Source organism: Bicyclus anynana, chromosome 9 (genome assembly GCF_947172395.1).
Source record: "Bicyclus anynana chromosome 9, ilBicAnyn1.1, whole genome shotgun sequence".
NCBI lineage: Eukaryota > Metazoa > Arthropoda > Insecta > Lepidoptera > Nymphalidae > Bicyclus > Bicyclus anynana.
The window spans coordinates 14,143,803-14,259,262 of NC_069091.1; the positions used below are offsets into that span (position 1 = coordinate 14,143,803).

General features: G+C 35.3%; 5 protein-coding genes across 6 annotated transcripts; 3 read left to right on the forward strand and 2 right to left on the reverse strand.

Moving 5' to 3' along the window:
• The first annotated feature begins 13,506 nt into the window (after positions 1–13,506).
• On the forward strand, positions 13,507–72,543 carry LOC112048983 (dnaJ homolog subfamily C member 10). The gene is made up of 26 exons (XM_024086698.2): positions 13,507–13,883; positions 36,576–36,693; positions 38,182–38,392; positions 40,866–41,011; positions 43,223–43,346; positions 43,485–43,599; positions 45,314–45,531; positions 46,012–46,180; positions 46,490–46,590; positions 47,061–47,216; positions 47,616–47,824; positions 51,624–51,792; positions 53,340–53,553; positions 54,250–54,362; positions 54,676–54,771; positions 56,212–56,412; positions 57,325–57,513; positions 58,484–58,604; positions 60,956–61,156; positions 62,019–62,125; positions 62,445–62,610; positions 63,412–63,554; positions 66,038–66,162; positions 67,134–67,262; positions 67,730–67,817; positions 69,237–72,543. The coding sequence occupies exons 1-26, from the start codon at positions 13,715–13,717 to the stop codon at positions 69,507–69,509; spliced, it is 4,071 nt and encodes a 1,356-aa protein (XP_023942466.2). The 5' UTR covers positions 13,507–13,714; the 3' UTR covers positions 69,510–72,543.
• Positions 59,014–60,348, reverse strand: LOC128198391 (uncharacterized). The gene has a single exon (XM_052883668.1). It carries the CDS (start codon positions 59,980–59,982, stop codon positions 59,053–59,055), a length of 930 nt encoding a protein of 309 aa, XP_052739628.1. The 5' UTR covers positions 59,983–60,348; the 3' UTR covers positions 59,014–59,052.
• LOC112048996 (PIH1 domain-containing protein 1) lies at positions 72,425–77,920 on the reverse strand. The gene is made up of 6 exons (XM_024086715.2): positions 77,635–77,920; positions 75,909–75,981; positions 75,532–75,836; positions 74,915–75,172; positions 73,037–73,180; positions 72,425–72,512 (listed from the first exon to the last, which is right to left on the reverse strand). Exons 1-6 carry the CDS (start codon positions 77,701–77,703, stop codon positions 72,480–72,482), a joined length of 882 nt encoding a protein of 293 aa, XP_023942483.1. The 5' UTR covers positions 77,704–77,920; the 3' UTR covers positions 72,425–72,479.
• A 7,097-nt stretch (positions 77,921–85,017) lies between these two features.
• LOC112048994 (ELL-associated factor 1) lies at positions 85,018–105,102 on the forward strand. Of its 2 annotated transcripts, none has more exons than XM_024086714.2 (9): positions 85,018–85,084; positions 86,748–86,868; positions 87,909–88,001; positions 89,274–89,412; positions 90,715–90,836; positions 93,569–93,680; positions 94,457–94,802; positions 98,685–98,808; positions 100,057–105,102. In XM_024086714.2, exons 2-9 carry the CDS (start codon positions 86,772–86,774, stop codon positions 100,137–100,139), a joined length of 1,116 nt encoding a protein of 371 aa, XP_023942482.1. In that variant the 5' UTR covers positions 85,018–85,084; positions 86,748–86,771; the 3' UTR covers positions 100,140–105,102. The 2 variants fall into 2 exon arrangements, with proteins under 2 accessions (XP_023942482.1, XP_023942481.1); XM_024086713.2 differs by having other exon boundaries at positions 85,060–85,238.
• A 6,147-nt stretch (positions 105,103–111,249) lies between these two features.
• LOC112048992 (facilitated trehalose transporter Tret1) lies at positions 111,250–114,294 on the forward strand. The gene is made up of 2 exons (XM_024086711.2): positions 111,250–111,382; positions 111,959–114,294. Exons 1-2 carry the CDS (start codon positions 111,304–111,306, stop codon positions 113,233–113,235), a joined length of 1,356 nt encoding a protein of 451 aa, XP_023942479.2. The 5' UTR covers positions 111,250–111,303; the 3' UTR covers positions 113,236–114,294.
• Positions 114,295–115,460: the final 1,166 nt, after the last annotated feature.

The window sequence follows — 115,460 nt, forward strand, 5'->3', positions numbered from 1 at the left end:
AAATGATAAAAATGTTTTTAAGCAAGTGAAAGACACGAATTAATATCAAAGGTATTCTAGGTAGGGCTGTTCCTTAAAATAAAATTCACATAAAAACGCAAATTTATAATAAAATATATTGAAAATGCTGACCTAAAGCTCAAACAAACTTAAATATATATTTGACTTTGTCGTAGACACCAAGAACTTTCTAAAATATTGGTTCCGCACCAGAGGAAAATTGCTCGAAGAACTTTCTAAGATATTGCTCCCGCATCAGGGGAAATTCGCTCAATTTTCCTCCCGCACTGGCTGCAACTTAGTAGTTAAGATCAATCGACCTTGTACACAGGACTACAAGGGCCTCTTACGTGCAAAAGCAAAAATTTGAAAATGAACGGGAAAATACATAAAAAAAAAACTGCTGAAATTCACTTCAGAAATGACAAAAGTTGAAAAACGGAATCTCTTTTTTTTCTTGATTAAGTGTGCGCCCCAAAAGATGGAAATATCCTATATAGGTTAAGTCACTGTCATATTTATTTTAAGCGAGCATTTTTGAAATTTTTATGAGACATATTTACCCTTATACCCTTCATTTGGGCCCCCTAACTAATATTGATACAGGGCCCCTCCAAAGCACGCTACGCCACTGCTTGTAGAGCAGGGAATGTGATAAAAGGAAAAAATATTAAAATATAATATTGTTTTCGTAATTAAGCATTGATATACAATAATATACCTACTTATATCGTTGTAATTAAGCATTATTTAATTAGTTTCACTTGTAATTTTTTTTTATAGGTAAGTAAATTACATTAAAAAAACAAAATAGGTAATATTTATTCATAATTAACTATTGTTAAGTATTGTAATATATATATTTTTTCTGTAAGTAAATAATTATATGGTGAGAAAAATTTTTAACTGGGTAAATATTTATCAAGTAGGTACTTTATAAGAAATATATTATAAGGAATTTATTAAACATTAACAAACACACTAGTTGCCTCCATATCCAATTTTCGAAAGTTCCCCACGATTTCTCCAGGATTCCATCATCAGATCCTGACATGATTATTATGGGACCAAATTAAAAACATACCCTTTCAAATAAAAAAATAACTTTTCAAATCAGTTCAGATAGGTAGGTAAAAGAGTAAAGATATTTACTCTGGTTCGGACGTCTTCGAGTAATCGGTTAACATGCATAAAAAAAAATATTCCGACGAATTGATAACCTCCACCATTTTTAGAAGTCAATTAAAAAAGAAATATTTTTGCATTATGGAAATCGCGTACCTACATCTAGGTAGAAAGTTCTCATCACTAAAAATTTATCAAGCCAAAAAAAAACATACATACAGCCGAACGTAGAACCTCCACCTCTTTGGAAGTCAGTTAAAAACTGCAAAGTGTCACTTACCGGATTGTGATATAAAGCAGTTGATCGTACTGATTTGTAAACATACCTTTACCCAATGATTTTAAATACTGTTCGATGTGTTACTAGGTCATGAAAGACAAAATTGTGCATGTGTGCGCTCAGTTTTGTAGCCTATTATTCGGATCACTTTTTGCAGTGATTTTGAAGGGATGTAACCGATCTATAGTTTAAAATTATCATTGCCTTTACGTATGTTGAACATAAAGTCTTATTATGAAAAGCGTGACACGTGAAACAATGCTTAAATACCTACTCGTACATATATGTAGAATTTGACACAAAGACGATCCGTTTTCAAGGTGCATGCACATATAGTGCTGACTGGTCTTTGATGTGGACAGTCGTGATAGCACAGTGGATATGATCTCTGCCTTCGATTAGTAGGGCGTAAGTTCGAATCCGATCCAGGGCATGCATCTATAAATTTCAGTTATGTGCATTTTAAGAAAATATTTTTTTTAAGGAATATTTGCCATAATATTTTTTATAATATGACCAATATTCCCATTCCCCTCAAACTAGTTCGAAAAGACTGTGCTAGGAGTGGGTATGACAATAGACCAACGGAGTGAGAATTGAACCACCACCTTTCAGTGATGAGTCCGACCGCTCTTACCGTTTAGCTATTGAGACTTTGAATAATAATAGTTGGTCGAAACTCCCATACATGGAATTAAGAAATTGAAAATGTAATAGGGAGACGCTGGCTACTCTGCAGTAGTGACTCTGGCTAATCTAGCACTGTGAAATTCTAATACAGATTCTGATACTCATAATTTTAATTATTAGATGGTGTACAAGCATACCTGTTTGTAGGTGCATGTGCACTGTTCGACACTTATTTCTTGAAAGAAAAAAGAAAACTCATTAACTTATTTTATTACATACCTACCCTGAGGAACCTTGAACCTCCGTAGTCCGACAAGCTGGACCAATTACCTAAAAGGCATTTACATTTGCAGTATGTAGGTTTTTAACATAATAATTAATAGGTATCTAATAAGTAAAAAGAAACTCCAAAAAAAGGGTACAAACCGCAGTTAGTATTAAAAATTGTGAATGTGACTGAGAGAACTGACATTTTTCCGAGAAGTACCTAGTTGAAGCTCCCAAAAGCTAATTATTATAAAGTTCAATAAATTATATTTAAATAAAAGTAAAAGTTACAATTTACGAGTCTCACTATATTTGGTTCCGAAGTCCAAGAAACCCTTTAAAGTTTCGCCATGTCCGTCTACTCGAAAGCTCCTCTAGCTCTAAAATTAAAAACCCCGCTATTGCGGAAACGGAAAACGACGAAACGAATAATTCCTTTGAATAATTCTTTAAACCAGCCATTCAAAACAATACGTACCTTTGACAATTTATGTATCTAAGATACGTACATAAAAAAACAAAGTTCAAACAGTGATTGTAGCGCCACGGTACAATTTTTATTAAGCGCGCTCTACACTCGCGACGCGAACTCGCGGCATAAACTTACGGTAAGCGAGCGATTTGCGAGTGTGGAGTTACACTCGCAAAATATTACAGTTTGGTTCGCACTTTCCAACGACAATGAACTGCGGTAAGGTTGTTGACGAATTATCTATGAAAGGTTTTGAAGATAATAAGCCGCAGAGCAAGAATACCTCTATAAGTCGTAGTCGGATTTCGTGGCGTTCGCGCCGCGAGTGTAGAGTGCGCATAATATACAACAACTACGCCATCTGTTGACAACTTTTAACACCAAAGTGTAAGTAAAAGTCGTGGGTTTGTAAAATACAGATGCTCGGTTAATGTAGTAGTATCGCGTAATTAGGTAAGATGGCGCTACTGACTTTGTTCATTATAGAAAGAGCTACCCCCAGTGGTTAGCCCATACTATTTTAGATCAGAACTCAGGTCCTGGATTCGAGTCTTGAGTCGTGTAATTTGCGAACATTAAGCTTTTCTCGCTTACAAGATATTTTCATAAGCAAGATGGAAAGTTGGTGGTGTTACACCCAATGCCCCGAAATCTGTGGTCTCTAAAATCAACCGACGACGTCCAGTCGTTATCGTTAACATTTATATGCAGCATGGTGGGTTTAGTCTCCAAAACCCTTCATCTCTAATTTTTTTTTAATTCATAGAATAAGCTAAGTTTTAGGTTTATTTTAAAAGATCAAACATTTGAGTTACTTGAAATTGAAAGCAATTTTTAACCGACCAACGAAAAGGGAAAAGGTTCGCAATTTGACACGTAATTTTTAAGATTGTACCTCATAATAATATATTATTTAACTAGCGGACGCCCGCGACTTCGTTCCTGTGAAAATCAATGTAAACTTTCAACCCCTATTTCACCATTTTAGGGGTTGAATTTTAAAAATTCTTGAATTACATTATACTTCGTATTTTCTTACGATTTAAGAAAAAAATTACAAAACTATAATTCTCTAAAAATTAAGGACTTTCTATACAATTTTCAACCCCTATTTCACCCTCTTCTATTTTTACTTTTGGGTCAAAAAGTACCGTATGTTTTGCTCCATTGTCCCATTTACCATTATACCAAAATTCATCTTAATCGGTTCAGCCGTGAAAAGGTAACAGACAGACAGACTTACTTTCGCATTTATATAATTTATAGTGTAGATTTATTTAAAAAAAATAAACACTTCATTTAATTGTTTTTTTAATGGATGGTTTAGGATCTAAACTGTCACTGGAGCTATAAGTAGGTATTATGGACAAGGATCGAACTTTATACCTTTCCGATTTGTAACCGAGCGTGAAGCTTCTTTCACAGACAAAGTCGGGATCTTCTTCTAGTAGCGAATTAATTGTATGATATGGGTTCTATTAATAATAGCTCGTTTGAAATGCCATGGTCATTAATTAAATTCTATGTCATGGTTTACATTCAATGTCATTCTTCCTACCAATTAAAGAAAACTATGCAATGGTATTTTTAATGCAATGTCGACCTTGTAATGGTTGTGATGAGCTTACCCAATGACTCTTCAATATGAAAACTTTTCATTACATAATTTTAGTAGTAGGTACAATCGCGAGTCGAGCAAAAAAAAAAGCGGCAAGGCCGTACTAAATTTTTCTCGATGTGATTCAAGCTACTTTCGACCCTATAACTTCGTCGTGGATGAAACCAGGTCCCTGAATTCGGAATACCCAAGCAGGCATTGTAAAGACACGGTATATTTTACATTGAATTTGAACGAATAAGTAGTCAAAGTTTCCTAATTCAGGATTGGCAGAAAGACAATTTAGTGCTTAAATTGAGGAAAATAAAAAAAAATTAATTTCAGTCTAGTTTTCTAGATACAACAACTGCATAAATAACTTTGTAATTTGTAAATATATAGGATTACAAAGTTACATTTGCAGTAAATGAACCAGTGTTTCTGTATACATTGCTTACATGGATCTCACAACTTTTTACGGTTGAAACAGCGCCATATAGTGGCACTACTGCACAACTGCTTCAATTCGCGTTTACATTTACACGATCGTCAAAGTATGAAAACATTGAAACCTCCCACTTTTCCCAGTTTTCATTTGATTTCTCGTTTCGTATATTCATCATATAAAAAGCGAATATTCAACATTGCTCTTTCCTTACCTATTTCTCCATCTAAAAGTTGAAAGGCAACTTTTTCGATGAAATTTTCGATGAACGAATGACAGCATTACGTTTTTGTGCGCAACCTATTCTGCGCACCTTTCACCGTGCGCTGACACTTTTTTTAGACAGTGGATCTGAAAGAGTAAACTCCATTCGTGCCTTGTGCCTCCACACACTTTTTTTTATTAGAAATATTAATGGAATCTTCTTTTAGCGTCACAAAAGTATAGGTCAGATAGACATTTACGTGTCGTCGTTTTTTTTTTCTCATTTTTAATTTGTTATATCTATTAGAAAACTTGTTATTTGTAACCTACCTACGTAGAGGTAAATGACGCACACAAAATTCTACCGGGTAGGTATACCTACGAATTTTTGACTAAAAAAAACAACAAAATAATATTAGCTTTGTAATTTTTATTAACATTTTTAATAACCCACAGAAGCCAGGCCTCTATATTCTAACCCTTGTCTTATTTATTTCAAGCATTTAATTACTTTGTATAATAATTAAAAATTAATACAAAAAATCCAAAAGGTTGTTAACACCTGCTTGAACCACCGAAAGGTCAACGCACTTTATTGCCAATCTTTATGGCACGGACCATAGCCATATCTTTACTCTGACCATATTCTCTATACCAACAAATCTTGATCTGGAGTTTTGACCTCCACACTGATTTAGTGCGGTTTGGTGGGTGACAATTTTGACTCTGAAAACATCACTCCAAAGCGCTTATTGTGCTCTCTGAGACAGAACGTAACACCACTAATTCCAATCTCAGCGCTGCTACTGTTAATTTTTTGAAACAAAAGAAATCTCGAATCCATAACGATTACGAAACGATCGTATAAATCACTATTTTAACTAGATACTCTGTACCTACTCTTAAGTCAATACCAACGAGCCAGACAACTGTTAGTTATGTTTTGAATATTTATGCTGTTTTATATTTTAAACATACCTAGGTGTTATAATATTTTTAGCAGACACAAAAAAGGATTACAAAAATAAGAAAACCAATGTCGAACAAAGGTTATCATTCAGAACTTTATCAGGACAACTTAATTAACGAATCAAACTATATGTATAACAACAAAAATATGACCCTAGAATAGCAGAGAATGACCTTGAGTGGAGTCACGCACATGTGAACGTTGTGTGCAGGGTTAAAAACATCTTTGAGAGTTAACAAACACTCCCCTTTTTCAAGTCACTCTCCCCGCCTATCCCAAGTAACCCATAAAGAATTACACAACAAATAATGTGGACGGTTCGAACGTCACGAGCAGCGTGCACACTGAAGCCGACCTTTTTTTTTCTTGTTGAGTAAATGCCGTTGGCGTTGCCACTACGACGACACCGGGGGGTTTGGGCGAGCGCAGAAGCATCGCGGATGAGACCCGAAGGCTGAAATGAAGACAGAGAACGGAACTCTAAATCGTCTCCTATGAGACCTCGCCTTAGAGGGCCGTTTGGAAAGGGATAACCGTGGCCTGAATGAATCAGTCCTGACGCCCCCAAGTTCGTGAGTTAGGGAACCCACGTCCGGATCACGTTAGATATCGGAGACCTCATCTTCCCCGGCGAAGACGCTGTGTAGCTTGTGTTTGTGTTGCCTGGGAAGCACTGGCGGTTGTCATATCATCGTCTGAATCTGGTAAAGAACGTTTTTGCTTGAAGTTAGCTTTAAGGTTGGCAGTGTAGTTGCCAGGCCTCAACCACTAGTTGGTTGGGATGGATTGCAGCTCTGTCAAAATAGTTTCGAGAGAGCTGTTTCATGTAATTAGTATTGAAGGTAAATCTAAGTCTCTATGGAGGTCGCTATTGCGTATAAACCACGGTGCACCCCTGATTTGTCGCAGAAACCGGTTTTGCTTAAGTCAACCGGACGACGAGAGCCTTGTATCGCAAGTCGTTCCCGCTAACTGATCGCTACCCCTCTCTAAATCCCTACTCTTTACGAAACAAGTCGCGCCACCTAGCGTCGGCACGAGCCAACACGAGATCGAGCGACGTCATATCTGTCTCAGACTACTATTTCCAACAATATAGAGTTCCCGCGGATAGAAAATTTCTGAAGATATGCGAACGAAGTCGCAGGCATCAGCTAGTAATAATGGACTTTGAATATATGTACTTTGAATTTGGTTGTTTTTTTAATACTAATACATGTAATTATGTATAATATGCCCATAAACATTCTTACGGTATTTTATCTTAATAAGATACAAATACAAGGCACCTGTTTCGACTGTGATTAGTACCTACAGCCAGAAAAAATCCTTGTATTTTTTATAAACATCAACCTGTTCCAAATTTATGTGTCTTGTTACTTCCATTTGGAACCTTGAGCTTTGAGTTTCACTAGCAAAACCGACTCCTGTCCTTTGCCTCCGACTATCGAATTAAATTGAAACTATAGCTTGGCAAGTTCGTTAATGACACTCCCATGATATGCGGGCGACGGAGGGAAAGGACTGCGCGGACTATCGGGAGTGTCACGAACAAATTTGCCAAGCTATAGCAGACTCCTCCCATATTTACCCGCGTAGTTTTCATTGGGAATAAGGGGATAAAAATATGTTCATCATCATAATTAACGATCCATTTTGCACGAGTCTCCTCTCACAACGAGAGGGGTTAGGCCAATAGTTCATCACGCTGACCAAATGCGGGTTGGCAGACTTCAGACACGTAGAGAACTAAGAAAATTGTCAGGTACAGTGTTCCTCAGAATGTTCTTCCTTCACCATTTGAGACACATGGTATTTAGATTTTAGTTTCATAAAATGCAGATAACTGTTGGAGGTACAAGCCCCGAACCGGATTCGAACCTATTCGATACACTGGGCTCGGATTCACGGATCTAACCTGTGTTACTCGCTGATAATGTAGTTTTACGTTGGCTAATAGAATTATCGGTACAGTACTATCGATGATTCTATTTGTAACAAACAAACAAAACTTTTTGGGGTGAAATTCGCACTGCGAAGTTGTAAAATGCATTTCTCAAGTATTCCACCATACCTTCACAATTAGACTCACTATGAAATGAAATTTAACAAAACGAGGGTACGCAACTTTAGAAGACTTTTCTTTGAAGTTATAAAAGGTCAGGGGTTTCCCACGTCGAAGTCGCAAGTATGTGCTAATTTTTAAACATTTATATGTATAGGTAACACCTTTTATTACTTAACTAGCGATTATGTACCCCACGGTTTCACCCGCGTAGTTCCCGTTCCCGTGGGAAAACGGGCATAAAATATAGCCTACGACACTCACAAATAACGTTGCTTTCTAATGGTAAAAGAATTTTGAAAATCGGTTCAGTAGATCCAGGGACTACGTCCTACAATTTTCACAAACACACAAACCTTACATCTTTATAATATTACTTACGAGTATATACTTAATTAATAAAAATTATGAACCTACACGTGGCTGTTGGGTTTTTTTAAGATAAGCTTCGTATAAGTATATTATTTTAAATTAATATTATAGAACTTTATATACGAGTATGTGTGTAAGTTTAAAACAAAAACGGTGGTAATTATTACTCAATTAAATTATACATAATGTGATCTAAACCTGTTTATGTAATAAGATTTAATAGGTACCAGTTTCAACGACAAAACTATTTGGTAACTTTTTGCCCCAATAAATAATATTAAGTTCTAGGACGTCAGTCTACAGAAATACCGATTTAATCTTTAGCTACAAAAAATATACTGTAGGTACTTGCAGAATATTGATGACGCAGGTGAAACTAAAACTTCAGCACCGACGTAGCGTAAAATTCAATAAAAAATGATTTATTTCCCTTATCTTGCCATAGTTCACAAGACTTTGTGAAGACTCTACCACCGGTTGAGAAGACAGGTTCTGCTGACTACAGCCGACAATAAACTCAAGTATAAGCCTAGCTGTATCTACAACAGTTAATAATTGTCTTATTTTTGTCAATGCAGCTGAGCTTAGTTACCTGACAGTTTATCTATATGAGCACCCCACTGAAGTTTGCTATGAATGTCTAGTCTTTCCCTTCATCTCCATTCTACCTTATTAGGGTTCTCGCCTGATTTCGATTTCTTGATTACATTTTCATGTATGAGGACATACTATTTAGTAATTAGGTAACCACGTGTAAGCTATGTAACAGGTATTAGGCACAATCATAAACTTGGCCAATTCACACGTAAATCATTACTAAAGATAATAAATATTTATACAAATGTTAAAATCATAAACATTGTAATACATTGTTTATAATCCGGATAGTTATTCGTTTTATATAATAGTACCTGATGCCAATTGCCGGTTACTAGAACCGGTATTTCAGGTCGTAAGTGTGATGTCCTCTAACATTTAGATACAGCGATAAGCCTTTTTTGCCCCAGCAACACGAACACAAGGGGGTCCTCGCCTTCGCCATCTGGACATGGTCTTCACGTCCATCTATGGTCAAGGAGGCGTTAGGACTGCGACTGATACACTCAGGCCAAAACATCCTTACCGAATGGCCCTCTAAACTGGGGTCTGAGTCTTAGAGTAGACGGCCTTAGAGTCGTTCCGCCCATCTCTTCTGCTTTTGCCTTTAGGCCCCATCAGGCGATGCTTCTAAGTCCAAAACCCCCAGTTATCAGAATAAAATACCATTTTTGGACGTTTCTGCTAAATACTGATTTTAATAAAAAAACTTGGTTTATTTTAGTCGAATTGGTACAAAATGATAAATTGATTAGCCGGGTTACAGTAAGGATATTGGTCGGGTCTAATATTTTGAGTTTCATGTCATTTCATGGTGCTTGAAGTGAAGTGATGTTTCGATTGTTGGTTTTCCCTGGTTATCTGATTGACCCGTCAACTGTTACTACAACTGTTTATTCTTGTAGTTATAATAAAAAAATTAAAAATAGATGAGTGTTAATTATTCAATTATTCTAATGTTAGCAATTTTGTAGCATCGTAATGATAGAATAATACTTCATTGTTCTTTGATCGTATTCGTACTAATCACAGGAAAACGCTAAAAGCTTATTTAATAATCAAGCAGGGTCTGTGACATATTTTCCAATAAGGCGCAGTGTTTCTTAATTCGATTTTTTCGTTAAAGGAGATAATTAATTGTGGGTCCTTTTTGAGAATTCCGTTTAGAAAAAAATAGGACCAATCGTTGAAACTAGCCATAAGTAATGTTGCACAAAAGTTGTAGGATGGTTCTGAACCAATCAGGTTCAACACGACAGTTTTGACGACCTCCGTGGCGCAGTGGTATGCGCGGTGGATTTACAAGACGGAGGTCCTGGGTTCGATTCCTGGCTGGGCAGATTGAGATTTTCTTAATTAGTCCAGGTCTGGCTAGTGGGAGGCTTAGGCCGTGGCTAGTTACCACCCTACCGACAAAGACGTACCGCCAAGCGATTTAGCGTTCCGGTACGATGTCGTGTAGAAACCGAACGGAGTGTGGATTTTCATCCTCCTTCTAACAAGTTAGCCCGTTTCCATCTTAGATTGCATCATCACTTATCATCAGGTGAGATTGCACTCAAGGGCTAACTTGAAAAGAATAAAAAAAAATCAACCATTTATTTTAATTTGATACACATTTCATTGATTTTTTACAGTGTCCGTCAAGAAAATATAGTAAAGCCCAAAAATTTAAAGAAACTAACAAAATATTTCGAATAAGTAGAATACAATTTCAGTAGTTCAAACCAGTTTTGAGTCAAACTCAGTACCTATTTTACATGACAACAATATTGATTATAAAAAAGTACACATTTTATAGTGGTTCGGCGTATTATAATTCAAACAGAATATGTCGCCAATGTTGCTCTTAATTTTTTATTATACGTGTAAACACATTTGGTGTTATAAATACCGAGACATTAGCAAAAACCTGATTTTTGTGACCTACAGTGCAGGCACTAGATATTACGAGACTTTTGAGATAAATTGCAGCACCAAACCCAAGTTGTATACGAGTTTACAAGTTATATAGTACCTATATCTTATAACGCGCCTCTTTTTGCATCGGGGGTCAAAAATAACCGTGCATAAATGAAACTCTAATTGAAAAGGTCCTATGGTGCTATTTAGGGCAACAGGATCGATGGCTGACTACTATTTTGGAGTTTATAAGTTAAATAGTATATCTCATTTTCGGGAAATGCATCGAATCAAAAGCTGAAATTGCAGCCAAAAAACTGGGAATCCTGAATAAGGTCAAGCAGTCACCTTTGAGATGGTTCTGCAAAATATCAGCTTGATGCATTAGACTCGATAGATCGCCGCGCTAGAAGGATAATTCGTAATGAACCGTTGACACAGGCGAAATTGCAGACCTTGCAACATAGTCGCAATGTAGCTTGTCTGTCGGTTTTTTACCGGATATACTTTGGCGAGTGTGCTCTGGAACTTCACCATCTAGTTCATCCTTCCCCTTTCTACCACAGAACAGCAAGACGTCGCAAACGGTGGCATCCATATATTGTGGATGTCCAGGCAACTCGTACGAAAAGATTTGCATCTACATTTCTAATTCGTACAGCAAAAATTTGGAATGCCCTTCCGGCGTTTGTGTTTCCTGACACATATAATTTGGACACCTTCAAGCTAGAGTGAATAGGCATCTTCTAGGTAAGCGCGCTCCAACTTAGACCGCATTAATGCTTACCATAAGGCTTAATTGTAGTCAAGCGCTGGCCTATATTGCATAAAAAAAAATATATCTCATTCCGAAGTTTTTTGACTGGCCTAAGCTAGCAATATTTTACAGCGACCAAAGTAGGTACCTACTTAATTTTTTTCAAGAAATAATAAAAGACTACAAAAAACTGCGGAACTCGGTCTTCCAGTTTTTTTAACAAATGTAAATTAAAATAAGTATAAGATGGTGATAAATAAATATAAGGCGAGTAATTTTTTACATATTTTCACAGTGAGTATGGTAATATACACATTCCTTATAAGCAGTTATACTAATTAGACTATTTTACAATCTTACATAAGGAGTTTCACAATTAATTAAATTGTATAAATATGCTTTTTCGTTAACTATAAAAGCAATTTTTGGTGATTTCGTAATCGTACTAAAGGAAAAGAAGTGAAACCCTATAGGATCATTTCTTTTTTTTTTATTCTCTACAAGTTAGCCCTTGACTACAAACTTACCTGATGGTAAGTGATGAAGCAATCTAAGATGGGAGCGGTCTAACTTATTCGGAGTAGGATGAAATCCACACTCCTTTCGGTTTCTACACTACATCGTACCGGAATGCTAAATCGCTTAGTCACGACCAAAGCCTCCCACTAGCCAGACCTGGACCAAATTTCAATCGGCCTAACCGGGGATCGAACCCAGGACCTCCGTTTTGTAAATCGCGCATACCACTTCGCCACGGAGGCTGTCGAATGAAATAAAAATGAAAATGTCTGTCTGTCTTTCAAGAGTCAAGGAGGTATTGCGTTGAATTGAAATTAAAACCTTATAGGTACCTACATACTGATATTCAGGTCCATTGGGGCAGTGAAAATCTTGACAAAAAGATACGGCCATCAAAATATAACGTAAATGTTACTTTACGTAAAATGACGATTATTGTGTAATTTCGTTGAAAACACAAAGTTAGATGATTGCAAAAACGAAAATACGATGAAAAACGATGTAGTGACTGATTACTTGAATGATACATCGAGTTACATAACTATTGTTGACCACTTGATTTGTTATCACCTGCCAACCTGCATAGGAGCAGCGTGGCGGATCGAAACTCCATATACAATCGAGTATACAAGTATCACAGAGTAACCAGAGAGAGTCTTTACAAACTGCGCGCTGAAGCCGGTGCAACCGACAAAAAAAAGTCACGCGTCTCCTTGAATATGCATATACAAACTTTTTTATAATTTGTATGTCAAAATTTAACAATAACAACAATTACGTAAATTAATATAATAATAATCAATAAAAAAAATACATAACCAATAAAATAATAACCAAATCATCTTATTTCTTTAGTTTTCGAGAACAGTTTTTAAAATATTTAAAAACATAAAACGCCATTTTTTCTTGATTATTACTAAAAATTATTGATGCGACGGTACGTATCGTACTGACAAGAGAACGTATTCGTTTTTGAATTTCGTATCCGTGACGGGTACGACACCGTCGTGTTCCGTGCGCTCCATCTGCTTATTATTGATTAATCTGTGTATTCAGCAAACTTAAAAAACGTAATTGGAATTTGAAAATTGCATACAACTGCACCGTTGCTTGTTAAATAGATAAAGTAAGATAATGTTGTAAAGATTTTGTTTGGTTTCACCTGCTTCACTACACTGCTTAGCTTATTATAACTATTTTGATCTAATGGCTAAGTGGATGCTAAGCTTGAGAACGCGTGCAAAAGGCAATCGAGCGAAAAGCGGTTTAGGGCTAATCAGACTGCAGGCGAGCGCCACCCGCCAGTTCGCGATTCAAACTCTTAAAGAACGAATGTGTTCGAAATTTGAAAAAAAATACGACAAAAATTTTTTTTTTAAATAGAATTTTTTCATAGACAATTTATAAATAAAAAAAAAATTTACGCGCGTTTAGTTCGCGATGAATTATAATTTATTTTTTAAAAAATAATTGTGCAGTGAATAATAAATAGTGAATAATAAATAATAAATAATGACGAGTGCATTGACCTTACTGCAAGGCTTAGGCCAAAAGGTCAGCAGGAGGGAACCAAAACAGACAGAATGTAGGACTCTACAGATGAATATGCCACAACCTGTAAACGTAAATATAGAGTTTACAGATATAAACATGGAAGTGACTACGGGTTTGCTGAAGAAGAGTGAGTAATATATAAAAATACCCCACTATTATTAATATAAGTTGTTGTAGTATACACTATTACAATTCAATGTGAATACTATTTTTACGTAATAAAAACCAGCCAAAAGCGTGTCGGGTCACGCGCAGTGTAGTGTTCCGTAGATAGTAAATTAGCACTTTTAACCCTTATTTATTTCACAAAAATATCGATAACGATACTCCACACCATGGGGTAGACGATAAAGAAACACTCACTTTGCATGTAGGGAAGGAACCCCAATTAATTATTTGTTTTATAATTTTCTTTTTACTGCTATAAAGAATTAATTAATATACATACCCATTCAGCTTTCTAGTTCTAACAGACTGAGTTATTTTAATAATAAAAAAATATTAAAAATAACGTTAGAATACCTCATACATTTAAAAGACCTATCTATTTAACGATAACCCCTATAAGATAAACGAGTAAAACAAATTCATCCCCACTTTACATGTAGGGGAGATACCCTAAAAAACTCAAGATTTTATTTTACGACTTCGTTCACGTCATTTTTGAAGTAAATAACCATGAACAAGTTAGGTTCATCATCATCATCATCATCATCATATCAGCCGATGGACGTCCACTGCAGGACATAGGCCTTTTGTAGGGACTTCCAAACATCACGATACTGAGCCATCTGCATCCAGCGAATCCCTGCGACTCGCTTGATGTCGTCAGTCCACCTGGTGGGGGGTCGGCCAACACTGCGCTTACTAGTGCGGGGTCGCCATTCCAGCACTTTGGGACCCCAACGTCCATCGGCTCTTCGAACTATGTGCCCCGCCCATTGCCACTTCAGCTTCGCAACTCGTTGAGCTATGTCTGTGACTTTGGTTCTTCTGCGGATCTCCTCATTTCTGATTCGATCACGCAGAGATACTCCTAACATAGCTCGTTCCATCGCCCGCTGTGTGACTCTGAGCCTTCTTATCAGGCCCATAGTTAGCGACCAAGTCTCGGAACCATAGGTCATCACTGGCAACACGCACTGTTCGAAGACTTTTGTCTTCAGGCACTGAGGAATTTTGGACGAAAAGATGTCGCGAAGTTTCCCGAATGCAGCCCAGCCGAGTTGGATTCGACGGTTCACCTCTTTCTCGAAATTGGACCTACCTAACTGGATCATATGTCCTAGGTATATGTATTCGTCTACAATTTCGAGTGCAGCGTTCTCAACTATAACTGGGTGGAGCGATACATGAGCATTACACATTATTTTTGTTTTGCCCATGTTCATTTTCAGGCCCACCTGTTGAGAAACGCTGCTGAGGTCATTGAGCATGGTACTAAGGTCATCCAGAGTCTGTGCCATGATGACTACATCATCCGCGAACCGCAGTTGAGTGATGTACTCGCCATTGATGTTAATGCCAAGTCCGCCCCAGTCCAGAAGCTTAAAGACGTCTTCCAGTGCGGCGGTAAATAGCTTCGGAGAGATCACATCTCCCTGACGCACTCCTCGCTGCAACTGGATTGGCCTCGTAGTCTGATCCTGAATACGGACTGACATAGTGGCGTTTTCGTACAAGCACTTCAACGCTTGGATATACCTGTAATCAATTCGGCATCTCTGCAATGACCTTAGCACAGCCCAGGTTTCCACCGAATCAAAGGCTTTCTCATAGTCCACAAACGCTAAGCATAGTGGCTGGTTATACTCGTGAGTCTTCTGTATAACCTGCCGCAGCGTATGGATGTGGTCTATGGTACTAAAGCCTTTTCGGAAACCGGCTTGTTCGGGAGGCTGGAAGTCGTCGAACCTATTAGCGAGACGATTCGTAATGACTCTCGAGAACAATTTGTAAACGTGGCTTAACAGCGAGATGGGTCTGTAATTCTTCAGCAAGGTGTTGTCACCTTTTTTGAAGAACAGAACCACCACGCTCCTATGCCACGCCTCAGGCGTCGTGCCCTCGTGAATGACGGAATTGAACAATCGCTGAAGGACTTTAAGTATCGGTTTTCCACCCGCTTTCAGGAGTTCTGCTGTGATTCCGTCCTCACCTGGCGCCTTATTGTTCTTCAGTTGTTTGAGAGCCACACTAATCTCGTATAGGCTGACGTCCGGGATATCTTCGGTATAGTGTCGGGTCAACTTGGCTCTGGGGTCTTTAGCCAAGTTGTCAACAGGCTGCTGAGTAGTCGTGTATAGCTGTCCATAGAAATTCTCGACCTCACTTAATAACTCGGGCTTGGAAGAAATCAGATTACCGTGCTCGGTCTTCAAACGCGTCAGCTGCGTCTGTCCAATAGACAGATCTCTGGCGAAAACTTTTGAGCCTCGATTGTTTTCAATCGCATTTTTGATACGCTCGGTATTGAAGTTTCGCAAGTCGCTGGTTTGCGACTTAGAGATCTGTCTACTGATCAGTCGGTAATTTGACGCATCTGCTGAAGACTGTAATCTCATTTCTTGCCTCTCTTCCATGAGTTTAAGTGTATGGTCTGAGAAGTTAGGTTCAATGATATTAAATACTGTTAGATGAGTTACTAGCGCATGAAAAATTAGGCGCTCTAAAGAGGATATTTATAGTCAACTCAATGTTAGTTGTGGTCCACAACGAACGTTATTTAAACAAATAATACCTGCCTAAATAACGTTTACAATGTCGAGTTGTGTGTTCAACCTTAAATAATCACTTTTACAAGAAATTCGTTATGCTGTTATTATAGTTAATATCTGATAATTATCATTAATTCAAACATTTCCCAAACCGCATTGAAGCCAACGATGTTAATTTGATTGCAAAATTTTTGATTGTTGTGGGTCTAAGTTCCATAATCCATAACCCCTCTTCTGTAGGGAGGAGGTAGCTAGTATATTCACTTGCTTTTGTCTATTAGCAACCTAATATAATTGACATCAAATCAATAACAATCGCATTTATCATCATAATCCATAAAGCCCATTGTTAACAAGAAATCATAATGTAAAACACGAAGCTTAGTAATTTTGATCAGTTAGCAATAGATTAATATTGAATACGAAATCACGTGACTTAAGAATCACTAAAAGCTAATTAATAATTTTCATGTATATCCACTAAAATTACTCAAAGTTTGAGAATAGGCCAGCTGGGGCCATTAAATTAGGTGATCACGATGGATATTAATTGTTTATTAATAAGGCAATTTTGTAAACAATGAGTATATTAATTTAAAAGTTAATTAATTTAATGTTAATACATTGTATGCTCTACTAAATGAGCTTGCGTAATTTATTGTTGTCATTATAAATTCATGTACCTACCTACCAATTACCATACTATAATATTTAACATTACTTGTACATATATGTTTTCTGTGATATCTATAATATAAAAATGAATCGCAAAATGCGTTGGTAAGCTCATAACTAAACAACGCCTGGACCAATTTGGCCAATTCTTTTTTTAAAATGTTCGTTCAAGTTCTAGGATTTTTACGGCGAGAAAAATTCGAATAATTGCCGGAAAAACCATGAAAATAGCCCTTTTCTTTTTCCCATATAAATGTTTTCTAACTAAAACGTAGTCAATTTGAGCTTTATTGTTATTGTATAAAGTTCATATTAATAATAATTATTAAACGGGGTAGGGGTAGGGTAGGGGTAGTTCAAAGTTTACATCGTGTTTTACGCGGACGAAGTCGCGGGCATTCGCTAGTTACATATAAATACAATTGAAGAGTCTGTCTGTGTTTTTTTTCAAGTGCTTAAGTTTATTTACACAACGGTAAAACGCAAAAAAAACTTTTTGTTTAATTTTTGCCTATAGTACTCACAAACAACGTGACTTTCTAGTAGTAAAATTTTTTAAACTTCGTTTAGTAGGTCCAGAGGTTACCCCACACAATACCACAAACTACCTATAATACTAGTGTATGAAGTATAGATTTACAGAGTCTAATGCTGAGTAGTTGTAGTGGGCGATGTTTGAATGAATTTTATATGAATTTAATTGTTTTCACTTGATTACACTAAAAATACGACCGACTGCGAAACTAAAAAGGGAAAGTAACATTATAATATTTTTTTACTTATTGATCATTTTAAAGTCGGTGCCAAGCCCGTGTGTTTATTTTAGTCGTTACTGAAAAAAATACATGAAAGTAAAAAGAATGTCTGAGAAAAGAAAATCTATATGATAGGTATGCCTTGAATTAATAGATCACTGTCATGGCACCTCCTACAATAATCAAAAATAGGTAAAAAATATTATAATGTTTTTTTTAGTTTCGTGACTACGTTAATACTTTGAAGTCGGATGTATTTATAATATATATGTAATCAAAAATATATTTAATGTCGCATTATTTCAACACCAGCAAATACTCGTAATGTTATAGGTAATATGTTTCATACGATAAGCTGCTAGGCTATTCTGTAACGATATTTGCACAAGTAGATTAAGCTGATTATTATGAAGCAACGTAAAAGTTTCAATTCATTATCATAAGGGTTGTGAAATTCCGAAACATGACCAGCACGGCAGCTATTCTCTAATTATGTTTTGTCTCACAAGTGCGAGTTTCGAAATTCGAATTGACCTCTATCTCTCTCTGTTTAACACGATACTTTAGAATGAGAAAGATAGCGGTGAATTCGAAACTCGCACTTGCGAGTTATACAAAACATAATTAGAGAATAGCTGCCGTGCTGGTCAACTTTCAAAATCAAAATCATAATCAAAAATCATTTATTTCAAGTAGGCTCAGTTTACAAGCACTTTTGACACGTCAAAAGTGCTTGTATGTTTCGGAATTTCACAACCCTTATGATAATGAAATGTAACTTTTACTTGTGCAAAATCCTATTTTTTTGCATAACTTTTAACAATCTAAACGTCTGATGAAACAAAACCTTTACGTAGTTTAAAATTCTACTTGATTATTAAAACGGTTTTTTTGGGTAACTTTTTTATGTCGTATAACGAAACCGTCTTTATTTGAAACGCATAAAAACCAATAATATTAAATATAATAAAAGGTTGTTGATAAAACCCATTTAGTAGGTACCTATCTACCTATTTTGTTTCAGAGAGTACTGAAAACAAAATGAGAGATGAGAGATAAAAATAATTAAAATTGATTATTTTTTTACATATTGCCCCCTCTCAATCTTTGACACGCTCTATTCCTAGTGTAACCATTGCGTACTCGTACTTAGTTGTATTTAAATTAACAGACAGGATCAAAAGTCAAGATTGTTGACGTTTAACAACCTTATTAACCCAAGTCGCAAAGACAATGGACTTCCGTTTAAAGTAAAACTCTTTTGTCTAGCGCCTAAAATAGTAAACATGCATTTTTTGAAAATTTGTTTAGCTAATCTGAAAAACAATATAACCTTTTCCGTCACTAGTTACGCAAACACGTTTTCGTTACGTTTTTGATGACCTCCGTGGCGCAGTTCCTGGGTTCGATCCCCGGCTGGGCCGATTGAGATTTTCTTAATTGGTCCAGGTCTGGCTGGTGGGAGGCTTCGGCCGTGGCTACTTACCACCCTACCGGCAAAGACGTACCGCTAAGCGATTTAGCGTTCCAGTACTATGTCGTGTAGAGAACGAAAGGGGTGTGGATTTTCATCCTCCTCCTAACAAGTTAGCCCGCTTCTATCTTAGACAGCATCATCACTTACCATCAGGTGAGATTGTAGTCAAGGGCCGACTTGTAATGAATATAAAAAAACCGACACTAAGCACATTTTCGTCATTTTAAAATAACTGGTCAGTCCATTTCCCTAATATACACACGGTAGGCAAGTGGGTATCATGCTTATGGGAGGTAACATAATTCTTTTATATCTTCCTCAGCATACCTAATATAACGAACTAGCTGAAATTCCGCGGATTCATCCGCGTATTTTAGTTGCATTTTCATACTTACCTCATATGAGCTTTAGAGTCTACATTTTTAAATTAATAATAATAGTTAAGTATATCTTTTTTTCAATCATGACTATTTTTTATTGACATTTTACCATAGTCCGATTATTTTAACGTGCGGATTATCGAACCTTAGACTTTATGTATCTGAGCCTATCCCCTCCGTAAAGCTTTATACAAGTTGCTGGGGAGTATTTCCCATAACTTCAAGGTGTTGACGAGTCCACTTATAGGAGCCGAATTGCATCTTATATTTTTTAACTTAATAATAAAAACTTTTTATGCTTTCTTACCAAATAATTCAAATAATTCCTACTATCCATGTAACACACGCCTTTATCTATCCTTGCATTTTAAAACGACAAACGTGGCTACGTCTTAATTATAAGGATGTGTATAAGGGGCATATTTTAAGATCTATTTACAAAAGAAATATTATTTACCCCGAAAATATTAAATTTAGAACACATGTTCCTTGAACATTTTTAATTATTTTTAGGTAAAGAATATAACCCCAGAGTTATGAGAAATACTCCCGAGCACCCTGTTTATACAAACAACTACACGTAATAAGAGTAGACAACGTCCAATATGAACGTTGTCTACTCTAGCTTACAAAAGTTCAAACACCTGCCTCGTGGAGTTTTGGTAGATTAGCCAAATGATCAAAAGCTGGGACAGGCGGTACATCTACATAATATAAAAACGCTGATTGCTTATGTGTTAGTACTCGTAGTGGGTTTATCTTTGAATACACTTTGATTTTACTATAACGTTTTTGTAATTAAAAAAAAACAGGTTTATAAAGCTAGTCTGTGTAAAGATCTAGACCATATAGCAGTAATAATATCAATATCTATAATACTACGACATCAATAATACAAGATATTACATCATTTTATATCCCTAAAGCATAATTTTATTTTATAAAAATTATTAATTACTTATAGGTATCGTAATTTGCAACCTCAGACCAATTACATTAGGACCTGCGATGTTACGCCTTTGTATAAAGTATATGATCACGATCTAACGCGTTTATAAAAACTGTTTCTATAGAATAGATGTTTCACTGTCGTGATCGTTTTCGTCGTGTAAAGAGCTGCCTAAATGCTGCTTTGTGTAGTTGCATGGCATAAAAACGGCAACAACTTCTAATTTAATAAAAGATGATGTTACGTTTCGTTTGCAAGTATTTCAACCTTAAATATATTAATAAAAACAATATGTAAAAAGAATCGATTATTCTCAAAGTCCGAGCTATGAAAATGAGGAATCCGTAGACGAACCAAGTCACTGACATAAATCAGCGAGTCGCAAAAGCTGAAGTGGCAATGGGCTGATCATATACTTCGAAGAGCCGACGGATAATGATGATGATGAGCAGATGGATACCCAATTCTTGACAGAGGCCTCTTCCAAGGGCTTCCAAACACCACAGACTGGAGACACATTTATCTTGATGTCATCGGTCCGTTTAATGTGGGTCGGTAACCTTCTCCTTTCGGTGCGGGGTAGCCGTTCTAGCATTTCGGGACCCCGACGTGCTACGGCGCTTCTATGTACCTACCTTCTTAATAGTTGAAATTGTACTACTGTAATTATCTAATGGTTGCAGATGTACACAATTAACGTAAAAGGTTATCAATCAATGAGCATGTTGAATAAGTAGCAATTAAGCTGATACTGCTAAACGTTCTGTAAATACATAGTAAACATTATAATAAAGATTACAAGCAGTTATTTTACTCTTATCAAAACTAGCAGAACCTCGCGGTTTCACCCGTGTAGTTCCCAGTCGCTTTCTATTCGTGAAATAATTTTCAATAAAATATAGCCTATGTTACTTGGTAACAATGTAGTTTTGTATTGCTGAAAGAACTTTTAAAACCGGTTTAGTGTGTTAGGCTTGAAAGCATAACAAACACATTTACATTAATAATATTAGTTTGGATGTTTATTAGCTTTAAGCCACTAAGGAATGTCATCATCATGTTAAATCCAAATTGCTCTAGCCATTAATTTTGTAATTAAAGTCAATTTGAAACGTTTACGAAGTCGGCGCTATCACAAGCGCAGTTAGGTTTGGTTTATTGTTAGGAATGTAGGATTTAATCTATTAGCCGACGTCCACATTTAGTTTTTCTCAAATTAAACGGGAATCACGGTTTTTTTAGGATAAAAAGTAGCCTTCATCATCCTCCTGTATTTTTTTAAGGCAAAAGATTTAGCAACTGTTGAGTTTATTGTCGGCTTTTCTTATTAGAACCGCCTCCCTGCCTTCTGAATCGGTTATAACTAGTAAAATAGTCAAATTTAACGTTTTAAAAGTTGTAATCTAAGCTGTCTTGAAAAAAAAATGAATTTTGAATACATTCGTTGATTTCAAGAAGGTAGACAGGCTTGCGTGCAAAGAAGTGAGCCTTCCACTATAAACTCTACACATGTGTGTGTTACGATTTCAATTTATAGTTGTGTAAGGAAACAGGATATACTTATTGGTGTTAAAAAATATACTCAGAGGCACTTTAATATACTCGCGTCATATTAGGGAGGGCGAATAATTGTGCCTCTGAGTATTTTCGATGTGTGAGTTATCTCGTCTCCCTCAAAAAAAAAGACAGACAGTTTTGTTGGCTAATTTGTGTGCGGTACAAGTCCAAAGGTAATTGGTCTGAGAGTCATAGTGATATTGGGAGAAAGTAGGTTTCCTCCAGACCCTCAATTGTCCAGGATTTTAATAACAATATATCGCACTAACGAAAGTTCCTTGTGACGTAAATGATTGGAAGGAAATCAAGTAATTACAATTATAAATATTCAACGCAATACTAGTAAAATGATACACTATACATATATACAAGCGGGTGGCCTTAGCACATTTTCAATTAGGTAGGTCGACGCATAATATCATGACTTAAATAGATCTATGAATAGCTTGAACAAAAAAATAATTAACCTCGCCATATTAGGAAAAAAAGTGTAACTAATTTATTTTGCCATTATTATCTATCATTATCAAGCACATCAGACCGCTATAAAAATTATAATGGCGCCATCGAGCTATAACTTGACAATGGCAGGTTTTTTATAATTTCTGTTCAGGCTGATTATATCCTATATCTTAGATTACTCGAGATACTCAAAGTTATCGACATAACTTTCATTACTCGCAAAGCTGTGGCAATGGCACATAGTTCGAAGTTAGGTTCTGGAATGTGCCAGGCTTGGTTCGATGTTATCGCCTAGAATAGTGACTCCGGTGAAGCAAAATATAGCACCACCAAATTCCCAACCCCACGCTGAAAAACATTACTTACTGATTTACTGTAGCAAGAAAAGCACACTATTTCATAGCCCGAATATGCACTCGAACACAGTACCATGTGATCTGAAGCCACATAGGCTGATCACTGGATCAACGAGGCACATACGTCGTAAGCTTGCGTCAGCTGTATTAACAATTTCCGGTTCCTGCAAGCTGCAGGACTACTAACGATGCTTTGCTATAACTCGCAAGTGCGAGTTTCGAATTCACCTCTACCTCTCTCTGTTTAACACGGTACTATAGAAAGAGAAAGATAGAGGAGATTCGAAACTCGCACTTGCGAGTTATACAAAGCTTTGTACAGAATAGTCCTGCAGGAGAACTATTCTGTAACGATATACTTCGCAAGTGCGAGTTTCGAATTCACTATAATATCGGTCTATCTTTTTTGCGTCAGCTGTATTAACAATTTCCGGTTCCTGCAGGACTATTCTGTAACGATACTTGTATAACTCGTACACAAGTGCAAATTTCGAAGTCACCTATATCTCTCTCTGTCTAACACGGTACTATAGAAAGAGAAAGATAGATGTGAATTCGAAACTCCTTACAGAATAGTCCTGCAAGAGAGCTATTCTGTAACGATGGTTAGTATACTTCGCAAGTGCGAGTTTCGAATTTACCTTATCTCTTTCTATGGTATCGTGTTAAACAAAGAGAGATATAAAGTTGTACAAAACATCGTTACGGAATAGCCGCCTAGGTCTTCTTTTGTTTTAGTAAAACCTGATAGAGCTAAGCAATTAACTGACCTATTAGTGGCAGGTAATTGTTTTTTTTATTCACCTAATTATAGCTGAGTGATAAGCTCCGGTCCGGTGACGCCAGAAACAAGTTATACAATTGCTCTGTTTCATTACATTGTAACAATAAATCTGCTAATGACAGGATAATCAGTCTAAGCAACTCACATACAATGACTTATCTCAACTAACTCATTGGTTAACTGATTAATCTTTCAAAATCAAAATCAAACATATTTTTCAGTATCGTAAGCTCAAAAATCCATATTATACCAGACGCATTACTACATTTTATTCATGCTGGATGTATAACGCATTCTGGACGTTGCTAGGAGGTTTCAATATCGAGTAAATGGGCTAAAGGCTTTACAACAATTATATAGAACTAGCGGACGCCTGCGACATCTTCCACCCTTAGACCTCCCTAATCCGGCCCTCTAGCAAAATCCGTTCTTAGCGGACAACTACTAACTGTAAACTAACTTCCTTGCCAAATTTCATCTTTGTTTGTCAAGTATTCTGTAGTAGATTTTCTGATGAATGCAACCTTTTGCAATTATCTCCGAAACTATTGGATGAACCCAATGAATATACTTAACTACTTAACACGATCTGAGGTCATACCACGAGGAAGGTCATAGAATATTTCCCCCCCCCCCCCCTCCCGAAGTGGTCATGAAACGAAAGATGTTACAGCGCTGAAACTTTACAGAATGCAGACTATTCGACCGATAATAACATCAACCGATAGATAAACAGCTGCAGTAATGTGCATCTCGACCTTCAGGCTTATCATTCAGATATTATATTACGACAGATAGTACTAATGTTGAAAGCGAAGTGATTGCGGAAAAACAAAATGCAAATTATTAACTTAATTGGTTGCTTAGTCATTAGTGAATACGTAGTGTACGTCCTGTTTAGCCATGTAGACCGTTCAATGTCGGTAATGTAACAAAAATAATAAAAGGAAATATAATATTTATTAATACATAAAAGACAATGTTATTTTTTTATTGCGATACTATTAGCAAATTACTAATTTATCCTAATACAGAACTATTAGGTATAATTATTTTACATTTATGATACACACACATAACAATTTATAATATAATAGCTGACACCGCGCGGTTTCACCCGCGTGGTTCCCGTTCCCGTAGGAATACGGAGATAATATATAGCCTATAGCCTTCCTCGATAAATGGGCTATCTAACACAGAATTTTTCAAATCGGACCAGTAGTTCCTGAGATTAGTGCGTTCAACCAAACAAACGAAAAAACTCTTTAGCTTTATAATATTTATATTACATCAAAAATTTACTCTTTTACAACTATTAGGTACAGTTATTTTTTTTTTTTTTTTTTAATGCAAATAGGCTTGCGTTTGACCATGATCTAACCTGATGGTAAGTGTAGATACAGTCTAAGATGGGACACGCTTGCCTAGAAGGTGCCTATTCACTCTTGTTTTGAAGATACCCAAGTTATAATATTCAGGAAACACAGACTTGGGAAGGGTATTCCAAACCTTAGCCGTGCGTATGAGAAAAGAAGACGCAAAGCGTTTTGTACGGGTCCTAGGGACATCTACAATATAGGGATGAAAACCCACCCGATGTCTTGTGGTGCGATGGTAAAAAAGCGAAGGTGGTATGACATCGAATAGCTCCTGAGCACATTCTCCAAAATATATCCTATAAAACACCGATAAACTGGCAACTTTCCGCCGATGCGCAAGGGTCTGGAGTTTGGTCAAAAACGGTGAATCTGTGCCAATGAGTCTCCTGGCTCGGCGATCCACAGCATCCAAAGCAGCCAATTGGTATTTGGCTGAGCCGTCAAAAAGATGGCTGCAGTACTCCATGCAAGACCGGACTTGGGCCTGATAAGTAATTGCTGTGAGGAGAAGTACTGCTTAACCTTACGGAGTATTCCAAGTTTTTTGGCCGCAGTTTTGGCTTTAGATTCTATGGACCGCCCAAAGTTGATGTTAGCCGAAATATCGACTCCCAGGAGATCGATGTGGTCAGTGATAGGCAAGGATACATTTGGAATGTAGGTGTAAATGGAAAAGGAGTCCGTTTTGCCGTCAGTAGACATGCCTGCGTTTAGGTACAGTTATTTTACATTTATGATACACAAACATGACAACTTTTAATACATGAAAATCTCTAATAAGTTCGTTTCCACGGTGACTTCGTTGTCAGTGATATTTTAATTTTGGCATCCCATAATCATAAAGTTCAAATTCGAATAGGTCGTGTTGTTGGCGAAAAGCTCGTCGACGAGTATAAAATAGTAGAATACGGATCAGGGTCACGTAAAGTTACTGCTTTGTGACATTGTTCGTTTACATGGCGACTTCGTTGTTAGTGTCATTTTAATGTTGGCATTCTATAATAATAATGTTCAAATTCGAATAAGTCGTGTTGTTGGCGAAAAGCTCGTTGAAGAGTATAAAATATTAAAATACGGATCAAGGTCACGTGACATCCGTTAGCAAGAAATACTTAGAATAGAAGTCAAATATGTAATCAATAAATATTTACAGAACTGTTGAAGTGACCTCCATACTCCATTATGTTAAATCTAAATAAATGGACCAGTCAAGTCCTGACTAATTGATTGACTTGTTTTATTGTTAGTTCCTTTTTGACAAACTTTTAATGTTTATTTTTGTTTACAAGTTATATAATTTACATATATCAGACAACGGAAGCAGATATATTTTATCAACTCTAGCAGACGTCCATGACTTTGTCCTCATAGATTTGAATTGGATGTAATTAATAGTGATGATAATTTTTCCTAAATTATTTTTTACTAGCGGACGCCCGCGACTTCGTCCATCCTTAGACCTCTTAATCCAACCCTTACAGCAGTATCGTTGTAAAAATGGAGTAACTTCTCCTGTTTTCCCAACATTTCCATTTACTGCTCTGCTCCTATTGATCGTAGCGTGATGAAAAGTATACTGTATCTGCCCAGGAGTATGAAGAATAATTGTACCAAGTTTCGTTAAAATCCTTCGAGTAGTTTTTGTTTCTATAACGAACATACAGACAGAAAGATAGACAAAAGGTTTACTGATTGCATTTTTGGCATCAGTATCGATCACTAATCACTCCCTAATAGTAATTTTGAAAATGTATTTTATGTACAGAATTGACCTGTACAGATTTATTATAAGTATAGATATAGCCTGGCATATACGTGGGGTCCTAAAAAAGGCAAAGTAACAAAAGCAATTTTTAGCCTACAAAAAGGAGAGGTTCTACGTTCGGCTGTATGTATGTTTTTATTTTACTTGGATAGAATTTTAGATTATTAAATTAGGGTGCTCTCAAATAAGCTCTATTTTGATCCCCTGCAAGGAATGTATCTTATTTCCAGACACCCTGTAAATAACCTTAGGTAAACTAAATTTGGGCCGCTCAAAGATTTTGTTTCTGACACCTGTCAATTCGTCAAGACTAGTGATGTACCACAAATAACATTATTGTCAATCATATCTATACGAATATCGCGCTCAAAGTCATCAAATATAGTATTTTTAGTTATAAACGCAATCTCTAAGCGGCCAGACTTTATATGCAACAGAATAGCTAAAATATTATACCAGTTCATATAGTAATCATAGTACAAGTTCATAATATAGTACAATCATAGTACAAAACGACATATTGTAGTCATAACAAACAGAGACACGTTGTATCTACGAATACCAAAGCATTTTACCGACGTTTAATTGCAATAAAATTCATGACAAATAATTGCTAAATGACAATCACGTGGCCGTTTTGCGTTATTAAACTAGATATGCGTTTGATTAAAGAATTCCATGATAGTCATTGCATTCATTAATTCAATAGGTATTATTAAGAGACCGATCTTCACTTGGCTTTTTTTGTAAAGTATTTTTTCTTAGAAATTGTAACGCCATCTTAAGGCGCCATCTTAAGGCGGCTTTACGAGTATTTAGTACTATGCTAACTAATTTGTCCATTTTTCCATCTTCTCCGCATATCAGCGGCCTTATTATGTATCTCAGTGTACCATTCCAACAATGAGTCACTACATCGATTTTCGTCGTATTTTCGTTTTTGTGATCATCTAATACATATAGATAATAGTTATTTCTACAAAATTACCTTGACTACGCCATTTGACATCAAGTGGCAATAATGTTTTGTTTTAACAATCATCTAACATTAATATTTTAACAAAATAATGTAAATATCAGTTTTTCGTTGAAATAACATTACTACCTGCTTCTACCACTACTAGTCTACTAGACTAATGTTACTTCACATAAAATGACGATTATTGTGTCATTTCTTTGAAAACACAATGTTAGATGATTGCAGAAACGGAAATACGATGAAAAACGATGTAGTGATTGATTATTTGAATGGTACGCCGAGTTACATAATAACCAACCAACAGATTGTGGTCATACGCAAGTATAATGTAAAAAAAAAAACAATCGTCTAAACTTTACTTTTAAAAGCTCGATCAGTTACACTTTACTGAACAAAATTCCTGATTATTTATTTTTCAAGACAACAATATTCTAGACTGCAATAAACGTTAATTTAGACTCTAAATCAGAGGTTCCCAAACTTTTTTTCTCATAGACCATTTTCACATTTTACTGGTTCCGGTGGACCCCCTGCTAAATTTATATCCAAAACTCGACAAAAAATGTGTTTAGCTGAATCCATCACAAAATAATCAGTTTAAAAAAATAGTGAGAATTGATTACTTAATTAGTTAATTATTTAATTTATTGTGCTGTGAGTGTATGACAAAAAGTAAAATTGTCCAGGCAAAAATTTATTTCAGCCAACTTTAATTTTATTAACTCTTTAACACACTAATTATAAATCATAATCACCACGGACCAACTGGCTAATCGTTAATTTGGTAGAACGTTAGAGAAATCATTAAAATCAATAAATAAGCCGTGACACTGATGCATTGCCGCATTAACTCAGTTTATCTCTATTTACTTTATGAATAAGTAGGTAAGCATTTTATGCAGGCTTTGTCGCAACAGATAAGATAGAAACAGATAATTAGTGCAAATAAATGAGTATAGTAAACAAACTGAGTCAAGTGCAATCAAATGGAAATTCAATTTGTTCAGCGATTCTACTGTTTTTTTTTTCTGATTATGTAAGTGCCGTAGGCTCCTTAGTGGACCTCAGCGGCGTCACTGGGGGTTTGGGCAAGCGCTTATGCATCGCCTGATGGGGTCCGAAGACAGGATAGATGCGGAACGACATTAGCAGGGCTATCACTCGTAACTCAGTCGCATGAAAAAATATGCGAGATTGAAACACAGGGAGGCTAAAGAAATTAAATTTAATAAACATTTTTAAATGTAATTTCTGTAGCAACGATATTAAATTTGAAATTATGTTTGAAAAACATTTTTTTTAATATTCAAAATTATTTTTGGACTTCACTCCTTAAGAAGCGATTTTTCATATATAGCCCCCGGTATGAGAAAAATATGGGCAGTAAAATTTGATGAACGAATGACAGCGTTACGTTTTTGTGCGCAACCTATTCTGCGCACCTGTCACCGTGCGCTGCCGCCAACAGTTTAAAGTGTATGCTGCGGGGCAACATACACCCGTTTGACAGCCGCGTGGCGCAGTGGGTAGTGACCCTGCTTTCTGCATCCACGGCCGTGGGTTCGATTCCCACAACTGGAAAATATTTGTGTAATGAGCATGGGTGTTTTCCAGTGTCTGTGTGTATTTATACATTATATAAGTATTTATATGTAGTATATAATTGTATATTAATATTATAATATCAACTATATTAGTACCCATAACACAAGCTACTCTGTACGCTTACTTTGGGGCTAGATAGTGGTGTGTATTGTTTAAGTATATGTATTTGTTTAAGTATATTTATTTATTTATTTATTTAGACAGTCGGACTGAAAGAGTAAACTCCATTTTGGCGTCGGAGCTGACACACACTTTTTTTTCATTAAGGCTTATAGTTTACAAGCACTTTTGTAATGACAGCTTTGTTTTTGGAGTACTAGCGAGTAGTGACTCTATCATCGGTTCGGAAGGCACAAGAGTCTGACCAATGTTTTTTGTGGTCTGACAAAGAGTTCAGCGGAGCGCTCATAAACCGTCTTACAACCTCTGCATTCAGTAAAATTACAGCGATGTGACATCGCTCATTTCCATGGTAACTTCGTTGTTAGTACCATTTCTGACGTCCCAGCTAAAATTACATCGACGAGTATAAAATAGCGGAATCACTCCCCTGTTCAATTCACGTAGATTATTTTAATAAAAATCCAAGTAGTCCTTCACGCTCTGTTCCAATACCAAAAATAAAAAAAAAAAATAAAAAAAAATACATACAGCCGAACGTAGAACCTCCTCCTTTTTGGAAGTCGGTTAATAAGTACGAGTGGTTAGCTATTAAAATAATAGTTTCATATCATTACAAAAAAATATATAATGTTTACCATAATTGTATAATTAAAATAATTTGGTAAAAAAATAATGATACAGCAATTCTATGTATTGTAAAATTCAACATTGAACTTAATTGCAGTTTGATTTCACGTGACTTGGCCAGTTCATGGGAACGCGTTGATTAGTTACTTCCGCGAAGTTCCATCGGGTATAGAAAAATAATCTACCTATATGCCTAACCAAACTAGCCGAGGCCCTGTGGTTTCACCCGCGTAGTTCATGTTCCCTTGAGAATACTGGGATAAAATTTTAGCCTATGACTCACGTATAAATAAATTAAACCTTGGCTGAGTTTATTATTGGCTCTTCTCGGACTAAGGCGCATTTGGAACCCTCGTAACTTTAATTTTAAGTTTTCGACTATTATTACCATCATTAGATTATCATATAGTCAGGATTGTCATAAATTACATTATGACATAATCCTGACTTTTCAAAAATTCTTTACCGATATTTAATTAAAAATGTTCAAAGAACATGTTTTCTAAAATTATTATTTTCGGAGTTAATAATATTTATTTTCTAAATAGATCATAAAATTTGTCCCAAAAACGCATCCTTTTATAATTATGACGTACCTATCCCACTTTCAACAATAATTTGTGCCCAAACTTATCTTCGTGCCTTGTGTTAATTTTACTAATCACGAAAAGTCATACGGCTAAGGCACAGTATACAAATATTAAGCTGCAGAACTTCGTTTTATACTTAATAGTGATGTTTTTTTTATGTTTAATTGTAGGTACATAACAAATTGACAGCCGAAGGTATTTGTAAATTAAACCCATTTGAATTAGACAAACACAAATAACTTAGATAGACGTATGTTAATTTATGTTAAGTATATTTGACGTGCTTTAAAAAAAATAATAATTACGTGTGAGTGTTAAAGTTATTTAATAAAGTTGTTCTACTTTGTACCTTAAAGCTAAGGTTAACAGCATTTTGAGGTTATAAATAAGGTCAACAACACCGATTGCTTCGAAAAAATGTGGCATGTACAGGTAGGTAGGTAGTCTTACTTGAGAATTTGAAAAAATGTGGCATGTACAGGTAAGTAGTCTTACTTGAGAATTTGTGATTCGATGCTTAGCTGCTTCATCAGATTCCTTCTCAAAATGGTGAATCGTTGGATGCATATTAATATTCCTAAACTCTTGAATTTACTTTGAAAATATCATCCGTCCAATATTTTATTCAATATAATCACTAAAAGATCATTATTTTGAATCTCCAATCTATACTAATATTATAAAGCTGAAGAGTTTTTTTATTAGTTTGAACGCGCTTATCTCAGAAACTACTGGTCCGATTTGAAAAATTCTTTCAGTGTTAGATAGCTCATTTATCGAAGAAGTCTATAGGCTATAATTATATTATTCCCGTATTCCTACGGGAACGGAAACCACGCGAGTGAAACCGCGCGGCGTCAGCTAGTAAATAATAATCCATGTAGATTGTAGGTACACGTTATTTGTTTATATGTACTATATTTGAGAGTAGTGGCCGAATACTGAAACGTCAATCAAAACCATCGTGACTGATGGTTATGTATTTATGATGGTTATGGATGAGAGTAGGTATATCTTGAATACATATACATAACCTCATCTGTTATTTATTTGGGCTATGAAATAAATGATAGAAAATATTCACATTGACACATAGCACATAAGTTGCCTAGTTAAATTGCGCTCCAGTTTAAGCCAACGATTTTTTATACTATAGATATGTTGCGTATACAATTGTTTGTTTAAATAACTTTCATTGTTTACTATGCGACTCAATGAAATTAAGACAATAGGGATGATGACAGTTTTTTAAATTGTATATAAATTAAATGTACGCTAATAGTAAAGCAATTTTGTAAAAGTAACAGGGTCTGCGATCATTACTTTCGGAGCTACAGGGATTTAAAGGGTCTGATTTGCGGCGCTGCCGCGGATCCCTGAAAAACGCTCCGTACAAAATGGCACGATTTAGTGACGTCGTTGGCTCGCTGATCGTTAGGTTTGTATGGGCGTTCAAACAAAATTACTAATATCTTTGTTATTTCTGCGTTTATGTTTATAGTTCATTTATTAAAAAATGACACATTTAATGTAAGGAAGCTAAAACTGTATGAATTTTTATCTAATTACGATAAAATATTTTTAATAGAATTTGAAATTTTATAATCTTATTTATTTTGCAAGTATCCAGTCAATCTTTGCTTTTTATGTATAAATTAGTTAACATTGACCTTATTTACCCGAATGTATCATAAAAATCAATATATGAACACACACAAATCACTTTATCCCTCGCTTTGTAAGCTAGTTTAGAATGTATGAATTTCTAAATAAGTCCAGAAATCGAATTCAGGACCTCTTGTTTTAAGCAATGCATTAATCAAACGTCAAGTAGATTTATTAGGAAACTTTCGTCAATGTGCTTGACCATAATTGTATATCTAATCAGTAGGCGAACCTGCTATTAAAAAAACAAAAAATTTGTATAGGTATAATTTAAACTCAGTTAGTTAACCTTATAATATTTTTCAATGATCAATCGAAACCGTTTTCGAGTCTGTTAGTGCGTTCAAGCCGCAGAAAATAGATAAAGTGATTGAGCGAGCGAATAAGCGAACAAAAAAGCTCTATAACATTAATGAAATATATATAAAGGATAAGAGCCCCATTACACAGTCATAATCTAACATATAGTCAATCATCATCATTATCAACCCATATTCGGCTCACTGCTGAGCCTCCTCTCAGAATGAGAGGGGTTAGGCTATTAGTCCAACACGCTGACCCAATGCGGATTGGCAGACTTCACCGTTCACCGTTTGAGACACGTGATATTTAATTTCTTAAAATGCACACAACTGAAAAGTTGGTGGTGCATGCCCTGGACCGGATTCGAACCCAGGAACCAGAAATCGGTGGCAGAGGTCATATCCACTGGGCTATCACGGCTCTCGATATAGTCAATAGTCAATATGCGTTTATTTCAATTAGGCATAGTTTACAAGCACTTTCGAAATGTCAGGTTAAAATATTATAAAATTATGGTGATAATAATAATTAGTCGAAAACTTTAAATTGAATTTACGAGGGTTCCAAATGCGCCTTGTTCCTAGAAGAGCCCACAACACATTCAGCCAGGTTTTTTCTTTTTTAGTTTATCACTATTTACCAATAGGTATATAAGTAGCCGGTCATTTTATTTCCAAGCTTTTTTTGTCGTTCATTTGTCATTATCACTATAATACGACTTTTCCATAAGCTCGCGTCTAATAAAAACTTTGAACTTATTGAGAGACATGCCCATGGTTTCATGTGGCAGTTTATTATAAAAACGTATGCAATTGCAATTAAAATAATTACTGATTTTTTGTTTGTAACCTAGTGTGGTGTTATGTTAGTGCATGTCTTAATAGCAGCCTGGAGTTGGGAAATTGGCGGTGTTAGTACACCCCCGTGCCTTGGAGAGCACGTAAAGCCGTCGGTCTTGCGCCTGATCTCTCACCGGTCGTGTCGGTGTGCCGTCCCATCGGATTTCGAGAGTGAGGGAACAGAGAGTGCACCTGTGCTTGCGCATACACTTGTGCACTATAATATCTCCTGCGTACATGGTTAATCTCACCATGAGATTAGCCGCCGTGACCGAAAAAAAATAAAAAGTCGGTCGGGAACATATTATTATTATTATTCCGAAGAATATGCAGTAACATAAGATTAATGTACAATGTCTCTAACATTGAATAACACCTAACAATTTGGCAGTTTGACAACATTATGTTTTTTATTCCTTTGTTTTCGGTGAGTTTGCGTCCAACAATGAATTTTTATTTTCTTTGTTTACTTATCAAAACGTCAAATTATTTCTACAGTCTGTTTATTAATTCGGCGGAATTCTGATATTTCTAGGTTTGGGAAATCTGCTGTCTTCCTTAGTCTAGCTAGTCGATGATATTTTTTCCCTATGTCATTTCTATCGAATTTGATATTTTGTAAATTCTATTTCTTAAAATTAAGATTAAGTTTTATAATTTAATTGAAAGTTAAGCCTTTATTTCATTTTTAAATTAGAAAGCAGTGATAATTTACACTATAGATCGGTTACGTCCCTACAAAATCACCGCAAAAGTGATCCGAAAAATAGGACAAAATTGTGCGCTCAGTACACGCATGCACAATTTTGTGTTTAATTCCATTATGTATATTTATGTACCTACTAGAGGCCAAACCAAAAATTTTGCGAAATCGGTTCAGCCGTTCTCGAGATTTTCACTTAGGAATATTCACGATTGATTTTATATATATACGAGTATGTATATAGATTAACATAATTGTCGGAAACGGGATCTTATCGCACATAAAATTAAAAAGTGTACGCGAATAAACAAAAAACAACGAAAACGAATGAATAATAAAAATACCTTCATTCTATTTAAAACTCGCCTAATTTACGCGTAAGTATTAGTATGTTTGAAAACATAATTAAGTTGGTAGGTATACTCGAACCTCGTCCAAGCATTTTTATATCACTCGTTTGACCAGTTTCGCGGTGTTAGGTTTTATTAAGTAGGTACTATATCGGGTTTCCGTTATTTATAAACTTAAATCAGGTCTGTATCATGCCAATTGCATCCTAGAGAAATAATGAAAAGAATTTCCTACTTAATAGACACGAGAAATAAAAACACCGGAAGAGGTCGAATTCTAGATTTAATTTTTATACAACTTAACTTTTGTTAAAATCACACATTAAAAATGGTAATATTTATAAGAATAATACCAAAAAATAATAGTGATACCAAAAAGTTTTTTAATTCTATATATGACAAATTGATCATGCGTCATGTGACCCAAGAGCTGGCGCTTATGTGGCCCAAAGGATAAGTCTTGTTATCCAGAGGGGTAACACTTGCCTACAGGTCGACAATTGGATGGTACTGTATTTGTTATAATATTAAAAGAATATGTCGGCGGAACAGACTAAATTCCACTTCTGATAACGGGGAACATACTAAATTTCATGTTGAGCTAAACTTTACGTGTCAAGGATGGCAGATACACAAAGTAACATTATAAACTTAACTTACTACTACAGTTCTACCCTCTAACTACAATATTGATCAAGTACAGCGCTGATACTATCAGATGTAAACCAAGATTATCTAGCGTATGGCAAGGAGTCAGCCACCAGCGGATCTCGGACTTGCAACCGATTCCAGTAGGGTTGAGGGGCTCCTTTACAACATGTTAACGCTCCCCTTCTCCGCTTGTGTTGGCTCCCAGCCAAGTAACTAACAATGCAATACTAACCGGACCGGACGATAACTCACTCACTCACTATATTCAATGACTCACTACTTAATTTCTACATCTCTCTCATCTATTTCACTATTCTTAACGAATGGAAGACGACTATTCATTTCAAAGACGCGATTACAACTCAACTGCTCAACTAGCAGACTACAGTGGAGGCAGGGTACCCCTGTACCTGTCAAGCGTACCGGCTACGCGCCATTTTGGACGCAATGCTATGGACGAGAGTCACGTTATCAACCTTTTACAGTCTTATTTATTTAAACAGTAAATAATTAAATCCCAACTACATGAAAACCTGATTCTAATATTATCGCAATAATGAACGTAGATTTTGCTAACCGATCAAATAACTCACTCGCCGACAAATATTACTCCAAAAAATCACGCCCTCCGGTCACCACGTTTTTTTTTTTAATGAATGTTTTTCATTCAACATTCAGTTCAAGTTCAAGAACACCGATTGTCGGGTCTGCTTGATTGACGTAAATTATTATGATTTCACGAAACCAATTTCCTCGGTACACAACTGCAGTATTATTTGTAAGTTACAACGATATAACCATTAACATCGCTCCATGGCAACTTCATTTTTAGTGACATTTTATTCAACATCGTGAGGAAACCTGCATACCAGAGAATTTTCTTAATTCTCTGCGTGTGCGAAGTCTGCCAATCAGCATTGGGACAGCGTGACAGAATGAGAGGGGTTAGGCCAATAGTCCACCGATTGGCCTAACCGCTCTCAATTATTTCTTTATTTCTAAAGTTCAAAGAGTGAAACAATGATATTTTAAGCAACTATACTAAATACTCGTACCATCGAATGCCAGTAACTGTTTAAGTATAAAGTTGTCCACTAATTAAATCTAATCTTGCCTTTTTTGTTGCAGACAAAAAAACGATACTGCGAAACGTGTCGGGCGTGTTTAAGTCCGGGCAGTTGACTGCTATCATGGGTCCCTCAGGGGCGGGGAAGACGTCACTGCTCAACGCGCTCACGATGTTCTCGTGAGTCTCATTTTATTTCATTTGGATTTTAGCAGCTAATTGTTATTACGAGTATTTACCCCTCGGGCGCGAGGTAGTTGTCATTGCTCAACGCCCTCACGATGTTCTCGTGAGTCTTATTTTATTTCATTTGGATTTTAGCAGCTGATAGTTATTACGAGTATTTACCCCTCGGGCGTGAGGTAGTCGTCACTGCTCAACGCCCTCACGATGTTCTCGTGAGTCTCATTTTATTTCATTTGGATTTTAGCAGCTGATTGTTATTACGAGTATTTACCCCTCGGGCGTGAGGTAGTCGTCACTGCTCAACGCCCTGACGATGTTCTCGTGAGTCTCAATTTATTGCATTAGGATTTTGTTCAAGTCCGGGCAGCTGACTGCTGTCTTGGATCTCTCGGGTGCGAGGAAGACATCACTGCTCAACACGCTCACAATGTTCTCGTGAGTCTCATTTTATTTTATTTGGATTTTCGCAACTGATTGTTTTCATGGACCCCTCTGGCGCGGGGAAGACGTCACTGCTCCACGCGTTCACTATGGTCTCGTGAGTCTCATATTATTTTATTTGGATTTTCGCACCTGATTGTTGGGCCTCTCGAGCACATGGAAGACATCACTACTCATGCTGATCAAAATATTACGATGTACGGGTTTTGTTTTTCAATTTACATACTTTTAGAGAAAAAAAGCGATTTATCGCTCCGGTGGAATTCCGATTGAAAACCAGTTAGGGATGTGCATGAATTAGCGCGCTACCATCTTAGATGTATCGTTATTGACAATATTCATTAGATGAGAATGCAGTCAAGGGCTATATTGTCGCTGCAAAAAAATAGTCAATCTATTCCGGGAACTCCTTTTAATGTAGTGGACTATTAAGATGACCTTACGCGTTTGTGTGTTGAAGTTCGCTTCAACAGTTTTACACCAACTCACGGTATGTCAACTGTCAAACGCTTGTCAGAACACATTTGACGGGGGTATTCCCACAAGATAGTATACGAGTAGCTGTTTGGAAGAATTCGAGAAGTTCCTTTATTAGTCCAGGGCAGGTTTCCTCCTCCGAAAGGCAATCAAGATCAAAGCTACCTTTTGATGATGTAGACACGCCCAGCTGCTGGAATCTAACCGTCTTCCCAGACGTTTAGACACCTGTTTCACCAACACTTCACAGGGCCTCATACTGAGTCATTGCACATCAAAGTTAATTCAAACCGAAAATACGAAATGTCCGAGAAAAGTGCCGTGTTTTTTTGTTTTATTAGTCGAAAACTTGATTCTCGATCACAATGGCGGCGCTGGCGTTCCAGCGGTAAAAGTGACTTTTCCTAAACTACCTTCAAATCGTTGTAATTTACCTACCTACATGAAGGAACTGTCGAAGAATTTATTAAAGTATGGGATATTTACGAGCATCATTATTTCTACATCCAAAGTCTAAAAAAGAAGCAAACATTCCAAGTAGGTGATTTATACAACTTTTTTCAGGGTAGGGGACGTTAACGGTGTCATACGCGCTGGGGACTTGGTCTGCGAGTTGGGGAAGAACAATCACTGCCAGAAGGAGTACCGCAAGCAGACCAGCTACATCCTACAAGACGACCGGCTCAACCCGCTCTTCACAGTCGCTGAGCTGATGCAGTTTGCTGCAGACCTGAAGCTTGGGAACACATTGACGGCCAAGTTAAAGAACACTGTTGTAAGTTACCATCATTTTTTTATACAGACCAGCGCTGCTATCATGCCGGATGGTAAGTAATGACGCAGCCTATAGCTTGGCAAATTCATTCGTAACACTCCCAATGATCCGCGAGGGCCGTAGCGATGCCCCGCGCGCATGACTTCACACCTGAGCAGTTCTTCCCTCTGCCTTTATGATCATCCTATTTAAAGGCCTAGGAAACACACAGACATCCTATATCCTTCACCATCATCAGAAGAGTCTACATCTGGACACAGGCCCCTTGTAAAGACTTCTGAACCACGGCTTCATAGATGCAACAAAGCACTGCTTACCGTGACGACTTTTTACGAACCTGTATTGGAGAAGGAATTTTCTGTTTTGTACGCATAATGCCTACCCTAATTTAAAGCCTTGTTCACGCCGCTGATGAGATCCACTAAGTAGGTTGTCTTAGGTACGTACTCGTATATACTTAAATTCTATAATTATGGTGCTTTTATTGCAAGAAGTGTCACGTTTTGCATGACTAAATCCACATGAATGTCATGATCATTTTAGCCTTTTATAATCGCCCACTACAGCGCCTTATTATAGAAGTTATGGGACTTGGACCCACCACGCTGTTCAATCATGGGCTATGATGACAAATTCTTTAATTTTCCAACTCCGGACTTAGAAGTGTTACTCGAAAATCGGTAATTTACATGCATTGTACCTAACAAATTATAAATTTAAATGGATTCTGGAAAAATTTTGCATTTAATCAACTCAAATTCAAATCAACGTAATATTTTAATCATACCTACGTCACAGCTACGTTTACAAATTCCTTCCTATAATAAACATTTAAATTATTATCTTAATGTGCTACCTACCTGGAAAACTGTTGTTTTTGCTAATATTATAATAATACATAAAAAAGTCAACCATTTTTGCGAGAGTTGTTTCATCGATGGTCTTGTCTTAATGAAAAGCGTCAGCTAACAGTGAAGCTTTCGCTTGACTGTTGGATCAAGGGTCGGATATAGAAGGCAATGAACCTTGAGACACCGCGTATTATGAGAACGTTCCTTTGTTAGGAGCCCTTATCACCGATTGCTTGAACACGTAAAAGACCCACGCAAGCGTAGGAGATTTATTACGTATTACCCCGTGATATGCCGTGCCGTGAGCCGTGATAGCCCAGTGGATATGACCTCTGCCTCTCGATTCCGGAGGGTGTGGGTTCGAATCCGGTCCGGGGCGTGCACCTCCAACTTTTCAGTTGTGTGCATTTTAAGAGATTAAATATCACGTGTCTCAAACGGTGAAGGAAAACATCGTGAGGAAACCGGCATACCAGAGAATTTTCTTAATTCTCTGCGTGTGTGCAGTCTGCCAATCCGCATTGGGCCAGCGTGGTGGACTATTGGCCTAACCCCTCTCATTCTGAGAGGAGACTCCAGCTCAGCAGTGAGCCGAATATGGGTTGATGACGACGAACGATCTATTTAATTGATATTTCAAAGCCTTTAAGGCTTTCATAATAGACTCGAATCCAGAATTTCATGATACGAATCCGCCTTATGCAGGCACAGAACCAACTAAAAGGGTAGTTATTAATTTTTCTTCTTCTTCTTTCACCGCGCATATTTCCGTTACAAGGTGTTTGCTTTCTCAATCAATCGGCGCCACTTCGAATGCTGGTACGCCTTAACATTATGCCTCTTTCCTTTATAGCTTTGCCTCATGAATTGTATATGAAAATTGGCTTTAATTTTACGCAGTCGGCGACCGCCGTTGATTGCGGCCGATACGTAGGCGACTGCTGTCGACTGCCGTTGATTGCAGTCAACTCCAGTCGGCGATTGTAGTCGACTGCCTTTGATTGCAGTCATCTCCAGTCGGCGACAGCAGTCGACTGCCGTTGATTGCAGTCAACTACAGTCGGAGTCTGCCGCCGTGACATCACCGACTACAGTCGACTGCAGTCGTCGGTAGCAGTTGTTGTTCGTGTAAATGAACACTAAGGCATGACCCGGCAGACTTGCATCTCAGTCCTGGGCCTCTACTCCAAAAATGTCAGAGAAGCCGTTTGACGGCCTGCGTGGCGCAGTGGTATGCAGTGGATTTACAAGACGGAGGTCCTGGGTTCGATCCCCGACTGGGCCTATTGAGGTTTTCATAATTGGTCCAGGTCTGGTTGATGGGAGGCTTCAGCCGTGGCTGGTTATCCTACCGGCAAAGACGTACCGCCAAGCCTACCGGAACGCTAGTTCTACCACGGTGTCGTGTAGAAACCGAAAGGGGTGTGGATTATCATCCTATTCCTAACAAGTTAGCCCGCTTCCATCTTAGATTGCATCGTCACTTACCATCAGGTGAGATTGTAGTCAGGGGCTAACTTGTAAAAATAAAAAGGCCCAAAGCTGGTTTGACAGAGCCTCGTTCGATGTTTAGCAGGGAAGTTATTAATTAGCTAGTAAAAATATATTGTCATTCTTTACAGATAAGCGAAGTGTTGGAAAAGTTAGGTTTGACCGGCACAGAGAATACAAGATGCTGCAATCTGTCCGGAGGTCAGAGGAAGAGGGTCTCCATTGCTGTGGAACTCATAGACAACCCGCCGGTGCTGTTCCTGGATGAACCTACCACGTGAGTAGCATTGACTATACCTATATATCACCTGAATGGTAAGTCATGATGCAGTCTAAGATGGAAGCGGGCTAACTTGTTAGGAGGAGAATGAAAATCCACACCATTTAGGTTTCTACACGACACCTATGACCAAAGAGTTTACAATATCTTTGGCCTACTTACACAAAAAAGTGGCTTACTAATGCTACAAGAATTTTTAAAATTGGTTCCCTTAACCTACATTCTCAAAAACTTTTACATCATTATAATATTATAAAGAAATAAAGAAAGAAATAGAAAGAAATATTAGGATAGATTTTTATTTTATACTTATTCCAATTCTATAGAACCAACCTTTGCTCCAAATTTTGGCAAAAACAGGTAAACTTTTGAGAGCTTCCTTTGCGTATGCTGTTTGTGTGATTAAAGTTTTGTGCAGATAGAATCCTGAATGACGAATTTGTTCGACTTGAAATATTTGAATACAGAACAAGGCTAACTCACTAACTTTGACTTATGTTCGTTGATATAAACGAAATATATGTCATCCGGTGCCTAGTCGATCTCATACAGTAGACGACATTTCTCAGATGATTTTATAGATGTTTATTTCAATAGATTGCTAATAAAAACCAAATTAGTGAATAGACCACCCGTAGTAGTAGCCGTTCCCGTAGGAATCTATACTAATATTATAAAGCTGAAGAGTTTGTTTGTTTGTTTGTTTGATTGAACGCGCTAATCTCAAGAACTACTGTTCCGATTTGAAAAATTCTTTCAGTGTTAGATAGCCCATTTATCGAGGAAGGCTATAAGCTATATATTACCCCCATATTCCTACGGGAACGGGAACCACGTGGGTAAAACCGCGCGGCGTCAGCTAGTGCGTGATAAAATAAGCACCCGAGGATAGTGTAGCTTCCCAACAGTGACAGAATTTTTCAAATCGGTTCAGTAGTTTCGGAGCTTATTCAATGCAAAGAAACAAACACATTAATATTTTATATTTTCTCTATAAAATATTAGTATAGATGTACCTACTAATCTAATATTATATAAAATTGATAAGTAACTTGAAAATTTAACCAATCAAAAAGATAAAATCGTTATACAGGTTAAACCCATGTAGTAACCCAACCCGTTATCATTAGATATTTCTTTTTCCGCCTCGGGAAATGTTGCTTCATAATACTTAGGTTACCTAACCTACCAGTTATAAAGTAAGTACCTAAATGCTAAACGATGATTACAGAAAATACCTACTTGTTTAACATGTCTGTTGATGTTAATCAGGTTTGTTGAAATATAATGGTGTTGTAAATTAAATGACAATTACCTACATCAAAAGATTTACTCGTATAAATTATCTTAATAATTATACAAAATTACTTTTGTACGTAACCAATGTAATTAATAATGAAATAGGTGCTTTTAATGTTATCCATGTTTTATATATGACCAATATCACACCCCTTCGGAAGGTGGCTGCCATTGGTTGGATGCAAAAAGCCATAAATAGAGCGGTCTGGCGCTGCATAAAAGAGGTCTATTTTTTTTTGACGGCCTCCGTGGCGCAATGGTATGAGCAGTGGACTTATTCGACGTCGGTGCTGGGTTCGATCCCCGGCTGGACCGATTGCGGTTTTCATAGTCCAGGTTCAGGTTTCGCTATGGGAGGCTTTGGCCGTGGCTAGTTACTACAGTACCGATAAAGACGTGCCGCCAAGCGATTTAGCGTTCCAGTACGACGTCGTGTAGAAACCGAAAGGGGTGTGGATTTCATTCTCCTCCTAATTGCATCATCACTTACTATCAGGTGAGATTGTAGTCAAGGTCTAACTTGTAAAGAAACCATTGACTACAATCTCACCTGATGGTACTTAAGTCACTGCGCCACGGAGGCCGTCTATGTCTAGCATAATAGCTGATGATGATGATGATGATGGCGATGATATTTTGCAGTAAGTAAATCATCATCATCATCATCATTATCAGCTAATGGTCGTCCACTGCTGGACAAGAGGCCTCCTGTATTGACTTCCAAGCACCACGATCTCGAGCCGCCAACATCCAGCAGCTCACTGCAACCCGCTTGATGTCCTCAGCCCATTTACTTAGTGAGGGTTCGACACTGACGAGAGGTGGGGCTTTGCGGTGCGAGGTCACCATTCCATTGGAATACCTTACCTTTACCTTGTGTGAGTAGAAACATGATTATATCTTTTGCAGAGGCTTAGACAGCATGACGACAGCGCAGTGTATGGATATGCTGAAGAATTTGGCGCGCGCTGGTCGAACCGTCATCTGCACCATACATCAACCATCAGCCTCTGTCTATAAACTCTTTGATCAGGTACTTTGAAAAAAAAAAATTCTTATTTAACTCAGTCGTGGTTTAAGGATAAACACATTATGTTGGACATTTATAGACACTATAAATTATAAAGAAATAAAATTCAAAGATCTATAATTTATTACCCATAACCCACAGGTATACATTCTGGCTGAAGGACTGTGTATATACAACGGCTCGAGTGCTAACACGGTACCCTACCTCGCGTCTGTAGGCCTACAATGTCCCATGTACCACAACCCAGCGGATTATGGTTAGTACCTTACCTATCCTATAATCAATACATATCCTACTAATATTATGAACGCAAAATTACAGACCTACAGAACCGAATTGGCTGAAATTTGAACTGGAAATAGATTTTTCTCTGGATTAATAGATAGGCTACTTTCCATCCTGGAAAAATCCATAGTTCCCGAGAGATTTGTGAAAAACTAAATTCCACACGGACGAAACCGTGGGTGTCCGCTAGTAACAAAATAAAATCGAAATGTCTTGTTGTGATTTCAAAATATCTATGTTACTCAAGTGCTTATAGAGTTGGCTAGTGAAAGTAAATACTGAAATCGCCCGTCAAATTTAAGAAATCATTTACACAATTAAAAAAACAAACAACAAACAACAAAATTTGTTTAAATTATTTTTTTGTTTGTGAATACATTACCTATACTATAAGTATTAAACTCAGTTATTTCATTATATGCACTATAATTTTTGAGAATTTACTTCAATTTTTTTTGCCAACTTTCATTAGCCAAAGCCAAACCTATTTTTAAATTACACGCTACTAAAATATAATGAAGCTTTTTTTTTAAATTTTTGTCTGTCTGTCTTCCCATTTGTCCGGGCTAGTCTCTGGAACAGCAGGACCGTAACTTTAATCGGAAAATAGAGAAAACTGTGAAGCAACATAATAGGCTATAATCTATTCCAAAAACAATGCATGGTACCCGTGGGATTTGTAAAAAACGGAATTTCACGCGTATAAAGTCGCGGGTGTCCGCTAGTTATATACATTTCTTATGAAATTGTTATAATTAGCTCAGTAGTTCTTTCTCTGGGGTAGTAGCAGAGAGCAAAAATATTCATTGAATTACAAGGTGAAAATAAAATCCACATGAGCGCACGGCAGTGTTCACGACCAAGTTCACAATTTAGATAATAATAATTATGAGATGTTATATTTTGCTTTTCAGGCACTATTTATCTGTGACTAGCGGACGCCCACGACTTCGTCCGCGTGGAGTTTACTTTTTCACAAATCCCGCGGGAACTATGGATTTTTTCAGGATGAAAAGTACCCTATGTGTTAATCCAGAATAAAATCCCGAGATTTAAGAAAACTGATGATATGAATGTTTGTTACTCTTTCACGCCTCGACTACTGAACCGAATCAGCTGAAATTTGGTATTGAGATATATTATTGCCTGGATTAATACATAGGCTACTTTTTATCCCAAAAAAATCCACGCTTCGTCGTTATCAACCCATATACGGCTCACTGCTGAGCTCGAGCCTCCTCTCAGAATGAGAGGGGTTAGGCCAATAGTCCACCACGCTGGCCCAATGCGGATTGGCAGACGTGAATCTGCCAATCCGCATTTTTATACATAAGTACACGCAGAGAATTAAGAAATTCTCTGGTGTGCAGGTTTCCACGATGTTTTCCTTCACCGTTTGAGACACGTGATATTTAATTTCTTAAAATGCACGCAACTGAAAAGTTGGAGGTGCATGCCCCGGACCGGATTCAAACCCACACCCTCCGGAATCGGTGGCAGAGGTCATATCCATTGGGCTATCACGGCACGGATATACTATGTATAGATCGACATACTAAAACTTCAGTCATTTTATTTCACTTTTGAGCTACGCTAATATTTAAATCTAAGATTAAAGTTACTAATAAAATAAAATAATACATGCAAAAATAACACTATATCTATTTCAAAACTTACATTTTCAGTATTAGAAATAGCCAATGGTGAATATGGAAATTTTAATGAGTTGCTAGCAGCTAAATGCAGTCGTGACAACTCTGTCGAGAAGCCGTCTTTGCCGTTGATTGCAGAGGAACCTAAGTTCTCTTGTGGAAAGATGGTCCTCGTCGTCAATAAACCGCACGAATTGTATAAGTTTACTGTATTATTGCGACGGTGTTTCATTCAGCAGTATAGAGATTGGGTGAGTGGGATTTCTTATCTATACTAATCTATACTCTATACTAATATGAAGAAGAGTTTGTTTGTTTGTTGATTGAACGCGCTAATCTCAGGAACAACTGGTCCGATTTGAAAAATTTTTTCAGTGTTAGATAGCCCATTTATCGATGAAGGCTATGAGCTATATATTATTCACGTATTCTTATGGGAACGAGAACCAAACCGCGCGGCGTCAGTTAGTAGTACTTAATATTAGATGGATGCCTTTAAGTTAGACTTAAAAGAATCCTTCTAATTGATCTAATAGCGTCCATACTAATTGAGTTTTACCCCTTAACCATGCATCGCGGCTTAAATCGTTACTCCCGTATTCAAATTACATAAATTATTGCCAATTGTGGAATGGCAGCTGTTAGGTTTTATTTACTTCTTGAATTCATTGTCCATAATAAGCATTTGCAAAGTAGTCTCTGCTACTATATTTTTTTTTAATTACCTACAGACGGTGACGCATCTTAAAGTATTACTGCACCTTGTGATCGGCATCCTCCTCGGGCTGCTGTTCCAACGTGCTGGTGCTGACGCCTCAAAGACATTCAGCAACCTCAGCTACCTCATTGTATCTGCCGCCTACCTCACCTACACCTCCCTCATGCCCGGTGTACTTAAATGTAAGTTAGTTCTCATTGCCATATTATGGAAGATTTTCAATTATTTTTTTTTTCAAGTAATGAGGTTTATCTCGAACAATTATAAAATATTAAAATTAAAACATTATTCCAATGCGTTTATTTTGATACAAGTTCATTTAATTCCACTTCCTGGGCATTACATTATTTTTATGTTTGCATTTTTTATTTCAATTAAATCTATTTACGTTTAAAGACGAACAATAGCAGTTTTCTGGCGTACCTGTTTAACCTTTTTTGACTTTACCTATTTAAATTTAACATATTATTGTAATTTAATTGTATATTTAGTTCCAGACGAGTTACCAGTGCTAAAAAAAGAAAATTTTAACAACTGGTACAATCTGAAAACTTACTACGCTGCGATTCTCATTACCAGTATACCCATACAGGTAAATAATGCAATACAATTTATTATTTTGATAAATAGTAAAAAATAAAAATACTACTTATATGCACGGCAGTGCCGAACCAAGTTCTTACTAAGAAAAGGTCACATTGTATAAAGATATTAATGAACTATCATTTTTACAAAGCGCATATCGGAAATCGATGATTGCTGGTGCAATTACATGCCTTTGAGGCGTGCCGCATGGTCTTACGCATCAGGTTGAGACACAAGGTGGCAATAGGCTAGTTTACACTTTTTTTCAAAAGCTTAATATATTATATCACTACTATCCAATATTTAGAATTAAATGATCAAATGAACTTACCACGTGCAGTTCGATCTTGATAGTCTCTTCGGGGAAGAGATATAATATTTTACTTACTAGTAAAGTTTTAAATACCTATTGATATCTATTTATTTTTGATTTCTAAATCATGTATATCGAAGTCATGTACCTACTTTTGTTTCCAGATCTCATTTAGTATAGTATATTCAACTCCATCTTACATGCTAACGGGCCAGCCGATGGAGATCACTCGATTCGCTATGTTTGTGCTTGTTTTGGCAAACGTTACTCTCCTTGCTGATGCTATAGGAAACCTCATTGGCTCCTGCGTTAGTACTGTTGTGAGTACAATGATAAATCATTAATTTTTATAGATACAAACGACAATTTATTCCATATTTTTACACCATTGATGTTGCAGATAATTTTACCACATTGAGAAATAAATGGCGTGTGTGTGGGTATTATTGCGAAGATATATATTTGAATTTGAAAAAAAAGTGCTTTTACTTTAGTACAATATGAATCTGAGTTTCTTTTCTACTCAACTAATCATTTTTATAAAAAAAATGTTAAGGTTAAAGTAAAGGATGATAAAGATATTTTAAGAAAAAAATAACACAGTTTAATAAAATAATCAAGATAATCTTTCGGCATTAAGTCAACCGAAAAATACAAAAACGCGACGTGACGGTCAAAATATGGTTACTTACTCGAATTTAAGGTTTTCTTCTTTTCAGAATGGTACATTCTTCGGAGCAATCACAACATGCACAATGCTGGTGTTCGCTGGATTCCTCGTCCTACCGGCGCATATGAACCCCGTGATGCGAATAATCTCCTACATCTCGTACCTCAAATACGCGTTTGAAGCCCTTGCGTTGGCCATCTATTCTTACAACCGACCCCCACTTGTGTGCCCCGATGAAACCTTATACTGTCATCTAAGGTAAGTTATTTTTATATAGATTTTAACAACTCATTAACCTTAATAAGTTATAGTAATTTTTTACAACTGATTACTATTAAGTTTATTTTTCGTGAGTAACTTCATCCCAATGAGACGATCTACTTTTTATTCTTGATAATCCTTCATTCTGGTAGCTAACTGAGTTACTTAATTAGGAAATGAGTTTTAAAAAGTAGTATATAACTAATAATTAAGCAACAGTAAAAAACAGCTGGTTAGTAATGTATTACTCTGAAAAGCGAAAAATAACATCATACCTATGTACTTTCTATTGATCGGTTTAAAGGCGGTGCTGTGCCAAATAGGCTCTTAAAGTTCATTTTATATTTTTGGTAGTAGGAATAATTAAATTTTAAATTGATTGAAGTTATCATGAAATTAATTTGACCATGAAAATGAATTATTATTTTTTGTTCTTTTAACGTTTCCCTATTTTTTGTTCACAGGTATCCAAAGGAGATCATATCTACATTTAGCATTAATCCGGATAGCTTTTGGATGAATATAGGGATCCTAATATTTGTTCTCGTTGTTCTAAGGACTATAGCCTATTATACTCTGAGACGTAAATTATGTAAATCAAAATGATTTTCTATGTGAACGTTAAAAACTTCATAAATCCCGGGATATTTTTCTTGTATATGGAACAGTGATATTATAAATTATGAAGAACTAAATGAATATAGTTATTTACCCACAATGGAGCAGATTAGAGTTTTGAATACTCTTCTCCTCCGTGGGACGATAATAAAGGCTGATGATAATAGTGACAATATTTCAAACAACATAGCTTACTTATGTAGTTTGTAATCCCATAACTTTATATCGTATTTTAATATCTCATTATCTTTAAGAAATAATATATTTGGTAAGTATAACTTATTTATTAAGTATATTTAATAATAAATTATACCTAAGTAATTTTATCTACAACTATGTAAGTATCCTTTTCCAATGCGTAAGTTTATATTGAAGATCTAACCTCCAAAGAAAGTTTGTAAAAGTTGTACAATTCCCACTGTTAAACTATTGTGTTATCGTATTCGATTACAGACATTTTAGTAACCTATATATCTGTAATTTATATTAAATGCAATTTTCAAAATTATAAGCTAAGTACGTTATTATTTTTGGCTGAAATTTTGTTAGCGTTTGAGTTGATGACCAAATAGGTAACCAAATAATAAACCAACTCATATTAAGGTTAATAAATAAAAAAACTCGACTGCCTATTATAGTCATCGGCCTCGCGTATTTTGTATAACAATAACGTTTTTCTAATTGTAGGTCTTTTTAAATATGGCCGTGATATACCATTTTGAAATCCTCTTGATGAGCCCTTGAATTTGATACTCATATCGCAATATTTGAAAAAAAATGTTTTTTTTCACCTCGAGAAATACGCGCGAAAAACATAACCTTTTTTGCAGTCGGGTAATAAAAATGTGATTAACGGTTGGAATTGTTAGTAAAAAATTCTCAAAAAATCTATTAGCTAAGTTGTTTTTAATCTAGAGAAATTATACTTATTTAAAATTACAATGTTTAGGTATTACGGGTAGGTATTGGCGAGTATGACTCGAACTTGGCTGTATTTTCAGCTGCGCCTGGTTTTTAACTGATCATTTTGTAGTTATTAAAACTCTGTGATAACATTATGATCGTATTTATAATTAGGTACCTACGTAAAACTCTATTAAGCCAAGCGTTTTTAACAAGTAAATATATTATCTTCTAATTCAAAAGAGTAAATAAACGTAGGTTGTAGGAAGAATGGTTTTGGCTATAGAATGAGACATAGGTACGAATTAAGTATATTGATGACATGTGAATAAGTAGTAGGTACTAGTAGTAGGTACTAGGTAGGTACGTATTATATAATAATAAGTAATAAGTAATACGTAAGTAGTAGATATTTACGTACCTACTACTCAGAAAACATAATATGTACCAACAAGCCTACTACATAAACTTAGATATACTTATACAAACACCTATTTTTTAATTCCAAATTGCAAAAAAGACATAGTACCTACACGAATTCCTAAGTAGGAATACCTACTTGTTAAAAAACATCTAACCATCCTATGAAATGAAAATAAATGACCATAATAACATTAAACCTGTGTTTTTGTATTTCCCTATGTGAAATTGAAAATCATCTTAGGTATATTGCATCGTCACTTACCATCGGGTGAGAGTGTAGACAAGGGCTACCTTAAAAAAAATTAAAAAAAATGGTTCCTACCTACTTTTGGCCCATCGAACCTGGTGCCAAGTTTACGACTAAAACATTGGGTTAACATTGGTGAAAAATTGCAAACAACAATACCAGTGGCGTAGCGTGCCTTGGTGAGGCCCTGTATCAAAATTGGTTGTGGGCCCCAAATGAAGGGTAACTCAAGAAATGCGGACAAATGCTCAAGAACTCATCAATGTTTCTGTGTCAATCTTTACAAATAAAAATTAAGACGTTATAATTGACGTTGCGAAATAAGTAAGTTGCAGTCGCATATGAATTTCTTAAAAAAATCAAGTATGAATTTAAGAAATCAACGTCAACTGTTTTTTAAATTCTTGGTCTTTCATTGTATTTTTCTTATCCCATGAGGAAAAGGCAAACAATCAGGGCCTTATTTAAGATGATTCTATTTACGAGTAAAATCTCCTTCGGTTTATAGTAGGTAGTTTAGTAGGTAGGTACTTGGCTAATATTCGTAACAGACAGATATTAAAAAAAAAAACTAAATTACTTTAGCCCCCAGAGGCTGAAATGGTGGTTTAGCCATGCTGTAGAACGCAAAAAGCAAGAGTAGTTAGTAGAAGGTTACCTTTTACACAAAAAGGTTACTTTTTTAATATTTCGGGTAACTTCTCACAAGACCCAACTGGCAACACTGCTTGGCACATGTTTTCAACTAGGGTGGGCAGAGGTACGTTGAACGTTCAAGGTTCAAGTTGTACAAAATGAAAAAATCTGTTTCCTTTATAGTCCGAACTGGGCATTAGGTTAGTTCGGACTACATTAGTATTTTATTCGAGTACGAACAACTTTTTGGATTTACCGCCCACAAAATGGTTCGTACTCGACTAAAATACTAAAGTAGTCCGAACTAACTAGCCTTTAACGGCCTCGGGATTTAGTATTAAGGACTGCGTTAGGGCACCATGTTGAGGCATGACGCATCTCTTTCCGACGTAGGTACCTAATTATGACCGGACCATCGTATGCGACTGTACCACATCTACATTTCTACAGTTTAAAATGATAAATGATGCTGCTAGGTGAAATAATTTTATAATTTATCGTACTATACTCATATTATACATTCTCAACGTATATTTAATTATTTAAATCATTCCATATAATCTATGCTGTATTTAGTCTGTGCTATTGTCACTGACAGTGTCAAATTTTGACAGCGCATGTCATAAATAAACCGCATTTCCGTCGGCAAAATGCATACAAAGTTTTAAAATTTAAATTATATTAACAATTCAACATTCAGTTTTTATTACTGTAATTCAAAGTTAAAACTTGTTATCTTCCAACGTAATTAAATGAGTTTTGCAATTACTCAGCCGTAAAGTCGTAAATAAATCAACATATTTAAATATAAATTATCAAACAAGTGTACGTAAAACTTGTTCACAGTTCACACTGTTTTGTCGGAATTGGGAATGTAAGTGTTTTACCGTTTTCAGCTTTCAATTAATATAAATATTCAAACGATGATCTTTGGTCTTTGTATTTATAACATGAACATTGACTTTTCAGGATGAAACTGCTAATATTTGCTTTGTTACACACAATATTACACACATCGGTAAATCCGAGCAGTACGACGTATTATCAACTATTGGGTGTATCCAAAAGTGCCTCCACCCAAGAAATACGTCAGGCATACAAGAAATTGGCTGTAAAACTACATCCTGATAAAAATCCAGTAAGTTTAAACTTAGTGTTCTGTTAAATAAATATGAGCCAAGTGCGTCTCAGCCCACGCGCAGTGTAGGGTTCCGTAGATTAAATTTGCACTTTACTGGCTTATGTAATGCACAAAAATACTAATAATGATACCTCATACCATGGGATAGACAATGAAAAATTCATCTTCACTTTGCATTTTTTTTCATTATTCTTTACAAGTTAGCCCTTGACTACAATCTCACCTGATGGTAAGTGATGATGCAGTCTAAGATGGAAGCGGGCTAACTTGCAAGGAGGACGATGAAAATCCACACCCCTTTTCGGTTTCTACACAACATAATAGCGGAACGCTAAATCGCTTGGTGGTACGTCTTTGTTTGTAGGGTGGTTACTAGCCACGGTTGAAGTATCCCACCAGCCAAAATTTTCCTTTTAAATTTAGTTACCCATGTCATGTGAGGGTACAGGATTGTTTATTGTTGCACAAGATAGCACTTGACTGCAATCATGCCTAATGGTAAGCATTTTATCAGTGATTTAATAAAAGTTTATATCATCAAACAATTTAGCATTCCAGTATGATGTCATGTAGAAACCAAAAGGTTTGTGGATTTTCATCCTCCTCCTACCAAGTTAGCCTGCTTCCATCTTAGATTGCATTGTCACTTACCATCATGTGAGATTGTAGTGAAGGGCTAACTTGTAAATAAAAAAAATATGGTCTAAAATACCTACTTTTGGTCCACTGAACCTGGTGCAGAGTTTCCAACTAAAACAGTGATGTAGAAAATGTACAAGGTAACATTGGAGCAAACAACAATACATCATCATAGAAGTCTTTTCTTCTCAGCCTTTCCAGCATAAACATGAGCTGGCCGACTTTACTCTGAAACTTAAGAGAAAAAGCATGAATTGAAACTATACCTACTAATTGAAGTAAATTGGCAGAGTTACAAGTTTTAACACATTCAATGTGATGCAATATAGTGGGTGTTTGTGTGGGTGATAGACCTGACCTACTCTAGTATACTTACTAGGAAATATTTGTGTATTATGTAGGATGTAGGACAGTTTGTTAAATAGATTGTAGTTTCTTATCAACAAGGTTTCAGTATGTTTTAGTAGAATTCTTTAAAGCACGTTGAAAATATATTAAAATTTTTTGGTATTGCAGTTACACTTTTGTAAGAAATATGACAATTAGTAACACTATAAGAGAAAGGAGAAAAGCTACAAAAGTTAATATTATTTTTTTAATAAAAAAAAAAAATAACAATAAAATGTAAATGAAGACTCCTATTTGTGTTTCAGTCTGCAAAACAGTAGTAAGCTACAGTTTCCTTTCAGATTGTTTGCCAAGTCATTGACGTTGAGTCATCAATAGTCGCTTCTTATATTTAATATCTGTATTTCCTGTCTGACTGTCTTAACATTAAGATTGCTTTGGATACATTATATAAAAAAAATAGACTTCGGTGATAAGTAAAATCCTTAACTTAATGGTGTACTTCAAATTAAAATAATACTGACAAAGTTTCAAATTTTAAATACTATATTTTTTAGAATTCAGAAGAACAGAAGAGGTTTATAGAAATCAATGAAGCGTATGATATTCTCAAAGATCCAGAAAAGCGGCACAAATATGATCTATACGGCTCACAACAATCCTACACTAGGAAATATGACTACCAATCACAAACAGAGTACAACAACTTGTACTATAATGGGCTCTATCATGGTGATCCGTTTGTTGAGACTTTGTCCGGTGGTAGTTTTTGTAAGTATATACCTTTCTATATCCTGTCTAATAGGCTAGTTTACACTTTTTTTTATGGTTCATTATCATTTTATTTAAATAGTTTATTATCATTCTACTATATTGAAAAAGAAAATCATATTTAACTTTTATTAATAAATTATTATTATTGTACTATGCAAAATTGATATTGTTTATATTAAATTTGATATGAGTCAACTACCCTATTACCCAATTCAAGTGAGGCTTTCTAGAAATGCAGTATAGAAGGGGTATTCAAAGCTGCTTTAGGATTGGAGAGAATAACAAAGTTGTGGATTGACATGTATAAAAAATCTAACCCTTCACTTTGGTCACAAGTACTGGGTGTCTGCTTGGAGTTTTTTATGATTTATGAAGAAACTTTAAAACTGTAACTCTAATAATAAAGGACTTTCCATACAAACTTTCAACCTCTATTTTATCCCCTTGGGGGTAGAATTGATCTTAATTCTTTCTTATTGGATGCTTACATCATAACTTCTACCTACATGCCAAATTTCAGTCCGATCCATCCACTGGTTTGAGCTGTGCGTTGATAGATAACTATGTCAGTCAGTCGCCTTTGAGTTTTATATATTTAGATGTGCAAGTGGCGCCATCTACGAATCTCTAAAGTATTTTTATAGGACCTCCTAGATTAACCCTTTAATATACATATATACAAAATTATTTCAGATTCATTTTTGAGCGAAGGATTATACTTTGTAAACTTCTATTCTCCATTTTGTCCACCTTGCCAGAGTTTGGCGGATGACTGGAAAAAATTTGCTGAAACATACGATGGAATTGTAAGTGGATATATTGTTGGTGCCTTATTTTATTTGTTTCTTGAAACAACTTCTAAGTTCTATACAACACAACAATAATAATTAATAAATTGAAAATTTTTAATAAACTTCTGACACATAAAAGTAACTATTGCATGTCTACCATGCCATGACAAAACACTTTTTTTAGTCAAAACAGAAATTCATAGAGTGCCTACATTAAAGAAGTTCGCAATATTTTTTAATCCAAATTTTTTAAACTATAAATAAAGTTGAATTTCCATAAATTGTATACCAAAGCAGGAAGAAAATCAAAATGTATTTTATTTTTCAGGTCAAAGTTGGTGCGGTCAACTGCAAATATTACAATTCATTTTGCTACAATAATATGAGGATTGGTAGCTATCCAACTTTATTATTCTATCCAAATGTAAGTATCCTACTAATATTATAAACCATCAGATTCCTATTGAGCCATCTGTGAAAGTATGGGTGTTTGTCAGTCAAAAATGTATGAATATTTTTAGCTGAAACTATACCACAGATTATTTATTATTTATCCATATCCAATATACAACCTATACAGGATTAAGCCAATAGGATTCAATGACGTTTTTGACGGCCACCGTGGCGCAGTGGTATGCGCGGTGGATTTACAAAACGGAGGTCCTGGGTTCGATCCCCGGCTGGGCAGATTGAGATTTTCTTAATTTGTCCAGGTCTGGCTACGATGCCGTGTAGAAACCAAAAGGGGTGTGGATTTTCATCCTCTTCCTAACAAGTTAGCCCGCTTCCATCTTAGACTGCATCATCACTTACCATCAGGTGAGATTGTGGTCAAGGGCTAACTTGTAAAGAATAAAAAAAAACGTACTTTATAGATACAAAATATACAACCCTCAGTATTCATTACACTCCTGTATTGGAGAAGGAATTTTCCATCTTAACCTGGCGTGAAAAATAGGTAGAAAAGTGGGTATGTATTTTTTTTTAATTCACGTACATTTACAACATACATGAACAAATAGATAATGTTTATAAATACAGTGTAAACTTCATGCAACGTCACTCGATTTAACGACAAACTCGCTAAAGCGTCGACATAACATGACTTTGATTATTTAGCTTGCCTTCTATACAATGATACACTCTTTATATCATTACACCTACTCTAAATAATGACAAAATTCAATAGGCTAGTTGACACTTTTATGGTCTTAAATTGTTCATTATTGAAAATAAAAATATCAAATATTTTCAAGACGTGATTACATGAGAATTTAAATTTTTGACAATACGAGCTAAAATCAGTCGCAGTCGGCTATATTTTATCTGCTTCATGACGTCACTAGAAGTTTAGTACATAAAGTGTGTTCATGTTAGTGACGTCACAAAATTGGCGACAGCGTTTTTGACGTTTGGAAAATTTGAAAAAATACGTGATATTTAAATTAAGTTTTATAAGAAATTCTTAACTTTTATTAATCGATATCTATTAATTTCCTTATTCCATGTACTATACGAAATTAAAAAAAAAGCTTCTAATAAACTCGATTTTCGGCATCATCCAAAAATAACTTTCTAATATGATTCATTCTTTTGTTTACAAATTGGGATTGCACTAGTAGGCTTTTGACCATAATGAAGAAGAAGTCATGGACATAATACGTTAGTTATCATACTCTTAGTTGCTCACAAAGTTTCAAACTGTAAACATGGTAACAAAGTATTGACAAAAAAGTTTTATTCTGAATACATTTTTCTTCTTTGCATTTAGCGACAAACTCTTATAACGTCATAAAATGTTTTTTCCTTTATTTTTCTTTTCTTTTTCATACATATAAAATAGTAAGATTTCTCTTTATTTCAGGGTAGAAATGGCAACTACATTTACTACAGTGGTGCACACACATTCGAGGCTTTGGAAGACTTTGTGATGAAATTCATTAGAGGCAGAGTCCACATACCAAGAGTGACCCAAGTTTTGAGGAACACGGAGAAACCTGTCGTTTATATTATAGATGAAGAAAGTTTAGATGAGAACACTATAACACGGATAGCTTACCATCTTGTGAGTATACTCTGTGAAGTTACCTTTGTCTTCCATAAAATCCCACATAATGTACCCAATGTATATTATCCATTATAAAAAAAAAAACAAAGTATAATTCAAGGAGCTACGATTGTAACAAACTTTCAAAAATCGATTATTTACAACATCCTGTATTTTCAAAGACCTAACTATTCGCCGCGATGCTTTAGCCTAAACTAGGTCAAAGTTCCATGACTTTATAATTATGAAACAGAATTAAACAGGATGTTTAAATTTTTTCATAATTTTTTTTTCCGTAGAGTGTTAATTAGCTTGAGTTAATTTTTAATATTGTTAAGGAGTTTCTTGTATTGGACTAATAACTTCAGTTCAGATAAAACACGGTAATAGCATGCATCAATGATATATCTCGCAAAGAGAAAAAGGCATTGTCGACCAATAGCAGCAGAGATAAAATATCGCTCTCTTTTTCGTCCCAATGAAAGAGATAGTAATATTTTCGTTTCAGCCGCTATTGTCTTTCGTCTTGCCTAACGACCCCCTACAGGGCCAGGCCTCCCTCCTTATAAGAGAGAGGATATGGAGGTAGAAAACAAAAATGTATATTGGTGGGCTTAGGGTGAAGGATGTTAAAAAATAGAAACCCCATCTTCCCTACTCTGGGCTGATAATTTTTACTGAGAAAATTTCTTAGTCCATAAAAATGCTCAACTGTCTTTACTTAAATACGATAGCTTTTTTGTATTAAATAATTACTGTCAGAAGCCCGCCAAATGTTATAAAAAACTTGCGGGCCCATTCAAGCTTCGCTTTGGAAGCAACCAATCGCTAGAAAGCTATTGGTGAAAAACAGACTTCTTAGACGCTTAATACATAAGATAAGGCATTAAAAAAGGTTAATAATGATTATGATTATAAAATTATTTCCAGAACTATTTAGCGACAGTGGTAAAGGCGAAGAATGTTCGAGATCAGCTCACAGATAATCCAGAATCCACAATAGTGCTGAAACATAGAGATATACAGGAGGATCTCCAGAGCATCGACGTGACGAATATATTGAAAGACATCGTTGACTTGTTGCCCAATGTACCGAGAATCAGCTTGGAAAACTTAAAGGTATTCAGTACAAATACATGAACTATTCTTGATATATAGTGTAAACTCGATTTAACGACTAACTCGCTATAGCGTCGACATCACATGATTGGTTTAGCTTGCCTTCCATACATTGATACACTGTATATAGCGTTACATCCACTCTAAATATCAACAATTAAGTAATAAAAAGTACCTTTTAAGTTTCCAAAATTAGTGAAAACTCCGCAGCTGTGTAAGTTCTCTTGTCGCTTTGTTATCCTAGCTCGTAATAAACTCGACTGTCGGCATCATGCAAATAAAACTTTGTAAGAAATTCGTTATTTTGTTTATGAATTGGGATTGCACATGGACTTAATACTTAATACATTATCATATTCTTAGTTGTTCACAAACTTTCAAATAGGTAACATGGCTAATAAAAGAAAATCACTGCGTACCTAGTGATGAAAAAGCTTTACTCATACATTTTTCTTCTTTCCATTTAACGATAACTCTCTATAACGCCATAAAATGTACAGTCCCTTTAGTGTCAGTAGATAATACACTGTATATCAATTACGTGTCACGTTATTTGTCGGCGATGGATTCCTAAAGTACTTAACCAATTTTAATAAAATAGGTTAGGGTAGAAGAAAAAATACTAAATTCTCATCCTTTTACCATTAAATACTGATAAGGTAAAACAATGTTTGCCTGGTCATCTAGTCTCTATATAAATAAAAGCAAACGGTTTCATTTCTATGGAAATATGGTGATAAACTACAGTCTATCTTACTCCCTGATAATGAGCTTTCTATTGGTGAAAGAATTTTTCTAATCGGTCCAGTATGTAACAAATAAACTCAAAACAGTTTATTTGTTATATACAAAAATTATAGATTCTTCTGTACTTTTGTCAATAACTCTTATGATGATGATGATGATGATGATGATGATGATGATGATGATAAAATTACAATTAATGATAAATTACCTTTGCTTTTTACAGACAATAAGAGATGATCTGCGAAAGGGTGTCGACAAACCGTGGGTTCTTTTCTTTTCGAAAAAAGGCGTAGACAAGCTTTTGCTTCATCAATTGGTGTCGACTTTAAACGACCTGAATTTCGGTAAGTAAAATATCACATTTTGTGTGTAAATCATTTGTATACTTCATGTGCTATGCATACATTTGGAGACTTGTTTTTTTATTTTTATTATCCTGGAAAAATTACAAACTTATTTCTCGATTTAATCGTCGTCGGAAGAAGATCAGGATATTTTGTCTGATTAATAAATAAATAGATAAAAACCTAACTATGTATTATTTTGAATTGACTGTCATCAAAAATAATAATTAATTTTACTTCAGTATTAATGATCTCGTTAAGATCGATTAAATCGATTTTTCAATCATAAATTTTTTTACTACATCACTAGTATAACCCGCGGCACGTAACTTTAGCGCTGAGCGAAACACGGTGGGGATAGCTGCGCATCGGTACTGTCGCGCACACAATACAATTATTACGTTTTTTTAATTCAGATAAATGTAAGTCTAGATATGTAAGTTCTAGTCTAGTCTGAATCAGACAATGGTAACACGCCTTCAATGGTAACTCGACAAGACTTTTTACTTGTTGAGGGCCCGGACTCCGGGCTACTTCGGTCCTCGGTACTAACAGTGTCATCGTTATCAGACTCACCAAGGCTTTCCTCTGAACTATCCCCATCAACGCGAATAACGAATTCTTCTGTTATTAAATCCACGACATGGTCACTTTTTGCATATTGCTCTTCTATATCCTTAACCTTTTTGCATAGCTTTTGCCAATCCCATTCACCCATTAGTAATACTTTTTCTTCTATTAGCTCTATACATTTAGAAATACTCCATTTCACATTTTTGCTACCTACATATTGTTTTATATCGGACCATGCCATTTCGATAGGATTTAGATCTGGGTGGTATGGTGGTAATCTCAGCACTTGATGGCCTTGTTCAGCTAGGATTCGGTCAATCGAAACTGTTTTAAATCGCTCCTTATTTGCCTTGATCAAATTGTATAACTGAGGTTTAAGGAGTGTTCCCTCGTACTGTATACCTTTTTCAGTCAGCCAAGCTTGCATATCTGCTTTTTTGGAATTAGAGGTTGGTGCAAGATCCCACTGTTTATTGTGATAGGCCGCATTATCGACTACCACGACGGAATTTGGGGGTAGGTTAGGCATTAACTGAGTTCTGAGCCATTTTTCATAGTTCTCGTAATTCATATTATCTTTGTAATCGCCTGATTTGGTGCCAGCTTTAAAAGTAAGTAACGCATGGGGTATAAACCCAGTTTCAGCCCCTGCATGTACAATGACAACTCGCTGCCCTTTTGAAATTGGTTTTTTGAGACCCTTAGTAGTACCATCGGTCCAGGCTTTTGAAGAAGAGTGTGATGAATCTACGTAAGATTCATCTGTAAAAACAATAGACCTTCTTTCTTGGCGATATTGATTCATTTTACGTAAATATTCAATACGTAGCAGACGTATATTTGAAGTCTCAATTAGCACTTTCCGATTGTTTTCAGTGTTTTTCCACCGAAACCCCAGTGTCTTAATTATTCGTCGAAGACTCCTTTCTGAGCCTTTGAAATTTATGTCTTCTTCTAGCTGCCTTTTCAGCTTTCCGACGGTGGGAAGTTCGTTATTTGTCTGGTGAAAGTTATGAATGCACCTCTTTATTACACCTTGGTCGAAGTTATCGATATTTGTGATCGGTTTTGCTTTGGAACGTTTTTTGCCAGGCGTTCTAAACACTGTGATCAAATCAGAACTATTGGCTTGAGTGAAGATGTTCCTTACTGTTGCAATTGACGTGTTTGTAGACTCTGGTGTCCTTTTTTGGATTTTCCCTAAAGCACTGATTATATTATTTATTTTCAAATTTCCTGCCTTAATAACTTCTACAGTTTGTTTTATCTGGTTAGAATTTCCAGTGCAGCTGTCCAAATGATTTGATAAAATACTCGTAGCTTCGCCAATCTCACTTTTGAGCTGTTTTAAAGAATATATTAATTCAGAAGATTCTCTTTTTAAAAAACAATGCACGTCATGCACCATTTTCCGTGCCTGTCTTCTCAAAACAGTATTTCTTCTAGACATATTCACTGTAAAGTCTCAAACAAACTAAAATATATATATTTAACAAATAAACTTAACGAAAACCAACAATAAAAATTAATAGCAATAACAAAACAATTCAGAACGCGACTGTACACTGGGAGTTCGCGGAGCGTCGTATCAGTGCCGGGGACCGAATACGACTAGAGAGCCAATCACCGCTACGGACGCTACGCACGCCCGCCCCTCCGATACCGTATTTTAGACTTCTGCACATAAACGGTCAGCGCTAAAGTTACGTGCCGCGGGTTGTAACGTCGCCGTACCCTTCCTATCTGAAAAACACTATAATGTGTATATTTCGTTACAGGTGAGGTCGACTGTGACCTGGACGAGACGCTCTGTTCGTCGCTGCAAGTGGACGAAGCGCCCACGTGGGCGGTGCTCAAGATGGGCGGAGCTTACCAGCGCTTCTTCACCGCGCCCACGAGGCAGAAGCTCAAGCAGGCCGCCAAAGCGAACGCCTTGCATACACTGTCCGCTTCGGATCTACAGAAGATATTGAATGGAGGTACGGTTTAAAGCAGGCTACGTACCTTCAGTTTTGACTGAATACAATCTAATTGAAATGTAAGTAGACGTCAAGTTCAGATTTTAGTAGACAGTTTTTGTCTACTTAAATCTTAACTTGACGTCTACTTCAATTAGATTGTGAGTTCAATAGGCTAGTTGACACTTTTCTTTTAAATGGTCTTAAATAGTTCATATTTTATTGAGACATGGTTACTTGAAAGTTTTAGTGTTCTACTGAAAATATGTTTATGACAATACGAGCCAAAACGCCTGGCCGCCATGATGGTCTATATTTTAACTGTTTCATAACGTCACGTTAATAATCCTTTACCAAACGGAGCGCTTGGCAAAAATGTTAGTTAATAATTAGTTGGACGTTTAGTACATCAAGTAACATTGTGGACGATGTTACACCTCACAAAATGGATGACTGCCAAAATCCATGATTTTGAAGTTAAGTTTTACAAGAAATCCTTAAAGTTTATATTTCAGATCCATATTCCATGTAATATACGAAATTAATATTGTCTATATATCAACTACCCTATAGTGCACTGCACTGAGTTTTCAGTTTTGCCTATACAATGACGTTTTTAAGTGAACTGTTCAGTTAAAACTGCGAAGTTTAAACTGAAGGTCTGTAGCCCGCTTAACACATCAATAGCCTGTTTCACTACCTCCTGTCTTATCATATCTTCATTGACAGGCTACGTTGTATAATGTTTTAGATTATTTTTGGCGGGTACATGTGACGACATTAATAGCGTCTTAATTTCGCGGAGAATACCAAAATGAATTAATTATTCACTTTTCATAATGAACTTTCTCTAATTAACGCCTACTTCTATTCAACGTTTCAGAGATGTCGGCATGGGTGCTGCTAGTTGCGCCGTATGACGTCCAGTGGCTCCACTTGCTCGAACCGTTCACTGGACTTTGCTTAGATCTGGCGGACTCTGGCATCAGTGTGAGTACCTCTACCTTAGTCAAACAGTAAATTATATATAAGGTCCATTAGTGCCTGAACGTGTCGGTCAAGTGTTGTACGATGACGTCACGTACAATATCGCGACCGTTAGCGGGAGTCGATATTTATGCGAACTTTGAATGCATGTCAAATCATAACTATTTGGTATTTTTAAATAAAACAAAATATATTGTATTATATAAAAGTTCTAATGTAACAAAGTTTCAAGTGATTTTGCATACCTAGTAGACTCTATTATGTATATTGTTGATATTGGAGGTGTATGATATACAATTAAAAATGTGTTTTTGTTTTCCAGTTTGGTATAATGTCGTGTACCCTCGACACGGATCAGTACTGTCGTCTGGTGGCTCGCAACCAGCCGATGGTTTTGTTACAAAATGGAACACAAAGATATACATACAACGGACAGGCGAAAAAAGATCAGATGCTGGAGTTTGTGCAACTCATTAGGGAAAGTGCTGGTGAGTTATATTATGGGCCTGTATAAAAGTAGTACGTCGATTCTATTTCTACGATCGCAAACGCTTCGAAAATTAGAAAAATGTATGGGAATGTCATTTGCTATCGACAGGTCACGTGATCAAGATCTGTCATTCCCATACATTTTTCTAGTTTTCGAAGCGTTTGCGATCGTAGAAAGAGAATCGACGTGCCACTTGGCTACAGGCCAAATTATATAGATAGAATCTATACTATAATATTATAAAGCTAAATTAAAGTTTGTACAAAATCACTAACGCGACTAGCAGAGTGACGGTGTTCACGCTGCTTAACAAACAACTGAGCTCAAGTCTTCAAATACCCTATACAGGGTGCTGGAGAGTATTTCCCATAACTGGGGTTATATTCTTTACCGAGAATTAATTAAAAATGTTCAAAGTGCACGTGTTCTAAAATTAATATTTTCGGAGTAAATAATATCTTCTAGCATCTATAAAATTATGACGTAGACAAACTTTAAAATTTTAAAATGCAAAGGTGTGTGTTACATGGATAGTCGGAATTATTTGAATTACTTTGTATGAAAACATAAAAAGATTTTATTTTTTTAGTTAAAAACATATTAGTTATGCAGTTAGTTTCCTATAAGTGGACGCATTGAAGTTATGGTAAATACTCCTGAGCACCCTGTACATCAGTGAAATGTGGCGAAAAGGAATTGAGATCTCTTATAGAGCTTCCATTGCATACTTATGTCTATCTTTTAATTTTAATTCACTATAATCTCTTTGGTAATCGAATTTGAATGTTTTACGTTATAGATCTGGAGATAACTGAAGAGCAGGCGTTGGAAATAATGGACGTGTCGAACCGCGAACATGTGTGGCTCTTAGCCTATCTGCCGGCCGCCTGCGGGCGAATCTGCGACGAGCTGAAGCAGGAGTTTAGGATCGTCACCAAGAGGGTGAGTTGTCACGTGTGGCTCTTAGCCTATCTGCCGGCCGCCTGCGGGCGAATCTGCGACGAGCTGAAGCAGGAGTTTAGGATCGTCACCAAGAGGGTGAGTTGTCACGTGTGGCTCTTAGCCTATCTGCCGGCCGCCTGCGGGCGAATCTGCGACGAGCTGAAGCAGGAGTTTAGGATCGTCACCAAGAGGGTGAGTTGGCTCTTAGCCTATCTGCCGGCCGCCTGCGGGCGAATCTGCGACGAGCTGAAGCAGGAGTTTAGGATCGTCACCAAGAGGGTGAGTTGTCACGTGTGGCTCTTAGCCTATCTGCCGGCTGCCTGCGGGCGAATCTGCGACGAGCTGAAGCAGGAGTTTAGGATCGTCACCAAGAGGGTGAGTTGTCACGTGTGGCTCTTAGCCTATCTGCCGGCCGCCTGCGGGCGAATCTGCGACGAGCTGAAGCAGGAGTTTAGGATCGTCACCAAGAGGGTGAGTTGTCACATGTGGCTCTTAGCCTATCTGCCGGCCGCCTGCGGGCGAATCTGCGACGAGCTGAAGCAGGAGTTTAGGATCGTCACCAAGAGGGTGAGTTGTCACGTGTGGCTCTTAGCCTATCTGCCGGCCGCCTGCGGGCGAATCTGCGACGAGCTGAAGCAGGAGTTTAGGATCGTCACCAAGAGGGTGAGTTGGCTCTTAGCCTATCTGCCGGCCGCCTGCGGGCGAATCTGCGACGAGCTGAAGCAGGAGTTTAGGATCGTCACCAAGAGGGTGAGTTGGCTCTTAGCCTATCTGCCAGACGCTGTATATTAAAAAATATTTAATGGAATGAATGTAAAAACTATATATTCATAAATATTCAATAGAATTACAGACAGAATTGTGCATGTGTGCGCTCAGTGTTGTAGCCTATTATTTGGATCACTTTTTGCAGTGATATTATAGAGACATAACCAATCTATAGTATAAAATTATCATTGCGACAAGCAAATTAAACTAAATTGAATTGAATAATCCGTAACAACTAACTAACTTCATTACTCCGGCCTAAGTATTTTACTGATAATAAATATCTTGGAAGAAAGAAAAACTCAATATTGACCCAAGACTTTGTCCTTGCTATTGCCACATTGCCTCTGTGGCAAGGACAAGGTCCACTGAACCAAGGAGGGATAAAAATAAATAAATAAATATACTTAAACAATACACATCACTATTCAGCCCCAAAGTAAGCTTACAGAGTAGCTTGTGTTATGGGTACTAAGATAGTTGATATTATAATATTCATATACATTTATATACTAAAATACTTCGTCGTCATCAACCCATATTCGGCTCACTGCTGAGCTCGAGTCTCCTCTCAGAATGAGAGGGATTAGGCCAATAGTCCACCACGCTGGCCCTATGCGGATTGGCAGACTTCACATACGCAGAGAATTAAGATAATTCTCTGGTATGCAGGTTTCCTCACGATGTTTTCCTTCACCGATTGAGACACGTGATATTTAATTTCTTACAATGCACACAACTGAAAAGTTGGAGGTGCATGCCCTGGACCGGATTCGAACCCACACCCTCCGGAATCGGAGGCAGAGGTCATATCCACTGGGCTATCACGGCTTTTTTAACTAAAATACTTATATAATGTATAAATACACAGACACTGGAAAACACCCATGATCATCACACAAATATTTTCCAGTTGTGGGAATCGAACCCACGACCGTGGATGCAGAAAGCAGGGTCACTACCCACTGCGCCAACATATAATATCTTGGAAGAAAGAAAACTCAACAATTGACTCAGGACCTTGTGTCCTTGCCATTGCCACATTGCCTCTGTGGCAAGGACAAGGTCCACTGAACCAAGGAGGCATAAAAATACATTGAGATGTAATACATCTAGTAGTAGGGGAGCCGAAGAGGGGATTTTTGCAGTTACTCGAGCGCGGCAGATAAACATAAGGGACTATACCTTGCACGTTGTTGAGTACCTCCACCAAGTATGAGCCCACAATATTGGTGGGTACATTTAGGGCAACCAAAAAAAAAAACTAACTTCGGAAATACTGAAACAACACGTCAGATTAAGATAACGTAGGTGAGTTGATAGCTAAAAGGTGTGCATTTCAAAAACCTGACGATTTGAGCGTAACGTAATGAAATGGGAGGGTTCCAAAGTTACAAAATAAAACCCTTATATTTCTGTTATCGAACCACGAGCGCGGTTAATTTTTTACTTATTATGAGTGAAATAATCTCCTGAATAATCGCTCATGTTTTCTGCCGATTTCATTAAGCCAAAGTAATACAAAATTGTTTTTAAAGTCTGTAGTTTTTTTTTCCACCGCTAAAATCGAAAAAAGTATATATCCATTTATTAATCCAATCATTTAATCTACCAAATGCAATCGGTCCCCATGACGCTTTAGTAACTGCAAATTTAGCATCTCGGGCTCCCTTACTATAGAGATACAATAGCTTACGTTGTTTCTACGCTTGCAGCTCCGCCCGCTGGACTCGCTCCGCGTCGGTATGTTGGTCTGTACGAAGGGCGCCGCTGGGTTCTGCAGCAACATACGCCGGCCCACCGCGCGGCTGTATCTGGTCGGCTCCAAACAGTTTTACACGTAAGTTGACTGTAGACAGATGCCTCATTAGTGCGTTGCGTTATGACGTCGCAACAGATCGACATATTGTATGCCACACCTGTGTTGCGATGACGCACGACGTCGCAGTGCAAAGGGACGACGCATGCACACAGCCAGACTCAACAATGCTTACAAAACAAATGTCAATGAGTTGACGGCCGCGTGGCGCAGTGGGTAGTGACCCTGCTTTCTGCATCCACGTCCGTGGGTTCGATTCCCACAACTGGAAAATATTTGTGTGAAAAGTATGGGTTTTTTCCAGTGTCTATACATACATACTTATATAAATTATATAAGTATTTATATGTAGTATATAAATGTTTATGAATATTATAATATCAACTATCTTAGTACCACAACAGTATATAACACAAGCTACTTTGTATGCTTACTTTGGGGCTAGATAGTGATGTTTAAGTATATTTAAAAAAAAAATATTTAAAAATGAGCACTGTCCGTCGTACGTTGAAACATCGTTTGCGACGATACAACGCTTTAATGTGGATATCATTTAAAATATATGGGATCTCGACGCTGCGACATCGAATCGCAACGGAACCTAATGGGGCATCGCTCTAAATTGAACTATACGCAGTAACACATCATAGGGTGTCAGCGACGTAGGGAAATAGTTGCTACGAGAAAACAACTTGTTCACTCCATAACAATTTCGTATAAAGTTTTCAGTTATTTGAAATATTTAATTTTTTTATATGTACTTACTTGCCGCATAAATATTAACTTTGTCTCACCCAAGGATAGAAAAGGATGACTCAAAATAAAAAATGACATCGAAGGTAATGTGAACAGTCTCATACAAAATTAGAAATCGGAAAAAATAGATATTAGCCATTAATAATTAAAAATAGATATAAGTAAAGCATTATACCCCATGTAACTATTTTTATTTACATACACAGGAAGGGTTCAAACTATATTTTTTTTTTCAGTATGAATCTAGAGCAAATGCAAGCCCCATACATAATGGAGTGGGCTCTGGACCTGGTGGATGACGTCACGAAACTGAACTGGCATTCCTTTTCAAAGACTGTCATAGCTGAAGAGTTGAATCCTAGCAGGTATAGTCTCACTATTGTTTGACTAAAGCCTCGGGGTTTAATTTTATTTAATATCCTATCCAAAATCAGCTCAAGTTTGTTAACAAATTCACATTTAGTTTTAATAATATTTTAGAATTTTGTTTTCATCCAATTTGGAGAAAATGGCGGTTTTCAAAGTATGATAAATGAGTATGATATGACAATAGCCCAATGAAAATTTAATCAAGTTTTCAGAGGTTTCATTCGTCTGTATAAATGAGGATATATCACAGAGTCGTCACACAATGTATGTCTGTCATGGTAAATTTTCTCAAAATCTACTTAGACTGTACATTTTCTACAAATAGGTGTACTGGACATAACCATCAAATTCGGTAAATTCCTATGACCCTATGATGATGTAAATAGACAAAATCTGAATATGAGTCATTTTCGGAGGCAGGATTGAAAATTTTGGTTTTTCAACACTTTTTTTTTGTATGCAGGGACAAGAAACCATGGTTGGTCTATTTCCATTCCCCAAGATGTTACCATTGCTTCGAAAGGTATCCGGACTTCTCTATCTTGGCTATTGTGAGTACTTTTATCTATTTATCCGAATTATGATTATTTAACAAGAGACCTGCTTCTTTGTGTAGGGTTTTCTACTGTTTGTTTATGCATAATGAAGCCAGGAGTTCGAATTCTAAAGGGGGTTATGAATTCAGTCCAAATCTCTTGAAGATGGACAATTAGGTAGTTAACTAATATAAACAATATTAATTTCGTCTAGTATGGAATAAGGATCCGAAATATATCTATATCAACTAATAAAAGTTAAGGATTTCATAGAAAACTTCTTTTAAAAATTATGTATTCAATCAGTTTCAAAACGCTGTAGTCCATTTTGTGACGTCAAAATATTATTCGATGTCACTAGAGGAATAAACGTCTAGTAGAACGCTGATAAACAATATAAGACCCTTTTAAAAAGTGTCAACTAGCCTATCGGTGGTATTACATTAAAAATTAAAGCACATTAAGCCTTTAGTCCCTGTTGTTATCATTAACATCTGATAGTGCTACACAGTCAAAAAAATCAAACATTACTGGGTACCGGTAGACGGTAAACCTGTATTCCAGCAGCGTGGTGGGTCTATGTACCGAGGTCTATATGTATGTTAACTGATTTTAAGTTTTCACCCATGTCCCCAGCATCTAAGAAAAATAAACTCATTTTAAGTTTTCAACCATTTTCCCAGCATCTAAGAAAAAGAAACTCATTTTAAGATTTCACCCAAGTCCCCAGCATCTAAGAAAAATAAACTCATTTTAAGTTTTCAACAATTTTCCCAGCATCTAAGAAAAAGAAACTCATTTTAAGTTTTCACCCATGTCCCCAGCATCTAAGAAAAATAAACTCATTTTAAGTTTACACCCATTTCCTAGCATCTAAGAAAAATCAACTCATTTTAAGTTTTCACCCATGTCCCCAGCATCTAAGATAAAAAAAAATCATTTTAAGTTTTCACCAATGTCCCCCGCATCTAAGAAAAAGAAACTCATTTTAAGTTTTCAACCATTTTCCCAGCGTCTAAGAAAAAGAAACTCATTTTAAGTTTTCAACCATTTTCCCAGCATCTAAGAAAAAGAAACTCATTTTAAGATTTCACCCATGTCGCCAGCATCTAAGAAAAATAAACTCATTTTAAGTTTTCACCCATTTCCTAGCATCTAAGAAAAATCAACTCATTTTAAGTTTTCAACCATTTTCCCAGCATCTAAGAAAAAGAAACTCATTTTAAGATTTCACCCAAGTCCCCAGCATCTAAGAAAAATAAACTCATTTTAAGTTTTCAACCATTTTCCCAGCATCTAAGAAAAAGAAACTCATTTTAAGTTTTCACCCATGTCTCCCGCATCTAAGAAAAAGAAACTCATTTTAAGTTTTCACCCATTTCCCCAGCATCTAAGAAAAAGAAACTCATTTTAAGTTTTCACCCATTTCCCCAGCATCTAAGAAAAAGCATAAACTTCGGTAAAGTGAACTGCGTGGCCGACCGCAGCCTCTGCCAGCACGAGCACGTCACCAGCTACCCATCGCTCAGGCTGTACCTCCACAGGAACCACCAGCACCCCACCAGCAGGGTGGTAGCGCTACAACCCAAGGACCACGCAGCGCTACTACAGGACATAAGGCCACATCTGGCGAGGTATGACAACAGTTTGGGCGACATCAAAAACATTGAAATCAAAAGTCATGTGCGTTTTAAAGATGAGTTATAGAAATTTAAATTTAAATTTAAAAATATATGACACCATCGCAACTAACTATGAATTGGGAATTTAAACAACGATTGTATACTATTAGATATGTTACGTGCCTACAAAATGACGGTTAAAAATTATCCAAATTTAGCTACTACCACTGAGCGCACACATGTATGATATATAATTTATGACTCATATAAAATTTATTATTAATTTTAGACGAAATTAATAATAAATTTTATATGAGTCATAAATGTAATAAATACATGTAATAAAGGTCCGAAATATACCGATATCAATTAATAAAAGTTAGAAAATGGATAATTTAATTTAAAAATCATGTATATAATCAACTAGCTGACGCCGCGCGGTTTCACCCGCGTGGTTCCCGTCCCCGTAGGAATACCGGGATAATATATAGCCTTCCTCGATAAATGGGCTATCTAACACTGAAAGAATTTTTCAAATCGGACCAGTAGCTTCCGAGATAAGCGCGTTCAATCAAACAAACTCTTCAGCTTTATAATATTAGTATAGATTTTTCGAAACATCAAAAACGCTGTCGTCCATTTTGTGACGTCACAACGTTAGTTTATGTCACTAAGTAATAAACGTCAAACGTATTGTAGACAATGTTTAGGTATTATTTGTTTAAATAACTTCCATTGTTTACTATTCGACTAAATGAAATTAAGACAATTAGCCACCTTTGATCGCCTCAGTTACGACTCACTAACATATCTAATAGTATACAATCTTTGAATTTAAACCATACAGATAATCTACTCATACACATGCAAATAATTATACTACAGCCTTTCTTGATGAGTACTGTTTACCAACAAACAAATTAAAAATGAGGGTATTAAGCACTAGTCATTTCACACCTAATAATTATTATAACTAACTTGTTCTTAAATTAATGATAATAAATTTGATTAATAAGCTTAGAACAATTAGATATGATTAATATATTTTATATAACATTTTGTAAACAAACCATACATGAATTAAAATAAAAAAGTCATAAAATCACATGTTTTCTACCTTCATTTCTAATTTTTTTGTTGGTAAACAATACTCACCAAGAAAGGCTGTTTAGTGTGGCGCGTTCAAACTCTACATCCACTCCTATGTGAGAGGCCTGGTTCTACTATGAGCGAGGCCTGGCCCTGTGGCGGGCCGTCCCTTATACGAGGGAGGCCTGGCCCTGTGGCGGGCCGTCCCTTATACGAGGGAGGCCTGGCCCTGTGGCAGGTCGTCCCTCCTAAGGGAGGCCTGACCCTGTGATGGGTCGTCCCTCCTAAGGGTGGCCTGGCCCTGTGGCAGGTCGTCCCTTATACGAGGGAGGCCTGGCCCTGTGGTGGGCCGTCCCTTATACGAGGGAGGCCTGGCCTCATTTTAAAAAATAAACAATAAACCAAGTCTTGAGATTATCCCACACAAACAAACACATCACATTAACATATTGATTTAATGTATAGAAAAGGCTCATTTCCGGAGCCATTTAAGTTTGTGCATATTGCTTCTAATTAATATTATGATTAATTCTTATGATAAAATGTAATACAGTCAGCGCGTTATCAACTGAGTCGTGGGCCATAATTAAATTTATTTACTCCTAGCTTACCCCGCCCGCTAGTCCGTTATTTGTAGCCAACTCAATTAATAACGCGACAAGTTTTCATTTTTAATTAAAATAATTAGTATATTTAAAATCAAACCTCGCATATTAATTTTAACCGATTATTATTAGGTAACACTTTTTTAAGTCCAATCTCAATGTAACATGTTTCGAACTTACTTACATCAACTTCCCAAAGCCACCAAGGTCCAATCTTAAAGTGTAGACCTTGCTAAGTATGCTGTACTTACAGCTCGTGCAAATTTACTTGACACCTGGCTCGAGTGATGTTTGTTTGGTTGTGTTCGGTAGCCAAGTGTCAAGTTAATGCGCACGAGTTAACCTATGGTATGGCAAAAGAGCTGGCAAATTTTCAGAATTTACATAATAATGAAGGGCTGGCTCTTAGACGTTGTAAGGGCGATACCTCATTAGTGCGTTGCGTTGAATCGTCGCAACGGGTCAACACATTGTGTGCCACAACTGCTTGCGTTGACGCAAGATGTCGCAGCGCAACAGGACGACGCATGCACCCAGACTCAAATATTCTTACAAAACAAATGACAATGAGCAATGTCCGTTGTCCGTTGAAACGTCACTTGCGACGACATATCGCTTTAATGTGGCATGTCATAGAAAGTCGTGTTAGTTATAACTCAAGAACCGCTGGACCGATATGGCTGATGAAATTAGTGGAGAGGTAGCTTAGAACCAGGAGACGGACATAGGATATTTAGGGTACAGGGTAGGGTAGGTATACGGTTGAGTAGGGGTATGGTAGGGTAGATGTAGGGAGGGAGTAGGGTAGGGTAGTCGTGGGCGTTAAAATATATAGAAAACGACGCAACGTCGATACTGCGACATCGCAACGGAAAGCAATGGGGCATCGCTCTAATAGAGACGCTACGCTTCGCTTCGCCAGAAATGCCCTAATGGGGCGTTCATACTCGAAATATTTTGTGACCCATGGTAAAATTAAAAAAACCATGTATTTACACTGATAAAATCTACCCGTAATTTAATAGTTCAAATCAAAAACAGATCTGAAAGTCATTCCTATAAGTTTCTTATGTTAGTTACACACAATAATTTAAGCATAAAATACTTTTTTTTTTATAAATTTAGGTAGTTTTCTATTGACATAATGTGATAATTTCAGTCTGCATTTGTAGTAATAAGAAATAGCGAGAAATTATACAAATTACTTTTAAAAAATAAAAACTGATTTTGCAGTTGATATCCACTACGATTTTAATATCATTATTGAATTTTTTTTAAATATTTCAGTTTGTTAAGTAAAACCAACTGAATTTTTTCCAATTTATTTGATTATTATTACATAATTAACTAATATAATAACACTAATGTATAATAGGCATCTTGACATACAACATCTGAAACAAAATAAAGATTTATTTAATATCATTTTGTGTTTTAATTTTTTTACCATTACTGAATTAATAATAGTTATAAAAAATTGGTATGTGTGTGGTACAAATAAATATGAGTATACTAAATATAATGTAATTCAATATTCTCCCCTAAAAAGGGGTTAAGGTTTTTTTAACAACAAACTACACTGAAATTTCGTTGAAAGTCGAAATATTGAAACTATTGAAAATATTGAAACTTACAAATTAGAAATTTAGAAATTTACTGGACATTGAAAGAAACTTACAAATTAGAAATTTTCATCGTTTATTTCAATGTCCATTAATCGAATCCAAAAAATTTCTTACATTGTGTGCAGTTTGTTACAACTATCATTTTGGGACTAATTTTACAAGATAGTAAAATTGGTACCAAAATGGTGAAAGAAAGAAACCACCACCAAGGTGGTGAAATAGGGGTTGAAAGTTTACATTGATTTTCACGCAGACAAACTCGCGGGTGTTCGATAGTTGTAATAAAAACTTACATCTTTGTTTCTATTCAACTGAGCATCTACAACATCCTGGTCAACGCTGCAGGGCAGGAAGAAGTCCACGCACTCAAACAGTCCCTTGGAGTCCAGAACCAATCTATCTTCACCTATTTCCAGATTAAGGTCTTTCAATTCTACCTGAAATATTGATTTTATGAAATGAATATTTTAATAGGGATGATGACAGTTTTTTAAATTGTATATAAATTAAGAGTATGCTAATAGTAAAGCAATTTTGTTAAAGTAACAGGGTATCTGCGATCATTACATTCGGAGCTACAGGGATTTTAAGGGTCAGATTTGCGGCGCTGCCGCGGATCCCTGAAAAACGCTCCATACAAAAAGGTACGAACTTATGACGTCGTAGGCAATTAATGATCGTTAGATTTGTAAGGGCGTTAAAACAAAATTACTAATATCTTTGTTATTTGTGCGTTTATGTTTATAGTTCATATATTAACAAATGTCACATTTAATGTAAGGAAGCTAAAACTGTATGAATTTTCATCTAATTACGATAAAATATTTTTAGTAGATTTTGAAATTTTATAATCTTATTTATTTTGCAAATATCCAGTCAATCTTTGCTTTTTATGTATAAATTGGTTAACATTGACCTTATTTACCCGAATGTATCATAAAAATCAATATATTCAAACCTAGTCATCATCCCCATTGTAATCATAATGTCAATGTCACTGGAATGTCAACTAAAAACAATTCAAAATAAACTTCAACACCCTTCCATTTCGTCCATTGGTAATGCAGCTTTTATCTGTACTATCAATACTTCTATATCTATACTGATATATAAAGCTAAAGAGTTTGTTTGTTTGTTTGATTGAACGCGCTAATCTCACGAACTACTGGTCCGATTTGAAAAATTCTTTCAGTGTTAGATAGCCCATTTATCGAGGAAGGCTATATATTATCCCCGTTTTCCTACGGGAACGGGAACCACGTGGCGTCAGCTAGTCTTGTGATAAAAAGCTGCATCATCAGATCTTGTATCAAGTTTAGCTTTAAAATTGTTGAGTTATCTAGGTGGTTACGTGGTAGGTACGCTTATTGCGAAAAATAAAATACTTTGATATAAGGAAACATTTTATACCATCGACTATGGGCAGTTTTTTTATAGAGAGGAAGAGGTACAGACAATCAAAAATTATAATCTATTACAATGGCCACAGATAATAATCATTCACAAACTATTACACAATGATGTTCTATTAAACAAAAATATTGAGCTTTCTGATTGGTGTAAATAAATTTTCTGGTGGTAGGAAGTGATGATGTTACCCACACTCGTAAAGAATAAAAAAAACCCCATACCAATGGATGGCAGTATTGGGACTATCATTGACTTATTTGATTGTGACCATTTAAGCCAATACACCTTATGGACTACCAACTTGCATTGGAATGCTTTGTTTCACTAGAGATTTTGTATTTGGAGACCAGTACACCTAGAATGCTTTAACAATATACCATGTGACGAGAAAGAAATGTTGACCATCAGCAGATAAATCGAAAATAACACGTCAAAAGAGATACTATATAATACAAATATGGGCAAATATAATATGTAATAACACAAAATTTAAGAAATGAAGTATCATGTGTCTCAAACGAAGAAGGAAAAACTTTGTGAAGAAACCTGCATACATGAGAATTTTCTTGATTCTCTATGTGTGTGAAGCCTGCCAATCCACATTGGGCAAGCATGGTGAACTAAGGTCTAACTTATCAATTATGGGCCAAATAATTAAAATTTGGGTTGTTAATGATGACAATGATGACAAATGTGGGCATTTATACTTAGCACTGGTCAATTAAAAATGAGTTGATGTTAAACAAAACAATCATACTCACCGAAGCTGGTACCTTAAACTCTGCCAACAAGTACTCAATCTCCCCTGTAGGAGGTTCACGTCTCAGCCTGTATACAAACTCCTTTTTCTTTGCTGTAAACTTTCCAGGTATTTGTATCTCTTCTATGAGCGGCTTTGCTCTTTCTTCACATTTCTTAACATCTCTTATCTGTATTCTATGAGATTGTAAATTTCCAATAGACTTTCTGTTCTTGAGAACTGTGAACTTTTGCATGTCAATTTCAAACTGATATTTATCCTGTAAATAAAGTATATTATGTAAAGTAATTGTGAATGGAAATTACTAACTAACCATTTAAGTTGAAAACAAATTGCAATTTGCTTTTTAAAAATTTTATTGAGCAGTTTTGTGTTTTAAAAGAAGAACTGAGTGCTTTTATTAATTGATGTTGTTGAAAATTTTTCACAGCACAACAATTGAACTGATTTTTGAAATGGAGATACTTTAACCCATGGAGTGACAGTTAGGCTACTTTTTATCCTGAACAAAACCTTGGTTCCTGTTGGATTTTTAAGAAACTATATTTCATGAAGATAATGTTGCTTGGATGCACTGGGTAAATAAAGAGTTACATAAACAATATTACAGACTGTTACCTGTAATCCTTCAAAGACTACAGTTAAGAAAAACGTTTGGAACAAGTCATCCTTTTCAATTTTTGAAAAGAATTCTGGATTAATTGCCACATCGTAAACAGTTGTCGGTGCACCAGATTTGTCTTGCTCCGTTCTACCCTCACCAATGCTCATGGGCACTCTGTAGCTTGATGGATCTTCAGAATTGAGGATATGCATCAATTCTGCATTGCTGATGTCAACTGGACACGGTATGGCTTCAGTCAGGCAAATGTTGACAAACACTTTTTTGTTTTCAGGTTTGGTATAGGTTTTCACGCAAAAACCTAAAAATGTTATTATATGTTAAAAAAATAAATATTGATTAATTTAACAAGTGATATATTTTTTACATTTACCTGGCCGAGGTTTTACAACTTGCGAAGGCATTGCATCAGCTAAGAGCTTATTGAATTCCTCCTCCGCTTTATCCTAAAAATTTACATTTTTATGAAACACTACATACTACCGAGTAACAATTAACATGTACACACACATAGTTTTCATAGACAAATTATATAGTAGGTCCCTTGCTGCCAGTCAAAGATGAAAAATTAACAATCTAATCTGTTTGAAAAGCATTACTGTTATACTATTTCTATAGAATCAATGTCATTTTATTTATTTATTTTTAAGAAAAAAAATCAACAGTGTTACCAAGAATACAATTATACAATATTTCCTGTATATTACAGCCAATTACAGATTTTCCATAGTTAGAGCTGTCCAGTAGTAATTTCTAGTTAGCACAATCTGAGAATACATTCAAGAAAAGCAAATAATAAAAAAAAAAGAGAGAAAAAAAATCACATTAAAATGTATGTAGAACGTTGGTATGAGAAATTGTGTGTGTGTGTGGTTAAGTGTGATATGTGTATGTGTGTGTGTGGTTAAGTTTGGTATGTCTGTGTGTGCTAAGTGATTAACTATTTAGTTTCCACTAGATGTCGCTTAAAAGTCTTTTTTGAGTATCGGAATAGGTCAATTTGTGAGTATAGCTTTCATTGTTGTAATCGTTTTTGTCATGTAAAGAGCTAAAAATCCTGGTTTGTGTAATTAAATGAGATTCATTAAAAGAGGTCAATCACATCCAGTTTACTAAAAGATGAAGATACATTTAATTTGTAAGTATTTCTGACTTTATTATATCAAGGTTGTAATAAAAATAATATCTAAAGAGAATCTACTCTGTAACCAGAACAGCAAAACATCAATAAAGTGTGTGTATTGCTAATCAAATTTATAGTAGTGTGCATTATTTTATCTCTTTAAAAAAATGACAGACAATTTTGGCGATGAATTTGGGTGTAATGTACAAGTCCTGTGTACCAAGTAAGTAATCAAGACCAAGTAATTGGTTGGACGCTGTTTTTGATAAATTAAAATTATAATGCACATTTCAATACATTAATTAAAGGTATTGCATTAAAAAATTTGCCAAAATGTATTTCTTTTATAACTTTGAGTCTTTATAGCTGATAATTCTCACTCACTGAAATACCTATATTACAGCATTTCTTGATGAGTACTGTTTACCAACAAAAAAATTAGAAATGAAGGTAGAAAATGTATGTCATTTCATTACTTATTTATTTAAAATTCTGTATGGTTTGTTTATAAAATGTTATATAAATTATATTAACCATATCTTTTATATTTTATGGGTTTAAGCTTAATAATCAATTTTATTTTCATTAATTTATGAACAAGTTAATTGTAATTATTCAGGTGTAAAATGACTAGTGATTTATACCCTCATTTTTAATTTGTTTGTTGGTAAAGAGTATTCATCAAGAAAGGCTGTAGTATAACTATATAGTGGCTAGAAAAAATCATTAACCTAATCCAATCACAAGCCAGAAGTAACATTAGGTATTTACAGAAAGGTCTTCACCCCCACCTGACCTTAGGATACCCTAGTAGTACTGTCTTTTTAACAGCAACAATTCACAAATCTCAACTATGATGTTTTTAGACAGTAGAAATAAGAATAGAAACAAATAATACATACAAACAATGTCAAGTTGTGAATCTAAGCACCTTATGTGCTTTCTATACTTTACCTAACACTATAAGTGTACTTACTTTAACAATTCTCATGTTATTTTCCATGATCGTTGGATCGATTTCCAATGTTATTGACTTCTTCTTCATCGTTTTCGTTCAGATTATTCTTCTTCCTTGACTTGATAGCTTTAGTTCCACAATTAAAATCAAATTATGCAATTCTGCTATTACAGTTTTATATCATTAAACCACAGCTGTTATAGGTAAACACAATAATTAATCGTGTAAAACTTAAAATTGAAACTCAATCTCAAATTCAATTCACAAAAACGAGTCAAGTCACAGCCACAGACGACAAATGAAGGTCACAGCAGTAGAAACGTCAAAAGGAGATGACAGTTGACACTGACACTGACAGAAAGCGTGATAGTCACAGATAGAAAGCAAATAAAAAATCACACACACACACAGATATCTGTGGCAAAATCTTAGGCAAAATGTATATATTTGCAAAAACTGGCTAGGCCTTATTATAGTTAAATAATGAGGTTATAAGTAGATAGTTAAAAGGTTAAAATGTTGAAAGAAAAAAATATTTTCTTCTTTTTAGAGCGTTTAAATAAAAGCTTTTTTTAATAAAGTTTTTTTACTTTTAATTTATATTTTTATTTTCTAGTTTCGCTGCCTAGATCTCTGAGTCTATTCATCTCGTTCAAAGCATCATTGCAAGGTCGTTTGCCAATTTATTTCGAACAGTCCAGCTCGTCAATAACGAGACCTTCTAATGTCTTTACCCTACTTAAGGCCACATACGCTTAACCAGCAGCAAAGAGCTTCGAGCCTAAGTAGATGACGGCATAGTCAACAGCGCTGCCTTGCATTTTGTGAACTATACAAGCCCAACATAGGCAGCATTCTTCGTTCTGCAGTTCCATGACTATATTTAGCAGGAAATTGCACAGACTTGGGCTGAATTAGATAAACGCCGTCTTTCCCAAAGTCTATACGGACAGATGGTATATCGGTGTCATACATTTTGTGCTCTTCGGAATCAGGGCCATATAATTTCTGTAATATAGCCAATGGCATCATTCACCAGACCTTTAGAGACAGAAATGAATTAACGAAATCGGTTCAGCTGTCCTCGAGATTTGCGCTTATCCATACCATTCAGCAATTCGTTTATATAGAAGATTATTAAGAGGTAAAGTTTGAGTGGTTGTAGGGGGTAATCTCTGGATCTACTAAACCGATTTTTAAAATTTTTTCACCAATAGAAAGCCACGTTATTTGCAAGTGTCATAGGCTATATTTGTACCTCGTATTCTCACGGGAACGGGAACTATGCAGGTGAAACCGCGGAGCATCTTATACCGACATTATTGCGTTTTTTGGAAATTTTGTATTATCTCCGAAACTATATTACAATTCAAACAATTCTGTAATTAATGACGTAAACTTTAGTATGTAATTTTAATAATTTATTAAAGTACAAAAGGTACTATATCTGCTAAAATACAAAAGATAGATATATGGTGTCGCGAAATTTTTTGTAGAACTTTTAAAGGTTCAAAAAGCTTCCATATATTAATTTAAATTATACTTGTACGAGTAAACCCGTGATAACTCAGTATTCATATATGATAGAATTATGAAATATAGCTTATAGCACTTCCTGATAACGTAGCATTCTACTGGTGAAAAAATTTTAAAAATCGGAACAGTAGTTCTGAAGATTACCCCTTACAAAGAATTGTTACAAACTTACAAACTACCTCTATATAATATTAGTATAGATATAGATATATTTCATTAGATACCCATATTGTAGAAGTACATTAAAAATAACTATTCCGCCATCTTGGGTGGTCTGGCATATTGTATTTAGAATAAAGTCATATAATATATCGTGCATTGTCATCCAATCTGAACGTGTATACAACATTTCACGGTTACGGTTGAAGATATCTACTTCAAAATTGAGCTCACAGAATTTTAGACCATTAATAACTGGTCTAAGCACAGAATCCACTGTAATATCCTACATACATTGCAAGTTAAATAAAAGCTTTTAAAAAAAGGATTTTAGCGTCTTCAAGAGTAACGAGGTCAATAAACCTCTTTCCGCACCACTGAAAGGTTTAGCACAAGGCCTAAAAACCTCGTTGCGCACCAGGGGAAAACGGGATTGCAACCTAAACAGGACCTATTCGTGCACAAACTAGTCGACGAATAGTTCGCCGAATGATTTGACCACTATACACAAATTTAAATACCATGATCAAAGAGTTTTGACCACAGAGTATTATAACATAAAACATGTCAAATAAAACCATTATCAATGACCGTATCCGACATCCGTCACTCCGGATTCGATTTTTGGCGGGAATCGAGCAGCGCGCTTTTAAAATTGAAAATTTTAATTTAAAAGTTTTTTAGTAATATACGTGTGAAATAAAGTGTTCATATGTAAATTAAATCCAGCAAAATGCCGTCAGACAGTGATGGCGATGCCCACGAAAGGCTGGACAGAAAAAAACGTAAAGTTCAAAAGTCTGCTGAGGACGATAGTGTAAAATACAAACCCTATATAAAGGCAGGTTATAGCAGAGCCTACACGGATAATAGCACTAACGCGGAATTCCCAGTGTTTGTGGAAAGCAGTGAGGCGGAAATTAAATTGGGGAACAAAAACCCATTAGTTGTGTCCAAATACTTTAAACAAGTAAAAGGTATCTATGAGAGCAGGCGCATTAATGCTAACAAAATAATGTTAGTATTCAAACAAGCGACAGCAGCCAATGATTTTCTCAAACATGAATGCCTAACAGTTTACAATCTTCGTGCCTTCATCCCGGCATCTTCTGTGGAGAGGGTGGGGGTTGTCAGGTTTATTCCTAAAGAGTCCAGTAACCATGAACTATTTAATAAACTTTCTTCAGAGTGTGAGATTATTGGTGTAAGACGATTCATGAAAAAGGTTGTAGACGATGTTGTTCCTTTGTCAACTATTAGTGTAATTTTTGCAGGAACAACTTTACCACAATATATATATTTAGACAATTGGCGTTATAAGGTCTATACATATATTCCTCCGCTAATGCAATGTTTCAAGTGTATGAGATTTAATCACTATGGGAAAATATGCAAAAATATACAGGTCTGTTCACGCTGTGCTGGTGAACACCACTACAAAGTATGCACGGCTGATACATTGAAGTGCAGTAATTGTGGTGGAGCTCACTTAGCCATATCCAAAACTTGCCCTATAAAGGCAGCGAGATTAGAAAAAAATAAACAATCTTATGCTAAGGTAATTGAAATTAATAGTGTTAATTTTCCTACTCTCCCGAAGCCTCAACAAATACAGCAAAAATTCCACCAATCTAAACTAGACACACAAGAAAATTTAGATATTTCTTATTCAAATATCATTAATAATAAAAAAATATTATCAGCAATAATTAATACATTAGTTACTATAGGAAACTCAAATGACATTAAAAGCACAAGTAAAATTAAAGAAGCATTTTTGAAACATTTGAATAAAGTTTAATGGCTTCAAAGCTCATTATTGTTCAACATAACATTCAGAGTATTAATAATAAAAAACCCTTAGTAAAAACATTTTTAACACAGGAAAATATTGATATTTTATTATTAAATGAAACCTGGCTTAAAAACTCTAGTAATCTTGTAAAAATCCCAGGCTATAACTTTGTTGGAAAAAATGCAAAGAATGAACATGGTGGCGTAGGTATTTTATTAAGAAATACATTTAAATATAAACTTTTGAAAACAAAATTTTATGAAGATGTTCAATCCATAGCAATTTCTTTAGAAACCAATGCTGGTGACTTATCAATACTTTGTGTTTATTGTCCACCTAAAAATAAAAATAAATGTAAAATCAATAGACTTAAAAGTATCATCAGTGATATACCAAAGCCCTGTTTAGTAGCAGGAGACTTTAATGCACATCATATTTCTTTTGGTTGCCATAGTACAAATTCAAGGGGTAGAAGCCTATTTGATATTTTTGATGAACAAGATCTGTGCATATTAAATTCTGGTAGGTCTACTACACTTCAGAGACCATATGCAAATAGTTCTGCTATTGACATAACTGGAGTGAGCCCAGTGCTCGCTCCGTTATGTGAATGGACAGTAGGTGTAGACACTTTGGGTAGTTACCACTATCCCACATTTACAAAAATTAACTTAATTCCATCTAAATATTCTGTCAATGATAAAGTAGAGAAATTTTTATATAATAAAGCAGATTGGGATAAATATTATAAGAAATCCAAGGAGTATTTTGAGTATATCACATTTAATGAACTAGATCCTTTACAGTCATATGACAAATTTTGTGAAATTTTGAACATTTTAAAAAAAGAATGTATTCCGCTTGTTAAATTTGAGGGTACAAGAACTATTAAAGCTCCCGCTCCTTGGTGGGATGAAAATTGTGCTGAAGCAGTTAAAAATTCCAAAGAGGCTTTACAATTATATAGGCGAGTAGGGTTAATGGTAAATTATATAAATTATAAAAAAATAGATGCACTTAAAAAAATAATCATTAAAAAAGCAAAGAAAGATAGTTGGAATAAACTTTGTTCATCATTTAATAGATACACTCCTATAACTTATATATGGAATTATATGAAAAGATTTAAACGAATAAATACCCAACCAAAACTTAAAAATGATGTATGGATTCCAAATTTCATCTCAAAACTTAAACAGAATAATAATAACACAAACTTAATCAACTCTGTTTTTGAATACAACAATGACAATGAGAATTCCATGTGGCTACTAAATCCATTCACCTATGCAGAATTCAATATAGCACTTCAATCAAGAAAGGAATCTGCACCAGGATTAGATGACATTCCTTATATAATGTTTAAAAAGTTACATAAATCAGGTCAAATAGCTTTACTTAATATTTTTAACAAGTTATGGCTTTCTCAATGTATTCCAGAGAGTTGGAAGATTCAATGTATAATACCAATTTTGAAACAAGATAAACCTGAAGACGATTGCAATTCTTACAGACCTATATCACTGACTTCTTGCATAGGGAAATTGTTTGAAGTAATGCTTAAACTAAGATTGGACTATTTTGTTGAAACTAATAATTTATTACCAGGTTTTCAATATGGTTTCCGTAGAGGTAAAAGCGCAGCAGAGAGTATAACTTCATTTATGTATGATATGAAGAATTGTCAATTGTCTAGATCCACAGCAGTATGTATATTTTTGGATATAGAGGGGGCTTATGATAATGTGGACTTAAACCAGCTCATCAATTGTCTTTATGAAATTGGTATCCCTGGAAAAATGTTAAAATGGATTTCAAATTTTTTTAATAATAGACAGTTTTATGTTAAGTACAATAATATACTCCATGGGATAAACCAAACTAGTAAAGGTCTTATGCAAGGTTCAGCATTGTCACCAATTTTGTATAATTTATACACCTCACAAATTGAAAATTTTTTATTAGGAGATGTTAAAATTTTACAATTTGCGGATGACTTGTTAATGTATAGTGTAAATAGAAATATAGAAATAGCTAAAAATACTATTAATTCTGCACTGTTCCAGTTGCAGTCTTATTATAAAAAATTGTTAAAATTAAATATCAATACTTCCAAAAGTTCATGTATGATTTTTGGCAGCCCAGTGGGGAATAACATCAAATATAATGGTACAGATATTCCATTTGTAAATCAAAAGAAATTTTTGGGTGTAATTATCGATAATAAATTAAAATTTGACAGACATATTAATTATATTAGCAAAAATGCGTTAAAAGGCATTAATTTATTGAGATGTTTGACTGGAACGTTTTGGGGCTCTGATCCTAAAGTCCTATCTCTATTATATAAAAGCATGGTCAGAAGTCACTTTGATTATAGTTTTCTTGCATATATGCAAGCCAATTCCACATTATTAAAAAAACTTGATGTTATTCAAAACATTGGCTTGCGCATAATAAGTGGGGCTATGCGCTCTACACCTGTTAATTCAATGGAAGTAGAGACTTGTATTCCTCCTTTAATTGTAAGACGTATATATTTAGCTGAAAGATTTTGTTTGAAAGCTCTATCATCGAGCTCTTCAATAGTGAACAAACTTTTGCTTCCAAATAGTCTACTAACTGTAACTAAATCTACAACTGAATCTTTACAAGCGACCGCAAATTCACTTTTGGCAGGTAAACAACCTACCATATCTATTATTATGACATATATGCATAATATTGCCACTAACATAAATGTTAGTAACGCCTGGCCCATGTACTCTTGCTCCTTTGAGAGCTTGATTATGAAAAATAAAATTCATTTGTTGAATATTACGTCAAACATAGACTTCCTTATGTTTATTGATAAAAATTGTAAATATTATTATAAGTTATATACAGATGGATCTAAAAATCAGCACTTTGTAAGTGCTGCTTTCTATGATCCACAAAAAAAATGTAGTAAAGCGTTTAAGTTAAATTCTCGATGTAGTATTTTTACTGCGGAATCTTTTGCAATTTTAAAAGCAATTTCTTATATAAAAGAGGAAATTTTACATAGTGTAAATAATTGTATTATAGTAACAGATTCAAAAAGTGTTCTTTTAGCTATTAACAATTTCAATTTTAGTTATAAGTCTTCATACATTATTTTTCAAATTAAAAATGTATTACTAGACATAAGAAAAACTGGAATGAATGTAGAATTTGTCTGGGTACCCTCCCACAGAGGTATAGCGGGCAATGAACTGGTTGATTCTGTAGCAAGACAAGGATTGTTTAATGAAGATTGTTCAGACAATATCAAAACTCCATTTACAGACTTTTATCATGAAGTGAAGAAGAGACAGAAGTTGCTTTGGCATGAACTTTGGAAAGAAACTAGTAAAAGTAAAGGATGTTGGTACGCAGAGATACAAAATGAAATACCGGTGCAGCCATGGTATTACAAAATGAGTTGGGATTCAAGAAAATTCATATCAATAATAAACCGACTAAGGTTTGGTCACTGTTTAGTGCCAAGCCATTTATTCAAATTAAAAATTTATAAAGATAACAAATGCATGTACTGTAAAAAAGACGACGCAGATATCAATCACATAATTTTCAAGTGTTCAGCTTTTGGTATACAGAGAATAATATTAGCAAGTTCGATAGAGTTAGTAAAGGAAGAAAACGAAATTAAGTGTGATCCCCGCCACATTAAGGAATTGTTGAGGAACCATTTATTTTATAAGCCTGTTTTAGATTTCATTAGTAACACAATAGAAAAATTGTAAAATACAGTAGTAAATTTATATTTAGACGACGACTATGACGATAATTTTAAGTGCTATGTATTATTTTTAAGAAAAATTGTAATATTTAATGCAGGGCCTATAAGGACTTGTATCCAAGGCCGTAAAATAAATTAAAAAAATCCGTCACTCCAGCCAGCCGTCACACTCACAGCCGTCAAGTCAAGTCAATCGTCATGAGAAGTAGGTCGAAAAAGTATGTAGCCAATGTTTAATTTTCGGATTATTTCACTATCATTTACATTTAAATATTCCTTTTTGTAATGCAAAGTTTTGCAAAATCGCCTAGATTATGAATTTGGTTCACAAATCTTAGGCAACAAGTAACCTTGGTGGAAATATACTCAAAGGTAAAGTATGCAGAACAAAAATTATTCGTTTGCCATATTTTGTCCATTTCATCGTATTTTCGCGATACTTAGTAGTAATGCGGTACCCGTTTCGAAAGTAGTAGTGGTATGCAAAAAGTCGGGAAGTATTTAGTCGAGGAAAATAAAGATTTGACTGTGGTACGAACAAAATAAGTTGAGTCGTCGTCAGTTGGATCGAAGTGAATGTAATACGTATGCATGATACTAATCGTAAGAAAAACAACACCTTTGATTAAGTTTCTGTGATAAATTTACAAACTTGTGAACGAGTGTTGTAATATATTCATTATCAGTGTCAAAGGAACGACATTACCAAATTGTCCAATTGATTATAGCGAATAGTGTTTATTATTACAATATAATACATTTAAATCACCACTTTAATTAATCGGTTGAGTTTTGAGACTTATGTAATTTACCATTAATAAACTACAGTTGATAATTCAAAAAGTTTTTTCTATTTCAGTGTTTATAACTTAATAATTACAACTACAATCAAAAGACTACAATCATAGTAGTCAATTATAATTATAAATAAAATGAAAAAATAATAACAAGTAATACAGATTAAATAGAACAGTGTCTATCATATTTATCACATTAGTTAATGACTAATAATTATTTAATAATAAATGAAAAGAGACTTGGAATGAAGTTATTTAAATAAATTAAATTTATCAGTAATTATACTAAATTACTTTCTTACCCAGTAATTACTTAATTAGTTAGGCTTGTCAAGAAGTGAGTGTTTATTTTTAATTGTCTATGGTGAAAATAATTTATGAATGAAAAATTAGCCATACTTGGCTATATTATGTTTAACTTAACTACACTGTTAAACATGTGTAATGCTCGACAAGTTCTTGTATATTGTTTTTAAAGTTCTGAATGTTTTACTGATTGTTTTATAATAACTCTGAATTTATTTATAATTGTTATTGATGAATTTGTACTTGACTTTAAACTGTTTCATACTGTGTCTCATGTTAGGAAGGTGCACTATTTTCAATTTTATTAAAATTATAGCAGTTGTTGTATTGTAGTAGTGAAATTGTAAAAACATCAACCATTTTCTTTACTTTCCTATCATTAATTTGGAATATAATAATATTACATAATTATTCCCATTTATTATAGCCCACTTCCATCTTAGATTGCATCATCACTTTCCATCAGGTGAGATTGTAGTCAAGGGCTAACTTGTAAAGAATAGAAAAGAATATAATAGTGAACAGTTACATATCTAAGTATTGCCAAATTAAATTGTCTGACTGATAAACTTTCTAATCAATCAATGAGAAAGAGAATAAGTTTTATATTATAGGCTTATTATTTTTTATAACATGATGAGTTATTTTTATAAGGGAGTCATTATAGTTAATTTTTATAACTATAAAAATATCATAGTTTTTAAGTAATTAAATTATACAAAATTTAAATTTAGAATTTTAGTTTTCATTCATTTTCATTTTGTGTTATGTTCTACAGTACATATGGCATAGAAGAGTAAAGATGGCGGATAAACATAGCCTGAACTATGACGTAAGGGAGCTGAAGCTAGGTGCCAGCTTCACTAACAACAAAGCATCGCAATATCATACTATTAAATGTAAGTATTCTAAGGGCCCATCTGATATGTATTGGATAATTAAGTAAGTTAATAATTGTAAATTTTGTAACTGCCTTAGTTTATGCCAAATTGGCACCCCCCTTGTGAAGGAATATAGCCCCTGACTTCGTCAAAGCAGGCTCAATATCAAATTCCATAAGAAAGTCCTATTCCTAGGTTCGGAGTTTATTAATGGATATGTATGAAAAACATTATAATATCCCATAGGATGTTTTTGAAAATTTAGTCATAAGGGCTTTGCTCTAGAGTTTTTCTCTGCCATAAGATGGACTTAGCACTAGAACAATTCACTGGTCCAGTGCCGGGTGCCAGGTAAAATACTAAGATATTCATCTCACTCCCATTCTATTGGTGAAAGAATTTTTAAAATTGGTTCAGTAGTCATTTTCAAATTAACAGTCCCAAGTGATTGTATTATATTAACTAGTGTTGACCTGTAATTTCACATGTGTAATTTCTTTTCAGTAAGAATATTAAAATTAACAAGAAAGCTTTCGTTGTTACACCAAATTATGAGTGCCAAATTTAATCTATAGTACGATTCAGTCAGCCGTTGAGTGTTGATTGAGTAAGAAACATCTATTAAGTCATCATTTATTTAATCAATGGTCTAATTTTTTTTAAATATGCTGCACAGTTTTCCCAATTTTCATTCAGTATCAAAAAGTTTTAAAAAACGATGGATTAAATTGGTTAGCTACATCATTCTTAAGTTAAAAGAAAATATCTGTGGTTTTTACTATTTATCTCGGAATTTTTATCTATACTAATATTATAAAGCTGAAGAGTTTGTTTGTTTGTTTGATTGAACGTGCTAATCTCGGGAAATACTGGTCTGATCTGATTTGAAAAATTCTTTCAGTGTTAGTTTAATGAGGATTGCTATAGGCTATATATTATCCCCATATTACCACGGGAACAGGAATCACGCGGGTGAAACCGCGCGGCGTCAGCTAGTGTTATATAATTCCATACTAACCTTTCTTGTGCCGGTTTATAAATTAGGTGTTTTGTTATAGATGACTTTAAGCCAGCATCTGTAGATGTCAACAAAATGGCGACAGTGGATGTTGAAACTAATAATCAAGTGACTGTAACGGTGCCACATTTAGGTAAGCCATTTATATAAACAATATACACATTAGTGCATTAATTTCTATTTATTTAATGTTTATCTTAGTATATAAATGCGAAAGGTCATCACGAAATCTCGAAAACCGCCTGATGTACAAAGACGAAATTGGGTAGGGAGGTAGTTTATAGTTAGTTGGTATTAGCTAAGAAAGGATTTTGCAATAGGGCCGGATTAAGGAGATCTAAGGGCGGAAGTAATCGCGGGCGTCCGCTAGTTTTGTTGTATTGCTTAAATTAACAATGAGCATTATTAGTTTTTTGTTAGATTTTGGCAGAAAAAGTAAGATTTTTTCATAATTAAACAATATGGGTTTTGTTTGAGACACTATCTAAGCAATATTTATGTTTGTTACACGTGCATTTAACTGTACCTGTAATAAAATTCAATTTACAATAAAAATTCGAATCATCATTTAATGATAGTGATTTGAAGTACCTATAGTATCCAGATGATGAAATTTTTAATGTAAATTTTCACATCAAAATTTCAAAATGTGTTATAATAACTGTTATTAGGATGAAATAATATTTGAATGTCTAGGTAATAATAATTTTAAGATTAAAACATGTACCACATTCTAGCAAATAAATAATGATCTGATTTTATGATATATTATGATAGTTAAGTTATGATAGCTTTCAAAGAGCAAGAGCTTCCCCCTAAGCTAAATTATCTCTACCCTTACTCATAATAGGGATGATGACAGTTTTTTAAATTGTATATAAATTATGAGTATGCTAATAGTAAAGCAATTTTGTAAAAGGAACAGAGTATCTGCGATCATTACTTTCGGAGCTACAGGGATTCAAAGGGTCAGATTTGCGGCGCTGCCGCGGATTCCTGAAAAACGCCCCATACAAAATGGTACGACTTAATGACGTCGTAGGTTCATCATGATCGTTAGATTTGTATCGCCGGTCAAACAAAATTACCAATATCTTTGTTATTTGAGTGTATATGTTTATAGTTTATATATAGAACAAATGTCACATTTAATGTAACAAAGTTAAAACTGTATGAATTTTCATCTAAATACGATAAAACATTTTTTATAGATTTTGGAATTTTATAATCTTATTTACTTTGCAAATAACCAGTCAATCTATGCTTTTTATGTATAAATTAGTTAACATTGACCTTATTTACCCGAATGTATCATAATAATTAATATATTCAAACCTAGTCATCATCCCCATTGTTGACGTTTCTTTATTACAAAAAAACTCACTATAATAACTCGAATTTGCAGATGGCGCAGGAGTTCCACAGACAGTTTTCAAAGGCAGTCAAAGACCTTACACCAAGGAGTGTGTGCTCATCATAGATAGAGTTACAGGGGAGATCACATTAGAGAAACTCTCCAGCAATATTACAGTCAAGAAAACAAGGTAGGCAATTTAAAAAAAAAAGAAATGTATAAATGTAAAAAGCATTAAAAAAAATATAGACCAACGGGGTGGGGATCGAACATTACTGACAGAACCATCACTGAGGGATGGTCCCTCAGTGATGGTTCTGTCAGTAATGTTACTTTGCGACCAGTGCATAATTTTTATTTATTTGGAAATGCCAAAAATAACAGCGGAGCAACATTAAACACAAATCAGTTACAGAATTATTAGACTAGCTAAAACTATTATATATTTATGTATACAGGATGCTCAGGAGTATTTCCCATAACTTCAAGGTGTTGACGACTTATAGGCGCCAAACTGCTTCACTAATATTTTTATAACTAAAAAATAAAAACTTTTTATGTTTTCATACAAAGTAATTCAAATAATTCCGACTATCTATATAACACACGCCTTTATCCTTGCATTTTTAAATTCGTAAAACTTGGCTACATCATAATTATGAGGATGCGATTAGTGGACACATTTTAAGATCAATTTACAAAATTAAATATTATAAATATTATTTACACTGAAAAAAATATAAATTTCAGAACACATGTTCCTCGCACATTTTTATGTATAACCCCAGAGTTATGGGAAATACTCCAGAGCACCCTGTATAATGTAAGTAAACACAAAATTCTGCATATCAGTCAGCAATTGTCAGTGCAATAGCTGAGTTTGGATCACTTTTTGCCGTCATTTTGTAGGCATGTAAATTATCTATAGTATATAATATTGTTGCCCTATTTTTAGTGGCTAGTTTTAGGTTTTTTAATGGGATTGTGAAATTAATAAGCAGGTTAGCATTTCATTATTGTCAGCATTTCACAAAAACCGAACAGATTGATGATGTATGTGAAATATGATACTATGTGACGCAAAATGTGTAAAAAACTAAAGTTATTTTAGAATTTTCACGTGAGTTTTAGCCGTGTTTCATAATCAATGAATTAAAGTTTTTTTGCAAAATTAAACATTTATGTATTTGTTATTTTGTTATACAGGGTGACAGGAAATACATGCCTTCTAAGGGCTATATTTTGCATACTAATTTAGTGAAATTGTACATAATATTCTGAATTTCTTTTTGTAGGTAATTGCTTTTGTATTTTTTCCTAAAATTACTACACATAGTATTTTGACCATTTTGACTTATTTTGATTTAAGTATTTTTAGCAGTTTCTGTCAGAAAATAACAAAATAAAAAAAAATACCCAGTCACATAAAAGAGGCCACATAAAAGAAGCAAAAACACTGCAATATTTCATATTTTTTCAATGTTGATTCTAGACAGGAGACAGCCCAGAAGCCCCGGCCTCTGACGCCCGTGACAGCTGACTTTATGAACACCACGCAGCGCTCCTCCTCCCGTACCAGGGTCACCACCAACAAGCGCACCAATAATAACCAAGGTAATAATAACGTACCAGGGTCACCACCAACAACTAGTTTTTATCCCGGATATATCCATGGTCCACCACGCTAGCCAAATGCGGATTGGCAGACTTCACACACGCAGAGAATAGGGATGATGACAGTTTTTTTAAATTGTATATGAATTAAGAGTATGCTAATAGTAAAACAAGTTTGTAGAAGTAACGGTATCTGCGATCGTTACTTTTGGAGCTACAGGGATTTAAAGGGCCAGATTTACGGCACTGCCACGAAGCCCTGAAAAACGTCCTATACAAAATGGTACGAATTAATGACGTCATAGGTATATAATGATCGCTAACTTGTATGGTCGTTTAAACAAAATTACTAATATCTTTCTTATTTGTGCGTTTATGTTTATAGTTCATTTATTAAAAAGGTCACATTTAATGTAAGGAAGCTAAAACTGTATGAATTTTCATCTAATTACGATAAAAGATTTTTAATAGATTTTGAAATTTTATAATCTTATTTATTTTGCAAATATCCAGACAATCTTTGCTTTTCTATACTAATATTATAAAGAGGTAAAGTTTGTAAGTTTGTAAGTTTGTCACATTTTTTAAATGGGGTAATCTTCGGAACTACTGGTCCGATTTTAAAAATTCTTTCACCAGTAGAATGCTACATTATCGGGGAGTGCTATAGGCTATATTTTATATTGGTATCATATATATTAGCCGAGTTATCACAGTTTTTGTCATACAGGTCGGACCGAAAATCCTCTTAGGCAGACTTATTCGCATGCGCTGCCTTAACCATTGTGTAAAATTGAAATTAATGTATGGAGGCTTTATGTATCTTTAAAAGTTCTACAAAAAAGTCCGCGACACCATATACCTATCTTCTATACATTAGCAGATATAGTACCTTTTGTGTTTTAAAAATTATTAATTTTATATACTTAGGTTTGCGTCATTATTTATGCTACTTAACTTAAATCCTTATCAAAATAAATTATTTAATAATCACAAGGATGTTATGGAGATAAGATTTGCCCTTTATAGTATGTTAATTAGTTAAATAGTTTCGGAGATAATACAAAATTTCTAAAAGGCGGAATGCCGCTTATGTTTAAGCGCCAACCGCCAAATTAAGTTGAACCTTCCTCTATAGGTTTCTACGTATTTTATAGAGATCAGCATTTTTGGTTACAAAACTCTATGTAGGCGTTTTATCCATTTACCAATAGATGGCGTTGAGCAAAAACACCATATTTTTGTACGGCGCTAGGGAGATTTATGCCGACTACATGATGATCGAAATTGATTGTTCATACATTGGTGTTGGTGGTGAAAAATTTACGTAGATTTTGGAAAGTCGATGTTAATTGTTAATGATTATGTTCTACTTCTAGGCACGTACCACGTAGGTAGTAGACCTGTGTAATTCGATCATTTCGTAAAACCCGGGTCGATCGCGTTCAGGACCAGGTTCAGGTAATCAGGTTTAAACTTTAAATTCAAGTCAAGTAAATAATTTGTAATTTTATTTTATTCGTTTCGTTTCGACTTTCGTCATACGTATTTCGTGTAATTAGTTATTATTTCGTTTTAAGGTATTATTTCGATTGTTGTGTATATAAATTAATTAAAACTTAGTAAGTGTAATTATAGTGTTTTGTGTTAACTTAATTTTGTAAAAGATATACATACGTAGTCTATACTCTATACTAATATTATAAAGAACAAAATTTGTAAAAATTATTAATTTTATATACTTAGGTTTACGTCATTATTTATACAACTAAACTTTAATCCTTATTAAAATAAATTATTTAATAATCACAAGGGTATTATGGAGATAAGATTTGCCCTTTACAGTATGTTAATTACTTAAATAGTTTCGGAGATAATACAAAATTTCTAAAAGACGCAGAAATTCCACTATATGACGCCCGGCGCTTTCATTTACGTAGTTCCCGTTCCCGTGTGAATATGGGGATCAAACATAGCCTTGGACACTCGCAAATAACGTAGCTTTCTATTGGTAAAACAATTTTCCAAATCGGTCCAGTAGATCCAGAGTTTACCTCCTACAACCACACGAACTTTACCTCTTTATATTATTATCATAGAAGTCTCTATTTCTCTTGGTCATACCACCACTCTCGAAGGACTGGACCGATTTTGCTAAGGGTAGGAGTAAGAAGGGTAAGGTAGAGAAGTTACAGGGTAGGTTAGGGTACGGGTAGGGAAGCGTAGGGGTAGTGTAGGGGTAGGGTAGGTTTAGGGCCGGGTTTAGGGTAGTGGTAGGGTCGGGGTAGAGGTAGGGCAGTGGTAGGGTAGAGGTACGGGTAGAATAGGGAAGTGGCAGGGTAGGGGTAGGATAGGCGTGAGATAGGGGTACGGGTGGGATAGGGGTAGGAAAGGGATAGGGTACGGGGAGGGTACGGGTAGGATTGGGGTAGGGTATAGGTAAGGTAGGGGTAGGGTAGGGGTAGGGTCGTGGCAGTGGTAGGGTTGGGGTAGTGATAGGGTAGGGGTATGGTAGGGGTAGGGTAGGTTAGGTTAGGTTAGGGGGTAGTAGTAAAATTGACATCGAATTTTACGCAGACGAAGTCGCGGGCGTCCGCTAGTTATGTATAAATTAATTAACATTGACCTTGTTTATCCGAATGTATTATAAAAATCAATATATTCAAACCTAGTCATCATCCCCAATCATTTTATGTGTATATGTTTTGTAGTATAAAAGAATGTCTTTGCAGGCGCCGCCAATGTTCAACCCAACGGTCAGCCCCGGTTCAACGCTGGGGCCCAGAAATCGCAGAACATGGTGCGGTCTCCGCCGCGGGTCAAGACCTCGCCCCCGCAGGCTCCGTGAGTGTTATAAAATATACTATGCACAAAAATTAAGGGAGCAGAAAAAAATTCCAAATTTTTGGGGGATTTTCAACAGGCTGTAACTTATACAAAAATGGTCGTACAGCAAAAAAATAAAAAGCAAATTGTAGCTCTAAGTGTTTAGTTTTTGGATCTGAGTTTGAAAATTTTTTTTTGAAAATATTTTTCGAGTAATTTGATAAAGCATCCAAAAAAGGGCTTTTTGTCGTTTTTTGGAAAATCAAGCGCCCAATCAAAAATATTGCGGAAACCACTGACGTTAAGTGTGCCTTTTACTGTTCAATGTACCCACAAAAACCCTACAAAGTTTCAATTCAATCCAGCCAACCGTTTTTTTTTCCCACTTGATCGAATTTTTGAAAAAATTAAAGGAGCAAGAATTTCGCTCTGAAAATGTCATAATTTTTATCAAAAATGAAAAAAATTTTTTTTTATATTTTTTCTCTCAATTCTGTATTAGTGACTTGAAAAATTTAAGAAAAAAAAAAATATGACATTTTCAGAGCGAAATTCTTGCTCCTTTAATTTTTTCAAAAATTCGATCAAGTGGGAAAAAAAAACGGTTTTAAAAGAGCATTTTAATGTTTATGACTATTTTCCCATTGTATATTTCTTTCTCCAAAAAAAATTTGTAACCTGTGTAGGTAAACAGTTTTTAGTTATCTAAGGTTTTTACCTCAAAATAAAGTGGAATAAGGTGAATTTTTGTACAAACCATAATTTAAACCCCCTGTATATTGTACTATGTACAGGTGGTCGGGCGGCGGCAACAGTACGCACGCATCGCTCCCTATGATAGGGCTGGACGATGCGCTCGCGGGAACCTCGCCGCCGCCGGCGCCCGCCCACAATGCGCACGGGCCCGCCCACAACGCGCACGGACCCGCCCACAACGCGCACGGGTCCGCCCACAACGCGCACGGCAGCTCACACAACGCCCACGGGCCGTCGCACAAGTCGCACGCGCCGGCCCACAACGCCCACGGACTCGCCCACAATGCCCACGCGCCTCACGCGCCGGCACAGGCGCGCCACCTGCCCCCGCCTGCGGCGATACCACCGCCGCCGGTGTCCATTCCGCCGCCTGTGGCTCACACGGTAAGTAATTACAATAGGCTAGTTGACACTATTTTTAAAACTAGCGGACGCCCGCGACTTCGTCCGCGTGGAATTTAGTTTTTCACAAATCCCTCGGGAACCATGGATTTTTCCGGGATAAAAAGTAGCCTTTGTGTTAATCCATGCTATAATATATCTCAATACCAAAGTTCAGCTAATTCGGTTCAGTAGTCGAGGCGTGAAAGAGTAACAAACATTCATATCATCAAAATCATCAGTTTTTGCAAATCTTGGGAAACCATGGATTTTTTCGGGACAAAAAGTAGCCTATGTGTTAATCCAGAGTAAAATCTGTTTCCATTCCAAAGGGGAATGTCCACCAGCCCATACAACGTTGGCCCAAGAAACCCAGTTACGCCCCCCCATAAAAGTATATGGAGATAATAATATGATGTATAAATAAGGATTTGGTTAAATAATTTTTTTAATAAAAGTTTGCTAGACATAAAAAAAAAATATTTTATTTTATCACTCTCACTGCTCAAAAGTACACCGGAGATGAAGTAACATTAAAGCTGTACATGAATAGATTTATTGTTTTATGTAACCAACAAGCTTAACAAATAAATCAATAAATGAAACAACCAACCAACCAGGCAGTGGCGTGCATATGGTTGTCGATCAGGGTATGCACTAGTAATAAAATTAAGCAAAGTGGAAAAATCTGTATTTACTAATGAAGACAACTCTTAGGATATGCAGTACTTTAATGCATGTATGAAGTGCACACCCACCACTACTTGGAGGCCATTGGATCAGCTTCTACTAGAAGAAATTATTGTAATGATGTTAACAATTGTAAATTATAATATTGTATTACTTTTCTAAAAAAGAGTGACTGTTGAGTTTCTTGCTGACTCTCCTCAGCACAACTTGTCTTCCTATCTGGTGATGAGGTCTGTCTGCCTGTCTGGAGATGGACAAATAGTCAACCTTATTATTTCAAAAGTGCTTGTTTGCAAAACCAAGGCTTAGTTTACAAGCACTGTAAATAAATGAATTTACAAATGTATTACAGCGAGGAAAACAACATTGATTTGGAGTGTTTGTCGCTATTACATAATTATTTTCCGTTCTTCAGTTGAGCAAGATGCTGCTTTATCAGTCGTTTTCCAGCAATTTTGACAAACTTGGGATGACTCTGGATAACTGAAATAGTAATAAAATATGAAAATCCAGCAAATAATTTAATCAGAGTTTTAAAATTGGTTTACTTAGTGGATTTAATAATGTTATGTTATTCCACAATTTATTCGTCGTCATCATCAACCCATATTCGGCTCACTACTGAGCTCGAGTCTCCTCTCAGAATGATAGGGGTTAGGCCAATAGTCCACTACACTGGCCCAATGCGGATTGGCAGACTTCACACACGCAGAGAATTAAGATAATTCTCTAGTATGCACATATTATTACTGTTTTAAAATTGGTTTAGGGTGTGAAAATGTAGCAAACTGACATACAAACTCACAGTTCACATTTAATATTAATCAGGAAAGTAGGATAAATATACTATAATACTTCTATGCACTAAATATTGCTTGAAGAAACCATCAACAATGCAAGAAAACCTATGTGCTGTCCTACATCTCACTAGATGTTATGCCTTCTACGCCAGTAATTACACAGTAAATGTACTTTTGAATACAGCAATATTGGTTAGTCATAAAAATACACTGAGCGACACTTCAACACTTATATGGGAAACTACACTCTGTTGTGACTTGACACAATAACATGACAAAAATTATTAAAGTTATACATATTATTTCTTATGAATAATAATCGTTTTTCACATTAAAAATGGATCAAACATTATTTATGCTGCCTGCACCTGCTGTGTACTTGTTTACGAGCATGTTTCAAACAGAATGTATTCGTATTTTCGTGACATTTTATTGACAATTGATGCCAACTATAATAATTTTAATATTGATATTAACATTGATTAATGCAGCGTAAATGTCCTCTTGTATTTACATCTGAGAGCTGAAATAAACTTGCAATTTTTCCGGTTCAGGGTCAACATTATTCGAATTCATTTAACTTCGTGCAAGTTTTATTTTTATTATAGCTGTGGTTTGAAAAATTATAATTCGGTTCAAAAAATACTGAAGGTAAACAGAAAACAGACAAAATCAGTAAATTAATTCAATGACATTATCTAATTAATAAAATGAGAATGACATTGACAATTATTGACATCAACAGATTATCTGTCCAAAAGTCAAATCGATGTTGCCATACGAAACACGAAAAATCGAATAACTTCGTATCGATTTCTAATTGAATAATTTTATTACTAGAATAACACGTCATTGTTTTCACCATCTTTTACACGACGCAATGGTTTTTATTGGTTTTCAATAATAAATAAAGTGATTCAAGAAGAAGGTTTATACAAGTAGTTTGTCATGATATTGCGTTTTCACCCGGACAAAATTGCGGACGCCTGCAATTTTATGTCAATGTATTATGTAAACATAATATATTATCTACAATATGTATACTATTTATACATACATAGAAATATATAGAATTTGATTTAGTTAGATCGGATGAAAGGAAAAAGTTATCGGAAGAAAGGGATTGAATATCAACTATTAAGACCACTTTGACCACTTATTTATATCAACTTAGTATAGCTGTAGCTTGCGCGTTGGCCGATCGTGTAGCTAGCTTATATAGAGTATGGAAAAATTGTATAAAAAAACCGCATTGCACGCGCCGAAGTTACGGGCTTGCGCTACTACTCATATTATATATTATACTAGCTGACGCCGCGCGGTTTACCCGCGTGGTTCCCGTTCCCGTAGGAATGCGGAGATAATATATAGCTTATAGCCTTCCTAGATAAATGGGTTATCTAACACTGAAAGAATTTTTCAAATCGGACCAGTAGTGCCTGAGACTAGCGCGTTCAATCAAAAACAAACAAACAAACTCTCCAGCTTTATAATATTAGTATAGATAGTATTTAAATGGCGTAGTTGGTAATGTTTCGACGCAGTGATCCTATGTTCTTAATGTTATGCTCGATTATTATTATTATCCATTTAAATATCGATTAAACTAAAAAAATCAGTTGAGTTCTTAGTGGTTGGTTATTGCGAAAAATATAATAGGTACTTTGATATCAAGAAACATTTTATAATGTCGACTATGCAATGGTTTTTAAAGAGTGAGGCAGATGTTATAATCAAAAACATTATAATCTATTACAACTTTTGCTTTTCCAGGTGATTTTGTTGTAGAAAAAGATCGATTATTATTATTCGGTTAAAATATTGATTAAACCAAATAAATCACTTAGCTGGCAACACTGTTCATGTTCGTGTCTTCAAAAATGTCATACAACAACTATAATATTGTCAAATATCGTTGTGAAACTTATTTTTTGGGGAAAGTTATAGCAAACCGCTATGGATAAAGTAATTTATTCATTATTAAACAAAAATTATCAAGTATTTTTTAGTTTTATGTAAAGTGGGGGGCGGGGACGAAAGGTCTGGGCCGGGAATGGACATTCCCCTTTCAGCCAAATCGCTTCAGTAGTAGCAGCGTTAAAGAGTAACAAACATCCATACAAACTTTCGCGTTTATAATATTAGTAGGATAGTCTTAAATAGTTCATTATCGTTTGATTGTAAAAGATAGATTTTTTTTTCATTTGTTTAACCGTCTTCATAAAAAAGGAGGAAGTTTTATAAGAAATCCTTAACTTTTATTAATTGATATCGATATATTTCGGACCATAATTCCATGTGCTACACGAAATTAATATTGTTTATATAAAATTTGATATGAGTCAACTACCCTATTGTCATAATAAAAATCCAAATTTTCAAAATTTTTTTACAGCAACCACAAGCGGCGAGACAGGAGGACAGTTCGTCGAGCTCGTCGAGCGACAGCGATAGCGGAAGCGGTAGCGATAGCGACAGCGACGACAACGATAGCGCAGCGCGCCCGCCGCTCACCAACGGTAACACTATCTATACTCGCAGATGTTATAGTGCACAAGTGTGTGTGTGCAAGCACAGGTGCACTCTTAGTCCGGGATCCGTAGAACATTTTTTACAAGTAATACGAAAACGAAGTCTATGCGAGTGAAAACGCGGGGCGTCTTTACTTTGACCACTATTCAGCGATTTTGACGGCCTCCGTGGCGCAGTCGTATGCGCGGTGGATTTACAAGACGGAGGTCCTGGGTTCGATCCCCGACTGGGCAGATTGAGATTTTCTTAATTTGCCCAGGTGTGGCTGGTGGGAGGCTTCGGCCGTGGCTAGTTACCACCCTACCGGCAAAGACGTACCGCCAAGCGATTTAGCGTTCCGGTACGATGCCGTGTAGAAACCGAAAGAGGTGTGGATTTTCATCCTCCTCCTAACAAGTTAGCCCGCTTCCATCTTAGACTGCATCATCACTTATCATCAGGTGAGATTGTAGTCAAGGGCTAACTTGTAAAGAATAAAAAAAAAAAATAGTACCGTCACATCGCAAAGAGAACATGGGCGGAGTCAGGATTGTTAGGAGTCGGCCAAATCAGTTTTTCCGGCCGAAACCGAATTTCAGCTTCAGCCTCAGTTTCAGAATGGATTATTTATTTAATAACTTTACTGATAATATATAATTTAGTAGAGAGAAGTCTTAGTATAAACTACCTCCCTTCCAAATTTCATTTTTGAATGTCTAGCTGATTTTGAGATTTCAGAATCAGAATCAGAATCGTTTATTTGCAAGAAACATTAAATTTAGTTATACAATGATGGTCTTATGTATTAGGTAACAATGTTTCACCATTAATAGGTATACAAATTTTCAATTAATAAAATTAAAATTATATAAGTTAAAATTAAATGGTTACAACATATATTTTTTTTAAACATTAAGTTAAAAAAAAAATTACAACATATGTAAATTCTTTTAATATGTCATAAACTTATTAAAAAAATATATATTTCGTGATGACCTTTCGCATTTATATACTGATACTAGCTAATGCTGCGCGGTTTCACCCGCGTGGTTCCCGCTCCCGTAGGAATACGGGGATAATATATAGCCTATAGCCTTCCTCGATAAATGGGCTATCTAACACTGAAAGAATTTTTCAAATCGGACCAGTAGTTCCTGAGATTAGCGCGTTCAATCAAACAAACAAACAAACAAACTCTTCAGCTTTATAATATTAGTATAGATATATTTTTTTGTAACTTCTATACTATTTTTCAGGTAACGCAAGCAACGCCGCGCTGCCGACCGATGTGCTCAACGACGATCTGTGCCTCTCAGAGTCAGGCAGTGACTCCGACTGACCGAAGCTTCCCTCTCCCCCCTACACATACATCCTTTAACAGCAACTCCCGGGGGGGTTTAACCCTCCCAAAAAAAGCCTGGCGAGCACTTTATTGATATTCTTGTGCCTCTTCAAATTGGGTGACTCTGACTGACCTACACAGAATCTTTATCCCCCCCCTACCCCACTTCCCCCTCTCACCCTTTCTCCCCTATCCCCTCTCGCTCCTCTTTTCCCTTTGGCATATAAACCCTTTGACATAAACCGCCGGGGAAAAAAACTTGGCAAGCATCTCTATAGAATTCTCAATTTTTCTAATCTCTAAACCAATTTGTAAGAACAATCGATACTTCTATGCATATTTAGTACTCAAAGAGGCTTTATGCTCACAATTTATTTACACTCGGTCTGAGAATTTATTTTATTTTTGACAGCTCTTTAACAGATAAAGATGTTTGATTGACGATTCAATATAACAATCAATTTTATTTAAGGAAAATGTTCTATCGATTTAACACATTGATTTAAAACCATTAAAATAAATTACTAAAGTTAAATGTTTAATATATTTTTATTGCTTATCTTGTTTATAGTTATTATATATCGATTTATATGTAAATAAAATATGTAGTTTACACTGCCACTTAGTATATTTAATATATAAAACTTATGTTAAAAAATATGTTTGCTCTCAGAAATGTCTATAGATTTATTATTTAATTGTTATATTTAATTATTATCTTTACTTATTTATGTATATTTTAAATGGGTGTATAACCTGAAGTAAATAAATTATTATTATTATTATGTTATATATTGGTAACATAATCTGTTAAAAAACCCATAAAATATTTATGTTCTCCTGTCAATCATTACATAATTATATGAGGCGTGGCAATGTCAAAAATAAAATAATTTCTTGGTTTGATTATAATTCTGTAACTTTATTTAGTAGATTAATCTTTCGCCTTAATATAAAAAAAAACAATACGTTTAAGTTTTTGGTATAAATATACATGGAAGTATTTTTACAAGGGACTTCAGACAACTTTTAAAAAAATGTTGTTTCGACCCGTTTCTTTATATGTATGTATTATTTGGCGATAACTATTAATGGTTGGAACAGTTTTTATGACTTATTATGCTTTTACGACATAAATTCCAATTACTTTTAATATGGAAACTAGATTAACCTCCATAATTAATTAAAAAAAAAAGATTTCAAAAGAATTCATAGTACATGCACATTTTTTTTTATATTTTCCATCTATTCTGACAAAAAATGTATGATAAAAGTTAAACTCCGAGATAAAACGTTATTATTTTCAGAAAATACTCGACATATTTCAAACATATGTGCGCACTGTCGCCGTTCCCGGAGAATAAAATTGTAATTGTAAAAAAACTAATTTTTCAGGAACAATAAAAAAATTTTTGGCGATTGTTGACAAAGTAATAGACTTAGATAAAAGTGAGAAAACTCGAATCAAAGCTAATAGTTATAGCTTTTGTTAAGCTTGATTGACAAAAGCCTAGATATAATAATCAATTTAAAAATGTAATGTTACCGAAAATAAATCATCATTATCTAAACGATAACTGATTTTATCATAATCAAGTCTTAAATTTTGAGTATTGGAAGATAACTGCATAAAAATTACGAAAAAAATTGAGCAGATTTTTTTTCAGATTTCCAAAAATGAAATAATACTAAAACACGTGTAATGGCAGTTACCATTTTATTCTCCGGGAACGGTGCTATGTGAAATTCTATTGGTTGCCTGATTTCTAAGAAAATTACGTAACTCTTCGAATGGACCAATAGCGAACGTTTTTATTGAATTTCCCGGGGATTTACACAGAATTTTTGTATACTAGAAGTATACACAGAATTCTTTGAGTATTTTTTTTTTATTCTGCGTGCATCAAACGCAAGACAAAAACGTTTAAGCGTATACATATCACTAGAAGCACTATTAGAGTACTTCTAGGCAAGGCAAAATGCTATACTAGATTTTTGATATTGTGACGTGTAGAGTTAAATGAACCGTAATTGTCTTCCTTTAAAGTCGTAAATGCTATGAGATTTTTGTTCTGCAAAGATTTTGATAAGGACGGCTTTAAATGGGTTGATTAGTTGACGTGTAAATGGTATTAAAAAGTTATGGTGTTTGAAAAGTTGTACAATGTACATTCTGTTTTGGAATTGGATGGCCCTGGACTTTTATTTCGAAAATCTAAAAGGACTCTTAGGAATTTATAAATTGACTGAGGTCTGGACTTGACACATATATGATATCCATACAAAAAGTTATATAAAAATCGCTTTCGATACTGTTGTTGTTTATCGATAACACAATAGGATCGATAGTTTCAATACAACACTGCCTAAAACTATATTATAGCTTTCCAATATGATCCATACTGGAAACAAGTAGATATATGAATAATTCTGCTATTTAATTGCATTATCATAAAAAGTGGAAGTCCATAAAGTAACATTCTTCCGAGTTCGTTTTTATCATTCGCATTTTTGCAAGTTCGTTTTATATCATTCGCATTCTTGCAAGTTCGTTTTTTATCATTCGCGTTCTTGCAAGTTCGTTTTATATCATTCGAATTCTTGCAAGTTCGTTTTATATCATTCACATTCTTGCAAGTTCGTTTTATATCATTCACATTCTTGCAAGTTCGTTTTATATCATTCGCATTCTTGCAACTGCGTTTATTCGAATTCTTGCCGGTGCGTTTTATCATTAGCAAGGTCGTTTTATATTATTCGCATTCTTGCAAATGCATTTTATATTCTAGCAAATCCATTTTGTCAGTGCGATTCATAATAATTCTTGCTTGTGCGTTTAATCATTCGCATTCTGGACGTTGAATAAATGCAATGAAAGTCATTCAGTAAAATGTGAGCGAAGCTAAATATTCTACCTTATCTAATAAAAAATTTGGGCGCCAATTGTCAAGCAAACGCCAGCGTTGTCGTAGTGTGGACGAAAAATGCATTACATCTTTACACTAAAATTGTAGGCGTAAGATAGAGAACGACAAACATCGACCATCGAAATCGTTCCCCTCTCTTTCATTGCGTTGGGACAAAAGAGAGAGATACGATATTACATTTGCGCCGCCGCTATTGGTCGAAAATATGTCTTTTGACGATATATGTCTTTGTCGCATATTTAGCCTAAAACAATCGACATGAGACTTAAAGTGCAGTTCGTGTGGAATAACTTGACACTTGGCTCGAATGATGTATGTACTGTTTGTATGGTTGTGTTTGGTAGCCAGGTGTCCAGTCAATGCGCACGAGTTATAGGTGTGAAACGCGATTGAGGAACTTTTTGTCATATCATTGAGATGTCATTTGAATATCCACCAGTACAAAAACGGTGCCCTTAAGTGGAAGTGAATAATTGCACTTCTAATTCACACTCTGCACTCTTCTTTTAATTCACAAGGCAGAAATGTGATTGAATAATTAAGCTTAAATAGCGGAAATCTGTGTCAAAATAAACTACATATAAAATTTTATTATAATCAGAGGCACAATTATCCGCCCTCTTTAATATGACGCGAGTATATTAAAGTGGGCGGATAACTGTGCCTCCGAGTATATTTAGTCTGATTAGCTTTCTATTATTAGTCTTGCCACGTTTTATTTCATACAGTGAGTTTGATTTTAGATTAATCTCAACATGCATTACAAACTGTTCAGTTTTGAGCTGAATTTTCGAAATGTACTTTTAGTTACATTAAAAAGTATAATATAAAATACCTGTTCTATATGGCAATAAAATTAAATGTTAGATTATATTATTATTATTATTATATAGTCATATTTTCGATGTTTGTGATTTTTGTATAAAAGGAAACGCTTAAAACGCTTTATTGATTTTATAAATAATAAATTGAAGGGTCGAAAAGTCTCTTTAAAAGATTTTGGTTTAAAATATTTAATTAAATTAACCGGCTCCATAGATCTCTTTATTCTGTATAAAATAAACTGTACGTAATACATTCTTCTATCGAAACTAAAAATTGTCGGAGTATCACACTAATATTAGCACACTAAGTCAACTATGGAGTCGTAATTTTTCTCTAAACAATTATTAGATGAGATGTTATTACCCCTAAAGTCTCGCCAAATATCTAAATCTCTGGAACACAGCTCTGAACGAGACATGGGATATTTATTTAAAGAAATTTCTATATTCTTATATTGTCTACCTAATCGAAGTGAAAAGCCATCGCATAAAACATAATTGCATCCCTCACATTAGATAGGGGCATATTTATTTAATGCGCTGCTCTGTGACATTGAATATGTAGCAGCATCATATGCCTGTAATTTTACTCACGTCTATAACCTTTAAATTGGCTTTTTTAGCTGGCTTTTTACCACCCTGTCGACAAATACGTACCGCCAAGCAATTTAGCGTTCCGGTACAATGTCGTGTAGAAATCGAAAGGGGTATGGATTTTCATCTTTCTAACAAGATAGCCCGTTTCCATCTTAGATTCCATCATCACTTACCATCAGGTGAGATTGTAGTCAAACATATTGTAAAGACTAAAAAAATATTCGACCGCAGTTATGTATGATTTATTTTAGAAGATAACATTAGTAATGAATTTTAGGGGTAATAACAACTCGTTGATTCTATATGGAATGTCAAGCAAGACATGGTCAGAAAGCTTCCAATGCTCTATAATTTTAACTTTGCGAGTTACCTATCTAAATACCTACTGTGAAATAACTATTGTTTAAGTGAAACTTACAAATGTAAAGGGAGACATACAATTTACTTAAGGTAAGTGTAAGCGTGTATCATAAATGGAATATTATTGTGCCTCAAGTGAATATATAGAGATATATTTTTATTTTATGCCAATTTTTTAACTAGTGTTAAGGGCGTTGCGAGCATTATACATCTATGAGTATGCAATAAATTATTATATAAACAAAAATAAAATCTCTTTGTTTCATTTTTTTATTAATCCCCCTTGATATCTATTTCTATATGTGTAAATATAAATAAATGTAGGTAAATATATATATTTAAAAATGTCGTTCGACAATAGGTCAAACATCACTATTTTATTAACTAAACTACCACAGAACAGTTTAATATAAAACCACAGACAATATAATAAAGTTTGTTCAAAAGGGTAGTTGATTCATATCAAAATATGATCAATATTAATTTCGATTTGTAAATATCTCAATTATTAAGGGTCTTTCGCTATTTATAGGTAAGTATCTACATACTATTACCAATATTGTAGAAAATATAAATATTATAGAAAATTTATTCCGAGGTGAACTAACTAACTAACATGACTGGATCTCTGGTAGGTATTCATACCGTATCATATGCTAGCGGATTTTTTAACTGTAATGTAATTAACACAGATTAATCAATAATTTGAGTAATGACTCTGAATAATTTTTCGGTTTAGGGATACGTTTGTAAAATATTAAGCTTTTGAAAGATAATTTTTGTTAGAGTCAAGTGTCCATATCCTCTATCGGCTCAGCGGTTATTTAGGGATACGTGACAAAAAACCCGAAATCATATAAAATATACTGAAATTAGTTGAAAAAAAAGGTGAAATTAGCCCAGAGCCACTTCAGTTGCTAATACTAAGTGTCCACGTTTCCGCCCCAACCATACCTTATCAAGGCACACTGATTAAAGACTTGTCTTCAGGCTTTGGGGTATTGACTATTGACGATTTGAAAACACGACACAATTTCCCAAATGCTGCCCAACCAAGCTGAATTCTTCTGTCAGCCTCCTTTTCGAAGTTATTCCTACCGATTTGTATCATTTGTACGAGATAGTTGTATTCTTGAAAAACTTCAATGCAGACATTCTCGAATATTATGGGCATCGTGATGACGTGCTCATTGAGCATGATTTTGGTTTTATCCATGTTTCTGGAGGAATGGCTGAGGTCGGTCAGCATTCCCTCAGGATCTTGCAGCGATTCTGCCAATGTTACCTACTACGTCGTCTGCAAAACGCAATTGTGTGAAAAGCATTCGCCGCTTATGTTGACACCCCGAGGCCCGTCATTTTCAGTCCAAAACCTTGTCGTACCTATCTACTAATTGGACTTGATTCCCTCGCACCGCTCGAGATTATTCTTGAATTACTTTGCTCGTTTTCAAAGTTAGATTATTTTAATTGCTCGACATTCAATACACGTGTTCGCGACAAATATTAACATATTACCTATGTTAATAAATAAAGCCTACAATGTAGGCTCTATTCTGCAATCTACATAAATAAAATACATTAGGAATTTTTATCTAATTTTTAGTCCGCTAGGTTCGGAATCCCTGAATCAAGGCTTCTGTATGCATATGTAACATAATATTAACAGATATTACACATAGCTGCGTAATGGATTTTAGCATACAGGTATAATATTACAATGAATAAGTATCACCTAGATTTATTAGAAAAGCGGCATTAATATAACGTTGTGTAAACAAAAGCCATACACATAAGTGGTGGACATGTGACAAGTCAAAGCGGAAATTAAATAACATGAAAATTTTAAGTTTATAATTATATAAATAGAAGATAACCAATAAACCTTCTATTTACAATGACTAAAATGGTTCCTGTTCAAACTCTACGTCAGGTAATGTTTTCAATATATTTTTTAATTAATTAAGTAAGTTACCTATTCATTTATTTATTTGCTTACCTCCTTTGATACGCAAAATGTTTATTTATCACATAATATTTCTCTAAAAGGAGATGAGGAGGAGAAGAGTGCCGACCAAAAACAAAAAATGGCATGTTTTGTTAGATCTTGCCATTTGGAGTAATAGCTAATCTACTATATAAAAATAAGTCGGGTTTTCCTTCCTGACGCTATAACTCCAGAACGAACTAACCGATTTCCACGATTTTGCATTCGTTGGAAAGTTCTCGGGCTCCGTGAGGTTTATAGCAAAGAAAATTCAGGAAAAATTTCAACTTAGGGTAGGGTTAGGGTAGGGTAGGGGTAGGGGTAGGCGTAGGGTAGGGGTAGGGTAGGGGTACGGTAGGGGTAGGTGTAGGGTATGGGTAGGGATAGGGTAGGGGTGGGTACAAGTAGGGTTGGAGTAGGGTATGTAAGGGTATGGAAGAAGTGCACTAAAGTCAAAGCGAAGCTTGACCGGGTCCGCTAATTGCATAAAAGTTGTAGGAGGGCTCTGAACCAAGTTATACAGGTTCGACGATTCGTTATTTCCATACATTTTGTCGATTTTCAAAAGTGCCCGTTAAGAAAAAAAACTGGTACGCATCGTTAGAACTACCCATTTAGAGCAATAATTAGTATGGCACAAATATTGTAGAATTGGTCTGAACCAAGTTATTAAGGTTCGATGACTTGTCACTTCTATATTGAGACGTACCATATTTGTTGTGAACTGTAACTTTAAATCAAATATATGGATTTGACGAATCATCGAAAAAGTAGCCTGTGTGTTAATCCATGCTATAATGTATTTCAATACTAAATTTCAGCTAATTCGGTACGGTTTTTATCGGTTACGAGTAGATACAACTCTTAACAGATAAAAATTAAAAAAACAAAATTACATTTGCCCCTAGAGGCTGAAATGCTTGTTTAGCCCCGCTGTGGAGTGGTAATATGATGACAATGTTTTGAGCTAGAGTAGTACAAAATATAATTCCAGTGGATTCTACTATATAAAAATAAGTTGGGTTTTCCTTCCTGACGCTATAACTCCAAAACGCACGAACCGATTTCCACGGTTTTGCATTCGTTGGAAAGGAAGTTTATAGCAAAGAAAATTCAGGAAAAGGTAGGGGTAGGGTAGGGGTAGGGTAGGGTAGGGGTAGAGTTGGGTAGGGGTAGTTGAAAGTTTACATCGAGTTTCACGCGGACGAAGTCGCGGGCGTCCGCTAGTCTACTATATAAAAATAAGTCGGGTTTTCGACTCTCGAACTCCAGAACGAACTAACCGATTTCCACGATTTTGCATTCGTTGGAAAGTTCTCGGGCTCCGTGAGGTTTATAGCAAAGAAAATTCAGGAAAAATTTCAACTTAGGGTAGGGTAGGGGTAGGGTAGGGGTAGAGTTGGGTAGGGGTAGTTGAAAGTTTACATCTAGTTTCACGCGGACGAAGTTGCGGGCGTCCGCTAGTGTATTATAAAAATCATGATGACACAATGGGCTTTATTACTTACTTGAAGGTTAATTTCTTAGTTGTGTGGGCGTGTGGTATGGTTGGTTATAATAAATATAATAATTATCTATACTAATATAATAAAGCTGAAGAGTTTGTTAATTTGTTTGTTTGTTTGATTGAACGCGCTAATCTCTGGAACTACTAATCCGATTTGAAAAATTCTTTCAGTGTTAGATAGCCCATTTATCGAGGAAGGCTATAGGCTATATATTATTCCTGTATTCCTACGGGAACGGGAACCACGCGGGTGAAACCGCGCGGCGTCAGCTAGTAATAAATATAATGTCACAGGAATTCAAACTAGATCGATTGAAGCTTATTAAAAGTAACTACCGGTATACGCTTTGTATTATGCTAACGATGTGACAACAACAACATAATAGTTGTGACTGCTTATAAATTGACCACAATATATAATTTACGAGCTCAGATTAATTAAGTACGTAATATAATCTTACTTATTTATTCTACATACTTCTATGAAAAACATTCTGTGTATCTATTTAAGTAAATCATGGTTCCGTAGTCCTAATAGGGATGATGACAGTTTTTTAAATTGTATATAAATTAAGAGTATACTAATAGTAAAGCAATTTTGTAAAAGGAACAGGGTATCTGCGATCATTACTTTCGGAGCTACAGGGATTTAAAGAGTCAGATTTGGGGCGCTGCCGCGGATCCCTGAAAAACGCCCCATACAAAATGGCTAGAAATAATGACGTCATAGGCAATGTAATGATCGTTAGATTTGTATGCGCGTTCAAACAAAATTACTAATATCTTTGTTATTTGTGCGTTTATGCTTATAGTTCATATATTAAAAAATGTCACATTTAATGTAAGGAAGCTAAAACTGTATAAATTTTCATATAATTACGATAAAATATTTTTAATAGTTTTTGAAATTATATAATCTCATTTATTTTGCAAATATCCAGACAATCTTTGCTTTTTATGTATGAATTAGTTAACATTGACCCTATTTACCCAAATGTATCATTAAAATCAATATATTGAAACCTAGTCATCATCCCCATTCCACTAGGAAACCGTATAGTTTCGCCAAGTCTGTGTCATAGGGTTGCCAACATTTTTTCAAAAACTTATAGTATTTTTCAGATTTAGCTACAAAAATATATAGTACGCTCATATAAAATATAGTATTTTATGGAATAAGCAAAAAAATTACATTAAAAAGAAACAATGTATCTTGTTGCATTTTTCAAGATTTATTTGTCTAAAAAAAGAGTGTCATATGCCTTTTTACATTTGATTTTAAAATTTTTGTAAACCAAAGCTTTTTTTTCTAATTTGTTCGTTTAATGTTTGGAATTCAGTAAGATAGACAAATTCGAAAAGGCTAGACGTTATTACATGTCAAAAAAAAAACTAATGTTTTATTACTTTTAAAATATTTTTTGTTTGTTAGATTTCAGTGTTGAAAATATAGTACTTTTGCGTACTATATATTTCTTGAACAGTACATAGTACGCAGACCTGAAATATGTTACCATACAATATATTATAGTACAGTTGGCAATGGTAGTATATCTATCCTTCCGCGGCTTAGCGCAGAGACTATTACTACTAGAACGCTGTAAATTAGCATCAATATATACATTGAAAATGTGAACAAAGTCGTAAAATAAAATCTAGAAAAATATATATTTTTAGGGCCCTACATAGGCTTGCCAGGTGTCCGGCTTTAGCCGGACATGTTTGGCTTTTTGCGGTCGCGTCCGGCCAAATCTGTACATGTTCGGCCTGTCCGGCTTTTGTCAGGCTTTTTGTCAGAGTGGCTATTCTCGCTAACTTAATAAACATTTCAAATTCGTAAACGAGTTTTTTTATTATAAATATTATGTCCATCTTTTAATAAATATCGAATATGCATATATCTGGCACACTCCATCTTCGATCTCATCCTCACTTTACATCACGTATAAATACTTTTTTCAACAGCCCAGCTGTAAAAATAATAAGTTTGGCAATAAAAAAACATGTCCGGCTTTTAGCGCAAAATGTCCGGCCTTATATAGTGCGAAGTCCGGCCTTTGTATTTTATGGCCTGGCAACCCTATCCCTACATGTAAAGTAGGGTTAATTTTTTTACTCGTATATTTCATAGTGTGAGGTGTCGTTGAATAGGTATTTAAAAAATATGAGGTGTTTTCTACGAATATTTTTCGATTTAGGAATCCGTTTGTAAAATATTAAGCCTTTTTAAAATTTTTGGCAGAGTCAAGTGTCCCCACCCTCTACCGGCTAAACCGCTAAACGGTAAAAAATCTCTACAGTAGATAGATTAAGTAATGAAATTACAAGGAAAACTATCTTTAAAAAGCAATTGCTATTCAATGACCCTGATGAACGAAGTTAAAATCTTTTTAACAAAAAAATGCAACCGACTTGAAAATCACAAAAATAAACTACAAAACGAAGAATAACATCGTATGTGCTACCTTCTGATCACTTTGAAGGCGGTGCCAAGCCAGTGGCGTATTAATTAAAGCCGTTTCTGAAAGAACCACAGGAAAGAACCGTCTGAAAATCCTTAACTTTACGATTAGACGGCCTAAGTTAATGTGTTGTCACCGCCCTTTTCGCTTGTTAGTTTATTTTTGTGATTTTGAAGTCGGTTTTGAATTTTTTTGTTAAAAATATTTTACTTTCGAAAAAGCCGAATTGAAAACCTCCTTTTTTTGAAGTCGGTTAAAAAGTAAAGAACAGGGTCTAATACCACTAACTTCCCAATAGCCGGCTAAGATTTTTTACTGAAAGGTTCTTAGAAGGAAGAAAGTAGGTTAAGTAGTAATTATTCATGTTTAATACTTATTACCCAAAGCGTTAAAAACATTCCTCGTCTTTAACGCATCCTTGTTTTCCATTGTTTCAGGTTCTGGTGATAACTGGGTTGACAATATGCAGCATATCTGATGGCTTTATCTTTGGCCAGATGTCTGGTATGATAGATGCGTTAAGCTCAAAAGACTCTTCCATTGAGTCGCTTACTGCTGACGATATATCTTGGATGGGTTTGTTTAATTATAATGTACTAGTAGATAAGTAGTAGACGCCGCGGGCTTTCACCCGCGTGGTTCCCGTTCCCTAGGAATACAGGGATAATATATAGCCTATAGCACTCGGGGATAGTATAGCCACAGTATATATATAAGCTTCACAACAGTGAAAGAATTTTTCAAATCAGTTCAATAATTCCCATTTTCCCAGTTAGAGCCTAACAAAACATACAAAGAAACAGTCAAATATATCCTCTTTATAAAATTAGCAGAAGCCCAAAAAGTCTACATGAAATTTCGTCAGTTTTTCACTCATCAAATCCCATGGATTTTTTAGGATAAGAATTATATGCCTATACAGTCAGTTGGTCAAAAATTAAAAAATAACTGGATTGTGTTGAAGTATCGTGTAAATTAGCTACAATTTTCAAGGAAAAACAGGTGTTTTGAAATTACAGACAAACATGTAAATCTAAATTTATTTATACAGGAATAACCTGTATAAATAAACAATTTATATGTTGAAACCTGCTGGTACGCAATAATACTGGAGTGTCTGTCATTTAGGTACATTACCGATATTTGTTTCAGCATCTTCAATTAACATACTGTGCGTGTTGGGCTTCCTGTTAACGGGAGTGTTAACGGAACTTCTTGGTCGGAGAAAGGCTATCAGCATCGTAAGCTTACCAGCCACGGCTTGCTGGGTTATCATCTACTTCACCCACGACAAAACGGTCCTGCTCCTTACGAGAATCGTTATTGGAGTGTGTTTCGGAGGTATTCTTGTGTTGGTTTACATAAGCATTGCCGAGTACCGGCCCCCACAAATCAGGCCGCTGTCTATAACCCTCATTGCGTGCGTTGGATCCATTGTGGGGACAGCATTTGGACATGTTTTGAGCATTTTAATGAATTGGAGACACGTTGCACTTATCGGTGCCATTCCTTTTGGCCTATCGTTTATTCTGCCGTTCTTCTGGATGGAGAGCCCCGCATGGTTGGCATCAAAGGGAAGATTTGAGGAAAGCAAAGCATCTTTCAACGCCTTACACATTCAAAGCGAAGCGTCGGACAATGAATTGAGATTATTACTCGCATACGAAAGGAAAAAACGTAGAGAGATGTCAATGAATGCGCCGAAAGTTTTGTATGGAAGAAAAATTTGGGTAGCTGTGAGAAAAACTTATTTTTGGAAGATTTCTCTGCTCAGTACTGTGATATGCATTTACAGGGTCGCAAGCGGTCGCATTTTGTTCAGTACATTGGCAATCACAATGCTGCAGGACATCACAGGAACTTCAGACATCCTCTTCTTCACGGTAGTTGTAGATGGACTTTGTATACTCGGTTCTGTATTGTCTGGCTATTTCTTGAGCCGGTTCAAAATCCGTGGACTACTTTTCATCTCCGGTGTCATAGCTAATGTGCTTATGGTTATACTTGCTGTGTGCCTCTATTTTTTACCAAACAACGATCCGTGTGCGTCTTGGGCTAAAGTTGCCATTTTGAGTGCCTATTTTGTAACTTGTTTAGCTGGACCGTATCCTGTTTTGGATACTGTCTTATCGGAAATATTTCCTGTAGATATTAAATCATTTTTTCTTTCCGCTATGGGATTGATTTCGGGCACATTACAATTTTCGAGTATAAAGCTTGTGCCAGCAATGTTAGCGGTTATGGGATACCATGGCATTTTTTGCTTTAATGCTGCTATCATATTTTTATGTCTATTGTACCTGTGGTATAATTTGCCAGAAACTAAAGGCAGAAGCCTGCACGAAATCGAATATTATTTTAAAAATAATACGTTTAACTACAATAAAGAATTGTTTACGTCAGAACAGAATGAATTGTTGAACAAATAATGAATTCTAATGAAATGGATAATAATAGTAAATTTACGTATAGTATTAGACGTAAGTAAGCCAAAGCACGCGAGACCTGACCTTACTTTGGTCGCGTACTTTGTTAATTTTTATTGCTAATTAATAATAATTTATAAGATCTATTAATGTTTAATATTCTTAATTAAGGACTTTTTCCATCTATTATCTACATCTATTTCTCCATGTAAAACTGTTTGTTTTTAATTTTAATTTTTAGCCTTAATAGTATTGATATCCTTTGGGTTTGAGCTTGCACCTCTTATTTTTGTATCTGCCCGTGGCACAAAACTTTACCTTTACTTTAAGTAAAAAAAACCTCATAAAATACTTTTCAAGATATGCTTTGAAAATCATGCCTGAAGAAAGCAATACAGGATGGGTAGTAAGTACCCATCCTGTATTGCTGAAAAACCAAGAAACTAACGGCTCCCTGCAACCCGCTTGATGTCCTCAGTCTACCTAGTGGGGGGTCGACGAACCCTGCGCTTTCCGGTGCGGGGTCGCCATTCCTGCACCTTGGGACATTTCCATCGGCTCGTCAAACTATTGCCACTTCAGCTTCGCGACTCGCTCAGCTATATCAGGTACTTTTGTTCGTCAGCGGATCTCCTCATATCTAATGCGGTCTCGCAGAGAAACTCCAAGCATAGCTCGCTCCTTGGCCCGCTGAGTGACTATGAGCCTCCTTATGAGAGCCACAGTTCAATTGTGTAACTAGTATTTTCGACAACTGTACCTACATATGCGTTTTTATTATAGGGTTTTTATTGCAGTTTCTCTCAATAAAATCGTATGTACAGTCGTCGAAAATATTAGTTACACAAAGAAATTACTAAAAACTCTCGCCTTCTCGACAGGAAGATTTAGTTTGCTTTCAAGTAATAAAGTTTAAGATTGAATAATTATTATAGATAATATAGATAAGCAGGTTTAATTGGTTTATTTTTATTAATACTTATTGTGATGCATATTTCTATTCTGTTATAATCTATAGGAATTTAGTTTATTATTAAAAACTAGTTTTACAAGCGACTTGCTACGTGGAATAAGATTTTTATTTTTTTACAAATCTTAGATATTTTGAGGACATCTTTGTCTACGTTGGGAATGTTGATGTACTTATTCAACAGTGTGGTCCTGGCAGTGGCGGATTTACAAATTGAAAATCAGTTTTTTGTTTTAAAAACATATTTTGTTTTAAAAAACATATTTATGAGTAACAATTTTTATAACGACCTCTATTGACCTCCGAGTAGGCTGCGAAATATTTACATAAAACCGATTTTCGTAACATTTTGACCTTGGCAACGATATCGATGTCGATTTTTCACATCTTCATAATAACACCGTAATAATAATAATAATAATAATACAGACAAAACCTAAAACGACTGGACTACCGAGGGCCTAATGAGTTTATCGCAGGACTGGATCATAGTTGAGCGGGAATAGCGATTTTGGACGTCATCGACCATTAAGTAATTCACCCATTCAATTCGTACCACTGTTTTTTTCGTTCGTTCATTCGTTATAAGATTACTGACGCCCTTATACTTATAACCTATAGACCCGCAACATCTAACAATTTTAATTCCAAACGTAAGCCACTTCTGTGACTATGTGAGCGTAAGAGCTAAGTTAATTACACTCGCCGACACACAAGCGCACTTATCGTGTCGAGGGCTCCCACTTTGGGGCCCATAAAACAGCTTACGAATCCTGCGACTACACACTATCTATCACACTATCACATCACACAATAAAGGCGAAAGTTTGTGTGTGTGTAAGTGTGGAAGTGTGTAAGTATGTTTGTTCCTCCTTTACGTTGCGGCTACTGAAGCGATTTGGCTGAAATTTGGAATGGAAATAGATTTTTTACTCTGGATTATCACATAGGCTACTTTTCATCTCGAAAAAATCCATGGTACCCGCGGGAATTGGAAAAAAAATTCCACGCGGACGAAGTCGCTGGCGTCTGCTAGTTTGTTATAAACCTATGCTGACGCCATATGCTAAATAAGATAGACAAATCTAGAGGTGGGCATCGGTTACCACACTACTGACAAAATACATATCGCATAGCGATTTAGCGTTCAATGTACGAATTTAGTAGTAAGGTAGGCCCAAAAATAAAATTTTATTTATGACCATATTACTCATACGTGCTCATACTTTATGTAGGTATATTATAATACCTAGCGGAC

Bases quoted from the DNA above. Each gene is read 5' to 3' on its own strand.
- LOC112048996 (XM_024086715.2), bottom strand. From the start codon at position 77,703: ATGAAGAAGAAGTCAATAACATTGGAAATCGATCCAACGATCATGGAA. The intron at 75,837-75,908 runs GTAAATGTAAAA...TAACATTTTTAG, and splicing joins AGTTGTAAAACCTCGGCCAG to GTTTTTGCGTGAAAACCTAT. The intron at 73,181-74,914 runs GTGAGTATGATT...TCAATATTTCAG, and splicing joins AGTTTAAGGTACCAGCTTCG to GTAGAATTGAAAGACCTTAA.
- LOC112048994 (XM_024086714.2), top strand. From the start codon at position 86,772: ATGGCGGATAAACATAGCCTGAACTATGACGTAAGGGAGCTGAAGCTA. The intron at 86,869-87,908 runs GTAAGTATTCTA...GTTTTGTTATAG, and splicing joins GCAATATCATACTATTAAAT to ATGACTTTAAGCCAGCATCT. The intron at 88,002-89,273 runs GTAAGCCATTTA...TCGAATTTGCAG, and splicing joins TGTAACGGTGCCACATTTAG to ATGGCGCAGGAGTTCCACAG.
- LOC112048992 (XM_024086711.2), top strand. From the start codon at position 111,304: ATGTCTGGTATGATAGATGCGTTAAGCTCAAAAGACTCTTCCATTGAG. The intron at 111,383-111,958 runs GTTTGTTTAATT...TATTTGTTTCAG, and splicing joins TGACGATATATCTTGGATGG to CATCTTCAATTAACATACTG.
- LOC112048983 (XM_024086698.2), top strand. From the start codon at position 13,715: ATGACGAGTGCATTGACCTTACTGCAAGGCTTAGGCCAAAAGGTCAGC. The intron at 61,157-62,018 runs GTACGGTTTAAA...TCAACGTTTCAG, and splicing joins ACAGAAGATATTGAATGGAG to AGATGTCGGCATGGGTGCTG. The intron at 62,126-62,444 runs GTGAGTACCTCT...TTTGTTTTCCAG, and splicing joins TGGCGGACTCTGGCATCAGT to TTTGGTATAATGTCGTGTAC.
- LOC128198391 (XM_052883668.1), bottom strand. From the start codon at position 59,982: ATGAATCAATATCGCCAAGAAAGAAGGTCTATTGTTTTTACAGATGAA.